We start from the raw sequence: 144,179 nt of genomic DNA, 5'->3' as shown, positions 1-144,179 counted from the left end.
TGCGTTGAACCACACTGGCACGCCTGCGGTCGCCTGACCCCCCTCCCCCCCATCCCCACCCACAAACGGCGCTTCCTGTCAATCACTCAAAGATGGGTCTGCAACTTCACTGCGATCGCAATTCCGATCGCAGCAGCTGGTTCCCACATGCGCACTGTGATGCGTAGGCATGCGCAGAACGCAACAACTGGCCCGTTGCGTGCGTATAAGCGACTGCGGTCCTGGCTGAATCAGGCCCTTAATTCCAACCACAATAACATCACCATCAACTCAGGACGTTATCCAGCCACTCAGACTGACTGCCAAATGACCGGATCTCATGCTCGCTGCAGGGCTGGATGCGGCATGTTTAGTTTATTTGCAGAAACTAAGCTTAGATGTATCAGTTTTTACTCTGCTTAATCTTATTATTGAAATTAGGGTCAAAACTAGGTTCAATATTCGTCAGAGACTTTTATAAGAATTTAAATGTAGCCTAAAATTTTAGATATTGCAGAGCTGTAATTATCCAAACACCAATTATCCTTACATCATCTACTGGGAGAAATACATATATTTGATGGGGGGGGGGGCTTAGGGGAAATTCCCATACATAAATCTAATTATCAAAAAAAAAAAAAAAAAAAAATTGATTCTCCAAATGCCCTTGGTCCCAATTCATTTTTATAATCACCATTCTATTTGATTCCATTTTTGACTCAGGAGTCATTACTTAGAAATGGTTGAAATGTTTTCATGCTATGGGGGCAGATGTACTAAGCCTTGGAGGTTGATTAAGTACCAACTAATCAGCTCCGGTCAGTTTACAATAATAAATTACTAACACCCTATTAATCCAGCAGCTGGAAAAGGGATAGTCAGTCCCTATTAATGGTCACAAGATAAATAATATAGAAGCCATCGCTATCTACACAAAAGGTACGATGGACCGTCCATCATCCCTTTATATAGATAATGATGGTTTCTATATTATTTATTTATCCTGTCAGTTTACAGGCTGTGTTTGAAAAATGACAAGAACTGATTGACTGGTACTTTATCATTCTCCACTTTATCACTTTCCAAGGCTTGGTACATCTCGCCCTATAAGTTGTACAGGTGTTGTCATCAGCCATTGGCCCAAATGTATTAGGCTCCGATTTGCTTGTCCTGGTGTGATTACAGCAATATATCTGCTAGATTTAAAGAGACACTTCGTATTAAGGCTAAAACAACTGGGCTTTAGCTGGGTACACATCTAAAGATTATCTGTCAAACCAGCCAACTAGTTGATTGGTTGGAATGAAAATCTGGTAAGGAATACAATCAGCAATTTGTTCCCAAATGCTGGAAAATGGACCAAAACTGTTTGAACAAATAGTTTAGATCAAACATTTAACAAACTTGTCCAACGACCGTTTTCATCTGCTTTCTGGCATTTAGGAGCAAATTGCTGATCATCAGTTACTCCCATACGTTACCAGATTTTCATTCCAACCAATCAACAAGTTGGCTGGTTGGATGTAAGTTGGTCTAGTGTGTGGCCAGCTTTTGTCTTTGACGAACTGTTGCTTTAAATCTTGCTGCAGTATCTCCAGAATTGCACTGAGACCAGCAAATTAGTGCCAATTATACATTTGGGCCATAGCCTTTATGGTGCATACACACGGTCAGATTTTTCCTTCAGATATGAACGATAACGATTTAAAAATCGTTCAGTCGTTCATATCTGAAGGAAAATCTGACATATCTGACATGCCTGAACGATGGACGATCAACGATGCGCGTTCCCGTTTGTCAGATAACGATATCTGACATCTGATGTGTTTGCAGCCAGACTTGGACGATTCCATTCATTTTAATGCAGTCAAAAATCGTTCAAATCGTTCAAAACTTTGGTAAAATCGTTCAAATCGTTCATCTGACAAGTCTGACAAATCTGACCGTGTGTATGCTCCATTATAATGTATCATCAGTAAGTAGCAAAGTATTTCCCAGGATCCCACTGGACATTATTCCCACTATGGTGGACTGACAAGAACCACGCTCTAGTTTCTTTCATGTGCATAGAAGAACTAGAGGTCAAACAAAACCTCTTATGGTGCATGCACACGGTCAGATTTGACAGATGAACGACTGAACAACTTTACAAACGATATGAACGATTTTACAAACGATTTGAACGATTGTTGACTGCATTAAAAGGACTGAAATCGACCAAAACTGACTGCAAACACATCGATGTCAGATATCGTTATCTGACCATCGGGAACACGCATAATTCATTGTTGAAGGCTCGTATGTCAGATTTTCCTTCAGATATGAACGATTTTTAAAATAGTTATCGTTCATATCTGAAGGAAAATCTGACCGTGTGTATGCACCATTAGCCAGACACTGACAACAGGGGAATAGCCAATAGCTTATAGATGCCTGTGCTCTAATATTCTCCATTACACATTCAAACAGGTTAGTCTGGACCTGCAACATATTTCTGGGACACAAGATTGTGAAACGCTGGAGGATGTGAGGAGGAGAATATTTGGCCGGCTAATTTAGATACTTCCCAAATGACATCACACAGGATGCAAAGTACCTCTCCTGAGAAGGTCGGTTGATACTGGAACTCTTTCACATCCAGAAACTAATAATACAAGGATCAGACACCAATGACATTAATATTATAGCTACAGGCCAGGTTACACTAACACAGGACGAACAATTGTACTCAGTAGGGACTGTGGGTGTAGCGATCTATTTCATACCTGCACTTGCTTTCTGAATGTTGGTGGGTGCATGGTCTTCTGTAAGACTTCAGTCCACACAAGCCCACCAAGACCTCAGCTCCACAGAAATCTGCCCTCACAATGAAGCAGAAATAACCAGTTATATAGATCTTCACCCGACGGTTCTATACGCTTCCATTGGACCCAGATAAGTCTAGTACAGCACTATTCGTGTAATTATCTTTAGGATTACTGATCATTTTAATACAATGGTGGGGAAAAAAAGGAGACAGGAATGAGCCAGGAAGATAGATAATTACAGCGCTATGAGAACTGAAAATTAACCAGATGAAGTGCAATCAAGGTTAAAATACAATGATTTAATAGTAATAAAATTGATAATCATGGAATATATGTATATGCCAATAATAAACGCTACCCCTGCACATGCGGTATACAAATGGAAAGATTTATAAATATATTCTCTGGAACTCCTTAGGATGACAGTGGTAAGATATTCAATGTTCCAAATGGGTAAGTCTCTAACCAAACTCACGATAGTAGGGATCCGCAGTGAACTAGAGCGACATCATGCTCTGATGGTGTCCCTTGGAGTGGTGAAACTTAACAATCCAAATGGTGTTTCAAATGTGATGATATACGTCCATCTGTCCCTTGGAGATTGCCCAAACAGGTAAGTATGGTCCACGGAGTCCGTTCCAGGGAGATTTTCTATTATTGTGCCTCTGACTGGTAATATGCACACCAGTCAGAGGCACAATAATAGAAAATCTCCCTGGAACGGACTCAGTGGACCATACTTACCTGTTTGGGCAATCTCCAAGGGACAGATGGACGTATATCATCACATTTGAAACACCATTTGGATTGTTAAGTTTCACCACTCCAAGGGACACCATCAGAACATGATGTCGCTCTAGTTCACTGCGGATCCCTATCATCGTGAGTTTGGTTAGAGACTTACCCATTTGGAACATTGAATATCTTACCACTGTCATCCTAAGGAGTTCCAGAGAATATATTTATAAATCTTTCCATTTGTATACCGCATGTGCAGGGGTAGCGTTTATTATTGGCATATACATATATTCCATGATTATCAATTTTATTACTATTAAATCATTGTATTTTAACCTTGATTGCACTTCATCTGGTTAATTTTCAGTTCTCATAGCGCTGTAATTATCTATCTTTTGCATATTACTGAGTGTGGCTAAACTCATTTACTACAGCTGCTGTGGAAAAATTGCCCAGGTTAAGCGCCTGTTGTGAAGTTTATCTTCACTTCCTTTCTGGTTTCTGCATGAGCCAGGAAGAACCCATCAGAGCTACATAGAATATCCTAATATGTTAAATACACGATGTAGATAGTTATAAGTAGGGATGTGCAGGCTCGGATAGGTTCGAGTTTGCACGTTGAGTTCGGATTTTTCCCTCCATAAAAACGGAACTCAGAAAGAGGCTAAACGTCATCTTACATGGTCGAACATCATCATTCCTGGACTTTTGTCCAGGAATGATGATGTTCGTCCATGTAAGATGACGTTTAGCCTCTTTCTGAGTTCCGTTTTTTTGGAGGGAAAAATCCGAACTCAACGTGCAAACTCGAACCTATCCGAGCCTGCACATCCCTAGTTATAAGGTATGGCCATCGCGTCTCCTTGGGTTTGTCCAGATCTGTTGTAAATGAAAATAATAAGAGAAATTAGGTACATGCTGCACGATTACTTGTGCACATGTGTTATATCTATCTATCTATCTTAATACAATATGGCAGCACTCCAGTATGCCAAATACGATGGCCTGGTGCCCTCCTTAGGTGCCCACAAACGGAGCCCAACATAGATATCTCGGAAGGCGGCACTCAGGGACCTACGTCAAGTACAAGCAGCAAGTTCCATCAATGTTTCGAAGTTTATTTACTTTGTCATCAGGATGCTGATGACGAAGTTAACAAACTTTGAAATGTTGATGTAACTTGCTGCCTGTATTTGATGTAAATTCCCGAGTGCTGCCTTCCGAATAAATGAATATAGCCTAATTTTATGAAGGAATACTTTCCCTAAACCCGACAAGTCTATAAATGCCTCCTAAAATATGTAGTGCAGATGACCTATTACTGAGAGGTGATTCTTGGAACAAGAAAAACTGCATCACGGTAATTGCACTCATCTATCCCATCTCGTAGAATGAATGCATCGGGCCTTTGTACTGTCATTATTGTGTCCTATAATTATCTTAAGTCAAAAATAGCCCAAGCAAAATAACTTAATGGCAAACTAAACTCACAACATGCAAATTCCCACCTATGAATCATTTCTCAGACCTGCGCTGTCTCACTGCAGCTGATAAATGACAAAACCCACAAGAAGTGTGATGTAACGCTCCTCTGTAATTCCATCACACACAGCACAAGACACATCCAACGTCTCCTGGCAATGGCCAAAGCGTGATCGTACTGGCAGCGACAGCTCAAGCAGCAAAGCATACAGAATTGAAACTGTGCACATTTGCCTAAGCCTAACACCCCCCCCTGCACCCTAAACCAAACCCTACTCCAGTAGTGCCGAACCCTAATCCTCCCCCTAACCTCAGTACATACCGTCGAGGTGTCGGCACCGGGTTTCATTAGTAAATGGGAGTGTGTAGGACAAGTAACCCAGCTTTTTGGAGGACAGAGCAGTTCCAGTTTGTGAACTCTAAGCTACAGTGTATAAAAAAAAAAAAAAAAAAAAGGAATTGAAAACCCTTTCTGATAATGTCAGGATTGTAGGAGAGCTCGCCTTTGGGGGTTTTGATGGCTACAATAATGTTTTGAGACCTCTTCACTTTTAACCTACTCAGTTCTCCTGAAAAGTGTGGTTCCAACCTTTTTATGGAATTGTTGGCTATTTGTTCAGCAAAATAGATTTAGATCGGACATCTCTTACTTTTTAGATGTTTGAAATGTCTTATTAATCGTGACATCTGGAACACACGCAATGGTTCCGAAGCCGAGACTGCCACACCCCGTCATCTCTACCCTCAATATTACACTTTGGTTTAAGACGAAGCGGGTTCCGTCATGACAGTAGGTAGTTTAGTTAGACAATGTTTAAACTTGTGTCAATGGGGCCCAAGGTGGGATTTGACTATTTATTCACTTATATCCTTCCTTCCTGAAATACCCATTTAACGATCCAGCCTGGGGTTTCCCAAACGCAGTCCTCCCGCCCCCTAACTGTCCAGGTTTTCAAGGTTATCCATGCACATAAGAAAACGTGTTATTCTTGTAGCTAAATATCTTCAGTTTGACTCTTATGTACTGTATATTCAATGTATAAGCTCCCAATGTCAATAAACACAATTTCTTTAAAGGTCCAATGACGTAAATGAATAATTGTGCTTAGGATAAATTACTGATTGCAGGAGCGTCCAAGACGGTGTAATGGTTAGCATTACTGCCTCACAGCAATGAGGTCATGGGTTCAATTCCCACCATGGCCCTAACTGTGTGGAGTTTGTATATTCTCCCTGTGCTTGCGTGGGTTTCCTCCGGGTACTCCGGTTTCCTCCCACACTCCAAAAATATACTGGTAGGTTAATTGGTTCTCCACAAAAAAAAAATTAACCTGTGTGTGCGCATGTGGTAGGGAATATAGAGTGTAAGCTCCACTGGGGCAGGGACTGATGTGAATGGCCAAATATTCTCTCTGTAAAGCGCTGCGGAATATGTGTGCGCTATATAAATAACTGGTAATAATAATAATAATAATAATAACCTCTGGCACAAAACTGCAATTACCACTTTGTCGCATGTATAAATACTTAGCTGTTTGGAGGATAGATCATACTCAGAGGAGTATTAGACCATCTCCCTCCCCCTCACTCTATGTATTCCCGATTGGATTATATATTTGTTTATCTGTCTCTTTTCCCAAGCGTTGTATCAATTAATAGGTCTACTGGTTCACTTCATGCACCTACTTATTAGATTGGACCTACAGCTATTTAACCCTATTCCACGCTTGAGAACATGAAGCCTGGAAACCTCTTCGCTAGATGACGCAATGTAAACTACTGCATTACACCAATGAGAAGCACTACGCCTGACAGAAGCTTAATCGCACCTGGGAAGCTTACAAGGGTGACATTAGCGGAATTCTTGTTAACTGTGGCAGTAGTCTCAAGAAAATGAAGGTAAAAAAATTTACGCAAATGGGTATATCATCAACAAAACGTAGGAACACACTATAAATACACAGAAAAAAACAAGCCGTACAATAGGGGTAATATTAGCAGAAAGATCAGCTAAAGTGCAGCACAGAAAAAAAGCAAGTGTGATAAACACAGTGAGGAAGCAGACTGTCTGCTCGCTAACATGAAGAGAAATATGCAAGCAGGTGGAGCTATACAGGCATCTACCCTCAGGGGATCCCTCAGGGGAGCATCTCATTTATCGCTAGAAACCTGTATTACAGATGTTCATAGCTCTTTGTTGTTACAACCTGTATTCCCCCCCCCCTGCCCTGCATCAAGATTCTAATTATGTTACCTGAGGCGAACTGAAATAACCGCTGTAAACCACATTATCTGAAAGTGTTTATGTAGTTTTTGACAATCCGCAATTTCCACTACTGTAGTTACGCTCCGGATAAAATCCCTTAAAGCTAACAAGTGCACCAGCCTAGCCGGTCTGCGGGACCCCAATATATAGCTCCAAGATAAAAGCTATTTAATGGATCCTTAGCAAACGTTCACGACAGCGATCATATACAAAACATGGATGAGACCCCACATCCCGCGCTAGTTACAGACAAGAAGTCATTGGCAAAAAATGCCGACCATTCTATAAAACAGATTTCTGCTGCAAACTATCCGTCCAGACCAGGCTGGTGTTGGGCCACCGAGAAAGGTTGGTGACAACCTAAAAACAATCTGACAGCACTTATACATATACACATCTATAGCAATGCACCTAGATTTCCCAGAATGCTCCCTTCTTTAGATACTGAAAATGCTTTTGAGTTCGCTGGGAGCGTAATCCTGAAGCTGGACACACACTAGACGATAGGTCACCCGTTCCAGCGGATTGGGCCGACATGGTTCATGTTGGCAAGTGTGTACCCACTATGAGCGACCATGTGCGCTCCCGCTGGGTCGTTCATCGCACCGACAGAATGAGCCTTCATGCTGCTCAATCTGTCAATTTGATGAACGACTCCATGCTTGTGGTTGCGGCTGGTGAACGACGTATCGTGCGTTGGCGGGGTGCACACTGGCAGTATCAAGCGACCGTACGATATGTCGTTCCATTGCACCGTGCGTTGGTGGGGTGCACATATTGTCTTTTATGTACCCGGCTTAACAACGCTGCAACAATTTATAATGGAACCACATTTCTGGTAAATGCATCTCTGCCATGTACACTACTCTCAAACCAAGATAAAAATATTTGGTACACTCGCTCCCCCCTATTCCATGCAATTTGCATTCAACCATTAGCTGCGTAAAATTTAAGGTATTAGAAAGGGGACAAGGAATACAAGGGTTCCCACTATGCGGGCAATGTGATGTTAGCTCTCATTCACCTACTTTTTTGGATCTTGAAAAGTTTTGTACAGTCTTATGCTGGGTACACATTATGTGATACATTGTTCAGTCCATCGGCTCATGCGTACACACGATATATCTGAACGATGTCATTCACAGATATATTGTTTCCAGCACGACAGATGCGCTATATCTTGTGCGCATTTGCCGTTGTGTACGGATGACCCGACTCGAACCACCTACAATGCAATCAATGTCAAATCACTGACGGGTCGGCCAGCCGCTGTGACGCTCAGGATTGTACCCAGCATTAGGCTTCATGATAAATTCATCTAATCAATAATGAAGTATCATACAGTAATCTGTCTCTGCACTACTAGAGTGCAGTTTTCAATCACATGGGATTCCTTTAGACGAATGCTGTGTACACACTGGGCGATATATCGGCTGCTCAATCGAATGATGTATCGCTAGCGCCACATCGGGTGTGTACGTCAGATATGTCTATGAATGACGTAATTCACTGACATATTGCGTTGGCTGTGCGGCACAGCCGATGTCCGATATATCCGCATCTGGTTGTGTGTACGGGCGGTCCGCCGACTGCCTGTACACATGCTGTATGGACTGAGGTCCCAGCTGGACGGGCAAATTCAAATGCCCACCCAGCTGTGATGTCAGAGCAACATGTCTAATGGTCGATCGGTAAGTGTGTATACTTACCAGTGACGCCCATCAAGTCGACCTAGTGTGTATCCAGCTTTAGGTTTCCCTGCAGCAACTCAACAATTAATAACACAACACTTTTACGCTAGAAAATATCTATATAATAAACAGACTTCAGAAGGATTTAGAAGAGAGAGACATGAGTGTACTGTCCAACTCACAATGCTTATGCCAGCTATTTCAAATGTCAATTATTTTATGCCAATAGTAGAGCTTTCATGATTGTAAGCCCTTGCATATAATATAGGCCCAAAGGTGTGATGACCATTTGCATTAAAGTGATCAAATTAAATTTGATCACCGACTATTAGATACATTTTTATCCCCATATGTGTAAGTAGTTTGTAGTGTATGTGTACATTATAGTAAGCATATGCCTTCATATATATCTGGCTGATAAATTAAAGCTGATCATGAACATTTGTCCTACATTTGTGTAATGCTGGGTACGCACTAGACGATTCCACGGACGATATGACAAATTGGCCTGACATATGGCCTGGATTGTCTCTTGTGTATTAACTATGCGTGCTCCCGCGAGGCGACATCGGTGTCGTTCAGACGGCCGCGCATGCATGGCAGATGGAGCGAATAACACATACATAATAACACATACATAATAACACATAATCACAGATGTGGGCATATGGCTAACATACACCAGAAGGCTGAGGTGCGTGAAGAAACACTAGGAGAAGAGGGCCCTGCTCGCGAGAGCTTACATTGTAAGGGGAGGGGAAGGCGTGGGAGTAATGGGAGATACAAGGGTAAAGATGTGAGAGGGAGGACCGGATTAGGGTGAGATCCGGTAGTCACATGAACTCAGGGAGATACAAGCTCAATGTAGATAGTATCCTGCAGTGAATGCAATATTGGTTATCAGGGGATGGATTTGGACGACATCACATAATTTGGATGAGAACTTCACAGAGTGGTAACATTGGATCTCAGAAGACATACTAGGGGGGTTGAGGTCCCAGTCGGACCTCCCGTTGGTGTACGCTGGGCAGAACGTTTACCCGGGGAGCCTGTTCTGGGCCTTCCACTGGATGGATTTGGATGAAAACTTCAGAGTGGTGGAAATTGGTATGGGATGCCTAATGGTTGGGGTCCCGGTAGGACCTCACCGCGGAGTTCGCTGGGCAGAGCTTTGACCCAGAGAGCCTGTTCTGGGCCTTCCATTGGATGAAAACATAACATAGTGGTAACATTGGATCCCAGAAGACATACTGGGGGGTCTAGGTCCCAGTCAGACCTCCTGTTGGTGTACGCTGGGCAGAACTTTGACCCTAGGTGCCTGTTTTGGGCCTTCCATTGATTGGATTTGGATGACATCACATAATAAAACTTAACTTGAAGAAGATTTAAACCCTGGCAACACCGGGTACTTCAGATAGTTACAAATATACATAAAGCAAAATATTCCACCCATAATATCACAGGCTCTACAGAACACCCACGATGATGTAACGGCACTGATAAGCATGCCTGAGAACGTTGCAGATGTTGAGGTTTTTCTCGGAGATGCAATATTGGGTATCAGGGGTTTCAAAAAAAAAACAACACAAACTGAAACGTCAGCATTTCTCGATCTCCGGGTTATATGTTGTCATTGCAATTTTTGTTACCGGAACAAAATTTCCAGTGGGCATTTTGTTCCCTTGTCAAATGCTGCCCAGGCAGGGTAAGGGTCAGGGAGACCTTTTGCAGACCCAAGTTAAACATCTTTGCTTCCAAATGATTATGGTAGGTTAAGAACAGATTGATAGGTTTCAGCTGATGCCCTAGGCATTGCAAAGCACAAGTGAGACTGATATTATACCATTGGGCAATACGGTTAGAACTAGAACACGCTTTGTTTATTTAAACACCGTTAACCATTTCCAATCCAAGTTCCATTTAGAGCCTGTATTAAGCTAGGTACACACTGTGCAATAATCAGACAATTTTCGGCTGCTTGGTCCGATAGTGTTCGAGTGTGAATGTAGCACCCAGGCCAATTATTATTGGAGAAGTCATCGGATGATTGGACCTGACCTGCTGCTGCACGACATTTGCCTATAACGATGCGCCGATATTGTGCACATGTTGTAGTGTGTATTTATTTCTAACCAACTGTCCAACATTTTATTATTATCCTTTATTTATATACAGTATGTCGCCACAGTGAGTCCGCAGCGCCCTACACAGTACGTAAACCGTAAGAACAAAGCATGTAAAAAGTGACTTACAGTACAGAACATTACCGGACGTGGACAAGATTTATATAACATTGCTGCAGCGGCAGTCGTTACACCCAAATAAGCAGGGGGGCAACCAACCCAAAGGTTAGGTGCTGTCGTTGGCAGTGGGAAGGAGATGATGACATAAGTGAGGGAAAGAAAAGCATATCAGCAAAGAGAGCGTGAGAGTTTACAATCCAAAAGGAGAGTGGGAGACTGACAGGGGTGACCACAAATTTCTGCCCAGAGTGCACTTATAAAGGTTGTCTTTGTTGCAAGTTTTTGGACAGATGATCGTTGGGTATACTAGAAACTGGATGTTCACAAAATCTTCAAGCCTAAAAGGCTGCACTATCCCCAGTGTTGGCATCCCCACCTATGTATCAATAGAGTGATAAAGGTTTAAGTGCTGATAACAAAATAACCACTCTAATAGAAACTGATAAAAAAAAAAGTTAAATGGAATTTGCTCCTGGTGGAGAGATGAGGTGTCAAACCTTGACCCGATATACAGGACAGCTAGTTCCTGAACACAGCAGGAGTGAAAACGAGCCTACGATGAACTGATGTGACCCACAGGCGGATTAAAAAAACACCTTCTCCTCTGTAGCCGTACACAAGGACTGAGAAGCAGCAAATTCTATAGATAAGAAAAGCGCTAATAAACCCCGACAACAGTGACAGTCACCATCTGTCTGCAGCGCCCAGACCAACATGGTAGCAACAACGCGGCTCTGTGCCATCTCCGTACCGCTGGCACAAAAATAGCAAAACAGAGGCAGCAAATCTGCTTATTTAAGCTTATACCCCAACAAGTAAAGCAGAATAGTGAGCAAGTCCAACGGCTGTATGAATCTACCCATCCATGTTATTTGCGGTGGACATACCAGTAACAGTATATTACTACGACAGGACTGGCAGATATAAATACTGATAACATCCCAAGGAAGAGAGAGACGGGGGCAATGGACCAAAGCATGCAAGGCAATTGGCTACCAGTAGACTACAGAGAATAACAAACTACTTCCCTTTTGTAACACAAATATTTCCTAGTAAGCACTTTATGGGTTTTCTTTTAATATAAACTCATAATGAAGCCAGAGATGGGCAGGTTCATGGTATTTTGCCATGTTACATTGACATAGCCCTAGTGCAGACCTGGATCTAGGACAGTGTTGGCTAACCTTGACACTCCAGCTGTTGTGGAACTATATATCCCAGCATGCCCTGCCACAGTTTTAGCATGCCCTAATAGCAAAACTGTAGCAGTGCATGATGGGTTATGTAGTTCCATAACAGCTGGGAGTGTCAAGGTTAGCCAACACTGATCTAGGATGTGGTCGGTCAATAGTGATCTGCTGTTATAATGTGGGACTCCACCACTAACACCTGCCACTCACCCTAGTTTCTGTCATATATCTGACGCATTGCAGCGGCGTCACTGACTTTAGTGACACCTGGTGCGGCCAACGGGACTCGTTTCACTCGCTGCGAAAGGGTCGTGGTCTCGCACCACGAAGCCTTGCCTCCTTATGTGTGCAAATCTTGGAGGAGTGATCACCCTTCGCCCCCGGTCTCAGCACAGCCACCAAGCGCTCCAGCAGCTGCTGGGGGCAGCCCACAGCCTCTCTCTGCGTTGTGTCTGCTCGGTGACACCATCCGACGGGGTGACACCAAAACAGTAGAGCAGCTATGCTGTTTTGATATCACTCCCTCGGGTGGTGTCGCCCGGTGCGGCCTGCACCCCCCCTAGTGACACACTGTAGTGGTTGATGCACCTTCGCACGGTTTAGAGCAAAAAGAAAGGACCCAGGGGTCTATTTATTAAGCCTTGGAGAAAGATAAAGTTCACGAAGACAAAGTACCCACCAATCAGCTCCTGTCATTTTTCAAGCACAGCCTGTACAGTGACAGAAGCCGATTGGACTTTATCTCCATCAATTTTCTCTCTCTCCAAGGCTTAGTAAATAGACACCTTAGTTATGCACAGAGGGCCTGACTCAGACCCGCTCGCCGGGGGGTGGCTTCACAAACGGAGGTGTCCCATGCGAACGCCTACCGTTTGTGGGCGGCTCCACTGACATCACCAGTGATGTCAGTGGGAGAGCTTCCGGCTCTATTTGAGCCAGAAGCTCTCTGGGGCTTGCGGCCACGAGACCCTACCACAAGGGTCTCGTCGCAAGCCCGATGGTCGTGATGGTCTTGACCATTGCGACCATCATCATGGCCGCTCGCTATAGCTGTGGGTGGTCACCCACAGCTATGCGAGCGGCCGGGAGGCCACTCCTAAAAAAAACAGCGCCCGCCCTGATTCAGAGCGAGCGCTCGCTTTTTGCGAGCGCCTCTGAATCAGGCCCAGAGGTTGTTTGCGTCTGAATTTAAGCAGCTAAGTTTGTTAATTGGTTTAATAGCATTAGTGTAAGAAATAGTGGGTAAATATAGTAGCTATGCATTTCATTATGCTGTTAAAGTATTCTAGTTGTAAGTAGGTTATTACATGCATTATAATGAAGGTTGCCTATAGGTTTTGGATGACATACAGTACGTTACCGGAATTGGAGTTCCGGCGATGTGGAAGAACAGTACCAGATATCGAATTTCCAACATGGCAGAAAGACTACATTTCCAGTGTTTATTTATTTACTTTATTAAATGTGTGTTATTTATGTATATTATTTAGAGTTTATTAAACTGTTTTAGCTGGATAATCTAATTTATGTATTGTCTTGCATCCGTAAGGTGCGTATCCACTTGCCGATAGAGGAAAGACAGTACGATTACAACCTTGTAATCGTACAGTCGTTCCTCATCCTGTAGGTGCCAACATTGAACAATAGGTCGTTCAGTGCAGACACCCTCCCTCATCCTCGAACATGCACAATCTGTTGTTATCGGCAGACTGACCGGCATGTTCAGGCGAAGATTGATGCCGGAAACGACCAGAGGGAGCGCGCATCGCTGATCGTTTCTGACATTACACTGCACAATTCGTGCACGATTACTGAGCGATTGAGCGATGATGATGTCGTTATAGTTCATTCGCTCATTTTCATCGCCTAGTGGATACCCGCCTTTACTAGCAGCACCTCTCATTAGTAAATATGGAGATGGCTGTATGTATTCGCCGTGTCTCAGAGGTTGCATACATCGCTGTGCTTCCCCTTTGGTGTGGTCATGGACTGATGACATTGCACCATTATGTCACATGGACACATCCTTCTGTTGTAAAAAGGGGGGAGGATAAACTTGCAAAATTACATCTACATTAAGGCCTCGGCCTCTGGGGCAGGGGGGGGTTTGGAACATATTGGTTGAGGACATGTATACAAATATAAGGAAGGGCAACGTATACTGACAGCACTTTCTAGATCCATATAACTTAACATCCTCGCACAGATAAAATAATGAAATTACCTGTCAGGATACCTGGTACCTGGCGGCAATCAGCACCTACCTATGCGCCTGATTACACAACACTTACAGACACTCATCAATTAACAATGGGCAGCACAGACGGTGTAATGGTTAGCGTTACTGCCTCACAGCACGGAGGTCGTGGGTTCAATTCCCACCACGACCCTAACTGTGTGGAGTTTGTATATTCTCCCTGTGTTTGCGTGGGTTTCCTCCCACACTCCAAAAATATACTGGTAGGTTACTTGGCTCCCAGCAAAAATTAACCATAGTGCGTGTGTTAGGGAACATAGATTGTAAGTTCCACTGGGGCAGGGACTGATGTGAATGGCCAAATATTCTATATATTTATTGCATATCATTTTACACCATACTGTACACAGAGCTGACCATGTTTAGTTTCCTGTAGATGTAGTGTTTATCTCCCGGTCTCCCAGGTACCAGAGTCTTGTCCATGATCACAAGGAGATGACAACTGGTTGTGACCTATTCTCCCCCAGCAGGTCTATTAGGGGAAAGCTAATTGCTGACATTGGAACGACGTGCCATTCTGGAACAGCACATCGCGTCCGCTGGCATCTCAAGTGTTCTATGGGGGTGCAACGGAAAATGTGAGCACTACTACTACTGTATATGTCGGATAAGTGCACAGCTGCTGCACTTCCTGCTGAATGTAATTCCCCATGTAGCCGGTAAGTACGGCCATATGCCGTACTTATGGCACCTCTGGGCTGCATACTAAAGTATGGAGCAAGGTCAGGACATACGGAGGGCGTTTCGACGTGCCATTGCCACCATTTACACTATGGCAACGGCAACTTGCCCCTTACAGGACTGACCCCTGAAGCTGGGTACACTGGGCCTGATTCAGACCCGCTCGCAAGCGGGTTGATTGTTAGGCAGTGCGCAGGCCACTGCGTGAGCCCTGCAGCGAGCGCAAAAAGCACTCGCTCCGGTGCGAGCATCCAAAAGGGACGGCTGTCGATGTTGATCAACAGCTCGCCCGGTTTGGAAGGCGGAGCGGGGTGTGGCTGGGCAAATGGAGGCGTTCCTGCAGGAACTCCTGCCGTTTGTGGGCGGCCCCACTGACATCACTCGTGACGTCAGTAGGTGGACTTCCTGCTCTATTAGAGCAGGAAGTCCACTGGGGCTTGCGGCAACGAGACCCTACCGCAAGGGTCTCGTCGCGAGCAAGATGGTCGCGATGGTCTTGACCATCGCGACCATCACCTGGCCGCTCGCATAAGCTGTGGGTGGTAACCCACAGCTATGCGAGCGGCCAAGAGGCCGCAACTAAAAAAAACAAACAAACACCCACCCTGATTCAGAGCGAGCGCTCGCTTTTTGTAAGCGCCTCTGAATCAGGGCCACTGTCTGATATATATCGTCCACTGCAGATCGGAACAACCATCATATAGTCTGTACCCTGAAAACCACCCAATTCATTGTACAACGAATTGGGTGGACGCATCCTCCCATTAGAAGTGATGATGCAGTATAATTATATTAGACACGTAACAATATATTACCCCGTCATACAGCGGAACATGCAGTGTGCGCAGCAAGGACGTGCAGTCAGGGTAGGCAGAACCTCTTCTGTCATACTCCTAACATTTTATATAAAAATGATTAGAATAATACAAAAGGAGATATTTATAACATATAAACATTTTTGTTTATTGTGATCATTTTTATAGGTAATACTCACCAGCTTTTGTGGAGCTACCTGGGACTGCAGGGAGACGAGAGAGTAGGCAGCAACAGCTCAGCCTCGCTTCTGTATAGTCAGACACTGCTTGCAGAGCTACGGGCGGGGCCACACCAAGGGCAGTAAGCTGCACAGAAAGAGCGCTAATAGAGGCATGCCTCTGAGTCTGGTGGTGTGCCTTGAGCACTTATGGACACCTTGGATGTGTCATGTGACCAGGAAGTGCACTGCAGTGTTTAGAGATTTGAGCTCAGTTAGCAGCAGCAGCAAGAGAAGACACAGTGATGCAAGTAGGTAAATCAATGGACACTAAAGCTTAGTGTAGCGAGGGGAGAGTTACAGTGAGTAAGGTTTGAGACAGGCTCCCAGCACTCAGACCATCTCCATGTGTGCCTCCCTAGCCATTTACCTCAACGCACGTCACTGGTGCACAGCGATGTGATATAGTGGTACATTGCATTGCCGAGTCATCTGGTATTCCAGGTGTGTACCCAGCCTTAGGGGTTTATTTACTAATTGTCAGGTTGTAAATCCTGACACTTCCGTTCTCATTTATGCCAAATAGTTAAAAGGGCAGTGCTTTTACTAGCAAGAAACGGGTAGTAAAAGAAATGTCCTTTTAAATATCAGGCATAAACAACTAACAGACGTGTCAGGATTTACAACCTGACACTTAGGACCCGATTCAGAGATGCCTTGGGAGCTCTTCTAAGACGCAGAACTGCACATGCAATCGCAGTGGCTAATTTATGCATGCCCATGTAACGGTGTTCAAATGGACAGGCACTCCTTGTTACCACCACCAAAAACTGCCACCCCGTCACTCACTTTGTAATGGATTCCTATGTGCGTCCGTAATCGCAGTTCAATAGCTGCGCACGCGCGGTGCGGCTTATGCGCAATGGCGCTCGATCTGCATACGTTGCATCCGGCTCTAAATCAGGCCCTTAGTAAATAAACCCTCGAGTGTCAGGGTTTTCACCAGGAGCAACCTTGAAGAATAACTCCATCCAAACTAGAGATGTGCGGTTTGGTTCTAATCTGTTCTTTTCGCCATAGTAGCGCAAATTTGGATATATCTTATTAGCTATAAAAAACACAAGAGTGCTGGATAGCCAATAACATACCATTTTTCAGATCCGAAAGTAATCGAGTAGAACCGAAACGCTCATCACTAATCCAAACAGGTTTGATTTTGGTGGAATTTTAAAGTAAAGTAAAAAAAAAAAAAAAAAAAAATATCCTGCTTACCTTCAAGCAGCGTGCACCAGATCCTCCTAAATCCCTAATGGCTGTAACCTGTTCCACACCATTCTCCTCACACGCCTCGGCCCGAATTAAGCAGGCTGAGTGAGTGTTGATGCTCCAACTAATGACTTTCCCATTCGAGCGATGGCATTGACCACCATTTAACTTGCTCAAAACAATATAGCAGCGATAGAAGGGAATGGAGCAGCATTGGATTGTTACAACCATTAGAGACCCAGGCGGATTCATTGAACAGCACGTCCAAGTGGAGAATAATTTTGTTTTTGTTTGTTGTTGTTAAAATAACTGTTTTGGGTGGAATTACCCATAGCTTTTATGACATAATTATTTTTTTGTCTGATGATGATGCAACGTATTTGGGTGGGTGGGGTACATGTAGTTATAATCCCGACAGTTGGATGCCGCCAATTAAGATGCCGACACCGGAATCCCTACACCTGTCAGAATCCTGTCATCGGCATCCCGATGGTAAGTATTGGGGTTAGGGAGAGGGATAGGGGCTGGGGTTAGGCACTAGGGGGAGATTAGGTTTAGGCAGGGAAGGAGGGTTAGGGGTAGTGAGAGGGTTAGGCACTAGGTTAGGTTTAGGCAGGGAAGGAGGGTTAAGGGTAGGGAGAGGGTTAGGCACTAGGGGGAGGTTAGATTTAGGCAGGGAAGGAGGGTGAGGGGTAGGGAGAGGGTTAGGTTTAGGCAGGGAAGGAGGGTTAGGTTTAGGCACTAGGGGGGGGGTTAGGTTTAGGCAGCAGGGAAGGAGGGTTAGGGCTAGGGAGAGGGTTAGGATACTGACCGACAGGTGTCTGTAGCCTAACCCTGTTGGGATGCCAGCGTCGGGATTCTGACCGCCAGGATCCAGACCTCTGGCATCCCCTACCCAAACCATTTAGGGGCACTTCATCTGGCCCCCATCTCACCCCGGACTCGTGGATTTTACTACACAGCCCTATGCCTAAGTCGAAGTACTCGTGATCTGTCTTGTACCTAACTCAGTTTACCCCTCAGAAAAATCTGCTGAACACGTACAACACAAGCAATTAAAGGTGAATAACTCTGTAACCATAAACTTTACCGGATTGTTACCTCCCTAAAAATCACAAGCTACAAAAATAAAACAACATATCCAGTTACAAAAAGGTTGGTTGATAAAACAAAACATGTTACTTATTATCCATGAAAACATCACTGATCAGGTCTCTGAAGCCACCCAGGTATCAAATGGTGCATACACAGGGTCCAACTTTGCAGGACGATATGAACGATATCGTTTGTCGTTCATATCGTTGACTTTTTTGCATTGAACAACCAACGATGCGCGTGGCAGGATCGGTATGAAATACCACCGGCCCTCTAGCCGGCAGTTCGAATCCCGGCAGCGGCAGGCCGACAGAAGCAGAGTTCCCAGCAGCAGAAGCCCGACAGCGCTGGAAATCCCGATCGTCCTAAAGGTAAGTAAATACTAACCTAACCTAACCCCCTAACCCTCCCTTAGGGGTGCCTAACCCTAACCTCCCCGCCCCCCCAAGTGCCTAAACCTAATCTCCCTTCTAAGTGCCTATACCTAACCCTCCCTCCCCCTAGCTTAACCCTAACCCTGCCAGGGGGGGGGGCCTAACCCTAAGCCCCCCCCGGGTGCCCTAAATCTAACCCTACCCCGCACGGCTGTCCGCTCGCGGCACCCGGCATCCCTTCTATCGGGATGCCAGGCACCTGTCTCCCGGCGCCTGGAAAATGACAGGCTTCTAGATACAGACACTTGTCATTTAACCCTCGCCGAGATAAAGCAGTCGGGAAGCCAGCTGTCGGGATTAAGACAGCCGGTTTCCCGATTGCATCCCCGCGTGGCCGCATGGATGATAACGATATCTGAGGCCGACCGTACATGCAGGCCAACTTGGTCAATATAATTTAAATACTGTCAGATATCGTTCATGATCGGTGATGAAATTGTTCAACGATATCGTTCATTTTTAAAGTAGAAAAAAAATCGTTCAACAATATCGATGATGGAGCAAGTTGGACCGTGTGTATGCACCATTAAATCTACAGGGCATTTCCATTACCTTGGATATTGCAAGCCAATAGCTCAGGCAGAGCATGCTGGCCGGACATAGCTTATGTCGCTATATACCAGTTGACGTTTAATGATAATTCTTATTAAACATAAAAACAGGAAGAGGAAATATTTTAGTGCATGCAGTAAACGGAATAATTTGCTCATACAAAGCATCGCCATGGACTATTCACACATCCTGTGCATTTTGTAAACCAAAAAACCCTTCATAACAGGGGAAGTAGTTAATGAAAAAAAATAAAATATATATAATATATATTTATTTATTTTTTCAGTTTGGGAACTACTGGTTTATGTGCTTTGTTAGTTTGTGTTTGTTAGTATCATTTTGTTTAACTTTTTTTGCATCCTCCCAACGTCACAATAGATCTTGTCAAACAATGTAAGTATAATTTCATTTTTACATCACGGATTTGTTCGTTCTAACTAGAGCTGATGTGCCAGCACCAGATACAGCTGTTTAGGCTCTAAGTTAATGTTTTTCATTTGATAATAATAAAAACAGTAGCTCTCACACCCGTGGGCAGATTCAAATAGCGGTCAGGTTCTGTCGGTACCTTGCGTGCTAGAACGTGGGTTATCCGTCAGGAGAACATTGCTTGTTCTAGCTCGCATCCCACAGAGGTGAGAGCGTAAACAAGTTACATTTTCCTGCCATGTGCACTGCCGCAAATATCGCAACGTTTCGATAAACTTTGCTCTTAATTGAATCTCCCACCAGGATTTCAAGATAGCGCTGTACCCTCCATATACAGTGCTTGGCTATGCTCTACATGGCAATCTAGTCACCAGCTCCGGATGGTAGATAGACAGCCAATAGATAGACACCAGAAGGTAAATAGGTCGACAGGGTTGAAAGGTCGACAGGGTGAAAAGGTTAACACATGCTTTTTCATGATGTTTGGAGTTAGGCCCTTGGTGGAGGGTTAAGGTGGGTACACACCTGACAGATATTATCTGCAGATCATTATCGTTTATACACACTGAACGGCCATCATCTGCTTGTGCCCTCGGGTCACGGTGCGGCCGGTGGGCGTGTCCCGCCCCCTCCTCACGGCTGCCGCTGTGTGTGTACTGGCGGTCTGCAGACCGCAAGTACACGCTTGCCGATGGACAGATATGTCTGCAGACAGATCTGTCCATCGGATGTGCAGCACAGTCAATGCGATATGTCGGTAAACGGCGGCACATTGGCCGACGGGCAGCAGATACATTGATTAGCCAATGTATCCGTCAGTGTGTACCCAGCATTACTCTGGGGAAGGGGACAGTTATAGCTAGGCAGTAGAGGGAAAGTTAGAATTAGGGTTAAAATAACAAAACAAAAAAAAAAGAGAAAGAAAAGGTTTCTGTGTTGACCATTTGCATGTCGACATTTTACCTGTTGACCTTTCAACCCAGTCGATCTATTGCCGGTCTACCTTCTGCTGTCTATTTATCAACAATCTATCAATCCACAACCCTAGTCATCATAACTTTTATTGGGACAGCAGTCAGAATCCCGGCACCAGAATCCCCACCACCAGCATCCTGACGGTAAATATTAGGGTTAGGGGGTGGGTTAGATGTTAGGGTTAGCGTATTTAACTTATTGGGTCGGTATTCTGACCGGGATCCCGTACCAAACTCCTTTTATTAGGTACAGTCAGACCTATCTATGGGGGGGGGGGAATTCAATTCAAAGCGATGTTGAATAGCCCCAGGAGGTAGCCACCAAAGCTAATCAATTTACCGGGCTGTTTGGGTGGCATAAGGGATTTAGGGTGTGAACAAAAATCCGACTAACGTACCTGGCGCGAGGCTTTTTTCCGGCTTAGTGCGGCCGGCACTTTAGTCAGAGAATGCTCTCACGACTAAACACCCAAGTTAAGTGGCGAGAACCTGCATTCTCCGACTTAACAGAGCGCTGGATTGAACAGCTCCGGGAGCTCCCTCCCAGGGCTATTCAGCATCGCACTGAACTGAGGGCCTGATTCAGACCCGGTCTCAAGTGTTGAGTGACAGCTCGCCTCCTTTGGTGGGCGGGCCGTGGGGGTGGCTGCCCAAACAGAGGCGTTCCCATGAGAACGCCTCCCGTTTGGGGTCGGCCCCACTGACATCACGAGTGATGTCAGTGGAGAGATTCCGGCTCTGTTAGAGCCGAAATGTCTCTGGGGCTTGCGGCCACGAGACCCTACCACAAGGGTCTCGTCACAAGCCCGATGGTCTTGGCCATCGCGACCATCATCCTGGCCGCTCGCTATAGCTGTGGGTGGTCACCCACAGCAATGCGAGCGGCCAGGTGGCCGCACAAAAAAAAAAACGCCCTGATTCAGAGCGTCCGGCTCTGAATCAAGGCCTGAATTCCGCCCCATGTATGGGCGGAAAAAGTTTAAAGGGTACCTCACACTACTGGGGCATAGTAATTACTGACAAATAATAAATTCCTCTCACTCCTTTGAGGAGCACGATGCAAAGTGGCTTACAAGCTCATAGCTGCTGGGCAGAACTCTGACCCCTCTACCACCTCCATCTGCTGGACGGCAGTAAAGGCGCCCACACACTAGACGCTACGGAACGACAAATCGTGTAAAATATGTGCAAATCGTGAGTGTCCACTCACGATAACGATGGAGATGTGCATACCCGCGGGTCGTCCGTCGTATCTTCAGATCTTGCCTACAGCAGGCAAGATCTGCCAATCTCGCACACTGCGCACTGGAAATCGTTAAGGTCGCACGATAGATCGTTGGTCAGATTAGAGACATTTATGGTGCATACACACGGTCAGATTTTCTGTCAGATCTGAACGATAACGATTTTAAAAATCGTTCAATCTTTCATATCTGAAAGAAAATCTGACATGTGCGACTGCAACGATGAACGATGTGCGTTCCCGATGGTCAGATAACGATATCTGACATCTGATGTGTTTGCAGTCAGATTTGGACGATTCCATTCATTTTAATACTGTCTGAAATCGTTCAAATCGTTGATCTCACATATCTGACCATGTGTATGTGTCCTGGGGTGTTGGAGACAGTTCAAGGGAAATCGTTCACCATATCGCATCGTGAAGACATCGTCTAGTGTGTACCCACCTTTAGACACACAGAGGGGGTCATTCAGACCCGTTCGCGAGCAAAGGACGCTCGCAAACGGGTCGATGTTGCCCCACTGCGCATGACGGAGGGAGCTCCGTCGTGCGCATGCGCGAGACCCGGAGAGCGATGGGCTCTCCATCGCTCCGGGTCTCGCACCAAAGGGGGCGTGCTGTCGATGTTGATTGACAGCACGCCCCCTTTGGTGGGCGTGCCTGCCAGACGGAGGCGTTCCCATGGGAACTCCTACCGTCTGAAGCCGGCCCCACTGACATCACTAGTGATGTCAGTGGGAGTGATTTTGGCTCTGATAGAGCCAAAATCACTCCAGGGCTTGCGGCAGCGAGACCCTACCGCAGGGTCTCCGTCGCAAGCCCGATGGTCGCGATGGTCTTGACCATCCCGACCATCATCATGGACGCTCGCATAAGCTGTGGGTGGTAACCCACAGCTATGCGAGCGTCCATGAGGACGCTCCTAAAACAGGTAGGAGGGCCCTGATTCAGAGCGAGCGCTCTGGTCAGAGCGTTCAGCTCTGAATCAGCCCCAGAATTCAATGGTATGGAGCAGTGAAGAGACAGATGTCTGGACAGCGAGTAATTAGCAGGCTTAATAATGATACCTACCCCCCAATGGCCAACATGAACATAGTCATAGGGCTGGGAGTTACAAGTGCTTCTTCATGGCTAATTGCTTCTGATCACATGCTATAGGTGTCCTTGAGAGATCAAAGTCAACATACAGTATGAAGTCTCATGTATCATGTTCTCATTTACTACATTTGATAGATAAAGAGCTGAGCTCTGAGCATCACAAACTTTTGAAGTCTGTGAGTACTGCAACATTTACTTATAAAGCTGGACCTTTAAAGTTACCACAACAGAAAGAAAGTTGAATTCAATTAAATCTTCAGTGGCCCCACAAATTTGAAGCTACATTAATTTCAGCAACTGAATAAAGGTCCCCTGTGGATCTTGTGGTCTCTGGGTACAGGCGCTAGTACAGCGAAGAACAGTTACAAAGATGAGAGTCTGGAATCACTGGCATGTACTGAATTAATTGCTCTGTAATGTTAGGCAAAGGAATTATGTTGTAAACCCAAATTAAGCTTTAGGGTACTGTGCAATTATTAAAAGTCCACAATGGGGGGGAATTTAATTCAACGTGAATAGAATAGCCCCGGGAGGGAGCTCCAAGAGCTATTCAATTCAGCGCAGTTATGTCGGAGAATGCTGGTTCTCACGACTTCTGTTTAGGTACGAGAACCGGCATTCCCTGACTAAAGTGCCGGGCGCGTGGCTGTTAGGAAAACAGCTGCGCGTCCAGAACTTTTGTCGGATTTCTCCTCGCATCCCCAGGGGGGTGAGAGAAGAAATCCTCAACCCGCCCAAACACTGCGTTGAATTGAATAGCCGCAGGAGCTCCCTCCTGCGGCTATTCAATATCACTGAGAGCGATTTAGATCATTTGGGGATGTTTATTACCTATCTGGGCGGGCAGTTTAAATGAAGGGCAAAATTTTATATGTACTTTATCGCTACAACTACAGCAGCTTATAGCGATACATCACGTCTAACATTTTGCCCTTCAAAATGAAAATATGCCCTCCTTAGGTGCAGGGTGCTAGCATGAACACTAAGCATGTGCATTTGCTGGTTATGTTGCAATCAACTGCACTAAGGGGCTGATTCAGAGCCAGTCGCTATTAGCGCTCGCTCGTTCAGAAAAAGGGGGTGACTATTCAAATGAACAGTTCGCTCTTTGCGGTCTGTTGCCGCCTCTATTTCTGAACGAGCGAACAAAACATGCGGTCTTTTTTTGTTAAAAACACCCCCTGGCTGCTCGCATCATACGCCATGTCCGCTATTTATTAGATTAATCGAGTACATCGACCAGCGTATGAACTGCTCGCTATTCTTGTGGTTGGTTTTTCCTACCACAAATTTGCGAGCAGTTCTGACTATAAAATAACACAGTGACGTGGTCAGTGACGCTGCTGTATTAATTATGCACACCCAGAAAACGCCCGTTTTGACCTTTAAGCACGCCTGCGTTCTGATCTCCACTCCCCGTTTTCAAGCTCCTTCCCCTGTTACCACCCACATACGCCTCCTCCTGTCACTCATATTAGCAGGCATTCGCTATTTAGCGAACAAACGATTTTCGGCCGCACTGACTGGTTCGCGCATGCATATTACGATCCGTACGCATGCGCAATTGGGCAAACATCGCTCGGAACGAACGAGCGGCCGCTTACGAGCGGCTCTGAATCAGGCCCTAAGAGGATAATTCAATTGTGAGTGACGTGCAGTTGTGATCCACGCCAGCGCACATCCCCCGTAATTACTGTAGCCCAACATCGCAGATATTCCTGGAAACTTCTATGTGGTACAAGGTAAAATGTGCAATGTTCGCAAGTTGCCAACAAAACGGTCAGAACGTTGGCAATTCGCAGCCATCGCTTGGAATAGAACTGCCCCCTTTGTGATAAGGTAAAAAAACTCTTTTAGTGGCTGTCCCATGGTATCCAAACGTGACCACTGGGCCTAATTCAGCAAGGAACGAAACTGCGATTACGCACGCAATCGGCCGCATGTTGAGTTCTGCGCACGCGTATGCACCGCATTGTGCCCCCTGGCCGCTGCGATTGCAGTGACTACACAGGCCCATTGCAGAGCGATTGACAGGAAGTGCGATTTGTGGGTGGTCGGGGAAAAAGCAAGAGTGCCAGTGCGTTTGAACGCCGTTGCAGGGGCGTGCATGAATTATCCACTGCGATGTCCTACGCAGCCTGAGACCTCATAGCGTGCAATGAAGTTATCAATTCCTGAGTAAGGTCAGAGCTTGTGCAAGTGTGCGTCAGGCTGCGATGGTACACGATTGTACCGATGTTTTCGCAGTCCTGCTAAGCATTACGGATGTGTGTAAAGTAAAGTGGGCGTCATTTTGTACTACTGCGGCGGCATAGCAATCTCAATGGATTGGCATACTATCGCAGTTGAACTGCGTGCGTAATCGCTATTGCATTCCGTAATGAATCAGACCTGCTGATCTCTACAGTAAACATACCCTCAAGACATATGGACACTTTTTACAGTGCTGGACAGGCCTAACAGGCAGCTCCAGTTTTTGTAGTATGTCCAGCTCTATAAAAAGGGTCAGTGTGCTATGACAGAATGACAAGAAGTATATTAACAATATCATAAATTATGAATAGTGGTGGCTGAATAGCGCCAAGAAGTTGGTCCCGGAGCTATTGAATTCTCTATCAAACTGAGGGCCTGATTCTGACCCGGTCGCAAGCGCTGTGCGCTCGCAACCGGGTCGATGGTGGGGCAGTGCGCATGCGCGAGACACGGATAGCGGATAGCGACGGGCAATCCGTCTCTCCGGGTCTCGTACCAAAAGGGGCGAGTTGTTGATGTTGAGTGACAGCTCACCCCCTTTGGTGGGCGGGCCTGGGGAGTGGCTGCCCAAACAGAGGCGTTCCCATGTGAACGCCTCCGTTTGGGGGCGGCCCCACTGACATCACTCTGTAAGAGCCGAAATCTCTCTGGGACTTGCGGCAACGAAACCCTACCACAAGGGTCTCGTCGCAAGCCCAATGGTCGCGATGGTCACCATCTTCCTTTCCGCCAGCTATGCGAGCGGTCAGGAGGCCGTTCTAAAAAAAATAAATAAATAGCCCGGCCTTGATTCAGAGCGAGCGCTCTGTCATAACGTCCGGCTCTGAATCAGGGCCTGAGTGTGAATGCCTGTGGGTGCCAGTGATTTTCAACCTTTTCAACTCGAGGCACAGTATACAACATTTTAAAATTGCCAAGGCACACTATACGGTGTGCATGACCAATGAAAAAACAAACATTGGCTCCCACATAAAAATATACACACTACATTGGTCTCCACAGGAATAAAACACACTACATTGGTCTCCACAGGAAAAAAACACACTACATTGGCCTCCACAGGAATAAAACACACTACATTGGTCTCCACAGGAAAAAAACACACTACATTGGCCTCCACAGGAATAAAACACACTACATTGGCCTCCACAGGAATAAAACACACTACATTGGCCTCCACAGGAATAATACACACTGCATTGGCCTCCACAGGAATAATACACACTGCATTGGCCTCCACAGGAATAATACACACTGCATTGGCCTCCACAGGAATAAAACACACTACATTGGCCTCCACAGGAATAAAACACACTACATTGGCCTCCACAGGAATAAAACACACTACATTGGCCTCCACAGGAATAAAACACACTACATTGGTCTCCACAGGAATAAAACACACTACATTGGCCTCCACAGGAATAAAACACACTACATTGGCCTCCACAGGAATAAAACACACTACATTGGCCTCCACAGGAATAAAACACACTACATTGGCCTCCACAGGAATAAAACACACTACATTGGTCTCCACAGGAATAAAACACACTACATTGGCCTCCACAGGAATAAAACACACTACATTGGTCTCCACAGGAATAAAACACACTACATTGGTCTCCACAGGAATAAAACACACTACATTGGCCTCCACAGGAATAATACACACTGCATTGGCCTCCACAGGAATAATACACACTGCATTGGCCTCCACAGGAATAAAACACACTGCATTGGCCTCCACAGGAATAAAACACACTACATTGGCCTCCACAGGAATAAAACACACTACATTGGCCTCCACAGGAATAAAACACACTACATTGGCCTCCACAGGAATAAAACACACTACATTGGCCTCCACAGGAATAAAACACACTACATTGGCCTCCACAGGAATAAAACACACTACATTGGTCTCCACAGGAATAAAACACACTACATTGGCCTCCACAGGAATAAAACACACTACATTGGTCTCCACAGGAATAAAACACACTACATTGGCCTCCACAGGAATAAAACACACTACATTGGTCTCCACAGGAAAAAAACACACTACATTGGCCTCCACAGGAAAAAAACACACTACATTGGCCTCCACAGGAATAAAACACACTACATTGGCCTCCACAGGAATAAAACACACTACATTGGCCTCCACAGGAATAAAACACACTACATTGGCCTCCACAGGAATAATACACACTGCATTGGCCTCCACAGGAATAATACACACTGCATTGGCCTCCACAGGAATAAAACACACTGCATTGGCCTCCACAGGAATAAAACACACTACATTGGCCTCCACAGGAATAAAACACACTACATTGGCCTCCACAGGAATAAAACACACTACATTGGCCTCCACAGGAATAAAACACACTACATTGGCCTCCACAGGAATAAAACACACTACATTGGCCTCCACAGGAATAAAACACACTACATTGGTCTCCACAGGAATAAAACACACTACATTGGCCTCCACAGGAATAAAACACACTACATTGGCCTCCACAGGAATAAAACACACTACATTGGCCTCCACAGGAATAAAACACACTACATTGGCCTCCACAGGAATAAAACACACTACATTGGTCTCCACAGGAATAAAACACACTACATTGGCCTCCACAGGAATAAAACACACTACATTGGTCTCCACAGGAATAAAACACACTACATTGGTCTCCACAGGAATAAAACACACTGCATTGGCCTCCACAGGAATAAAACACACTACAGTACAAATGCGCTGAGCTGACCACCGCGGCACACTTGACAACCGCTCGCGGCACACTAGTGTGCCACAGCACAGTGGTTGAAAAACGCTGCATTAGACTATGTGTACCCAGCGCAACATAGCCGGCGACGGCAACCGGCATGCAGCAAGTGCATACACACTTTGTGATGCCGGGTCCGACCGGGGGGAGGGACGTGTCCTGCTGCATTCAGCACATAGGACATCGTTAGCAACATCCCCCGTTGGCCCAGCAGTAGGGCCGCCGGGGGATGTCGCTAACGACCCGCGCAAATCATTGGGTACACACTGGACGATGTACCCGAACTGTTGCTCCGATCCGCGGGATATAACTTCTAGTGTGTACCCAGCTTAAGGCTCATTTAGCAACATGTTTCAAAAACAATAGCCAGTCTAATGCTAATTGGTATTTTAAATTGTAGTTTCCTATACATTTTCACTTCCTATGGTATAGTTGCCAACTTTCACATGTGTTTTTGTGACTCTTATGTTACTTATTATAAATACAAATGTACTAAGGATAATCCAGTTATTTAAATACAAAAACGATCATTACTATGTGAATTTTTTTTATTATTATTTCTCGACTTGCTTAACTATTAAAGAGAAACAGATTAAGATGAGTGTGTGCCCAGCATTAGATCCACCTGCTGAAAAGGAGAACAGAATTAACTTTAAGTACCCATGTTGTCCCACCTCTCACCTTGTGACCTCCATAGAAGGCAATCTCTTCCGAGTTGGCGACCACTCTCGAGTGCATGTAGCGTAACTCTCCTTTCCTCCTGGCCTCCTCAGCTACCAGTTTCCCAAACTTTGGGGAGCAGCCCCTCAGCACCTTGGCTGTAATGACCACCACAAGCCCTGCAATGGCAGAGGGCCAGCCTGTATCGGCTCCCTTGGACTTAGCCGAACTTATCAAGGTGTACGTGGTCACTATTACATCCAACACGGGTTTGGTCAGGTTGGAATAGAGATGGGCCACGGAGTTGGCGAAAGCCACCACATCTTCAGTCAAAGACTGGTCGGGGTTTCGTAGCCGCCCATCCATGTTGCTGACTCGGTAGTAAGTCTGATTGCCAAAGTACATCTGGTAAGCATGGGCGACTAAACGGGTGCGGAAAGCCAAACTGAGCTGACCCTCAAGGTAACGTATGGCACTGTTGATGAAAGTAGCCGGCAGGGCAATAAGCAGCCATTTCAGCAGCTGGAACACGAAACTGGCTGGGCGCTTTTTTACAATGCAGCGGGTCAAGCGGCCGTCCAGCTGGGCAACATACACCGAGAGAAATGTCCTGGAGATGAGAGCCGCAGAGTGCAAGACCAGTAGCCCAAACTCCTTGCATGCCAGCTTTGGGAAAAGCAGCCTCAGAAGGTGGGCAAGCCTCTTGAAGAACACCCTATTCACCCCAGTTCTTTCATAAGTAGACGGGGAAGAGACGGGAGACAGGGCTCCTTTGCTGTCCTGGAGTCCATTGGCATTCTTGTACTTCCGCTGCTGAAAGCAGAGATGTCTCAACACCGGGTACAGCCGACGGGCACCGTAGGCAGCCAACGCGAGTGCAGCCACCCGTTTCAGGACCGCAGAGCGGGTGACCGGGGACGGGCACACTTGAATCATGCTTAGTATAGGTCTATTTACAGCGGTGTAAGTGAGAGGAGCATTCCCTGGTTAAAATAGATCACTGCAAATATTTGTACACAGGAGTGTACACATGATTTCACACGAGAGTCACCGGCTATGCAAAACTTCCTGTGTCTGTGCATACAATCCTTACATGTGTGTGCTCTTTGCACTGTCCTGGTGTCTGAACACATGTACATTAACATGCACACCTTCCAGGTACCTATATAGGTCAGCGTAACACCTTGTTATAAGTTATAGTTCTAATATAGGTGTTTTATAAACTGAAGTTACTATAGGAGAAACATACAGTGTAAATGTGTTATTAAGCTATGTACTAAGGTTTGTACTGTATGTTTAATGTATTTCTACTGTAAAATATGTGTGACCTAGGAGGGGAGGGGGAAGCAGGACAGATCCGGGGCTGTGTGTCAGTCTATATTAATAGCAGTCCCTGGCTGCTGTCAGGCTGGTGCTGGGGGAGCAGTGAGGAGGGCTGTAGTGTAGCTGCAGGTGGAGAGCACTGCACTGTTACCTCAGGTCCCCGCTAAGCTCCATTCCAGTCTGTATAACCAGGGAGACAGATCCCCACTGCTGTAAAGGGAGAAGGCAGCTGAAGCAGTGAACCCTCCGTGTGAGCAGCAGACATGATCCGGGTCCCGCCCTCCATGTGAGGTCAACGCTGACAGGAGGAGGACCCTGAGGTCGGAGAGTGGCTCGGCTGAGAAGGGGAGGCCGGGCCAGAAGGCAGGAAGCCTCCCAGAGAGACAGCTGGGGGTGTGGAATTGGGCGGCAGTGGTGATTGGAGGAAGCCTGTGCTGGTAGTCTATGGGTCCTAGAGGTAAATTCAGCAGCATATCACAGTCACACACACTTCAGGGTGGGCATTAAGCGGCTCTCCAGCTGCTGTTGCACTACACATCCCAGCATGCCCTGCAAAGAGTTTTAGCATGGCCAAGAAAAGCAAAACCGTAGCAGGGCATGCTGGGATATGTAGTTCTACATAGCTGGAGATAGTCACAGAAACTGACAGGCAGTAATAGGATGAGAACATCATCTAGCTAACATCACAAGCCTGCCTAGTGCCTACCAGAACTTTATTCATAAAAAAAGCCATTACAGCTCTCTGCACTAAGGGCCTGATTCAGACCTGCTCGCTAGCAAGCGCTGGCTCGTTGCTGATGATGTTCGCTAATGTGCGCATGCGTATACTTCACAGTGCGCGTGCGCAAACAAGTACCATCAATCGGGATGCGCTCGCTCTCCCTGCAAAGACAGCCCAGTGGAATGAGTGACAGGAGAGGCCATTTGTGGAAGGTAACAGGGGCAGGGCAGTAGTACCGGGGGAGTGGAGTTTCGGACATAGGCGTGCCAGAGTGTTTCCACACTGTTTCAGAGGCGTGCATAATTAACAGGCAGCGTAATAATACACGTCACCTGGTTGAATTATACACTGAAGTGCTCACAGTGCTTGCGGTAGGGTACACTCAACCGCAAGCGCTGTGGTCAGATTCGATGGAACCCGATGTACCGATGGTTGTATATACTTCCTGGAGATGACGTTCGCTAGTGGGCTGCTAAAGACAGGCTGGTGGGCGTCTATAAACACAAAGTGATTGCTCGCCAAGACATAGTAGGCGTGCTTATGCCTTGCCATGCGAGCGCCTGCCTTGACGTCACTTAGCGGAATTTCCATAAGCTGGGAGCGAGCGGCCGCATTTAGCGAGCGGGTCTGAATCAGACCCAAAGCTCTCCTAAATCCAATGAAAGTCTGCTAAATAACAGAGGGCCTGATTCATTACGGATCGCAACTGCAACAGCATACGCAGTCGGACGATTGTTACGTACTGCGTGACAGCTACAGTGCGATCACGCAGACCACAGAGACCCATCGCAGAGTGATTGACAGGTAGTCAGCGTTTGGGAGTGATTGGAGAAACGCAGGAGTGCCAGTCCGTTTGAAAGACATTGCATGAGGGCATGCATATATGAGCAACTGAGATGGCATACGCAGCTTGAGTACTCACTGCGTGCGACGAGGTTAGCAATTTCTGAGTAAGGTCTGACCAGTTCTAATTGTGCGCGAGGGGCCGATGTTACTCGATGTTACCGATGTATACGCAGGACTGCAAGGTATTACGGATGTGTGATAGCGGTTGTGGGCGGCAGTGGCCATCTCTATGCTGGCTGTGCGATGGCATTGCAATAGCATTCATTAGCATATTTTCGCAGCAGGTCTGCGTGCGTAATCGCAGCTGCGATCGCAATAGCGATCTGTAGTGAATCAGGCCTAGAGACAGGTGTAGGTTCCAGGGCCGGCTCCAGCATGAGCGCGCGCCCTGTGCAGTGAGGGACCCGGACGCCCTAAACCTCGCACACGCTGCTTTGGGGTGTGGTCTAATTACCACAGACTCCACCCCCAAGTTATGCTGTTTGGGGGTGTGCCCGTATGGCACACCTCCCATTTAACGTCAGGCTAGGGGCGAGCCCAGCACTATGTCAGTAGCTGGGCTGCCCCCAGCTCTCTCCCTGCACTGAATGGATGCTGTGCGCATGCGAGTGGCATCCATTCTTCTCTGGGGCCGGCACCACCGTACAGCTGCGGCGGTGGAGGTGTCCAACCTCCCCAACGCCTGCAGTACACTTCGGGAGGTTGGGCACCTCCAACGCTGCAGCTGTGCGGGTGGAACAGTGGGGCAGTGCCCGGAAAAAGGGATTGTCCCGCTGAAATCAGGAATTGCTGGGAGAGGTGTGCCCTCTATGGGGTGGCGCCCCTGTTCGACCGCACTAGTCGAACATTCCTCGAGTCGGCCCTTGTAGGTTCTATCACTACCAGGGATCTATACATATTAAGCTGCAGACAGGCTGTATGGCAGTATGAACTAGCTCTGCACTAAACTTCTATTACTTCCAGTGACTGCCAGATAAGGGGACGAATATTGCTGGGCAGAGACTTATATCTATTTTACTCCAGCAAAGGAGTAGACACCAATAAAATAAAGAAACATTATGTTGTTACCAAAGTGTAATTTATTGGTAAATAATAATTTAATGTTTAATAATTGCATATTTCAACCAGAGTGATCTACTGTATTTAGTCAGGGCTTACCCATGCAAGCCCACGAAACATAGCTTGGGTGGAGGCACTAACTCAACCTTTTCTAACTCGCGGCACACTAAACAAAATTTTAAAACTGCCAAGGCACACCATTAGTCTTTTTTCAAATATAATATCATAACAAATATCAACATATATTTAATATATGTTGATATTTGTTATTATTTCTGTTAAAATTAGTAAAAATGAAAAAGAATCACAGTGGCCCACAGAAAAAAAACACAATCACAATGGCCCCCACAGAAAAAACACACACAATAACAGTGGACCCCACAGAAGAAACACATTCACAATGGCCCCACAGAGAAATCAAAATCACAATAACAGTGGCCCCCACAGAAAAAAAACACAATCACAATGGCTCCCACAGAAAAAACACACAAACACAATGGCCCCCACAGAAAAAACATAATCACAATGGCCCCCACAGAAAAAAAAAACAATAACAGTGCCCCCCACAGAAAAAACACAATCACAAAGGCCCCCACAGAAAAAAACACATTCACAGTGGCCCCCACAGAAAAAAACACAATTACAATAGCCCCCACAGAAAAAAAACCCACAATAACAGTGGCCCCCACAGAAAAAAAACACAATCACAAAGGCCCCCACAGAAAAAAAATACAGTAGTGGCCCCCACAGAAAAAAACACAATCACAATGGCCCCCACAGAAAAAAACACAATCACAAAGGCCCCCACAGAAAAAAACAATAACAGTGGCCCCCACAGAAAAAAAACACAAGTGGCCGCCCCCACAGAAGGAACACATTCACAGTGGCATCCAGAGAAAAAAACACAAACACAATGGCCCCCACATGAAAAGCACAATTACAATGCCCCCACAGAACAAACACATTCACAACGGCCCCCACAGAGAAAAGAAAAAAAAAACATTGTTCCCTACATTCCAACGGAATGGGTATGTAATGCCAGCTGTTGGGATGCCTCCTGTCAAATACCGACAGTGGCATCTCGATGGTTGGTATCCCGACGGTGTTGGGTATGTGTACTTACCCTCCCCCCTTCTCCCCCTAATCCTAGCCCTCCCTTCTTGTAGCCTAACCTTAACCCTCCCTGTTAGTGCCTAAACCTAAGTCTCCCCCCTTCGTGCCTAACCCTAACCCCCTCTAGTGGTGCCTAACCCTAACCTCCCCCCACAAAAAAATAACGCTAACCCCACTTTGCTATCTAAACCGTAGCGAATTAGGCTTTTAATATGTCCCTGCTTATAGCAGTACACAAATCAGCCCATAGAGACTAGTAAAAGTCTCCAGGGGGGTGTGTGGAGGGGGTTTGATCAATATAGTCGAGAAGCATAGGATTCCGATATGTTGGTAATATGTCGTCCGTACCGGTGGATTGGGCCGACCAGAGCACCTATTTGGTGCCCTAGGCAAAATTTTGACTGGTGCCCCCTATCAGATAATACCACCAGCAATCTAAGTGCTTATACACGGATGTAGATATATTGCCGTGGGCAGGATGAAGGAGATAAGGATACCGGTATCAGCATCCCGAACGCCAGACTCCCGTACGTCCAGACCCGGGTAAGTATGTTAGTTTGCCCGGGATGGAGGGGTTAGGTTTAGGCACTCCCGGGGGAGATTAGGGATAGGCTACGGGGAGGGGGGGTTAGATTTAGGCACCACTGTGGGGAGGTTTAGGGTGCGGTAAGGGGGGGGGGGTTAGGGTTAGGCACCACAGGGGGGAGGTTATGGAAAGGCACCACCGGGGGGAGGTTAGGGTTAGGCACCACTAAGGGATGGTTATGGTACTTACCTCCCATGTCGTGATCGTCAGTGATCGGGATTCCGTCTATTCAGCCGCCGGCATATCATACAGATCATATATATATATATACACACATACACATATATATTTACACATATATACTATACATATATATACACATATATATTTATATACACATACACACACACATACATATACATCCTAGAAAGTATATATATATATATATATATATATATATGAAAAATAGAGAGTGAGAACAAGCGCCTTATAGTGTAATAAGTTTCACAAACATTGGGCACGCTTTATAATAATTAAATGCGTACCGTTTTGCCCTGGAATGATGGGCATGTAGTTGTGTATCTTTAAATTGTCATCCCTCTACGCGTTTCGTCACTTAAGCCTGATTTGCTGGACTTCGTCCTGACGAAGTCCAGCGAATCACGCTTAAGTGACAAAACGCGTTGCGGGAGCGTTGACCCCCGCCGTGACCCCCCGCTATTCATAAGGCAGGAGACCACCTTCAGATAAGCCTATTTTATCTTTCTTAAATGTCATTATTCATTTGTATGTGTGTGTGTCTGTGAGAAATAAAACTGTGTTTAAACATACTACACTACGAGAGCATTCTTCTGTTCTCTGTTGTTTTGGGTAACTGGAGGCTGGAGACGAAGAGGCTGGGTACCTACTGCAAACGGTCAATCGTGACTATGCAGAATTAAAAGTGTATAGTTGGATCAATAATCGTGGATATACTTCTGACAGAAAACCTAGATTCAGACCACGCAAATTTCAATTGGATACAGAATCTTCTAGTGGGGCTATTTCATCAAGTGAGACGGAATGTGTCTCGAGGCCTGGAGACAAGTCTACCCAAAGACCCCCTTTAGGGGTTCGCACTCGGGCCAGACCCGATACTCATACAGATCCAAAACCCGTCGGGGAGGCCAGTGGACGAGGTCGTCCAAAAAAAGTGTACAAAAGGAAGACGTAGTTTTTAACTTATCTTCACGTGTTCTCTCGGAGGATGAGATTTCTATATTGAATAAAGGTCTGTCCTTTGTGCCTTCATATAAGCCAGATATGTTTAACAGCAAGGTGGACTTATACAAATTCACTAGAAAAGTGAAATTGAAGGAACACTTTGGGGATAAGGATCCCCTGCCCACGGTAGTACCGGCCTATTTGAAAAAAATCAAAATTTGACCCTGTTTCCAATAATCCTGCTATAAAATTCTTTCAAAATAGAATTGAACACTTCATTGATGAACATTCGGACAAGAACTGCAATACTGCACTGACAAATGGCACTTCGAATTTATCAGGTGCTGAAAGAACAGCCCTTAGAAATCTTAGCACATATAAGGACATAGTAATACGCCCAGCAGACAAGGGTGGTGGAGTTGTTGTGCAAGACATTGGAAACTACAAACAAGAGATTTATAATCAACTGTCTGATCCGCTTGTCTACCAACAATTGAATGGTGATCCAACATTGATGTTTAAAAAGAATGGTATCCTGACTGAGGCATTAGATAATGGTGTCATTTCCAGGAAAATATTCGACAGCCTGGTACAAGATTGGCCTAAGGTCCCGATCTTACATACCATCCCTAAATTACACAAGGATGCTGTTAAACCCCCGGGCAGGCCGATCATTGTGGCTAGAGAATCCCTGTTTTATACAGTGTCACAATATCTTGACCATATCCTACAGCCAGTTGTACAAGCTTAGTCTACAGTTCTGCGTGATACCACTACTTTCATTTTACAGATGCAGCAATGTTCTCCATTACCAGTCAAACAGCTTATGTGTGTAGTTGACGTTGTCAGCCTATATACTTCTATACCGCACCAGAGGGGCCTTGAAGCTATTAGACGCACTCTTACTGGTCACCCGGCATATTCGGGACCAGACCTTAAGTTTTTTATGACCCTTTTGGAATTGACACTTACCAGAAATTATTTCCTCTTCGATAGCAATTTTTATCTGCAGAAGTCAGGTTGCCCAATGGGATCCTGTGTAGCTCCGACCTTCGCTAATTTATTTATGTGTGAGGTTGAAAGAGATTTATTTTTTACCAACGAGGCTACACGGGGCTCCATTGCTGCGTATCATAGATATATAGATGATATATTCATCTTGTGGACAGGTACTGAACAATCTTTTATTACAACTATGTTAGAAATCAATTCTACTGATTCAGCCATCAAATTTACATATGAATGCAGCTTTGATTCTATACATTTTCTTGATGTGGCGCTTAGTGTTGATGTACATTTGAACATCAACACTACCATGTTTTTTAAAACCACGGACAGGAATACGTTCCTGAGAGCGGAGAGTTTCCATCCACCAGCCTTGACTGCTGGTCTACCGTATTCACAGTTCCTCAGGATCCTGTAGTGATCCTACGGATGCTGGTCTACAGATTGACAAGATGATTCTGAAATTTTTGGCAAGAGGTTATAACGCGAAAGCACTAAAAAAAGCTAAAATCAAGGCGCTTCAGGTTTCCAGAGAGGCAGCCCTTAATTCAGGTAAAAAAAATAATAATGACACTAAGAATCAACTCCTCTGGTCTTCGGAATTTTCCCATAGATCATGGGATTTAGGCCCTGATTCAGACCCACTCGCGAGCGGCTGTCCGCTCGCAAGTGAGTCGATGGTCTGCACTGCGCATGCGCACGACGGAGGGAGCTCCGTCGTGCGCATGCGCGAGACGCGATGAGCGAAGGACTTTCCTTCGCTCGTAGTGTCTGATCAAAGGGGGCGTGCTGTCGATGTTGATTGACAGCACGCCCCCTTTGGTGGGCATGCCGGGGGCGTGCCTTCCAGACGGGGGCGTTCCCAAGGGAACGCCTACCGTCAGAAGCCGGCCCCACTGACATCACTAGTGGGAGTGATTTTGGCTCTGATAGAGCCAAAATCACTCCTGGCCTTGCGGTTGAGAAACTCAACCGCAGGCTTCTGCTCGCACTGGCGATGGTCAAGACCATCGCGACCATCATCCTGCACGCTCGTATAGGCTGTGGGTGGTGACCCACAGCTATACGAGCGTCCAGGAGGACGCTCCATATTTATGTAGGTGGGCCCTGATTCAGAGCGAGCACTCTGGTCAGAGCGTCCGGCTCTGAATCAGGGCCTTAGTTCAGAAGGCTAAACAAATATGGCCCATTATTGCTGATGATTATGCTTTACCTATGCTTAAAGGGTCCAGAATAATTCCTGCCTACAAGTAACATCAAAGATTTCATAGTACACAATGATGTGTCATTGCACAGAGAGCAGGCACCTAGACACTTTCTAACGAAGAAACCTGGAAACTATAGATGTACTGGCTGCATTACTTGCAGTCATCTGGAGACTGGTGATGTATTTGTACACCCTCATTCGGGGCAGAAGTTCTGTATCAAACACGCACTAACCTGTACTAGTCGTTATGTGATATACTATATTAGATGTCCTTGCGGACTCCTATATATAGGCAAGACGACACGTCAATTGAAGGAGCGAATGGCGTTACATCGCTCTAGTATAAGGGCAGCATTGGAGGGTAAATCTGTTGATCAGCCAGTGGCAAAACATTTTCGTGATTTTAAACATGGGTTGGCTACCATGCGATGTAAGATGATAGACTGGATTCCCCCCAGTATTAGAGGGGGTGATAGAGGTCGGATCCTGCTTCAACATGAAGCCAGGTGGATCCACGATTTACGGACTCTTAAACCCTCTGGCCTTAATGAAATAAATTCTTTTTCTAGCTTTCTCTAATGTTTGCGACTGCCAGTATATCCTCTGACTTGTTTATAGTTAACTTCAAGGGAGCTACTCTTCATGTAGTTAACAGTGTGTTGTTACATTGTATTTTTTGATTTTTTCAGTTTCTGCGATGTCTGCTTCATGAGTTGTCATGGTGATGGGTCACGCACAGGGTGACACGCCTCTAGGGATGACGCCGGCACTATGGCGCCATACGTGACGTCATCGGACCCCCGTCGGGACGTGGCAGCTTGGTGAATGTGCACTGGGTGAAGTCTATTTAAGGTATGTAAATGTATTGTTTTTTATGTCTTGATAAAAGTGTGTAAGCACTGAAACGTTGACAAGTAAAGCAAAGTAGTGCTGTATTTATTTGGTTCTTTTGGAGTCTCATCGAGTGCCATCCCATTTTTGCCGTTATTTGACATATCTACCTAGGGAAGTGCACCGGAGCATTCAGGCTACAGAGTGAGTGCCGGTCCGTTACGAGACTTTATATATATATATATATATATATATATAAATATATATATATTTCCCAGTGCTCCGGCACTCCATATGTGAATATCGGCATTCAGCCACAGCTTGCTCCGGTGCCCTCCTTAGGGGTCAGCGCCCCCAAAATATACAATCCAAATATATAGGCGGCACTCAGAGACAGATAAATCCAATACCCTCACCAGAGGTATTTTTATTGCGGGTCGACGTTTCGGGGTCTTACACCCCTTCCTCAAGACAACATATATCTTATACAGAGAGTCGCCCTAGGCATTTGCTTAGAATGCCTAGGGTCGGCTCTTGGGCCGACACATTGTCGACATCGGCCAGTGTGTACACACTACTAACGACCAAGCGCATTCCCATTTGGTCGTTAGTCGCATCGTCAGGTCGGCCCTACATTCAGCTCAATCTGACAAGACGGCTGACGACCCCAGGCAGCGGGATGTGGCTGGCGTCGACATATCGGGCAGTCAGGCACTGGATCATGTAATGTGTACCGGTTGCCCGATATGTCGGCCTGTCAGCTGTGCAGTTGTCTGTTGCATCGCTGGGTACACACATCGTTAACTGTGTACCCAGCTTAAGAAGTACATGTCATAGGCTAGGAGGCAATAACTCTTTAGAATAGAAATGTGTGGAATTACAAATTTTGCCCACATGAGGGAGCTCCAAGACCAAGGATAATATGGCTGTGATGGACACTAATGGCAAAGTATCAGAGAGGTGGAAGCATACTTGCAAACTTTCCCTGATTGTCAGGGACACTCCCTGAAATAGTAACAAACTCCTTGAAGAATCCAGCAATCTTCCTGATTGCACCTTACTCCATTATGTAGCTTGTATATACTTGGGAAAAAAATAAATCAGATATACAATCATACATTCAGATGGGATCATCAGTGCCATTTCCCTGCATTTCCCTAAGGCACAATGATCTCTATGGTTACATGTATACTCCAAGTCCGGTCCCTCTTTGGCTCCGGTGTCTACTCCAAGTCCGGTCCGTCTCCGGCTCCGGTGTTTACTCCAAGACTGGTCCCACTCCGGCTTCATCTGTGCTCCAAGTCCGTTCCTACTCCGGCCCCTGTGTATACTTCAAGTGTGGTCCCACTCCGGCTTCACTGCCTGTTCTGTCTAGTCCCAGTTCGACTCCAGTATCTAATACAGTACTAGCCCAGTGTTTACTCCATGCACCTTCTTAGTAATACTGTCCTGCTGCATACGTATAATTATTATTACATCTATAAGGAGGAGTTATATACGACCATCTCTGCTCCAAACCTCTCCCGGGAAATCCAGAATCCCCAGCCCTGACAGATTGTATTGACAATCATGGTTATGGTCTTAAAAGATCAGTTCTCTCTGCAGGTAATTGGTTCGGCAATCGGAGCTACAGTACATGTGCACCAACATATGCCAACCACTACCGATATGGTTACTGTATAATGTATATAGACCTTCTGGGAAGGGCCGGCTCACTTACTTGATGACTTTGTAACTACTTTAAATAACAATTCCAACAACACTGCCACCTGGTTTGATTGGCTGGAATTCAAGGACATCCGGACTATACTGTCCACTTTAAGTCCCCTCCTTCCAATTTGCCCTCATAGATATGGCTGACGACTTTACTTCCTTTCTCCTCCCCCCAGGGGTGTTTTTTTAGAAATTAGTGGGCCTCTGTGCAAGGTCCAATGGTGCCCCCCCATCAATCACCATAACTCAAACTTCCAGGAAAACACTAATTCATTAAATAACAACATACAGCGTTTAGATTTCCTTCTTACGAGATTTCTCATTAGTAAATACATCTATTGTAAAGGATAAGAAGTCCGGATCGTCGGCCCATTGGGAATCTTCCCGGTGAGCCCTATCCACCCCTGGATAGAGAGACCCCATGGTTCCTGAGTTCTGATTCTGAGCACTTTTAATTATTTCTGTAGTACCCCTGAAAGTGACCTGCTGCACACCACAGTGCCACTGCACCCAGGGGGTGATTCAGCTTAGGTCGGAATTGCAAAGCCGCACGCAGGCAACTTTGCAATTCCATCCTTCCTAACAGGCAAATGCAGCAGAAGGTGTATGACACCCCCTGCTGCATATGTGATCACAGCACTGCGACCGAGGTCGCAGGCTGGGATCACCATCGCGACCATCAGTCGCAATGGTGGACGGCGCCGGGCCACAGGTCAGCTGAGTAAGCCTCAGCTTACCCAGGCTGGCCGGCTTGCGAGGACAGGAAACTGCATCCGTGGATACTGCCCCTGGCCTTGCCAGTTCCGGAAAACGGGGCGGACACTCAGGCAGAGGCATAGAAGGGGCTGCGTGCAATCACGCAGGACCCATTCTGTACACTCACAGAACGTGCAATGCTGAATCAGCCCCCCAGTTTGGAAACCACTAATTTAATGAATCACGATTCCATCACCCAGACTGCATATCTTCTACACCAGTGTTTCACAAACTCATTTCTCGGTGAGCACTAACAGTGCAAGTTTTCCGGGTCTCCTAACAGAATCACATCCTTTTCTGAAGTGTTTTATACATTGCTGCCATCAGAAATTGTGGGGCCCGGGACTGATAAAATAGGCAACTCCAGCCTCCCTTGTAATTGGCTGCATGTGGGACAGTTGGGAGGTATGATTCTGCAGTTGATTCTCTGGGTCATAGTACTCATATCAGAAAGGGAAAGGACAGCCAGGTGTTATGTTCTGGGTTGCTTGTGGACCCGGGGTGGTAGCAGGAGCGATCACAGAAGCAGATTTGAAAATACAACTAGGATTTTTAATAAGTGCTTGAGTAGACATATAATGTGGCAGTAAATAAAAGTCCAGGAAAATATAAATGTGCACAAGAGTTCTGTGGTGGGAGCAAAAGGGTTAATGTCCACGTAGAAACAATTAGAACTGTCCAGGTGTGCAGGTAGTGAAACTGAAAATAATCAAGCCAGGTTTGCAGGCAGTGAACTGAAGCGCAGGATGTCAGCAGGCTCAGGCACTCAGGTATGGGCAAGGGTGGTGGAGGTAGCGGGGTAGTCCAGTGGGAACTAGGAGCTGACATGCAGACTGGCAGACAGCGAATTCACAGGAACAGGAAAGCACAGAGAACTCCCTCTCAGCACTGGCAAAGAAGGAAGGCACTGGCCCTTCCTAAATACCCCATGCCGTGCTGTTACTGGCCGGAGGGAACATGTGACTCACCAGGATTGGCCAGCCGCATCACATGGCAAGAAGGCAAGATGGCGGCGCCCATGCCAAACGGAACGGAGGCGCCGCCAGGCCTCACCAGCGCAGAGTGATAACAGGGCCGCACAACAACGCGCGTAGCCAAAGCCCCCCGCCAGACACCAGCTCCGCCACCAGACAGCCCGCGCCATGCTGAAATACCCTGGCCGTGACACCAGGTCAGCACAGTGTGGTGGCCACCCCTTCTCTCTCCTTGAGTCCACTCCTCCTACCCACAGCTAGCCAGCCTGTCAATCACATAATAATAATAAGCTCCTCCCCCTCCAGGCTTTACAAACCGAGGAGCTGCTGCTGAATGACTTGTTCTGGTTGAGGAGAACAGATGTGTGTGTATGTGTGTATATAAAGTATGTGTACTGTATGTATGTGTGTATAATATAAACTATGTGTACTGTACAGTAGCGTAACTAGGGTATTTGGAGCCCGGGGCAAGTTAAAAAATGGAGTCTCCCCCCATCAAGTATGCATGGTGGAAAAGTGGGCGTGGCTACATGTCACAGGGGCATGGCCACTGAAAATGGGGGCGTGTCAACATGACACACGTCAGTGGTCAGTCAGTTGGAATTCTGGAGCCAGGATTCAGAATGCTGTCGGGATTCCGGCCCCTGATTCTGACCGCTGGAATGCTGACTGCATTCCTGTGTGCTTAGTCTATATAGGGGCCTATTCATCAACACTAAAATAACGTTTTTAAGGACATTTTCCTTAAATAACGTTATTTTGGTATTCATGAACAGACTTAACACAGGAGATATCACAGATATCTCCTTGCTAAGTTCCCCTGCGTTAATTTCCACACTCCCCATACATTAGTACATTAGTATATTAGTACATTAGTATATTAGTATGGGGATGTGGAAATTATAGTATTCATCAAATTCCGAAAATTATCAATTTTCGGAATTTGATGCAGTTACTATTCGCCACTGTGAGGTGGTGAATAGCAGAATCCACTTACCTGTATCAGCGTGTGCAGGTCCCCCGACGAGTCCCTCCGGCGCTCTGCTCGGTCCTCAGGCTCCGGAGGCTGGTCTGTCATGTGTGCTCCCCAGCAGTGCACAAGAAAGTTTAGAAAAAGCAAAAGAAAAATTTTTTTTCTTTCTAATCTGTCATGTGGTCCGCTGGGAAACCACATGACAGACCAGCAGGACGGAGCCGGAGGCTGCTGCGCGGACAGGTAAGTCGGGGGGGGGAAGGTGAGCGGAGGGGGGAGGGGGGTGGGGGGGTCTTGGGGGGGTACGAAACTTAACGCATCTGTAGGCAGTGCTGCGCATGCGCTGGTTTTACAGATGTAACATCGCATGCGCAGCACTGTTTCCAGACGCGATAAGGTAGTGTAGGCAGGGAAAGTATCTATTTCCCGAAAAGCTGTCATCGCAAAAATGACAGGTTTTCGGAATAGATACTTATGGAGAGGTGGAATGATGAATTCCACCTATAATTAGCTAGAACTCCATGAGAGTTCTAAAGCTAATTATCTCCATTGAATTTTTGCGTTTAATGAATAGGCCCCATAGTGTATTGAAGTTATTGAAAAAACGTATTTTCCATAGTTAGAGCCAAAGAGGTGTCAAAGAAGAAAGATTCAATCAATACAATATCCACTGTTAAGTGGATACACAAAAAGAGCAAACTATACAACTAATTAAAAATGATAAATAATAAGTTCACTGGTGCCTAACCCTAACCCTCCCTCTAATGCCTAACACTAGCCCTCACACTGGTGCCTGACCCTCCCTCTAGTGTATAACCCTAATCCTCCCCCTAGTGCCTAACCCTCCCCCTGATGTCTAACCCTCCCACTGGTGCCTAACCCTAACCCTCCCTCTAGTGCCAAACCCTAACCCTCACACTGTTGCCTAACCCTCCCTCTAGTGCCTAACCCTAACCAGCCCCCTAGTGCCTAACCCTCCCCCTGATGCCTAACCCTCCCACTGGTGCCTAACCCAAACCCTCCCTCTAGTGCCTAACCCTAATCCTCACACTGTTGCCTAACCCTAACCCTCCCTCTAGTGCCTAACCCTAACCATCCCCCTAGTGCCTAACCCTTCCACTGATGCCTAACTCTCCCACTAGTGCCTAACCCTGATGCTCTTACTGGTGCCTAACCCTAACCCTCCCCCTAGTGCCTAAACCTAACCGTATTCTACGGCAGATTAACCCTAACCCTCCCCCTAGTGCCTAACCCTCACCCTGATGCCTAACCCTCCCACAGGTGCCTAACCCTCCCCCTGATGCCTAACCCTCCAACTGGTGCCTAACCCTGACGCTCCCACTGGTGCCTAACCCTAACCCTCCCGAGTCCCCCTAGTGCCTAAACCTAACCGTATTCTCCGGCAGACTAACCCTAACCCTCCCTAAGTGCCTAACCCTCACCTTTATCCTAACGTTAAAAATGTTGAAAAACCATAAAAATTGTGTCTGCCATTTGCGTGTCGACCATATGTATGTTGACCATTTGAACCGGTTCACCTTTTAACCCTGTCGAATTTTTGCCTTGTCGACCTTTTGTCCCAGTCGACCTATTGCATGTCGACCATCGAGTGTGAACCTATTCATTGTCGTTCTTCTATCCGGATGCCTTTGTTTACCTAGTGCACAGAATGTTGTAAAGTAAGCAAATATAACTGTATTTGACCTTTTCTTTGTGATCAAAGATGTTGAATTTGAAGCTTAAGACCTTCATTGGTTTATTGCTAATGAACCCTCAAAAACACTTTATATTACTTAACAATAAATTTAAACTAATAAATAAAGACACGGACACAATACAGCTTGGCTAAAAGGTCACAGTTTTTATTTATAATTATTTAATCAATCAACCTAACTGAGGTGGCCAGGAGACACTGCAAACTCAGGCCCTGAATCAGGGCCGGGCTATTTTTTTTTTAGAATGGCCTCCTGGCTGCTCGTATAGCTGTGGGTGACCACCCACAGCTATAGCCAGCGGCCAGGAAGATGGTCGCGATGGTCAAGACTATCACGACCATCGGGCTTGCGACGAGACCCTTGTGGTAGGGTCTCGTTGCCGCAAGCCCCAGAGTGCTTTCGGCTCTAACAGCCAAAGGGAGCGTGCTGTCCACCAAAGGGAGCGTGCTGTCACTCAACATCGACAGCACGCCTCCTTTGCTGCGAGACCCGGAGCGACAGCTTGCCCGTCGCTATCCGGGTCTCGCGCTTGCGCACGACGGAGCCGGCTCCGTCGTGCGCATGCGCTCTGGGCCACCGTCGACCCGGTTGCGAGCGCTCAGCGCTTGCGACCGGGTCTGAATCAGGCCCTCAGTTCTAGCTTTCTATCCGAGACACTCGGGGAGCGACTGAAACGTCCCCCTATAGACGCACTTACGATGTGAAGGACTCGCTTCCCTCAAGGGCACAGTCTGAACGCTTCCGCACAAGAAGCGCCCGGGTCCCCCTCACTGAGTAGGAAAAACTCACCATGTAAGTAGATGGCAAGCGCCCTCACAACGCTTTCTAGTATCACATAAAGCCACTTAGATGCAGCGTTCTCCCGCCAAAGCCAGTTCCCACAGGAAAACTGGCCCACCACCCAGAACAAGAGAACCTAGCCCAAAAAGAACAAATCTTTAATTAACAGGCCTAAACCCAAAGCATTAAGAAGCTGACACTGACCATAGGGGCTGGCTGGCTACTGTTGTCCAGTGCTGTGCTGCTGTCTGTCAAGGGCTTCTGCCCCCAAAAATAAAAAAAACACACCTGTCACTGTCATCGGCATAGCTGTCACTGTCAGCGGCATAGCTGTCACTGTCAGCGGTGTAGCTGTCACTGTCACTAACGTAGCTGTCGCTGTCACTATCATCGGCGTAGCTGACGCTGTCACTGTCATAAAAAAACACCTATCACTGTCATCGGTGTAGCTGTCACTGTCACTGGTGTAGCTGTCACTGGTGTAGCTGTCGCTGTCATCGGCGGAGCTGTCGCTGTCCCTGTCATCAGCGTAGTTGTCGCCGTTACTGTCATCGGCGTAGCTGTCGCCGTTACTGTCATCGGCGTAGCTGTCGGTGTCATAAAAATAAACAACTGTCACTGTCATCGGTGTAGCTGTCGCTGTCACTGTCGTCGGTGTAGCTATCACTGTCACTGTCATCGATGTAGCTGTCGTTGTCACTATAATCAGCGTAGCTGTCGCCGTCCCTGTCATCGATGTAGCTGTCACTGTCGTCGGTGTAGCTATCACTGTCACTGTCATCGATGTAGCTGTCGTTGTCACTATAATCAGCGTAGCTGTCGCCGTCACTGTCATCGGTGTAGCTGTCTCTGTCACTGTCATAAAAAAAACACCTGTCACTGTCATTTGTGTAGCTGTCACTGTCACTAACGTAGCTGTCGCTGTCACTATCATCGGCGTAGCTGTCGCTGTCTCTGTCATCGGTGTAGCTGTCACTGTCATCGGTGTAGCTGTCGGTGTCATAAAAATAAACAACTGTCACTGTCGTCGGTGTAGCTGTCGCTGTCACTGTCGTCGGTGTAGCTATCACTGTCACTGTCATCGATGTAGCTGTCGTTGTCACTATAATCAGCGTAGCTGTCGCCGTCACTGTCATCGGTGTAGCTGTCTCTGTCACTGTCATAAAAAAAACACCTCACTGTCATTTGTGTAGCTGTCACTGTCATCGGTGTAGCTGTCACTGTCATCGGTGTAGCTGTCACTGTCATCGGTGTAGCTGTCGCTGTCACTGTCATAAAAAAACACCTGTCACTGTCATTTGTGTAGCTGTCACTGTCATCGGTGTAGCTGTCGCCATCACTGTCATCGGCGTAGCTGTCGCTGTCATCGGCATAACTGTTGCTGTCACTGTCATAAAAAAACACCTGTCACTGTCATTGATGTAGCTGTCGCCATCACTGTCATCGGTGTAGCTGTCGCCATCACTGTCATCGGTGTAGCTGTCGCCATCACTGTCATCGGTGTAGCTGTCGCCATCACTGTCATCGGTGTAGCTGTCGCTGTCATAAAAAAACACCTGTCACTGTCATCGGCGTAGCTGTCGCTGTCTCTGTCATCGGTGTAGCTGTCACTGTCATCGGTGTAGCTGTCGGTGTCATAAAAATAAACAACTGTCACTGTCGTCGGTGTAGCTGTCGCTGTCACTGTCGTCGGTGTAGCTATCACTGTCACTGTCATCGATGTAGCTGTCGTTGTCACTATAATCAGCGTAGCTGTCGCCGTCACTGTCATCGGTGTAGCTGTCTCTGTCACTATCATAAAAAAAACACCTCACTGTCATTTGTGTAGCTGTCACTGTCATCGGTGTAGCTGTCACTGTCATCGGTGTAGCTGTCACTGTCATCGGTGTAGCTGTCGCTGTCACTGTCATAAAAAAACACCTGTCACTGTCATTTGTGTAGCTGTCACTGTCATCGGTGTAGCTGTCGCCATCACTGTCATCGGCGTAGCTGTCGCTGTCATCGGCATAACTGTTGCTGTCACTGTCATAAAAAAACACCTGTCACTGTCATTGATGTAGCTGTCGCCATCACTGTCATCGGTGTAGCTGTCGCCATCACTGTCATCGGTGTAGCTGTCGCCATCACTGTCATCGGTGTAGCTGTCGCCATCACTGTCATCGGTGTAGCTGTCGCTGTCATAAAAAAACACCTGTCACTGTCATCGGTGTAGCTGTCGCTGTCTCTGTCATCGGTGTAGCTGTCGCTGTCACTGTCATCAGCATAGCTGTCGCTGTCACTGTCATCGGTGTAGCTGTCGCTGTCTCTGTCATCGGTGTAGCTGTCGCTGTCACTGTCATCAGCATAGCTGTCGCTGTCACTGTCATCGGTGTAGCTGTTGCTGTCACTGTCATAAAAAAACTGTTACTGTCATTTGTCAACGATAATAATAATAATAATTTGTGTAGCTGTCACTGTCATCGGTGTCGCTGTCATCAGCGTAGCTGTCGCTGTCAGTGTCATCGGCGTAGCTGCGCAGGGGTCCTGTGCTGCTGTCTGTCAAGGAGGGCTGCTGCCCCGAAAAAAAATATTTTTACAGGGGTGATTCACTCCATAAAAATAACGGAGAACAAAAAATTGGAGGATAAAAATAAAATATGGAAAGATCAAGAACCACTTCCTCCTAGTGCTGAAGCTGCTGCCGCTAGTCATGACATAGACGATGAAATGCCATCAACGTCGTCTGCCAAGGCCGATGCCCAATGTCATAGTAGGGGGCATGTAAAATCCAAAAAGCCAAAGTTCAGTAAAATGACCTTAAAAAATAAAATGAAATCGTCTGAGGAGAAACGTAAACTTGCCAATATGTGTCGAAGCTGGACAATTGGCTGAGACAAGATCAGTTTAAATTTGAATCGCAGCGACGCCATCTTGCGACTGGCCGCAAAACGCCATCTTGGAAATGAGATCGCAAGACGCCATTTTGCGAATGGCCGCCCAAGCGCCATTTTAGATAAACTCACAATTAAGTAAATATGGCGATATTACTATTAGTATCATGCGATTGCATCTTTCACCATTTCTCATATACACATTAATACGCACAATTGCGCTGTTAACTAGTCGCATATTAGCGAATGCATAAGATCTTGTATGAAAACGCTGTTTAGTAGCTTCATGCGCACGCATCTGCCCCAAGTTAACTAGCGTCTTTATATCACACCCCGCATACTTACACATTACATATTCATATAAAAAGGTTTAATAAGCTTTAAGGTATAAGATTTAAGTTCGTTCATTTATTATAATTGCTGTGAAATAAAGATTATTTGGTAACTAAGGTTTTATACGTGATAAGTAAGTTATGTTTGGTATTGTACTGATGCGTACTCTTCCAACAGTATTCCGGTATCATCGGTGTGGAGATCGCATCATGCATTCTCAACTTATGGACTGCCGATACTTCAAGCAACAAAATGTACATATTATGAACTACTGTTAGGATGTTGCATGAGGTGGGAAACTAGAGACCAGCAGCTGTTCTGTGTCCATTTGAACCAACTTGTTAAATGCTCTGTAACAGATGCATCCCCCTTGAGGACCAATGGCATCAGCAACAAACTTCTCTATTGTGTTGTCTATTTCTGGGGGGTATAAATATGTGTGCTCCAACCCTGGGTCTGAGTCTTCTTGCTGAATGCTGATTGACGGGGGTTTCTTGCTGATGCCTACATTCTGGACCAGAAGCGCTGCGTATGTATACTGTACTTGGGTCTGTATAATTCCTTTGCGCTGAATTGTATTTGGATCAATAGCGTGTAACTGACTGTACTTTTACTTTAATAATACTTTGTGCTTTGGAACCACATGTTCTAGGTCTGAAGTCTTTATTTACTGTATGATTGCGTACGCAAAATAGCGTCATCCTTAGAAGGTATATACAGGACATTAGAAGGTATAGGCAGGAGTGTATAGAGGTTCAAATATAGATTCCTTATATGCCATTTACGACACGGAGTGGCAAGAAACGGCTAAGGTCCTTCCCTATGTTCATGACTAGTGTTTCAGCTTCACATGACGATGGAAGCCCTCCTCCAGCTAGCAAAATGAAACGAGTTAAGCTGGCAAAAACACAGCAAAGAACTGTGCGTTCTAAGAAGATATCACAAATCCCCAAGGAGAGTCCAAGTGTGGCGGCGGTTGCGATGCCTGACCTTCCCAACACTGGATGGGAAGAGGTGGCTCCTTCCACCATTTGCACGCCCTCTGCAAGTGCTGGAAGGAGTACCCACAGTCCACTTGCTGATATTCAGATTGAAGATGTCACTGTTGAAATACAACAGGATGAGGCTACTGGTGTAGCTGGCGCTGAAGAGGAAGTTGACGAAGAGGATTCTGATGGTGAGGTGGTTTGTTTAAATCAGGCACCGAGGGAAACAGTTGTTGTCCGTGGGATGAAAAAGCCCATCGCGGTCATGCCTGGGCAGAAGACCAAACATTCCTCTTCTTTGGTCTGGAAATATTTCAGTCCAAATCCGGACAACTACTGTGTCAGGGCTCAGCCGGGGATCGGTGCCCGCTTACCGCACCGCCGGCATCCCCTTTCATCCTAGGTGGTCGGTTGGCCTGCGCGACGGCGGGGGAGAAGCTGAGGATTCTCCCCGCTTGCTGTGGCTTCCTGGAGGGCTGGTGTCCGGCATCTCTAATCCGGACATGGGCGCCGCCATGACAGTTGGCCCATGTGACTGGATCCTTCCTCCTGATTGGCTCGTTTCCAGCTGATGCTGTGCACCTGTCTAAGGGTTCCCCTGGGTATAAAACTGTCCCACAGGTTATGGGAAATTGCCTGAACAACGGTTGTCTCCTAGCGTGCCTTAGTGAGTTCCCGGTCCAGGTTCCTATTCATCCGTACAGCAGCAGTGATACCACCTTTACCTGTGTGCCTTAACATCTCTGGTGAATACCCGTGCAGCAGTGATACCACCTTTACCTGTGTGCCTTAACATCTCTGGTGAATACCCGTGCAGCAGTGTTACCACCTTTACCTGTGTGCCTTAACATCTCTGGTGAATACCCGTGCAGCAGTGTTACTACCTTTACCTGTGTGCCTTTACGTCTCTGGTGAATACCCGTGCAGCAGTGTTACTACCTTCACCTGTGTGCCTTTACGTCTCTGGTAAATACCCGTGCAGCAGTGTGATCATCCCCACCTGTGTGCCTTCTATCTCTGGTGACGTCTCAAGTAACCGTGAGTCGCTTCCCACTTTGAAAGCCTTATTGACGTTTTTGATCCTCGTGTCAAGTTGTTGTCTATACAGTATTTTCAGGGACTGTGTTGTGCCTAACAGGCATATCCTCGCTGGGCCACGAGTGTAGTGTCTCTATCCCTGCAGGGCTTGGGTACCTGGTCAAAGGACCGCGACCTGCTCACGGGGTGCAGCTAAGCCCATATCCCAATTGGGGTGTCACTGGCGAACACCATCCTGTGGGTTAGACTCCGCACCTTTGCCCAGGTCTCGCCAACACTCAAGACCTGTGGATGAGGAGAACGTACATCCAGGCCCCTCGTCTCCGTTTCTTTCCCCAACTGAGGCCCACCACGTCCTCTTCTCCAGTTTCAGACGTGACATACTGTCTTGCCAAATGTTGCGTATGTAACGGTGGAATAAGTAGGGGTAAGGACGTTAAGCACCTAGGAACATCCTCCCTTATACGTCACCTGCAGCTCGTTCATAAAAAGTTACTGCCAAGTTCAGAAACTGTGGCTAAGACCGTAAGCAGTCCAGGGACACCTAAATCCCTTTGTCCTGTTGTATCCAAGCACCTGCAAACCACACCGTCAATTCCCTCCTCGTCAATTTCCTCCTCAGTCAGGATCGGAAGTAGTCCTGCAGGCCATCTCACTGGCATGACTGACTCCTCTCCTATCCGGGATTCCTCCGGAGGATCCTGCATTGCTACGCCTACTGCTGTCGCTGCTGCTGCTGGGAGTCGTTCTTCATCCCAGAGAGAAAGTTGGAAAACCGCTACGTACGTCCGGTAACCGCCATTAGTGCAGTGGGATTTAGACAATTGATGGAGGTAGTGTGTCCCCGGTAAAAAATCCCATCTAGATTCCACTTCACTAGGCAGGCGATACCGAGTCTATACAGAGACGTCAGAAAAAGTGTCCTCGGTGTCCTAAAAAATGCGGTTGTACCCAATGTCCACTTAACCACGGACATGTGGACAAGTGGAACAGGGCAGACTAAGGACTATATGACTGTGAAAGCCCACTGGGTAGATGTATCGCCTTATGCAGCAACAACAGCAGCGTCACCAGTAGCAGCATCTCAGAAACGCCAGCTCGTTCCAAGGCAGGCTACGCTGTGTATCACCGGTTTCAGAGGCACACTGCCGACAACCTCTTAGAGAAACTGAGGGAAATCAACACCCAATGGCTTACCCCACTTAGACTCTCTTGGGGATTTGTGATATCTGACAACGCCACCAATATTGTGCGGGCATTGCATCTGGGAAAATTCCATCACGTCCCATGTTTTGCTCACACAATAAATTTGGTGGTGCATAATTTTCTGAAAAACGACAAAGGCATGCAGGAGACGCTTTGGGTGGCCCGAAAAATTTCTGCCCACTTTCGCCATTCAGAGACTACGTGCCAAAGACTGGAGCGTCAGCAAACACTCTTGAACCTACCCTGCCATCACCTGAAGCAAGAGGTTGTGACGCGGTGGAACTCAACCCTCTACATGCTTCGGAGGATGGAGGAGCAGCAAAAGGCCATTCAAGCCCATACATCCACCTATGACATAGGCAAAGGAGGCGGTATGCACCTGACTCAAGCGCAGTGGAGAATGATTTCCGTGTTGTGCAAGGTTCTCCAGCCCATCGAACTTGCCACACATGAAGTCAGTTCAGATACTGCCAGCTTGAGTCTGGTTATTCCCCTCATCAGGCTTTTGCAGAAGCAGCTGGAGAAAGTGAAGAAGGAGCTGAGACAGAGCGATTCCGCTCGGTATGTGGGACTTGTGGATGAAGTCCTTCATTCGCTTTCCCAGGATTCGAGGGTGGTCACTCTGTTGAAATCAGACCACTACATTTTGACCACCGTGCTCGATCCCAGGTTTAAAGCCTACGTGGTGTCTCTCTTTCCGACGAACACAAGCCTGCAGAGGTACAAAGACCTGCTGGTGAAAACACTGTCAGCTGAAGCGGAACGTGACACGTCAACAGCTCCTTCTTCATTTTCTCCCGCAACTGGGGCTGCCAGGAAACAACTTAGATTTCCTAAGCAACCCACTGGCGGTGATGCAGGACAGGCAGGACCAAGTTTGGACATCTGGTCCGGACTGAAGGACCTGCCAACAATTTCTGACATGTCTACTGTCACTGCATATGATACTGTCACCATTGACAGAATGGCGGAGGATTATATCGGTGACAGCATCCAAGTAGGCATGTCAGACAGTCCGTACCTGTACTGGCAGGAAAAAGAGGCAATTTGGAGGCCCCTGTACAAACTGGCTCTATTTTACCTAAGTTTACCCCCCTCCAGTGTGTACTTAGAGTTTCTAGTGCAGTCGGGAACCTTGTCAGCGAAAGGCGTAGGAGGTTGCTTCCACATAACATGGAGAAGATGATGTTCATCAAAATTAATTATCAATTCTTCCGGGAAGACCAGCCTCCAGAATGTACAGAGGGACCTGTGGTGGTGGATTCCAGCGTGGACGAATTAATACTCTGTGAGGATGAGGATGTACACAACACTGACGAGGGTGAGGAATCGGTGGATGAGGATGAGGACGACATCTTGCCTCTGTAGAGCCAGTTTGTGCAGGGACAGATTAATTACCAGCTTGTTTTGTGGGAGCCCAAGCAAACCTATCAGTTCAGCCACAGTCCTGTGGCAGACCCTGGCGCTGAAATGATTGGTTTGTTAAAGTGTGCATGTCCTGTTTATACAACATAAGGGTGGATGGAAGTGCCGAAGGACAATTCCATCTTGCACCTCTTTTTGTTCTTTGCATTATGTACTCTTTGGGGCCTAGTTTTTCAAACTGCCATCCTGCCTGCCACTGCAGTGCCACTCCTAGATGGGCCACGTGTTTGTGCCGCCCACTTGTGTCGCTTAGCATAGTCATCCAGCTACATCGGTGCAGCCTTTTGGCCTAAAAACAGTATTGTGAGGTGTTCAGAATAGACTGGAAAATGAGTGGAAATGAATATTATTGAGGTTAATAATAGCGTAGGAACAAAAAAAAACTAATTCTGTGATTTTAGCTGTTTTATGCTTTTTTCAAAAAAACTACAGATCCAAAACACAAAACCCAGAACCCAAAACACGGAAGGGTGGTTTTGGCAAAACCAATCCAAATCCAAAATACGAAGAAATATCCAGATCCAAAACACGAAAAGTGGCCGGTGCACACCCCTAGTTTAGACCACAGCTGATCACTGGGACCAGCTCCGGACTCTGCTCTGCCTGTTAGAGCGGAGCAGGAGTCCGGTATCACAGGGCCTCCCCCGGTATTTTTTTCACAAATTATTTTTAGTATCTACCAGGCATTGTAATGGGAAATGCGCTCTGCTTACTAAAAATAAGTGATAACTAGGGGTTGGAGTAGAATTTTACTCCAATTACCCTTTATTAACTTTAGGTGAAACTAAAAGAATGTGAAAAGGGTGTGAAAACACTCTTATTTCACTTTATTTTAGTAAAAATAATGATAATAAACAGAGCCCAATGACATTTAAAATGAAAGGACAAGATTTCAAAAGCTCACAATGCATGCACATAACACCGGCTTCTGGGGACTGCCGTGGTTGCAGCCCTGAGAAGCCCTGTAGGGGTGACCGAGAGCTAGAGCAGCGGCTTCCATTTTAAGCCGCTCTCCGCTAATCGCAGCCCGGACTGACAGTCCCAGAGAGAGGAAACACCAATTGCCACATGTGTAGGCCTGGGTGAGATGGCACAGCACAGCAGAAGATTCCAATGAGTCAGTGGTGGGATGGAGGAGCTGTGATTTAAAATCCGTAGTCCAGCCTCTTGACTCTACTTACCTGAGACCACGCACTGGACGCCAGATAACTGCAGCCGCAGCGCATTGAGAGGGCAGCTCCTCCTCTCCTCCCTGACATTTGGCGTTGGGGACAGTCATGAGCTTGTGATGTAAGATTCTGGTGCCGCAAGGGGCTGCCTCAGAGAGACAGAGCTGGGGTTGGGGAGAAATAAGGGGAGGAAAGGGGTCTGACATCCTCTGTGCTGCTCATTTTATGTTACTGGTGGCCTGTGACACAGCGGCTAGCGGCGTATAAAGAGTCAGTCTGGCTTATTCTAATGCTACCTGTTGCAGATCCCTTCGTTGCAGTGGCCCCAAGTGAAATCCACCGGCTGCACCGCCGCTAGATCCGCCCCTGATCTCTTTTCATATTCTAAAACAGCCTAAAATTTGGTCAGTTAAATAGGCTAGCCGTCGGTCATATTTTTTGCATTTTCGGGCAAAAAAAATCAGTGATAAAGACTCACAGCGCAAGCCAAGTCGGGACCTGGCACGCCAAAAAGGGGTTTTTGGTGGGACTGCAGCAGTAATGCATGAGGACACACCTGTATAGAGATTTGAAGGCACAAGCCGTAAGGAGCGAGAAAAAAACAAAATAATATATAAAATTTTGCTTTAAAGATGATTTTATATTAGATGATAAAAATCAGCACTGACATATCATAGAGGAAATTCACAGGACATATTATATAATGATCTGTGCGGGTAACGGCTGCTATGACCATACCCCATGGATTAGGAGAGAGGAATTGCACACAACATCACTTCTATAGGCAGTGGTGCAGGACAGGGAAGTGTGAATAAGCAGCCTTAAATACTAAACTTATGTATGTGATATTCCAAAAGCAGGGGCTGTAAAATACAAACAGATACACAATAATTATGTTTACGATAGATAGATAGATAGATAGATAGATAGATAGATAGATAGATAGACTTGAGATGATGGATAGATAGAGAGAGTGAGATTGATATACTTGAGATGATAGATAGATAGATAGATAGATAGATAGATAGATAGATAGATAGACTTGAGATGATGGATAGATAGATAGAGAAAGAGAGATTGATATACTTGAGATGATAGATAGATAGATAGATAGATAGATAGATAGATAGATAGATAGACTTGAGATGATGGATAGATAGAGAGAGAGAGATTGATATACTTGAGATGATAGATAGATAGATAGATAGATAGATAGATAGATAGATAGACTTGAGATGATGGATAGATAGAGAGAGAGAGATTGATATACTTGAGATGATAGATAGATAGATCGATCGATCGAAAGATAGATATACTTGAGATGATGGATAGAGAGAGAGAGATTGATATACTTGAGATGATAGCTAGATAGATAGATCGATCGATCGAAAGATAGATATACTTGAGATGATGGATAGAGAGAGAGAGATTGATATACTTGAGATGATAGATAGATAGATAGATAGATAGATCGATCGAAAGATAGATATACTTGAGATGATGGATAGAGAGAGAGAGATTGATATACTTGAGATGATAGATAGATAGATAGATAGATAGATAGATAGATAGATAGATAGATCAGGACCGTAGCTAGGGTAGTGCGGCCGGTGCCATCGCACAGGGCACCACAGGTCAGGGGGCGCTGTTTGGGCCTGTCAAATTTCTGTTTATTATCATTCTCACTTGTAGCTTCCTCTTATTTCATCCCCAGCATCTCCTGGCCTCTCCTATCTCTTCCCTGGCCCTTCCCCATGAGGCCATGGCCCTTTTTTGGGTGCATTATGTCCCTTTGAAAAATGAGGGGGGCGCCAATGCTCTTTCTGGCACAGGGCACCAAAAAGTCTAGTTACGGCTCTGAGATAGATAGATAGATAGATAGATAGATAGATAGATAGATAGATAGATAGATAGATAGATAGATAGATAGATAGATATGTAAAAGTGAATAGATAGATAGATAGATAGATAGATAGATAGATAGATAGATAGATATACTTGAGATGATAGATAGATAGATAGATAGATAGATAGATAGATAGATAGATAGATAGATAGATAGATAGATAGACTTGAGATGATATATAGATAGATAGATAGATAGATAGATAGATAGATAGATAGATAGACTTGAGATGATAGAGATAGATAGACTTGAGATGATAGATAGATAGATAGATAGATAGATAGATAGATAGATAGATAGATAGATAGATAGATAGATAGATTAGATAGATAGATAGATAGATAGATAGATAGATAGATAGATAGATAGATAGATAGATAGATAGATAGATAGATGATCTCCCCTGCACTGCTGAGGTATATGTGTGGGCTAGTGAGGGGGAGATTTGCCCCCGGATAGCCGTGTGCCTGGGGGTGGGTGTCTGCATGAAGGGATGCTGCCTGTTCAGTTTCTCAGTCACAGGAACCGGGGGAGTTGGGGAGGAGGAGAGACCGGAGACCTAGGAAGAGAAGGCGGCAGGGGGGATCACACCGAGCCGGGGAAGAGAGAGAGAGGCTGCAGCATGAACACATCAGAGGCAAAGGATTACCTGACAGACAGACACATCCCCCGGCTGTTCGAGGTGCCTGTCCATCCCCATCTGTGCCATGTCTGCAGTGTGACTAATGTGTATTATTGTGTATTGCTGTATGCATGCCTGCCTGCTCCATGTTTCACTGCAATTGTCTGCAGTGTGTTTATCGGTAGTTTTATGCTTATTGGTTGTTCCCCTCATTCTATGTGGTGTTTGCAGTATTGTGCAGTGCAGTTTATACCTGCTGCTGGTCAGGGCTAGGACAAGTAGTGTATATCTGCTGCTGGTCAGGGCTAGGACAAGTAGTGTATATCTGCTGCTGGTCTGGGGACAAGTAGTGTATACCTGCTGCTGGTCTGGGGACAAGTAGTTTATACCTGCTGCTGGTCTGGGGACAAGTAGTGTATACCTGCTGCTGGTCAGGGCTAGGACAAGTAGTGTATACCTGCTGCTGGTCAGGGCTAGGACAAGTAGTGTATACCTGCTGCTGGTCAGGGCTAGGACAAGTAGTGTATACCTGCTGCTGGTCAGGGCTAGGACAAGTAGTGTATACCTGCTGCTGGTCAGGGCTAGGACAAGTAGTGTATACCTGCTGCTGGTCAGGGCTAGGACAAGTAGTGTATATCTGCTGCTGGTCAGGGCTAGGACAAGTAGTGTATATCTGCTGCTGGTCTGGGGACAAGTAGTGTATATCTGCTGCTGGTCAGGGCTAGGACAAGTAGTGTATACCTGCTGCTGGTCAGGGCTAGGACAAGTAGTGTATACCTGCTGCTGGTCAGGGCTAGGACAAGTAGTGTATACCTGCTGCTGGTCAGGGCTAGGACAAGTAGTGTATATCTGCTGCTGGTCAGGGCTAGGACAAGTAGTGTATATCTGCTGCTGGTCAGGGCTAGGACAAGTAGTGTATATCTGCTGCTGGTCTGGGGACAAGTAGTGTATACCTGCTGCTGGTCAGGGCTAGGACAAGTAGTGTATATCTGCTGCTGGTCAGGGCTAGGACAAGTAGTGTATACCTGCTGCTGGTCAGGGCTAGGACAAGTAGTGTATATCTGCTGCTGGTCAGGGCTAGGACAAGTAGTGTATATCTGCTGCTGGTCTGGGGACAAGTAGTGTATATCTGCTGCTGGTCTGGGGACAAGTAGTGTATATCTGCTGCTGGTCAGGACTAGGACAAGTAGTGTATACCTGCTGCTGGTCAGGGCTAGGACAAGTAGTGTATATCTGCTGCTGGTCAGGGCTAGGACAAGTAGTGTATACCTGCTGCTGGTCAGGGCTAGGACAAGTAGTGTATATCTGCTGCTGGTCAGGGCTAGGACAAGTAGTGTATATCTGCTGCTGGTCTGGGGACAAGTAGTGTATATCTGCTGCTGGTCTGGGGACAAGTAGTGTATACCTGCTGCTGGTCAGGGCTAGGACAAGTAGTGTATACCTGCTGCTGGTCAGGGCTAGGACAAGTAGTGTATATCTGCTGCTGGTCAGGACTAGGACAAGTAGTGTATATCTGCTGCTGGTCAGGGCTAGGACAAGTAGTGTATACCTGCTGCTGGTCAGGGCTAGGACAAGTAGTGTATATCTGCTGCTGGTCAGGACTAGGACAAGTAGTGTATATCTGCTGCTGGTCTGGGGACAAGTAGTGTATACCTGCTGCTGGTCAGGACTAGGACAAGTAGTGTATACCTGCTGCTGGTCTGGGGACAAGTAGTGTATATCTGCTGCTGGTCTGGGGACAAGTAGTGTATATCTGCTGCTGGTCTGGGGACAAGTAGTGTATATCTGCAGAGTGCAATTGTATAGTGTCCTGTTAATATTTATGTGTGTATGGAAAAATGGATTTGTGGTGTGTTTTCTACAGCATAATTCCACATATGTATGTATGCATATATAGTATATATATTTATATATATATATATATATATATATATATATACATACGCACAGGTATAGATGTAGTGTAAGTAGTGTATACCTGCTGCTGGTCAGGGCTAGGACAAGTAGTGTATACCTGCTGCTGGTCAGGGCTAGGACAAGTAGTGTATACCTGTTGCTGGTCTGGGGACAAGTAGTGTATACCTGCTGCTGGTCTGGGGACAAGTAGTGTATATCTGCAGAGTGCAACTGTATAGTGTTCTGTTAATATTTATGTGTGTATGGAAAAATGGATTTGTGGTGTGTTTTCTACAGCATAATTCCACATATGTATGTATGTATGCATATATTATATAGTATATATATTTTTATATATATATATATATATATATATACACACATACGCACAGGTATAGATGTAGTGTAAGTAGTGTATAAGTTCTTCGTGTATGCACAAAATATTTCTTAATTGGGTTCCATATTGTGAATAATTACATGCAAAGCACATAGGTCACATGAAATAACATCTGCATTGTATTGTGCTATCTGTAGTATTTAGAATAATGCTAAATTAAGCGATAAGATATAACCAGATATGAAACCCTTATTATACTGTTTGTAGGGTTAACCTGAAGCAGCATTTGTATAACTCCTTGCACCCCCTCTGCACATTTTCCCTACTATTAAACATTTGTTCTACACTGTTCTAATGGACAAATTGTCAAGATCTCACAAAAATATGAGTTGTTTCAATATGAAAAGGCATCAGTCAAATGTTTAAAACCCGCATATCTTGACAGAGTTTTGTCACTGTATTCAGATTTGCCATTAAATTGTGAATACACTTTCGCTGTTATTGGCCATTTCATTCTGACTAGAAGGTCCCTGCAGTATACTTTACTAGATTTATAGATATGAAATCTATTCTGCATAGGAAAAAGTCTAACTATTTGTATCCCTATATTAAAAACAGAGATTATAATGAATTTATAATGATTTATATGTATCTATTCTTATATTCACAGATATTCACAAACCCAAATGTTCATAGCTAGCTATACCCAACCGCATATCCATATAACAGAGCAAGATTTCCCATACAGACGTTACACACCCGATGTGTGTACATTTAGATGACTTTTATTGTCTTTTTTTTTCTTAAATTCATGCATTTTAAATATTAGATTTTCAGCATTTAGTTTTTTTTCATATTCAGTTTGGTAGAAGTCTATGTTTGTGTACGTATATATGTGTATGGTAGACTAGAATTTGTGCTAAGACTGGTAGGGTGATAATTACTATATATGTACCTGATCACGGAATTAGGTGTTTAACTTCTCTCTGCAGAGCTTACTGACAGGCCTCATGTACTATCGGCCGGAGGACCCTATTAATTACCTGGAACTGTGTCTGCAAAGAGTTCGGGATTTAGGGGGACCTGAAAAGGTGCAATGGGACACATTTTTGAGTCGGACATTGCCTCCTGTTAATGACGGTCAAGGGAAGAAAAGCAAACACAAGGCAGGTTAGTGTGAGCATGATCACAGAATGCACAAACCTTATGCCTTACTGAGGTTTGTACATAGGAGTTATTGGCCACATGTTTTCTATATCCATGGCTGTCCATCCTTTCTCCATACTTTCTAAATGTCGTTCCCAATTCCTTACTTTGTCCTCTCTGTCTGTCCATCCTGCTTCTTTACACTATACTTTCTGACTGTCTGCCGAGTTTCTTTACTCTGTACTCTGTACTTTTTTACTCTGTACTTTCTGGCTGTCCATCCCGCTCCCTTACTCTGTACTTTCTGGCTGTACATCCCGCTCCCTTACTCTGTACTTTATGGCTGTCCATCCCGCTCCCTTACTCTGTACTTTCTGGCTGTACATCCCGCTCCCTTACTCTGTACTTTCTGGCTGTACATCCCGCTCCCTTACTCTGTACTTTCTGGCTGTCCATTCCGCTCCCTTACTCTATACTTTCTGGCTATCCATTCCGCTCCCTTACTCTGTACTTTCTGGCTGTCCATCCTGCTCCCATGCTCTGTGCTTTCTGACTGTCCATCCCACTCCCTTACTCTGTACTTTCTGGCTAGCCATTCCGCTCCCTTACTCTGTACTTTCTGGCTGTACATCCCACTCCCTTACTCTGTACTTTCTGCATGTCCATCCCGCTCCCTTACTCTACTTTCTAGCTGTTCATCCCACTCCCTTAGTCTGTACTTTCTGGCTGTCAATTCCGCTCCCTTACTCTGTACTTTCTGGCTGCCCATCCCGCTCCCTTACTCTGTACTTTCTGGCTGTACATCCTACTCCCTTACTCTATACTTTCTGGCTGTCCATCCAGCGCTCCCTTACGCTGTACTTTCTGGCCGTCCATCCCGCTCCCTTACTCTGTACTTTCTGGCCGTCCATCCCGCTCCCTTGCTCTGTACTTTCTGACTGTCCATCCCGCTCCCTTGCTCTGTACTTTCTGACTGTCCATCCCGCTCCCTTGCTCTGTACTTTCTGGCTGTACATTCCGATCCCTTACTCTGTACTTTCTGGCTGTACATCCCACTCCCTTACTCTGTACTTTCTGCATGTCCATCCCGCTCCCTTACTCTGTACTTTCTAGCTGTTCATCCCGCTCCCTTAGTTTGTACTTTCTGGCTGCCCACCCCACTCCCTTACTCTGTACTTTCTGGCTGTCCATACCACTCCCTTACTCTGTACTTTCTGGCTGTACATCCCGCCCCCTTACTCTGTACTTTCTGGCTGTACATCCCGCTCCCTTAGTCTGTACTTTCTGGCTGTCAATTCCGCTCCCTTACTCTGTACTTTCTGGCTGCCCATCCCGCTCCCTTACTCTGTACTTTCTGGCTGTACATCCTACTCCCTTACTCTATACTTTCTGGCTGTCCATCCCGCTCCCTTACTCTGTACTTACTGGCTATACATCCCGCTCCCTTAGTCTGTACTTTCTGGCTGTCCATCCCGCTCCCTTGCTCTGTACTTTCTGACTGTCCATCCCGCTCCCTTACTCTGTACTTTCTGGCTGTCCATACCAATCCCTTACTCTGTACTTTCTGGCTGTACATTCCGCTCCCTTACTCTGTACTTTCTGGCTGTTCATCCTGCTCCCTTAGTCTGTACTTTCTGGCTGCCCATCCCGCTCCCTTACTCTGTACTTTCTGTCTGTCCATACCAATCCCTTACTCTGTACTTTCTGGCTGTACATTCCGCTCCCTTACTCTGTACTTTCTGGCTGTACATCCCACTCCCTTACTCTGTACTTTCTGCATGTCCATCCCGCTCCCTTACTCTGTACTTTCTGGCTGTTCATCCCGCTCCCTTAGTCTGTACTTTCTGGCTGCCCATCCCGCTCCCTTACTCTGTACTTTCTGGCTGTCCATACCACTCCCTTACTCTGTACTTTCTGGCTGTACATCCCGCTCCCTTACTCTGTACTTTCTGGCTGTCCATCCCACTCCCTTACTCTGTACTTTCTCGCTGTCCATCCCGCTCCCTTACTCTGTACTTTCTGGCTGTACATCCCGCTCCCTTACTCTGTACTTTCTGGCTGTCCATCCCGCTCCCTTACGCTATACTTTCTGGCTGCCCATCCCGCTCCCTTACTCTGTACTTTCTGGCTGCCCATCCCACTCCCTTACTCTGTACTTTCTAGCTGTACATCCCACTCCCTTACTCTATACTTTCTGGCTGTCCATCCCGCGCTCCCTTACGCTGTACTTTCTGGCCGTCCATCCCGCTCCCTTACTCTGTACTTTCTGGCCGTCCATCCCGCTCCCTTGCTCTGTACTTTCTGACTGTCCATCCCGCTCCCTTGCTCTGTACTTTCTGACTGTCCATCCCCCTCCCTTGCTCTGTACTTTCTGGCTGTACATCCCACTCCCTTACTCTGTACTTTCTGCATGTCCATCCCGCTCCCTTACTCTGTACTTTCTGGCTGTTCATCCCGCTCCCTTAGTTTGTACTTTCTGGCTGCCCACCCCACTCCCTTACTCTGTACTTTCTGGCTGTCCATACCACTCCCTTACTCTGTACTTTGTGGCTGTACATCCCGCCCCCTTACTCTGTACTTTCTGGCTGTACATCCCGCTCCCTTAGTCTGTACTTTCTGGCTGTCAATTCCGCTCCCTTACTCTGTACTTTCTGGCTGCCCATCCCGCTCCCTTACTCTGTACTTTCTGGCTGTACATCCTACTCCCTTACTCTATACTTTCTGGCTGTCCATCCCGCTCCCTTACTCTGTACTTACTGGCTATACATCCCGTTCCCTTAGTCTGTACTTTCTGGCTGTCCATCCTGCTCCCTTACTCTGTACTTTCTGACTGTCCATCCCGCTCCCTTACTCTGTACTTTCTGGCTGTCCATACCAATCCCTTACTCTGTACTTTCTGGCTGTACATTCCGCTCCCTTACTCTGTACTTTCAGGCTGTTCATCCTGCTCCCTTAGTCTGTACTTTCTGGCTGCCCATCCCGCTCCCTTACTCTGTACTTTCTGGCTGTCCATACCAATCCCTTACTCTGTACTTTCTGGCTGTACATTCCGCTCCCTTACTCTGTACTTTCTGGCTGTACATCCCACTCCCTTACTCTGTACTTTCTGCATGTCCATCCCGCTCCCTTACTCTGTACTTTCTGGCTGTTCATCCCGCTCCCTTAGTCTGTACTTTCTGGCTGCCCATCCCGCTCCCTTACTCTGTACTTTCTGGCTGTCCATACCACTCCCTTACTCTGTACTTTCTGGCTGTACATCCCGCTCCCTTACTCTGTACTTTCTGGCTGTCCATCCCACTCCCTTACTCTGTACTTTCTGGCTGTCCATCCCGCTCCCTTACTCTGTACTTTCTGGCTGTACATCCCGCTCCCTTACTCTGTACTTTCTGGCTGCCCATCCCGCTACCTTACTCTGTACTTTCTGGCTGCCCATCCCGCTACCTTACTCTGTACTTTCTGGCTGCCCATCCCACTCCCTTACTCTGTACTTTCTGGCTGTACATCCCACTCTCTTACTCTGTACTTACTGGCTGTCCGTCCTGCTCCCTTACTCTGTACTTACTGGCTCTCCATTCCGCTCCCTTACTCTGTACTTTCTGGCTGTACATCCCTCTCCCTTACTCTGTACTTACTGGCTGTCCGTCCCGCTCCCTTACTCTGTACTTTCTGGCTGTCATCCCGCTCCCATACTCTGTACTTTCTGGCTGTCCATCCCGCGCTCCCTTACGCTGTACTTTCTGGCCGTCCATCCCGCTCCCTTACTCTGTACTTTCTGACTGTCCATCCCGCTCCCTTACACTGTACTTTCTGGATGTACATTCCGATCCCTTACTTTGTACGTTCTGTCTGTCCATCCCGCTCCCTTACTCTGTACTTTCTGGCTGTCCATCCCGCTCCCTTACTCTGTACTTTCTGGCTGTACATCTCACTCCCTTACTCTGTACTTTCTGGCTGTCCATCCTGCTCCCTTACTCTGTACTTTTTGGCTGTCCATCCCGCTCCCTTACTCTGTACTTTCTGGCTGTCCATACCACTCCCTTACTCTGTACTTTGTGGCTATACATCCCGCTCCCTTAGTCTGTACTTTCTGGCTGTCCATCCCGCTCCCTTGCTCTGTACTTTCTGACTGTCCATCCCGCTCCCTTACTCTGTACTTTCTGGCTGTCCATACCAATCCCTTACTCTGTACTTTCTGGCTGTACATTCCGTTCCCTTACTCTGTACTTTCTGGCTGTTCATCCTGCTCCCTTAGTCTGTACTTTCTGGCTGCCCATCCCGCTCCCTTACTCTGTACTTTCTGTCTGTCCATACCAATCCCTTACTCTGTACTTTCTGGCTGTACATTCCGCTCCCTTACTCTGTACTTTCTGGCTGTACATCCCACTCCCTTACTCTGTACTTTCTGCATGTCCATCCCGCTCCCTTACTCTGTACTTTCTGGCTGTTCATCCCGCTCCCTTAGTCTGTACTTTCTGGCTGCCCATCCCGCTCCCTTACTCTGTACTTTCTGGCTGTCCATACCACTCCCTTACTCTGTACTTTCTGGCTGTACATTCTGCTCCCTTACTCTGTACTTTCTGGCTGTCCATCCCACTCCCTTACTCTGTACTTTCTCGCTGTCCATCCCGCTCCCTTACTCTGTACTTTCTGGCTGTACATCCCGCTCCCTTACTCTGTACTTTCTGGCTGTCCATCCGGCTCCCTTACGCTATACTTTCTGGCTGCCCATCCCGCTCCCTTACTCTGTACTTTCTGGCTGCCCATCCCACTCCCTTACTCTGTACTTTCTAGCTGTACATCCCACTCCCTTACTCTATACTTTCTGGCTGTAAATCCCGCGCTCCCTTACGCTGTACTTTCTGGCCGTCCATCCCGCTCCCTTACTCTGTACTTTCTGGCCGTCCATCCCGCTCCCTTGCTCTGTACTTTCTGACTGTCCATCCCGCTCCCTTGCTCTGTACTTTCTGACTGTCCATCCCCCTCCCTTGCTCTGTACTTTCTGGCTGTACATCCCACTCCCTTACTCTGTACTTTCTGCATGTCCATCCCGCTCCCTTACTCTGTACTTTCTGGCTGTTCATCCCGCTCCCTTAGTTTGTACTTTCTGGCTGCCCACCCCACTCCCTTACTCTGTACTTTCTGGCTGTCCATACCACTCCCTTACTCTGTACTTTGTGGCTGTACATCCCGCCCCCTTACTCTGTACTTTCTGGCTGTACATCCCGCTCCCTTAGTCTGTACTTTCTGGCTGTCAATTCCGCTCCCTTACTCTGTACTTTCTGGCTGCCCATCCCGCTCCCTTACTCTGTACTTTCTGGCTGTACATCCTACTCCCTTTCTCTATACTTTCTGGCTGTCCATCCCGCTCCCTTACTCTGTACTTACTGGCTATACATCCCGTTCCCTTAGTCTGTACTTTCTGGCTGTCCATCCTGCTCCCTTGCTCTGTACTTTCTGACTGTCCATCCCGCTCCCTTACTCTGTACTTTCTGGCTGTCCATACCAATCCCTTACTCTGTACTTTCTGGCTGTACATTCCGCTCCCTTACTCTGTACTTTCAGGCTGTTCATCCTGCTCCCTTAGTCTGTACTTTCTGGCTGCCCATCCCGCTCCCTTACTCTGTACTTTCTGGCTGTCCATACCAATCCCTTACTCTGTACTTTCTGGCTGTACATTCCGCTCCCTTACTCTGTACTTTCTGGCTGTACATCCCACTCCCTTACTCTGTACTTTCTGCATGTCCATCCCGCTCCCTTACTCTGTACTTTCTGGCTGTTCATCCCGCTCCCTTAGTCTGTACTTTCTGGCTGCCCATCCCGCTCCCTTACTCTGTACTTTCTGGCTGTCCATACCACTCCCTTACTCTGTACTTTCTGGCTGTACATCCCGCTCCCTTACTCTGTACTTTCTGGCTGTCCATCCCACTCCCTTACTCTGTACTTTCTGGCTGTCCATCCCGCTCCCTTACTCTGTACTTTCTGGCTGTACATCCCGCTCCCTTACTCTGTACTTTCTGGCTGCCCATCCCGCTACCTTACTCTGTACTTTCTGGCTGCCCATCCCGCTACCTTACTCTGTACTTTCTGGCTGCCCATCCCACTCCCTTACTCTGTACTTTCTGGCTGTACATCCCACTCTCTTACTCTGTACTTACTGGCTGTCCGTCCTGCTCCCTTACTCTGTACTTACTGGCTCTCCATTCCGCTCCCTTACTCTGTACTTTCTGGCTGTACATCCCTCTCCCTTACTCTGTACTTACTGGCTGTCCGTCCCGCTCCCTTACTCTGTACTTTCTGGCTGTCATCCCGCTCCCATACTCTGTACTTTCTGGCTGTCCATCCCGCGCTCCCTTACGCTGTACTTTCTGGCCGTCCATCCCGCTCCCTTACTCTGTACTTTCTGACTGTCCATCCCGCTCCCTTACACTGTACTTTCTGGATGTACATTCCGATCCCTTACTTTGTACGTTCTGTCTGTCCATCCCGCTCCCTTACTCTGTACTTTCTGGCTGTCCATCCCGCTCCCTTACTCTGTACTTTCTGGCTGTACATCTCACTCCCTTACTCTGTACTTACTGGCTGTCCATCCTGCTCCCTTACTCTGTACTTTCTGGCTGTACATCCTGCTCCCTTAGTCTGTACTTTCTGGCTGTCCATCCTGCTCCCTTACTCTGTACTTTTTGGCTGTCCATCCCGCTCCCTTACTCTGTACTTTCTGGCTGTCCATACCACTCCCTTACTCTGTACTTTGTGGCTGTACATCCCGCCCCCTTACTCTGTACTTTCTGGCTGTACATCCCGCTCCCTTAGTCTGTACTTTCTGGCTGTCAATTCCGCTCCCTTACTCTGTACTTTCTGGCTGCCCATCCCGCTCCCTTACTCTGTACTTTCTGGCTGTACATCCTACTCCCTTACTCTATACTTTCTGGCTGTCCATCCCGCTCCCTTACTCTGTACTTACTGGCTATACATCCCGCTCCCTTAGTCTGTACTTTCTGGCTGTCCATCCTGCTCCCTTGCTCTGTACTTTCTGACTGTCCATCCCGCTCCCTTACTCTGTACTTTCTGGCTGTCCATACCAATCCCTTACTCTGTACTTTCTGGCTGTACATTCCGCTCCCTTACTCTGTACTTTCAGGCTGTTCATCCTGCTCCCTTAGTCTGTACTTTCTGGCTGCCCATCCCGCTCCCTTACTCTGTACTTTCTGGCTGTCCATACCAATCCCTTACTCTGTACTTTCTGGCTGTACATTCCGCTCCCTTACTCTGTACTTTCTGGCTGTACATCCCACTCCCTTACTCTGTACTTTCTGCATGTCCATCCCGCTCCCTTACTCTGTACTTTCTGGCTGTTCATCCCGCTCCCTTAGTCTGTACTTTCTGGCTGCCCATCCCGCTCCCTTACTCTGTACTTTCTGGCTGTCCATACCACTCCCTTACTCTGTACTTTCTGGCTGTACATCCCGCTCCCTTACTCTGTACTTTCTGGCTGTCCATCCCACTCCCTTACTCTGTACTTTCTGGCTGTCCATCCCGCTCCCTTACTCTGTACTTTCTGGCTGTACATCCCGCTCCCTTACTCTGTACTTTCTGGCTGTCCATCCCACTCCCTTACGCTATACTTTCTGGCTGCCCATCCCGCTACCTTACTCTGTACTTTCTGGCTGCCCATCCCGCTACCTTACTCTGTACTTTCTGGCTGCCCATCCCACTCCCTTACTCTGTACTTTCTGGCTGTACATCCCACTCTCTTACTCTGTACTTACTGGCTGTCCGTCCTGCTCCCTTACTCTGTACTTACTGGCTCTCCATTCCGCTCCCTTACTCTGTACTTTCTGGCTGTACATCCCTCTCCCTTACTCTGTACTTACTGGCTGTCCGTCCCGCTCCCTTACTCTGTACTTTCTGGCTGTCATCCCGCTCCCATACTCTGTACTTTCTGGCTGTCCATCCCGCGCTCCCTTACGCTGTACTTTCTGGCCGTCCATCCCGCTCCCTTACTCTGTACTTTCTGACTGTCCATCCCGCTCCCTTACACTGTACTTTCTGGATGTACATTCCGATCCCTTACTTTGTACGTTCTGTCTGTCCATCCCGCTCCCTTACTCTGTACTTTCTGGCTGTCCATCCCGCTCCCTTACTCTGTACTTTCTGGCTGTACATCTCACTCCCTTACTCTGTACTTACTGGCTGTCCATCCTGCTCCCTTACTCTGTACTTTCTGGCTGTACATCCTGCTCCCTTAGTCTGTACTTTCTGGCTGTCCATCCTGCTCCCTTACTCTGTACTTTTTGGCTGTCCATCCCGCTCCCTTACTCTGTACTTTCTGGCTGTCATCCCGCTCCCTTACTCTGTACTTTCTGGCTGTCCATCCCGCACTCCCTTACTGAGCACTTTCTGGCTGTCATCCCGCTCCCATACTCTGTACTTTCTGGCTGTCCATCCCGCGCTCCCTTACGCTGTACTTTCTGGCCGTCCATCCCGCTCCCTTACTCTGTACTTTCTGGCCGTCCATCCCGCTCCCTTGCTCTGTTCTTTCTGACTGTCCATCCCGCTCCCTTACTCTGTACTTTCTGGCTGTACATTCCGATCCCTTACTCTGTACTTTCTGGCTGTACATCCCACTCCCTTACTCTGTACTTTCTGCATGTCCATCCCGCTCCCTTACTCTGTACTTTCTGGCTGTTCATCCCGCTCCCTTAGTTTGTACTTTCTGACTGCCCACCCCACTCCCTTACTCTGTGCTTTCTGGCTGTCCATACCACTCCTTTACTCTGTACTTTCTGGCTGTCCATCCCACTCCCTTACGCTATACTTTCTGGCTGCCCATCCCGCTACCTTACTCTGTACTTTCTGGCTGCCCATCCCACTCCCTTACTCTGTACTTTCTGGCTGTACATCCCACTCTCTTACTCTGTACTTACTGGCTGTCCGTCCTGCTCCCTTACTCTGTACTTACTGGCTCTCCATTCCGCTCCCTTACTCTGTACTTTCTGGCTGTACATCCCTCTCCCTTACTCTGTACTTACTGGCTGTCCGTCCCGCTCCCTTACTCTGTACTTTCTGGCTGTCATCCCGCTCCCATACTCTGTACTTTCTGGCTGTCCATCCCGCGCTCCCTTACGCTGTACTTTCTGGCCGTCCATCCCGCTCCCTTACTCTGTACTTTCTGACTGTCCATCCCGCTCCCTTACACTGTACTTTCTGGATGTACATTCCGATCCCTTACTTTGTACGTTCTGTCTGTCCATCCCGCTCCCTTACTCTGTACTTTCTGGCTGTCCATCCCGCTCCCTTACTCTGTACTTTCTGGCTGTACATCTCACTCCCTTACTCTGTACTTACTGGCTGTCCATCCTGCTCCCTTACTCTGTACTTTCTGGCTGTACATCCTGCTCCCTTAGTCTGTACTTTCTGGCTGTCCATCCTGCTCCCTTACTCTGTACTTTTTGGCTGTCCATCCCGCTCCCTTACTCTGTACTTTCTGGCTGTCATCCCGCTCCCTTACTCTGTACTTTCTGGCTGTCCATCCCGCACTCCCTTACTGAGCACTTTCTGGCTGTCATCCCGCTCCCATACTCTGTACTTTCTGGCTGTCCATCCCGCGCTCCCTTACGCTGTACTTTCTGGCCGTCCATCCCGCTCCCTTACTCTGTACTTTCTGGCCGTCCATCCCGCTCCCTTGCTCTGTTCTTTCTGACTGTCCATCCCGCTCCTTTACTCTGTACTTTCTGGCTGTACATTCCGATCCCTTACTCTGTACTTTCTGGCTGTACATCCCACTCCCTTACTCTGTACTTTCTGCATGTCCATCCCGCTCCCTTACTCTGTACTTTCTGGCTGTTCATCCCGCTCCCTTAGTTTGTACTTTCTGGCTGCCCTCCCCACTCCCTTACTCTGTGCTTTCTGGCTGTCCATACCACTCCCTTACTCTGTACTTTCTGGCTGTACATCCCGCTCCCTTACTCTGTACTTTCTGGCTGTCCATACCACTCCCTTACTCTGTACTTTCTGGCTGTACATCCCGAACGATGTAAAGCCAGATATCGTTCATATCTAATGGAAAAATCTGACCATGTGTATGCACCATTACTCTGTACTTTCGAGCTGTCCATCCCGTTCCCATACTCTGTACTTTCTGGCCGTCCATCCCGCTCCCTTACTCTGTACTTTCTGGCCGACCATCCCGCTCCCTTGCTCTGTACTTTCTGACTGTCCATCCCGCTCCCTTACTCTGTACTTTCTGGCTGTACATTCAGATCCCTTACTCTGTACTTTCTGGCTGTACATCCCACTCCCTTACTCTGTACTTTCTGCATGTCCATCCCGCTCCCTTACTCTGTACTTTCTGGCTGCCCATCCCGCTCCCTTACTCTGTACTTTCTGGCTGTCATCCCGCTCCCTTACTCTGTACTTTCTGGCTGTCCATCCCGCGCTCCCTTACTCTGTACTTTCTGGCCATCCATCCCACGCTATCTTACTCTGTACTTTCTGTCCGTCCATCCCGCTCCCATACTCTGTACTTTCTGGCTGTCCATCCTGCGCTCCCTTACTCTGTACTTTATGGCTGTCCATCCTGCGCTCCCTTACTCTGTACTTTCTGGCTTTCATCCCGCTCCCTTACCTTGTACTTTCTGGCCATCCATCCCGCGCTCCCTTACTCTGTACTTTCTGGCTGTCATCCCGCTCCCTTACTCTGTACTTTCTGACCGTCCATCCCACTCCCTTACTCTGTACTTACTGGTTGTGCATCCCGCTGCCTTACTCTGCACTTTCTGGCTGTCCATCCCGCTCCCTTACTATGTACTTTCTGGCCATCCATTCCGCTCCCTTACTCTGTACTTTCTGTCCGTCCATCCCGCTCCCATACTCTGTACTTTCTGGCTGTCCATCCTGCGCTCCCTTACTCTGTACTTTATGGCTGTCCATCCTGCGCTCCCTTACTCTGTACTTTCTGGCTGTCATCCCGCTCCCTTACTCTGTACTTTCTGACCGTCCATCCCATTCCCTTACTCCGTACTTTCTGGCTGTCCATCCCGCGCTCCCTTTCTCTGTACTTTCTGACTGTCATCCCGCGCTCCCTTACTCTGTACTTTCTGGCTGTCCATCTTGCTCGCATGCTCTGTACTTACTGATTGTCCACCCCGCGCTCCCTTTCTTTGTATTTTCTGGCTGTACATCCCGATCCCATACTCTGTACTTTCTGGCCGTCCATCCCGCTCCCTTACTCTGTACTTTCTGGCCGTCCATCCCGCTCCCTTGCTCTGTTCTTTCTGACTGTGCTCCCTTACTCTGTACTTTCTGGCTGTCCATCCCGCGCTCCCTTACTCTGTACTTTCTGGCTGTCCATCCCGCGCTCCCTTACTCTGTACGTTCTGGCTGTCATCCCGCACTCCCTTACTCTGTACTTTCTGGCTGTCCATCCCGCGCTCCCTTACTGAGTACTTTCTGGCTGTCCATCCTGTTCTCCCTTACTCTGTACTTTCTGGCTGTCCATCCCACGCTCCCTTACTGAGTACTTTCTGACTGTCCATCCTGTGCTCCCTTACGGAGTACTTTCTGGCTCTCCATCCCACGCTCCCTTGCTCTGTACTTTCTGGCTGTCCATCCCACTCCCTTACTCTGTACTTTCTGGCTGTCCATTCCGCGCTCCCTTACTGAGTACTTTCTGGCTGTCATCCCGCGCTCCCTTACTGAGTACTTTCTGGCTGTCATCCCGCGCTCCTTTACTTTGTAGCACTCTTTCGTCACAAAGGTTTTATTATACACAATCCATACATTTGTTACTAAATAAAATTTTCTGTTTCTAGAGGTGTCCAAGCCCTCGCATATGCCTCGCTATGAGCGTCTGCCTCCTATCCAGTCCCAGTTCTCCATCGACAGTGACTCAGACATGACAGAATCTACAGGACTTATTCAGGAGTATGACGTCTTTGATCCCAATAGAGAGAGACCTAAAATCATTTTTGTCATTGGTGAGATGCTGCATTCCAAGGAGGGGGGAGGGGGAAGGGGAGGGGGGGTCTGGCATCATTTATCAATTAGTTTTGCAGAAGAGACTTTTCTAACGATGGGATATTTTTCACTTCTGTCCCAGGTGGTCCAGGCAGTGGGAAGGGGACTCAGAGCACAAAGATGGCGTCCCATTTTGAGTTTGTCTGTATTTCTGTTGGAGATCTCCTACGCAAACAGCTTATTCACCATGCCAGCAGTGACCGCAAGTGGGAACTAATAGCGCAGATTATTTCTAAAGGAGAACTAGCTCCCCCGGTATGTGTGATTATTTTTCAGGTTGCTATTCACATATCCATCCCCAAGTTGCTGACGTTTCATGTAAGCAAATTTTAAGTTTTGTGAATTCTGCTAATGGCCCCCATACATGGTGCGATATAGCAGCCGATCCGACAGATTGGAATGATATCGCTGCTATTTCGTTCCGTGTGTGGCTATGATATCGGCCAGTGCGCGCTCCTGTGGGATCGTACATCGCTCCTTTACATGCTGCACAAGAGATCTGGTGATGCCATGTACGATCCCATGCAGCGCTATGGGTGGCTCCCACCGTGAAGCATTAAAGTGGAGGTGTGATGGTGCGTGGATACTTTGCTAGTGACGCTATTGGCGATTTCTTTATAATCAAAGGTACACTTAACCAGCATGACTTTTACAGCATTCTGCAGCAATGCATTATCCCATCTGTTTAGCGCTCAGTTATTTTGTTGTCCCAAAAACTCACCTGCAGGCTGTGTAAGAACTATTTCACAAAGAGGGAAAGTGATGGAGTGCTGCATCACATGACCAAACTCTCGCAGTCACATGACCTATACCCTATAGAGATGGTTTGGGGTGAGTTGGACCTGAGAGAATGGAGGAAAAGCAGCCAATGGGTGCTCAGCATATAATGGGAACTCCTTCTGGACTGTTGGAAAAGCATTTGGGTGGCTAGCTCATGGTTGAGAGATGACTTTATTCTTCTAAATTGTGGAAAATAGTAAAAACAATAAAGTAAAACACTCCTATGAGAGGGTGTGTCCAAACTTCTGACTGGTACGGTATATTTTGTGTATCCTAGCATGTGTATTAGTGTGTGCATTCATTATAACCAATGTTGAGCTAGTTTGCCCCAGTGGAAAGAGTAACGTCTTTAGATTTGCCCAAGCGCTCAGTGATGTTTGTTTTAATTTGTTGCACAAAAGACATAACATACAACTTAAGCTGGGTGCACACAATACGATATTGCGTATAGTGTACCACCCGATTGCGCGTGTAAAACGGTCGTGTACAGCAGATGGGACGTTGCGATGAAGGATGTGGTTACTGTTATATGCAGCATGTAATGACACATGGCGCCATCATACGCCGGATTGCGCAGTGTGTACGGCGCACACGATATATCATTACATTACATCGCACCGTCGTTGGGTATACACATCGTTTAGTGTGTACCCACCTTTAGTCGCACATTTTGTGAGAATTAAGCAACGCACACTGGCCCTCATTCAGAGCCGCTCGTTAGCGGCAGTACGCTCGTTCCGAGCGATGTTCGCACATCTGCGCATGCGTACGGTTTTTAGTACGCATGCGCGAACCAGTCAGTGTGGCCGAAAATCGTTGGTACACAATATAGCGAGGGCCTGCTATTTTGAGTGACAGAATGAGGCGTATGTGGGTGGTAACAGGGGAAGGTGCTTGAAAATGGGGAGTGGAGATCAGAACGCAGGCGTGCTTAAAGGTCAAAACGGGCGTTTTATGGGTGTGTATATTTAAAACAGCAGCGTCATTGACCACGTCACTGGGTTTTTTTATAGCCAGAACTGCACGCAAATTTGTGGTAGCAAACACCAACCACAAGAATAGCGAGCAGTTCATACGCTGGTCGATGTACTCGATTAATCTAATAAATAGCGGACATGACGTAGGATGCGAGCGGCCAGGGGGCGTTTTTAAGAGATAAACGAGCGTATGTTTTGCACGCTCGTTCAGACTTAGAGGTGGGAACAGACAGCAATGTGCGTACGGATCATTTGAATAGCCACCCCTTGTTTTTAAACGAACGACCGCAAATAGCGAACGGCTCTGAATCAGGCCCACTGCATGTTACAAATACACCCATAGCAAAATAAAGCTCATTGCACCTGATCAGGGTGCAATGAAAATAAAAAAAAAACATTCATGTCTATTAAAGTTAGTACATAAATATACCTGGAGTTGGCTCCTAAGGAAGAAATAGGGGGAGAACCGAAGGGTGTCTCCTAAGGTGGGTAACAATGGAAAGGAGAGACAATAGAAATATAGGCAGGAATACAACACAGACATATAAAAATGGGATGTAGTTAATTTACTGGAGACCGTGATGCCAGAATCCGATTCGGGACTAAAGATAGGCGTAGTTTTCCCGACGCCTATCTTTAGCCCGACGACGAAATCCCGACAGCCTGCATCCCGAACGAAGGTAAGCTCTTGGCTGCTGGTGGGGGGGGGGGGTTAGTTTTGGGGGCCCCAGGGAGAGATTAGGGTTAGGCACCCATCCCCAAGAAGGGTTAGGCTACGTATAGGGGGAGGTTAGGGTTAGGCACCCCCGGGATGAGGTTAGGGTTAGGCACCCCCAGGAGGAGGTTAGGATTAGGCACCACCGGGAGGAGGTTAGGATTAAGCACCACCGGGGGGGAGGATAGGGTTAGGCATCACTAAGGGAGGCTTTAGGTTAGAGGGGGGAGAGGGGTAGGATTAGCCTACTTACCACCCCTGTTGGCATCTTCATCCTTCGGGCTGTACAGCCGCTGGGACTTCATACCCATTCCATATAAAATATGTGTCAATACGACTGTGAGCTCTGTGTAGCACCGAACTATCTATCACAAGAATTTATATCGGCTTACGTCACAGACTTTTTAAAAGCTATCAAAAGTTTCCATAGATACTATTCAGCTCCCCTGGTTGTGCTGGAAGCTCTACGTCTGTTGTTGGTTTCTGCCATTTGCTCATCATAAATCTTTTTGATAAGTCACTTAATTGATTTACACTAATTGTGTTTTGCACTTTGGTTGTTCTGTTACTGACCTTGCAATATGATAAATAATGGATACTTTTTTTTTCCAAGAGGTTTTATTATACAGCATTAATAGACAAATCTGTTTAGAATAAAAAGGTTTACATTTCTCAAAATACTTTTTTTATGCAGGTAGTTTTTATTGAGTTTAAAGTAACATAGGATAAACATAAGTGTGCAATCACCAGGGATGGGCAGTCAGGGTAGACAGAGCCTCCCTTGTCATTCTTCTGAGATTTGTTATAAAAATTATTAGAATAATACAAAGAAGATATTTTTAACCTATAAACATCTTGTTTGTTTATTGTAATCATTTTTATAGTTAACACTCACCAGCTTTGTGGAGCTCCTTGCGACTGCAGGGACACGAGCGATGAGGCAGCAACAGCTCAGCCTCGCTTCTATATAGTCAGACACTGCTTGCAGACCTGGGGGCTGGGCCAAACAACGGGCAGTAAGCTGCACAGAAAGAAAGCTATTAGAGGCATGCCTCTGAGTGTGGGAGGCGTGTCTTGAGCACTGATGGACACCTTGGATATGTCATGTGACCAGGAAGTGCACTACAATGTTTAGAGATTGGAACTCAGTCAGCAGCAGCAAGAGAAGACATAGTGATGCAGGTAGGAGAATCAATGGACACTGGGACCAAGCTCATATCTGATCCCATAGTTACTCTACAAATGTTACATACTTTCTCTGCAAATCCCGTATTCTTTTGTGAAATCTAGGTGTGCCAGTGCATTTCAACGGCGTTGCAGGGGCGTGCATAAATTAGCCACTGCGATCCCATACGCAGCCTAAGGCCTCATAGCATGCTCTGAAGTAAGCAATTCCTGAGTAAGGTCTGACCTGCCTTAACTCTGCGTATGGGTCCGATGGTAATCGATTGTACCGATGTTTTCACAGTCTTGCTAACCATTACGGATGTGCATGTACGGTAAAGTGGGTGTCCCTATGTAGTGCTGTCGCAATAGATTAGCATGCAATCGCACTGAACTGCGTGTGTACGCTATATTGCGTACCGTAATGAATCAGGCCCTATGTCTACGTATAGAGCATTACCCACTACATTACCATGTTTAGCATTGCTCCTCGCAGTGCATGTGGAGGCACTTAGTGAACGTGTGTTGAGAAGCATTGCTCCTCACAGAGACTAGAAGGATGTGTTAGTGATTATATCTATATTACCACTTGTAGCAATGCTCCCGCATTGTAGGAGGGGGCACTTAGCATGTGTTGTGTAGCATTACTTTAGGAAATGGCACTTAGTATGTCTTGTATAGCAGTGCAGTGCTCCTCACACTCTAGAAGGAGTGTCCCATGCCTACGTGTAAGATATTCTCACCGGTCAGCAGCAGCAAATTGTTCCTTTTTTATTTCGGCTTTTTGGAGTTCTTTGGACTACGGGCCTTAAAGGCAGATGTCACATGATCATGATGCACTTGTGTGATAATTACAGGCTGATGAGTGATGGGAGATTAAACCTGATGATCACTAAGGCATATGCACAGATGGAGAGGGTCTGTGACAGCGGACACCAGTGTCCCTGCGTTCTCCGCGAATGACACTTGACCAGATTTTGTTGTTGTCATCACCTTTTCTTCAGGAAACAACAATTGAGGAACTAAAACAACAATTTATCAACCATCAGGATGCTCGTGGCTTTGTGGTTGATGGATTCCCGAGGGACATCGGACAGGCATTCACATTTGAAGAGCAGGTAAAGGCATCGTCAGAACCCATCCTTTTATGTTAGGCTGTTTGGCTGCTACAGAACAAAGAAAAACAGTTAGCAATGCGTCTGTGTCCCTGCAGATTGGTACCCCAGATCTGGTCATCTTCTTGTCCTGCTCAAGCCAACGTCTACGTCAGCGCTTGGAGAGACGTTCTGCCCAGCAGGGACGGCCTGATGATAATGCTCGTGCCATTGACAGGAGACTGGAGACCTTTAAACAGAACCTTCCTCTGATTGTCAAGTATTACCAGGACAAGGGGCTCATAGCCAGGGTGAGCGTTGCTTTTGGGTGGGAAGCAGGTACTAAAGATGTCCTACAGAACCTGACATTAGGAAGATGTGGCATTGCTAAGGCTCTAAATAATTATATCATTTCAGCTGCAACCTACATCTCAAGTATTTATTAATGAAACTTAATGGAAGGACCAGTTTGACTAATACCATTGTGGTCCAATAGACACATCTTAAGCACTCATTGGATCCTACACCTTAAACACTGGTAAAGATCCCCCCATTGTATGAACATTGTTATCACACACTAATGGCCTGATTTTGAGTCACACACAATGCTGATATCAAATGGTCGGTTTAAGTAAAAATCGCACAGCGCCTGTGTCCCATGGTACAGTAAGTACGCACAGGGTTACAGTTGCGATTGGGATGTGTGGTCACAAGAGTGTATGGCAAATGTATTTGGCTTACCTGGCCATGACTGAGAGGTGGCGTCTTATGGGCGTGTTAACGCAGACACTTAATTGCTTACAATTGGAGGCCATACTACATACTGTCTACCTTGTGGTTGTGATCTGAATTCATCCTGCTAACACAAACACTGTCCATTGTATCCCCAGTTTGATGCAGACAGGGAGGAGAACTGCATCTTTGAGGACATATGCTGCGCTGTACAAGGTCTTCTCTTCCCAGATGGGTTAGGAGGATTGGAAGGTGAGTAAGCTGCAGATCCCACCTTGTTCTTAATTTGCCACCTCTTGTTCCCCACATTCTTCCCCTTGCGTCCTTCTTTCTGTGACTCTCACTCTCTGCTGCAGATTTCTGTCCACAAGGTTTCCGCGCCTCTTGTTCTGAAGACCCCACACAGACCAGGGACGTGGAGCTGAAAGAACAGGTAACTGCCATTTATCAGAGGGTACTTACTGCCTTAATGCAAGTTAGTCTGTACAGTATGGCTGGCTGTTTGCTACACAATATATATATATATATATATATATATATATAGATATATGTTTTATGTAAGGGTGACAATAGAATACAATTACACTAACGACAGTTCATAATATTGTAATTTACATTCATTTGTTACTAAGGTTTCCTTTATATAGTAATATATTATTGTAGGGAGCATTGTATTTTCTTAATATACGTAGCAAAGTTCCTATACAATATAATATAATGAATCATATGATGTATGAAAATATAGGGCCGCAGAAGCCTCTGGAACGGGTCTCACCAACTCCAGCATTTTAACTGCAGAAGACAGATTTTGCTCGCACCCTATGGAGGTGCGAATAGAATCTGCCCACCCTAAGGCGCCGATATAGGCGCCACACCATCAGCAGCTCGCGGCTAATTAAATCTGCCCCATAATGTAAATAATAGAAAAAGGAGGAACAGCGCTAATGAACCTGGTGTTTATGTATACCATAAATCACGATTTGTAAACCAATTAAACCGCTGTATAACAAGTGTAAAGGTAGATCTAAGGTATCAACATACAATAAATATACATATGATAAATGACTCCACATACGGGTATGTAAAGCCACTCTTTTGGACACTGGGGACCATGCTACTGAGGACGTTATGGGCTTTTCCACGGCGAAACGCGTTTAGCACCCCACGCCAGGCACCGACTACTGCACCATTGTTCAACTCACTTGTTCATTCCGGACCGGAACCATCTACCTATCTCCAGACATTGATTTCATGCAGTCATCTCTGCATTTCTATCAGGACGTGACTAATTAAATCAGGACTGGTAAAATACACAAAAGCTGGATAATATCCTGGATCCATTTACTGAGGCAAGTGACTGTCATTATATTATGTTGTTTGACACTTGAATTGAGACTTTTAACAGATGCTCACCTTACTATTCTCAATATTTCATGAACTCATCACTCATCTATCTTTTAATATTATTATTATTTTCTGGATTAACCCTGATTGAATTTACATTTGATCTATGCCTTTTTTAATTATTATTTATTTCCTACGAATTGCAGTAATAAATAGCTATTGTCCTTTTAACCAAGCCGTATAGAGTCATATATATATGCATATTTATTGTATGCTTATACCTTAGATCTAGCTTTACACTTGTTATACAACGGTTTAATCGGTTTACAAACCGTGATTTATGGTATACATAAACACCATGTTCATTAGCGCTGTTCCTCCTTTTTCTCTATTTTTTTTTATATATTGGGAGTTTGACACCCTCCGCTTGTACAAGCTGCTCAGCGCCAAATTGATCTCTTTTTTTTCTTATTTTGTTTTCCATCATGTAAATAACATTAAAGAAAAAAATTCACACAATTATTTATGGTAAATTGTATGAGATTGAATAATTAAAGAGCACCGGAGACATACTTAGGTAAACCTTTGCTATATAATTTACCAACTTTATTTTTAGTTCAGTGTTTTGTGCAAATAGGTTGTGCCAATTAAATGTTTGAGCTCTGTATGGTAATAATATTCACAAAAAGAAATGTGCGCTATGCATAAACAGTAACACATAACATCCAATCAATCATCGCTTTACGATGCTACACTCAATAACTGATTGTTATAATCTGATTGGTTGACAGGGTAACAGGGCATTTTCCCACATCCCATGTTATTGTATGAGCTGCTTAGTGTGACTTTACTGCTTTGTGCACAGAGCAATAACACTTGAAAAAGAGTGCGCCACAACAGTTATAGATTTTTGAATTACAATACAATTGGGAACATACTTACCCTCATAGCCCAAGTTTGTCAATTGGATAAATTACCAGGATTAATCACCCATTCACCCCATAATGTCCGGTACTAATTATAGCTACAGATATTATTTTGCTTACTCATCCTTACTGTAAAGGATTGCCTTTCCATGACCCCTTGTTCTTTATGTGATCCTTGGCTTAAAATGTTCGTTAGACAAATCTTTGCGTAGGACTGGAATACAGTTATAAATATTAATGACGCCACCTCTTAAGTGCCTTTTCTCTAGAGTAAACAAACCTAGTTTTCTTGTACGCTCTATATAATTTAATGCATCAAATTTCCTTTATTAATGAGATTACCCGCCACTGAAACTTCTCTAGTGCTTCTAAGTCCTTCTTACAGTCTAGTGCACAAAATATTTGAACTGTCTTCCATTCTATTCCAAATTTCAGTGTGCGCGCTTAGCGCCCCGGGGGGCGATTATCACTCCTAAAGGAGTCAGATCGGATGACTGTACTTGACCTGCTGCATAACATTCTGTCATGAACAATGAGCTGATATCGCACACGCATGTGTGTGTGTGCGCATTAATGATCATCTGTCCGACATGATAGTTCAGGACAGGTAATCAGTGTGTTCACTAGATATTGAATTCTCTCAAGAGCGTTTAATTATTGAGAAAATCATATAATTGGTCACGAGTGAAATTGTTTAGGTGTGTACTTAGCGTAAGGGTCTTTGAGTATGAGAGATCCAGAGCAGTATGGATATCACTGAGACATTAGTGGCTACAAAATCAATCTCAACCCAACTTCTGGGCCTTCTATGGGAGTTAGGGGTCTATTTACTAAGCAGTGTAAGGAGACAGAGTGAAAAGTGATAAGAAGTGATAAGGTGCCAGCCAATCAGCTCCCAACTGTCATCTCACAGGCTGTGTTTGAAAAATGACAGTTGGGAGCTGATTGGCTGGCACCTTATCACTTTCTTATCACTTTATCAAGCTGTGTAGACAGAGGTTGTCACGGCTGCCAACACTTGAGACTCCTGGAGGGAGGCAGGCCTACTAGGCACAATAAACTGGGGTGGTCTTAGGAATGACCTTTCCATGAAACTCAGTAGCACAGGATAAAAGTAAAATAGAATTTATTCACATATGAATTATAAACAGCAAGGTCTCAAATAAAGTCTCAAGCAGCACAGAGGTTCACATATGCAATAATATGTATATGAGAGAATCCCCAAATATATATAAGCAGTCTTTAGAATGTAGGAACTAACGTGGTAGGGAACCCCGAGTCCAGAATGAGGCTAACACCTCAGGATGACATAAAAGACCTTTGCCAGGGTAGAACCCTGTAGTAATGGAAATCCGGAGCAGAGCAGGCCCTGCAGAATAATATGGTTCTGGGACAGGACCGAGCCCTGCGGTGCAGTCAGAGATGATGCAAACTTGAGCCTTGTGGAGTAGTGAAGTCGGAGCAGGGTTAAGCCCTGTAAGACGATGAGATTCCAGGACAGGGTTGAGCCCTGCAGCGTGGCTAGAGTTCGGAGCAGGGTTGAGCCCCATGACGCGGAGAAGATTGTAGCGGGGTTGAGCCCCGTGATGCGGAGAAGATTGTAGCGGGGTTGAGCCCCGTGATGCGGAGAAGATTGTAGCGGGGTTGAGCCCCGTGATGCGGAGAAGATTGTAGCGGAGTTGAGCCCCGGGACGCAGAGAAGATTGTAGCGGGGTTGAGCCCCGTGACGCGGAGAAGATTGTAGCGGGGTTGAGCCCCGTGATGCGGAGAAGATTGTAGCGGGGTTGAGCCCCGTGATGCGGAGAAGATTGTAGCAGGGTTGGGACCTGTAGTGTGGCTAGGGTTCGGAGCGGGATTGAGCCCCGTGATGCAAAGGTGACACTGTAATGGTGCAGTTGACAACTGTAACAAGGATGAGTTCAATATCCACAGGAACGGAAAGACAACAGGCAAAGTAAATAGTGCAGCAAAATGGTGAAAGTGCAGTGATGGAGCAATCAGCAATATTTAGGCAATAGGAATGCTGGGCCCTGTAGTGCAGCGGGTGACTGACATCAGAAGTTCATCTTGAATACAACAAAGTCCACAGCAATCCACAGGCACAGCGGGGATCTGGCAGGAGTCCAAGAAAAGACCTGAAAGCAACGTTGCACAGACACTGACACACAGTTAGTAACAGGCTTTATACTAGAGGTCTGTGATCCATAGGAAGTTTCAGAAAATGTGACCCAAATGGAATCAGGTTTGAAATAATGAGCAATCTAGGAATCCCACAACCTGACGTCACCTGGGAAACAGATGATCACTTTAACACTCTATCCCCTGAATGAGAAGCATGCCAGCAAGCAGGATAGCTCCTCCAACGACCACAATGGAACTTTGGCAAAGTAGTCTATCTTTATGTACTGAAATAGTCGCAGTCCTGACAGTGGTCTTTTTACCAAGTGGGTCTATGTAAATTGCTCATGTGCATTCTGTATCGCTTTTCAGACCAGATCAATTTAAAGGATGATAGCTGTAATGGCCCCTACATGATATCTTTAACGATTTGGTCGATTCTGAAACATCGAAACGACAAATCATTAAAAATGTGTAGTGTGTATGCACTACATCGTGTAGTGGGCGCTCCCTTGAGGTCGTCAGCCTTCTCGCCTGATCTTATGTGCAGTATGTAATATCAGGCAATGCGGCTGACGATCCCATGCAGCACCATGCAGGGGGAGGGAGGGGAGGCGGCATATCAGCCGGTCGGGCACCAGATCGCCCAGTGTGTACAGACCACACGATATGTTAGCTCGTCGGCACTGGGATCGTCGGTGACATCGCTGGGTACACACATCATTTAGTATGTACCCATCTTAAGAGTCCGAATGGTCTAAGGAAAATTGACACCAGAAGGGACTGAAATAGGTATACATGGACGGGGATGTAGTTACCATCCCAGCTGTTGGGATACAGGTGCCAGAATCCCGACCTCCGGCATCCCGACGGTAAGTATTAGAGTTAGGTGGAGGGTTAAGTTTAGGGTTTAGACACTAGGGGGAGTGTTAGGGTTAGGCAGAGGGGGCGGGTTAGGGTTAGGCAGGGGGGGAGGGTTAGAGTTAGACTGCAGGGTGGAGGGTTAGTGGATAGGATTAAGATGCTTACCTAGTTGGTTCGGGATTCTGGCTGTCGGGATGCCACTGTCGGTATTCTGACTTCTGGGATCGGAAGAAAAGGTTCTCTACCATACTTACCGACTTTTCTTGAAGCCTTTCCCGGGAGCAGCCAGAGAGGAGCTCCTGCTCTTAGCGTCGGTGGGCGGGGCCAGACTACATACGTCAATAGGCCCCGCCACCTTTACAGGGAAATCCCGCAATTTGCAGGTCTGTGAGGAGGGGGCGGGGCTAAATGACGCAATTCGCTACATTTAGCTCCACCTCCACCCTAGGGACCCGAATATTTACTAGGAAGTGGGTGGGATGCGAGAGATCTGCCTACTCTTTCGGGGGTGTGGGGGTTGCCTGAAAAATCGCGAGCCTCCCGCGATTCCCAGGAGAGTAGGCAATTATGATCTCAACCCATGAAATGAGGTACAAGTTCCATCATGCCAGATTGCGGAGACTCACACAAGAAGTTTGCAGCATACAGCTAGTTCTTTCTCCACTTATGGGCCATTGCCAAGGGGTACGAGAGCAGAGGTGAGCCCATTAACCAGCACCAGGGGTAAAGAGCCACCAAGAGTAAAGAGACACAAACCCTTAGTAAAGCTGCCTATTCACGAGCATACATGCTGCTCCGTCATAGGCCTTCTAGGCACCTGACACCGACACCAGGAACTGAAGCTTTTGCAGAGTTTGTGATATGAATTAGGTCTACAGTGCCCTGAATATATGTCACCCTTAGGTTCAGTTATGTGGTGGGGGACAGGGCTGCGCTTCATTTTGTCCACATATTTTTTGACTGGCAGCCATTAGCTCTGGTTTTGCCTCTCACACTGACTAACAATCACTTTATTTGGTACTGGACCATCAACCTGAGCCACCCCTGCAAGCAGTGGCGTTTCTAGAGAGGAGGGGGCCCGTGCGCAGTCTCCGACACGGCCCCCTCCTCCTGGCGACCGGCAGTGCACTGAGCTGTGTGCGGCCAGCGCTGGAGTTATAGACTCTGGGCACTAGAGTGTGCCCAGAGTCTATAGTGTATGCACAGGTAACCGGGAAAATGGCCATTTTCCCTGTACTGCGCATGCGCAAACGACGGGAAAATGGCCACGGCGGCCATTTTCCAGTCGTTTTATAGCGCCGGACGCCCGCGCCGACGTGGGACTCCGGAGAGGTAAGTATTATTATGGGTGCAGGGTGTGCGGTGCGGGTCCCCCCACCTTTTTCCAATGACACCACAATTTGTCCTCCAACCAGTGTAAATGGGAAGAGGAGTAACGTTGTCTTCCAAGGTGAAGTTTCTCACGTGATTGGCAACATTATTTTAAAATTAAAATATTTATAATTATTATTAACCTTTATTTATCTGGCGACACAAGTGTTACGCAGCGTCCTACTAAGTAAACAAACAAATGAGCACGCAAGAAAACAGTTATTAACGGTACTAACAATGCTGTACAAGGTTTATAAATATTGCTGTATTAGCGACAGGAGCGTTTCTAGAGAGGAGGGGGCCCATATGCAGTCTTCAACATGGCCCCCTCCTCTCTGTCTGGCGGCCGGCAGCGCACTGAGCTGTGCGCGGCCAGCGCCGGAGTTATAGACTCTGGGCACTAGAGTGCTCCCATAGTCTATAGAGTATGCGCAGGTCAATGGGAAAATAGCGCTGCGACCATTTTCCAGTCGTTTTTACAGCACCGGGCCCCGCGCCAACGTGGGACTCCGGAGAGGTAAGTAATAGTATGGGTGCAGGGTGTGCGGTTCGGGGCCCCACTGACCCCAGGGGCCTGTGTTCCCTGCACACCCTGCACCCATTATAGATACACCCCTGCCTGCAAGTGCCCTGGGGCACCCCAGGGTGCCACGGCACACAGTTTGGGAACCACTGTATTAGCAAGTATTTTAGCATTTCATATTGATGTTTAAAAGGGAGATACAGTATGAGTTAAGTTGCTGATAGATTTGGGCCTTTGCCCAGTTTGAAGATATCTAACCCTACTGGCTGCAATGTTAAAAATACAGCTATACAGATAGCTATTTTTTTTATTTATATAGATACTGGGTATTTCAAGGAATGTGATTGCCATTTAGATTTGTATGCGTGAGTGTGTGTGCATTTGCTGTTAGATACATTAAGCTACAGCTTCTGGTTTATGTGTGTTTCTCTTGTAATTAGAAAGCTGTAAGTATGGATTTCTTTGGGAAGATTAGTGAGGGACTTGTGAGGCTACGACAAGGAGAACAGCATGTTGTCTGCATATAGCCCCAGCTTATTCTCCTGAGAGGCCTCAATGATTCTGTTTTCTCTTATTCTATCTGTTAGCAGTTAAATCATATGGTTGAATACCAGGAGAAACAAGAGGCAACCAAGCCTAGTGCCACTGCTAATCGGTAAGGAAGCAGAGGTGATTCCATTAACTTGCAGAGAGGCCACAGATTTTGAGTAAATAGCTACCACCCCCTTAATAAAGTTGCCGTGAAGACCTATGTGGGCCAGAACCCTGTTCATGAATGGTCATAATGCTCTTTTGAAGGCCTTCTCAGAAGTCGATGACCCACTCGGGGATTGAAATCTTTGCAATGTGAATTAGGTCTCTGAATATGATCCAATACTTGCAGCCTGGGGATGAATCTGACGTGATCTGGGTGGACCACAAATGGAGTGATGTTAGCGAGTATTTTAGCAAATAACCGAAGATCAATTGTGAAAATAAGATATAGGTCTTCTCGTTTCTGCAAGCACTGTGGCCTTTACCCAGTTTGGAGATATCTAACACTGTTGAAGAGCGAGCCCTAAAGGAATGAGTTAAATAGCCTCATTAACAGTCTTTTATTATTACTATTAGGCGGCTCCGATTCTGCAGCTCTTCAAAGATAATCAATAATTTGTGTGACCTCCTCTTCTGTGATATCTTTGTTCAAGAATACTAGTGGAGATCTGGTAAAGCACAGGAGCTTACAGGAGGTTAGTTGGCGGTCTATGCTGGAACTGGAAAGGCTGGCGGATGCGTGTGAGGGCATTAGATTATAAGGGCCCTCACAACACTCTCACTACCTGACGGATATCTTTTAAAGATCATATGTTAATATATTTGTCATAGTTTGCTTAAAGGATGTGACTGCAGATTAGTTTGTTGGCTAGGAGGGAATCCGATTCCCCCGCCCCCACACACACACATACACACATGCATGTTGCCAAACACTGTGCCAGACATTTTATAGCATTTGCCTGGTTTAACCGGATGAATTTGGTTGAGTTGACTAGAGAGCTGGATGTCCAGTATGTCGCACAGAATGTGGTGGATAAAGGAATACTGCTAAGGTTTTGGAATCTGATGTTGACCCTGGGCCCATGGTAGGTAATCCCTACGCTGTATTTTTATCAAGAGAAATTTTCTGCTGCCCATGCATACTGGTGACTGTACACACTACACTTGCTACTTCTGCAACATATGAAGTCTGCTGTTGTTAAGTCTGCACGTGCAAGGACACTTGTCTGCTGATTCACCCCGAGGTCTGGGGAGGTTTTCTCTGTCCTCACCCATGAGCATTACTGTGAGCCATCTTCCTCTCTGAGTGGCTGCTAATCTATTTTTTGCTATCATCATGTCACAACCAAATCACATTGGCCTCAGTAGATGGCTATTAACCTCCAGTCCTCTAAAATCAGTATAGACTGTAATGTCACATAGTACAGCTAACATGCATAACATAACTGGCTAAGCAGATCTATGGCACAGTTGAAGCTTAGAACTCACCATCGGATGCTGTACCAGGTTGAGCATATGTAATGATGACTGTCTGGGACCATGTGAAAATGGCTGCTTACAGCTCCTTTGGCCCAGAATGCATTGCTAGACTGCTATGGAATGTTAAGAAGGACAAAATAGATCAGATTTAAACTGCTGCTGTCCTGACCACTAGGTGGGGCTGCTAATATGAAATAGTGTAACGTAACAAACCCTATGCTGAAGGCATGACACCTACCCTGTATTTTTATCAAGAGAAATTTTCTACTGCCCATGCATACTGGTGACTGTACACACTACACTTGCTACTTCTGCAACATATGAAGTCTGCTGTTGTTAAGTCTGCACGTGCAAGGACACCTGTCTGCTGATTCCCCCGAGTTCTGGGGAGGTTTTCTGTGTCCTCTCCCATGAGCATTACTGTGAGCCATCTTCCTCTCTGAGTGGCTGCTAATCTATTTTTTGCTATCATCATGTCACAACCAAATCACATTGGCCTCAGTAGATGGCTGTGCACCTCCAGACCTCTAAAATCAGATTATATGACGTGCTTTGGTGTTGGTACTCTGCAGACCCCAGGGAGTAGCAGCAGCAGTGACTTCTGTCTTCATATCTACTTGTCTGCCTGACCTTCTGAGCCCAGAGCTCCCTGCTGATGACGCTGCAGCCAGATCAAACACTAAGGAGAGAGTCTATCTTGTTCTCTGCTGCAGAACACATAAATTAGCAATATACGGAATTCGTTTTCTCGTGCTGAAATATGAACATCATCATTGTGAACTTTATGGACGATTCATGGGAAGCGAATAAGAAGTCTAATTTCTAGAAAATAATCATGCAAAATCCAGGACTTAGGTCTTAGAAGATCCAGTACATGCAGGTTAGATACATGACAGATATTTGCAGGTTTATGTCAAGTAATTGCACCATCGAAACTTGCACCAGCCCCCTGCTCCTATAACACGCCCATAATAGGGATCATGAATAGCCACCTCCCTGTCACAGCCCACAAACGCCCAGTACATTTCCAATACATTTCCTAGACTATGCGTCTCAATCGTTACTGACATATTTATAAAAGGTGCAGGTTGTGGGGTGCACATGGGCCCCTGCACCGCACTCCCTACACTCAAAGTATACTTATCTTGCTTCTGCAAGCGAGTCCCTCCTCCATCTTCCCAGTGACATCTTTAGGAAAATGGCACTGCGCAGTGACAGCAAGGACACTGGCACTGTGCCCCTACACTGATTCGGATGAAACCAACGCGAGGTGATCCAGTTGGATCCTGGCCAGGTTTTAGGGGGGTTAGGCTCCCGGTCGGGCAGAACTTTGGGATGCTGGGCAGAAATTTGACCCAGGGAGCTTTCCACTGGGTGGATTTGGATGAAAACTTCACAGAGGGATGGCAATTGGTCTGGGATGCCTAATGGAGTGGTTGGTGTCCCGGTTGGACCACACGGAGTGCGCTGGGCAGAACTTTGACCCAGGGAGCCTGTTTGAACCCGAGAAACCTGTCTGAGCCTTCCAGTGGATAGATTTGGACAAAAACTTCACAGAGTGGTCACATTGGATCCCAGAAGATATACTAGGGGGTTGAGGTCTCGGTTGGACATCCCGTTGGTGTATGGTGGGCATGACTTTGAGCCGGGAAGCCTATTCTGGTTCCACTGGATGGATTTGGATGAAAACTTAACAGAGAGGTGGCAATTGTCTGGGATGCCTAATGGAGTGGTTGGGGCTCTGTTCGGACCTCACGGCGGGAAGTACTTTGACCCAGGGAGCCTGTTCTTGGCCTTCCATTGGATGGATTCGGGCGACAGCATATAATAGAACTTAATATATTGAACATTTAAACCTGGGAAATGCCGGGTACTTCAGCTAGTATTCTATACTTTGTTTAAGCACACCTGCTGGTGGCGCTATTATAGTTGATATCTAAGAACATATATTCCCACAGCAGCGCCAGCTCGCTCAATGTTTAAACATAAAAAACAGGATGTAAAGCGAGGATTAATCAAGAGAAACTTTTGAACATCATAAGCCTTGTGAGGGTTGAGATGTGAGAGTGCTGCCAGGTCCTGGGTTACTGCTGCTGGGGTTATACCCAGGGATATAAACTGTATTATGAGGCATCAGTCAGGGATCCAGCTCCCCACAGCTCTGACACTTCGAGAGCCCCCCCTGTATACTACAGTATATACAGCATACTACTTAGTAGCATTGAATGATACATGGTACATAAACCATTGCGGAGAGTTTATATAATGTGATTGAATCTTACATTATATAAACTCTCCCCACCAGATCATATACCATATAGGGGTTTAATTCATTCAATATACTAAGTAGTATGCTGTATATCAGGGGTAGCCAACTTCGGTCCTCGAGAGCTACTAACAGTTCACGTTTTCCAGACCACCTAGCTGGTGCACAGGTGTAGTTATTACTCACTAGCACATCTGAAAAGATCCTCAGGTGGAGCTAATTATTTCATTTGTGATTCTGTGAGGAGACCTGGAAAACATGCACTGTTGGTAGCTCTCGAGGACCAGGGTTGGCTACCCCTGCTGTATATACTGTAGTATACATCGGGGCTGTATTCTTCTTGTTTACTGTTTACCTTAATAAATTTGCTGCAAGCCACAGTGCCAGCTGTGCCTTCTTCTCTTACCTGCAGTGCTGCCGGCACGTGGCAACTCCTCCGTCCTTCTCTACATTGGCGCTGACATCATCACGTCAGTGCCAGTGCAGAGAACCACAGAGGAGCCACCCGTCACTTCAGCAGCGCTGCGGGAGTCTGTCCCCGCAGCGCTGCTTTATAGGTCAGATGGGGGGGGCTTTCCTGGGCAAGCACATGGTACAAGTTGGCAGGGCTGCCATCAGAAATTGTGGGGCCTGGTACTGACAAAATAGGCAGGTTATGGGACAGCGGTTGGTGGAGCTGTGGATAATGTCTTGGTGGAGCTACTGTATGGGTGGGGGTAACAATTGGTATGTAAACCAGTTTAAAAATTCTCAACGATTGGGCTGCAGGGGCAGTTGTTATTATAACTGGGGGGCGCAGGGAAGGCTGGCTGGACAGGGGCAGGGAATACAGACTGGCTGGCTGGCTGTACTGGGGGAGGGCGCAGGGAAGGCTGGCTGGACAGGGGCAGGGAATACAGACTGGATGGCTGGCTGTACTGGGGGAAGGCTCAGGGAAGGCTGGCTGGACAGGGGCAGAGAATACAGGCTGGCTGACTGGCTGTACTGGGGGAGGGCTCAGAGAAGGCTGGCTGGACAGGGGCAGGGAATACAGGCTGACTGGCTGGCTGGACTGGGGGAGGGCTCAGGGAAGGCAGGCTGGCTGAACCTTAAGGCTGGCTGGCTGGCTGGCTGGACTGGGGATGGGCGGGGAAGGCAGGCTCGCTGGCTGGACTGGGGGGGGGGTACAGGGATTATTGACTGGTCTGGGGCAGGGCAGGGAAGACCGCTGACTGGATGGACTGGGGGGGGGGCACAGGGAAGGCAGGCTGGCCAGACTAGAAGACTGGCTGGACGGTGGGGGAGCACAGGCACGGCTGGCTGGACTGGGCCAGGGCAGGGAAAACAGAGTGGCTGGCTGGGCGCAGGGAGGGCAGGCTGGCTGGACTGGGGGGGGGACCGCAGGGAATGCTGGCTGGACTGGAGGGGGGCACAGGGCAGGGTTAGCAGGTGGCCTCGTTTTTAGCATACTTTGTTTTTCCTGAGAGAGAGGGGGCCCGATTGGCAGCGGTGCATCGGGCTGTGTAGAGACGCCGGTTTCATCGGGCTGTGTGTGCGGAGTCGCCGGCAACCAGCACGGACCTGGGAGCTAGCCACAACAGTATTGGAACGGTTCTAAGATTCATCTATACAGGCTGCATTGGTAAGCAGCTTTATACTACATAGCCTGCTTTGGCAATTATTCTAATTGAACTTATGTGACCACTATAATCGCACACTAGTGGAGACATTGTTGCTTATTTGAATGAAAGCTATTTCCAAATACTGCATAAACGTGGTTGTTACGTTATTCCCCTTCTTGGCAACAAGTTTGGAACTTTGGGCCTGATTCAGACCCACTCGCGAGCGGCTGTCCGCTCGCAAGTGGGTTGATGTTCTGCACTGAGCATGCGCACGACGGAGGGAGCTCCGTCGTGCGCATGCGCCAGACGCGACGAGCGAAGGAAAGTCCTTCGCTCGTTGTGTCTGATCAAAGGGGGCGTGCTGTCGATGTTGATTGACAGCACGCCCCCTTTGGTGGGCGTGCCGGGGGCGTGCCTCCCTGACGGGGGCGTTCCCACGGGAACGCCTCCCGTCAGAAGCCGGCCCACTGACATCACTAGTGATGTCAGTGGGAGTGATTTTGGCTCTGATAGAGCCAAAATCACTCCGGAGCTTGCGGTTGAAAACCTCAACCGCAGGCTCCGGCTCGCAGTTTCGATGGTCGCGATGGTCAAGACCATCGCGGCCATCAAACTGCACACTCGTATAGGCTGTGGGTGGTGACCCACAGCTATACGAGCGTCCAGGAGGACGCTCCATTTTTATGGAGGGCGGCCCTCATTCAGAGCGTGCGCTCTGCTCAGAGCGTACGGCTCTGAATGAGGGCCTTTGTGTCAATATATTCCATACTAGAGGATTTCTTTGGATCATGTATTCGTGTCATTGGGACATTTAGTATCACTTTTTTCCTATATAGGAAGGGTCGTGTTTTAATTATGATGCCTGATACAATCATTGCATGAACATATTGCTTACTTTTAATAGAATTATTATGATGCTGGGACCCATGCATTAATGTTGTTATATACCATATGTTGGCCCCAGCAAAGTGAAAACCTGAGGGTTACTGAGATGGGTGATGTTTTTTTCGTAGATGATCCGATGCTGCGTCCTTGAATCACAGAAGCCGACAAGAGGCGCCTATTTACACCAGACGCCTCCTGCGGCATTTTCATATTTACACACAGCCATGTGTTCACTGCTTAGCATACATACATGATTTTTTTGGGCAAAGTTGTGCAATAAAATAGAGACTGTGGAGACTGTTATGTGGTCACAAGCACCGCGCCTGTCCCATGAGACTTTGGCCCTGATTCAGAGCCGGACGCTCTGACCAGAGCGCTCGCTCTGAATCAGGGCCCACCTCCATAATTATGGAGCGTCCTCCTGGATGCTCGTATAGCTGTGGGTCACCACCCACAGCCTATACGAGCGTGCAGGTTGATGGCCGCGATGGTCTTGACCATCGCCACTGCGAGCCGGAGCCTGCGGTTGAGTTTCTCAACCGCAAGGCCCGGAGTGATTTTGGCTCTATCAGAGCCAAAATCACTCCCACTGACATCACTAGTGATGTCAGTGGGCCGGCTTCTGACGGTAGGCGTTCCCTTGGGAACGCCCCCGTCTGGGAGGCACGCCCCCAGCACGCCCACCAAAAGGGGCGTGCTGTCAATCAACATCGACAGCACGCCCCCTTTGATCAGACACAACGAGCGAAGGAAAGTCCTTCGCTCGTCGCGTCTGGCGCATGCGCACGACGGAGCTCCCTCCGTCGTGCGCATGCGCAGTGCACACCATCGACCCACTTGCGAGCGGACAGCCGCTTGCGAGTGGGTCTGAATGAGGCCCTTTATCTAATGAGAACTCAATGTATGAAATACAAGTTTGCAGAACTTCATAGATCTCCTTATGCAGACTGTCTAGTCTCACACTTAGGAAAAGTCCATAAAGATTTACAGGTCATTGATCAATTCTGGGAGGTAGTTAGTTAGCCAACAGTCAGTCAGAATTTGGGTGTTTTATTTTATTTCCTATTTTCTGATCATCTGTATTACTTAATGGAACTCTCAGGGTTTGATTCAGCCCCGCTCGCTAGGATGCGTTCGCACGCAGCCTGCTGATGTTTGCGTTCTGTGCATGCGTACGCATCGCAGTGCGCTTGCGTGAACTACTCCATGTGATCACGAAGCGTTCGCTCGCTGCGCATAGCCACCTCGCTAGAATGAGTGACAAGACGAGCCGTTTGTGGGTGGTGACAGGGGTTGGTCGATGGAAATGGGGGAGTAGTGGTGTGAACGCAGGTGTGCCTGAGCGTCTCAACGCCATTTCAGAGGCGTGCATAATTAAGACGCAGCGTCATAGTACACGTCACTTGGCTGAATTTGACACTGAAGCACTCGCAGTGCTTGCGGTAGGGTATGGTCTGTGTATACAACCGATGGTTCTCGATGACACCGATTGTTATATACACTTCTTGGAGATGACGTGTATTGCGTAGGGAAAGTGGGCGTCTTAAGACAGGCTGGTGGGCGTCTGCATACACACCACAATCGCACGCTAAGACATAGTCGGCGTGCTAATGCCTTGCTGCGCCATTGCGGGACTTGCATACTTTCGCTGCGTGCGAACGCATCTAGCGAGCGGGTCTGAATCGGGCCCACAGTTCCTGTAAACAGATTCTTTGCAGACACTCCTGGCCTGGACGCAGTTGTGTAGTGGCTGTGAGTTTTGTCGCAGGACAGGGGATGTGGTGACACCATTGTCAGTCACCCCCCCACAGTGGTGCCCGCAGTAAGCGAACTCATGGATATGCAGTACACACGAATGCAGGCCTGCACGCATTGGACACCTAATGCTGGGTACACACTGAACAGATATATCCGCAGATCGAGTGATCTGCAGATATATCTGTAGATTATGGTCCTTCATACACACTGAACGGCCCTCATCTTACGGGCAGCCGCGGGTCCCGGTGTCCGGGGGGGGGGCGGAGCAGGAGCATATCCACCCCCTCCTCGCGGCTGCCGATGCATGTGTGCAGGCGATCCTGTAGCCCGTCCGTACACACTTGCCGATGAACAGATATGTCTGCAGATATATCTGTCCATCAGCTGTGCAGCTCAGCCAATGCGATAGACATATCGCTGGTACACACTGGCCAACGGGCACCAGTTATATTGGCTGATCAATTAATGGGACAATATATCAGCCAGTGTGTACCCAGCTTAAGACTCGTTAGACTGCAGGGGTGGAATGGAGGGAGGAAAAGGCCGGTCTACCATAGGCCGAGTTCAGTATCAATGTGATAGCAGAAATACGGATTACGCAGACCAGCAGTTATGGTCAGATCGTCTGTTCATATGCTAATCTTTTGCACGGGCAACAGGGCAGGTGTAAATGTTTGCTGCTTCTGATGACTTGTCGTAAACTAGGCTCTTAATGCTGCCAACGCCAATGCCAGTGCAATGATGTGTACAGCCCTGCATATCTGCAGAAGTATGCTATATTTGCATGCACATTTTTTTATTTAGTACTTCATCTCCATGTTGCTACCAACCCCGTAACAGCCTCGAAATCTGTTTTCGTAACATCGAGGGATTTAGGATTTAGGGCCCAATTCAGAGATGTACGTTTATCCGAGGATGAACGCACATCTCTGATGGTTAGGGGTCTCAATCTGCATGTGCAGAACGGGTCCTGCAATCACGCTCGCAGACCCCCACCAAGCCGTTTGGGGGGGGCGAAGCAGGGTTCGTGCCTGGTCACTGCTCCCGGAAACATTTGCTTGTCGCCCTCGTTTTCTGGGAGAGACGAGACCAGGGTCTGCGTCGGCGGACGCAGATTCATGGCCTCTTACGTGACCAGGCACCAAAGGAGCAACCATCGCTACCATCTGTCGCAATGGTGATCCCATCCTGTGACTTCAGTCGCAGTGCTGGGATCGCAAAGGCAGCAAAGGGGCCTCTGACGCCTCCTTTTGCATTTGCATCTGAGATGGACGGATTTGCGCAGCCGCTTGTGTGCGGCTCTGTAATTCCGTCGATCTCTGAATCAGGCCCTTATTTTGCGTCATTGTATCTGGCAAGGCTTTGTAGTCTTCGCACACATTATAAAACTTTGAACACGATGATTCCATTAAGTTGTCTTGTCCCCCCATTCTGTGAAAACGTGCCAAATTTCAAACTAGAGGGTTAACAGTTTATATAACCAGTCATCTTATTTCTCCATGTAAACTTCAGAGCTTTCCTATCCTCCCCCTCTCTCCTCCTCTTCGCCCTCCCCGCAGTCGCCTGCCTCACATCTATATGCAGGTCACATCTTCTTGAGAGCCTGCTGTCCTTTACTGGCTGAGATATGGCAAGAAGTCCTGCACCCAGCATGCACTGCAGCAGGCAACTATATATAGAGGCAAAAATAGCCGGGGCAGCTGCTTGAAGATACTAAAATCTTCTCACCTCTGCCCCTGGGGTTTCCCTTTGCATAGGCACGGACAGGTCAGTACAACAGCAGCACCTCCAACAGCAGATAGTTATATATTAACGTTTGTAATAACTGGATTCATTGCAATTGAGGTGCTCCACACTGCAACTGAGATGAATTCACACACTGTGCAGTTGCATTTAATGGGTGCACGAGCCATTGACATTAAGGGGGTTAATAATTGTGTGTACAGGCGCTGCCTCACTTCTCTCTGTCCTAGTTCAGCTGCAGACTTACCAGCCATGCCACCTGTTGCTCAGGGTCATGCTATGTACAGTGTAAGACCGTGAGGCTTAATAGGAGGATAAATCCATCCACTACAGATATTGTCACAGATCTTTTTAGGATTATTATTGCTATGTAATAGATAAAAAGCCTCTGCTGGCAATGTAAGGATGGGATTAGAGCTCTTGTTGTTTTGTTTTGGCATTTACAGTCCCAGTTTTGTAGCAGTTTTCTTTAACTTGCAAATCCCTGTTTCCAGAAATTAAGTCTATTGATAAACCTAGATTAAGGTTCCCCATGAGGAATGATACAGGACTGGTTTACGGCTTTAGCTGGGGGGCACAAAGAATGTTGTAGAGGTCTGTGTGCTACATGCTAAACACAGCATACATATTATGGAGTAGGGATCATTGATCCTTAGGTCCATGGGGCTCATGTAGAGTTGGACACATTGATTTTGCATTAAATATGCATTTATGTACAGTGCATGCAGATGTGTTCTCATTCACTGTTGCTCAAGTCGCGGCAAATATCCCCTCTGCGCAGCATGTGCGGTGACTCGGCCGCACTGTACATTTTTCTTGCTTAAAATGTGCATCTGACTTATAAATGAAACAACTGGGAGCGACAAAATACATTGCTAGCATGCACTAATGAATGTGTACGAATGAGTCTGTGTACAAAGTGCTACGATGCAGCGGCCGCAGCTTTTTCTCACTCCAAGTTCTGTTGCGCTTCATCCGCGGCTTTGTACGTGTTTATAACCAACTCCTGTGCGGTTACAGTCGCAGCCCAGCGTCTCTAGTACAGTGCGATAGGCTTTAATTTAGAGAAACATATGGGACGCTGCTCTTCTCAGAGCACCTCAGTTGCATTGGGTGCCTCACACCGTATGGCGTATAGACGGTAGGTGATTGAGCATACATCTGTACATACCAAAACAAAAGTGCCCATAAGTCCATATGCAGATTGTTTGCACACTGTACACTGCGGTTCCTAATGTCTGTAGAACAGGGAAATGGTCGACAAACGTAGGCTGAGTACACTAAGGGCTTATTCACATAACTGCGATGTAGACATGGACACAGACACAAATCATTACGCTACAGGAGGGGATGGTTAGGTTTAGGCTGTGGGGGGGAGGGTTAGGGTCAGGCTGTGGGGGGGATAATTAGTGTTAGGATGTGGGGGGCAGTGTTAGGGTCAGGCTGTTGTACTGCGTTACGGTTTGACAGGCTGTTGGGGGGGAGGGTTAGGCTACAGGAGGGTAAGGTTAGGGTTAGGCTGTTGGGGGAAGGGTTAGGGTCAGGCTGTTGGGGGGTTAGGCTACGGGAGTGAAAGGTTAGGATGTTGGGGGAGGGTTAGGGTTAGGCTACGGGAGGGGAGGGTAAGGGTCAGGCTGTGGGGGGGAGGGTTAGGCTACAGGAGGGGAAGGTTAGGGTTAGGATGTGGGGGGGAGTGTTAGAGTTAGGCTGTGGGGGGGAGGGTTAGGATCAGGCTGTTGGGGGGGAGGGTTAGGCTACAGGAGGGGAAGGTTAGGGTTAGGATGTGGGGGCGAGTGTTAGAGTTAGGCTATGGGAGAGGAGGGTTAGGGTTAGGCTGCAAGAATGGTGGGTTAGGCTGCAAGAGGGGAAGGTTAGGGTTAGGATGTGGGGAGGAGTGTTAGGGTAAGGCTGCGGGAAAGGTGGGTTAGGGGGAGGGTTAGGTTACTTTCGAAATTCTCTCGGTATTCTGACCGCCGGGATCCTGAGCGCTGGCATCCCGTACCCAATCCGTTAACTTCCACTAGTTTATTTCTGCTCCCAGTCTTTGGAGGTGTCATGTGAAATCAGCTAGCGTAATGGGGGCTACTGTCGATAGATCACATGTAATTCAATCTGCCTCATAGGGTAATGCGACTTTAGCATTCACTACTAACTATATCATGTCGCATTTCTACGCTATTTGGGGAGTCACAATTGTACGCCTGGCATAAATTTGGCGCAAATGCTATTTTGTTTCAACAGGACGTATCATGTGATGCGTCAGACTGAACATATGCACGTAAACATGCTTCTTCCTACGTATATTCAGGGTGCAAATGCTCTATGTTTAAGCCTTATGATGTTGTTAATATGAAACACTGGATGTATCCTAACTGCAACTGGAGAAACACAGTTGGTTCATATTTTTACTAATAATGTTAAAAGTTATTTTTACCATTCATCTGGATTATCCCAGTGGAGGACAGTAGAATTAGTAGAAACTAGGGTGTGTTGTTATTTTATAGATATCAGAATTCCTCCCCCTTCTTTTATTGCCTATACAATCATTTACTGTCTGATGGCATGATGGAAAAACTTAGGCCGCTTTGTCGTTCCTGTGCAAATCGGAGTGACAAACCGGGCAAATATCGTGCAGTGTGTATACCCGATTGAGCGCTCTCGCGGGTCACATGCAAAGTTATGTGATTGGCCGTGCAACATGGCCAATCACATGATATCGCATGAAGGGCTGTGTAGTTTAATGAAGTCATTCCTCATGTGTACTGGCAATCTTGCATGGTCCGTGGCGAAGAGTAATCACCCCGACCATTGGCAAGATTGCTGGTCGTTCTAGTGTGTACCCGCCCTTAGAGTAACAGTAACCCCTATCCCTAACCCCTAATCCTCCCCTCCTGCAACCGGCATTGTGCACTGTAACCATGTTGAAATTCTGCAAATGTCGACATATCAACAATGTTGACATAACTGTTGACATTATGGTGTCGACTTTGTGATTATTGACACAGGGTCTGCATCATATTTCTCTAAAGCTTCTATGGTAGTTGTTTCACTAGAGTCTGCTTAACATCCAGCAGTTTTGCCCATGATTATTATAAGTGTGGATTTCTGCAGCGCCATGCAGATCAGAGATATGACAGGAGGGAGGGGAAGCTTACACGGAGAGGGAAAGCAGTGGGGGGGCATCTTTTAGTCTGTATAAAATATTAAGGGGGAGAGACATGGCCATGGCAGCGGCAAAATGATACTGTATGTTAGGCGCCTGCTGGAGAAGCCTCTTGTTACATCTGGAGAAACGTTCAAAACACCTAATTTCTGCAAAAAAATTTAGTAAAAAAGGGATCCTCTTATATATCCTTTACGCATCTGCCCCTAAATAATAAAATGTTTGCAACTTACCATTTTGTATGTAGGAATTGGTAACTAGTGGATGCATGTGGTCGTCAGTCGAATTGTCAGGTTGGCCTGCATGTAGGGCCGACCTGACGATGCGGCTGATAACCCCACGGGAGCGCGACATAGTGCATACACATTTTCCGAATTGTCGTTCCGATCCGTCGAAATCGGGCAAATCGTAAAAAAATTTGTCTAGTGTGCACGCACCTTAACTGTCACTTTACAGGCCGTGTTTGAAAAAAAAACACAATTAGGAGCTGATTGGTTGGTACTTTATCACTCTCCACTTTATCCCTTTCCAAGGCTTAATGAATAGACCCCTACATTTGTTAGGCTCACATGCTTCCCTGAGAGAACATATTATATATAGATGTATAGTGAGTTTTGCTACATGTAAATATACACAATGTGATAGGCAGGCTCGCCTACCCTCCCGATTTGGTCGGGAGCCTCCCGAATATCGGGTGCCGCTCCCGACCCCCTGGAAAGGCATGCAAGCCTCCCGGCTGCCGTCTGCCCCCCCAACTACAGCTAGAAACCCCCACAGCGGGGGGGCCCGATGACGCGATTCGCGCTAAATCGCGTCATCGTGGCTCCGCCCCCTGCTTCACAGTGCCTTTTTTCAGGCAGAGGGGGCGGGGCCACGATGACGCGATCATGCGGTCACGCCCTGGCCCTGCCCCCATGTGGAGTCAGTGCCCAGCCACGCCCCCCGCTGTGTGCAGGTATTCAGCTCTCTCCCGGAAGGAGGGAGCTGAATGTCGGCAACTATGGTGATAGGCTGTGCAAGCAGTGGCCCATATGACCTATGCGTTGTGGTCAGTCAATGGTCCTGATCAGATTGGAAAGGTTGCTCTTTAGGAATCCTGCACAAAAGTAAAAATGCTATATTTTCTATGAAATTGCAATGTTAGCTGGCTACCCTAGGGTCCAACGGACACTGATCTGAAAATGCACTAGGCTAGCCGATAAGGATTGTATCCGGAAAGTGCATCTGGAAAGTATTCACAGCGCTTCACTTTTTCCACATTTTGTTATGTTACAGCCTTATTCCAAAATGGAATAAATTAATTTTTGTCCTCAAAATTCTACACACAATACCCCATAATGACAACGTGTACAAAGTTTTTTTTTAGATTTTTGCAAATTTAATAAAAACAAATCACATGTACATAAGTATTCACAGCCTTTGCCATGAAGCTCAAAATTGAGCTCAGGTGCATCCTGTTTTCACTGATCATACTTGAGATGTTCCTACAGCTTAATTGGAGTCCACCTGTGGTAAATTCAGTTGATTGGACATGATTTTGAAAGGCATACACCTGTCTATATAAGGTCCCACACCTGACAGTGCATGTCAGAGCACAAACCAAGCATGAAGTCCAAGGAATTGTCTATAGACTTCCGAGACAGGATTGTCTCGAGGCACAAATCTGGGGAAGGGTACAGAAAAATATCTGCTGCTTTGAAGGTCCCAATGAGCACAGTGGCCTCCATCATCCGTAAATAGAACCACCAGGACTCTCCTAGAGTTGGCCGGCCGTCTAAACTGAGCGATCGGGGGAGAAGGGCCGTAGTCAGGGAGGTGACCAAGAACCTGATGGTCAATCTGTCAGAGCTACAGCATTTCTCTGTGGAGAGAGGAGAACCTTCCAGGAGGACAACCATCTCTGCCGCAATCCACCAATTAGGCCTTTATGGTAGAGTGGCCAGACAGAAGCCACTCCTTAGTCGAAAAAAGCACATGGCAGCCCGTCTGGAATTTGCCAAAATACACCTGAAGGACTCGCAGACCATGAGAAACAAAATTCTCTGGTCTGATGAGACAAAGATTGAACTCTTTGGCGTGCATGCCAGGCATTATGTTTGGAGGAAACCAGCACCATCCCTACAGTGAAGCATGGTGTGGCAGCGTCATGCTGTTGGGGATGTTTTTCAGCAGCAGGAACTGGGAGACTAGTCAGGATAGAGGGAAAGATGAATGCAGCAATGTACAGAAACATCCTGGATGAAAATCTGCTCCAGAGCGCTGTTGACCTCAGACTGGGGCGACGGTTCATCTTTCAGCAGGACAACGACCCTAAGCACACAGCCAAGATATCAAAGGAGTGGCTTCAGGACAACTCTGTGTGAATGTCCTTGAGTGGCCCAGCCAGAGGCCAGACTTGTATCCGATTGAACATCTCTGGAGAGATCTGAAAATGGCTGTGCACCGACGCTTCCCATCCAACCTGATGGAGCTTGAGAGGTGCTGCAAAGAGGAATGGGCAAAACTGCCCAAAGATAGGTGTGCCAAGCTTGTGGCATCATATTCAAAAAGACTTGAGGCTGTAATTGCTGTCAAAGGTGCATCAACAAAGTATTGAGCAAAGGCTGTGAATACTTAAATTTTTTTTACACGTTATCATTATGGGGTATTGTGTGTAGAATTTTGAGAACAAAAATTAATTTAGCCCATTTTGGAATAAGGCTGTAACATAACGAAATGTGGAAAAAGTGAAGCGCTGTGAATACTTTCCGGATGCACTGTATAGGAACATGTCTAGCAATCATCACCATGGTAATTCTTTGTACATGACTGTGCATCATATGAGATGTCTGCTTGGTAAGGTGACTCTATCTGGGACTGCAGTGCAGATAACAGATCCTTTCGCTTTCCCGTGTGACATTTCAGCTCCTTCTAATACTACAGCTTTCAGTGTATTATATAACTCAGGCCAATGTGATCATCTATTACTGTACTGTAAGGGCAGCTCTGTGAGCCACACTACCTAGCTCCTGTAAAGTCTACTTACTTATTATATTTCTAATCAAAGTGAAGGGGAAAGCTCTCTTGTAACAGGCGTATATTCGGGATAATGTACCCTCCACTGTAACAGGCGTATATTCTGGATAATGTGCCCATCACTGTAATAGGTGTATATTCTGGATAATGTGCCCTCCACTGTAATAGGTGTATATTCGGGATAATGTGCCCTCCACTGTAATAGGTGTATATTCGGGGTAATGTGCCCATCACTGTAATAGGTGTATATTCTGGATAGTGTGCCCTCCACTGTAATAGGTGTATATTCGTGATAATGTGCCCTCCACTGTAATAGGCATATATTCGGGATAATGTGCCCTCCAATGTAACAGGCAGATATTCGGGATAATGTGCCCTCCAATGTAACAGGCGTATATTCTGGATAATGTGCCCATCACTGTAATAGGTGTATATTCTGGATAATGTGCCCTCCACTGTAATAGGTGTATATTCTGGATAATGTGCCCATCACTGTAATAGGTGTATATTCTGGATAATGTGCCCTCCACTGTAATAGGTGTATATTCTGAATAATGTGCCCATCACTGTAATAGGTGTATATTCGGATAATGTGCCCTCCATTGTAATAGGTGTATATTCGGGATAATGTGCCCTCCACTGTAATAGGTGTATATTCGGGGTAATGTGCCCATCACTGTAATAGGTGTATATTCGGGATAATGTGCCCATCACTGTAATAGGTGTATATTCAGGATAATGTGCCCTCCACTGTAATAGGTGTATATTCGGGATAATGTGCCCTCCACTGTAATAGGTGTATATTCTGGATAATGTGCCCATCACTGTAATAGGTGTATATTCTGGATAATGTACCCTTCATTGTAATAGGTGTATATTCGGGATAATGTGCCCTCCGCTGAACAGGCGTATATTCTGGATAATGTGCCCATCACTGTAATAGGTGTATATTCTGGATAATGTGCCCTCCACTGTAATAGGTGTATATTCTGGATAATGTGCCCATCACTGTAATAGGTGTATATTCTGGATAATGTGCCCTCCACTGTAATAGGTGTATATTCTGAATAATGTGCCCATCACTGTAATAGGTGTATATTCTGGATAATGTGCCCTCACTGTAATAGGTGTATATTCGGGATAATGTGCCCTCCACTGTAATAGGTGTATATTCGGGGTAATGTGCCCATCACTGTAATAGGTGTTTATTCGGGATAATGTGCCCATCACTGTAATAGGTGTATATTCGGGATAATGTGCCCTCCACTGTAACAGGCGTATATTCGGGATAATGTGCCCATCACTGTAACATTCGTATATTCGGGATAATGTGCCCTCCACTGTAACAGGCGTATATTCTGGATAATGTGCCCTCCACTGTAACAGGCGTATATTCTGGATAATGTGTCCTCCACTGTAACATTCGAATATTCGGGATAATGTGCCCTCCACTGTAACAGGCGTATATTCTGGATAATGTGCCCATCACTGTAATAGGTGTATATTCGGGATAATGTGCCCTCCACTGTAACAGGCAGATATTCGGGATAATGTGCCCTCCACTGTAATAGGTGTATATTCGGGATAATGTGCCCATCACTGTAACAGGCGGATATTCGGGATAATGTGCCCTCCACTGTAATAGGTGTATATTCTGGATATGTGCCCTCCACTGTAATAGGCGTATATTCGGGATAATGTGCCCTCCACTGTAATAGGCGTATATTCGGGATAATGTGCCCTCCACTGTAACAGGCATATATTCGGGATAATGTGCCCTCCACTGTAACAGGCGTATATTCGGGATAATGTCACCTCCATTGTAATAGGTGTATATTCGGGATAATGTACCCTCCACTGTAACAGGCGTATATTCGGAATAATGTGCCCTCCACTGTAGTAGGTGTATATTCGGGATAATGTGCCCTCCACTGTAGTAGGTGTATATTCGGGATAATGTACCCTCCACTGTAACAGGCGTATATTCTGGATACTGGATAATCTGCCCTCCACTGTAACAGGCGTATATTCTGGATAATGTGCCCATCACTGTAATAGGTGTATATTCTGAATAATCTGTCCTCCACTGTAATAGGTGTATATTCGGGATAATGTGTCCTCCACTGTAATAGGTGTATATTCAGGATAATGTGCCCATCACTGTAATAGGTGTATATTCTGAATAATCTGTCCTCCACTGTAATAGGTGTATATATTCGGGATAATGTGTCCTCCACTGTAGTAGGTGTATATTCGGGATAATGTGCCCATCACTGTAATAGGTGTATATTCTGGATAATGTGTCCTCCACTGTAGTAGGTGTATATTTGGGATAATGTACCCTCCACTGTAACAGGCGTATATTCGGGATAATGTGCCCTTCACTGTAATAGGTGTATATTCGGGATAATGTGCCCTCCACTGTAACAGGCGTATATTCTGGATAATGTGCCCATCACTGTAACAGGCGTATATTCGGGATAATCTGCCCTCCACTGTAACAGGCGTATATTCTGGATAATGTGCCCATCACTGTAACAGGGGTATATTCTGGATAATCTGCTCTCCACTGTAACAGGCTTATATTCTGGATAATCTGCCCTCCACTGTAATAGGTGTATATTCGGGATAATGTGCCCATCACTGTAATAGGTGTATATTCGGGATAATGTACCCTCCATTGTAACAGGCGTATATTCGGGATAATGTGCCCTCCACTGTAATAGGTGTATATTCGGGATAATGTGCCCATCACTGTAATAGGTGTATATTCGGGATAATGTACCCTCCAATGTAATAGGCGTATATTCGGGATAATGTACCCTCCACTGTAACAGGCGTATATTCGGGATAATGTGCCTTCCACTGTAATAGGTGTATATTCGGGTTAATGTACCCTCCACTGTAATAGGTGTATATTCGGGATAATGTACCCTCCAATGTAATAGGCGTATATTCGGGATAATGTACCCTCCACTGTAACAGGCGTATATTCGGGATAATGTGCCTTCCACTGTAATAGGTGTATATTCGGGTTAATGTACCCTCCACTGTAATAGGTGTATATTCTGGATAATGTGCCCTCCACTGTAACAGGCGTATATTCTGGATAATGTGCCCTCCACTGTAACAGGCGTATATTCTGGATAATGTGCCCTCCACTGTAATAGGTGTATATTCTGGATAATGTGCCCTCCACTGTAATAGGTGTATATTCTGGATAATGTGCCCATCACTGTAATAGGTGTATATTCTGGATAATGTGCCCATCACTGTAATAGGTGTATATTCTGGATAATGTGCCCTCCAATGTAATAGGCGTATATTCGGGATAATGAGCCCATCACTGTAATAGGTGTATATTCTGGATAATGTGCCCATCACTGTAATAGGTGTATATTCTGGATAATGTGCCCTCCAATGTAATAGGCGTATATTCGGGATAATGAGCCCTCCACTGAGGTTCCATGCACCAGATCATACAGAGATACAAGGTACAGGATAGAGGTGGCAGGGGCAGCATGAAGCCGGTGTAATATAGGCATATATTATAAATAATATTGGAAGAAGTGGGAGGTTATATTGCCACTTTATAGGTCACAGGTAAGACCTGACCTTGAGTACTGGGTAAAGTTCCGGATCCCCTATCTTCAAATAGGCATTAATAAATTAGATCATTCAGAAAGGGGCTACTAATGTAGTGCTGGGGATGCATAGCGAAAGGAGAGAAGATCCAGAGGTGGTATAACAGGGACATTAGGGGGTCTATTCACTAAGCCCTGGAGAGATAAAGTGGAGAGAGATACAGGGGTCTATTTACTAAGCCTTGGACTGTAACACAGTCTGTAACATGGCAGTTAGGAGCTGGTTGGTTGGTACTTTATCTCCATCCACTTTATCTCTTTCCAAGGCTTAGTGAATAGGCCCCTAGAACACTTATCCCATGTGCAATGCCCTAATGCCACCTAGTTACACCAATTCAGCTGCAAGTGGAGATGCGACGAGATGCGCAGGACACACCCTTAGATGCTCCGAGTTGCATATGCTCAGCACGGACACATGCGCAGTGCTAAAAATCTCAGGAGACCTCCGCAAAACAGACTTGCATGCAACGGTAAATCGTCATCCTCACATGCACATATTAGGGTTGATTTTAGCAAAAGCCGATTAACCTACAGTAACAGTGTGTGTTTTGTACTGTAGGGCAGAGGTTCCCAAACTCAGTCCTCAAGGCACCCTAACAGTCCATGTTTTAAGGATATCCATGCTGCATCACAGGTGATTTCATAAATACCTCCTTCATTTGATTTAACCCTCTGTGCTCAACCGTGGATATTCTTAAAACCTGGACTGTTACGGTGCCTTGAGGACTGAGGACCTGATTTAGCAAGGATCGCAACTGCTAAAGCGCAAGCAGACGGCTGTTTATTTCTCACTGCGCTTGCATCGCAGTGCGCGTGCGCAAAGGCACCACTGCGATCGTGTCTGCGATCACAGTGACTACGCAGACCCATCGCAGAGTGATTGACAGGAAGTGCCGTTTGGGGGTGGTGACGGGGTGGTCGTAGAAATGCAGGCGTGCCAGAGCGTTTGAACGCCATTACAGGGGCGTACATAAATTAGCCACAGCGATGGCATACGCAGCCTCACTGCGTGTAGGAAAGTTAGCAAATTAGTGGCAGGGTCAGACCTGCCGTAAATGTGCGAGGGACTCCGATGTACTTCGATGTTACCGTTGTTTTGGCTGGACTGCAAGGTATTACAGATGTGCGAGAGGGGAAGTGGGCGTCTACATGTTGTCAGTGAGAGCGCTTTGCGATTGCAATTATTAGCATACTTTCGCAGCAGAACTGCGTGCGCAATTGCTACCGTGATCGCATCAGCAATCCTTGCTGAATAAGGCCCTGAGTATAGGAACCACTGCTGTATGGGGAAATTCACAAATGTATGGGTAAACAGTAAACACATAAATATATTGATATATTGATGTGTTTATAGGAGTTGAGCAAAAACAATCCCCCCCCCCCCCAACCTCTAAAAAAAAAAAGAGAGAGAGCGAGAAAGAGGTAACTGTGGGGTGGGGTACTCATCTCCCCAGACTAGACCCATGTCTACAAAACAACAAATACTGTAGCTGCTTTTCCTCAATACCCCATCACTGTCCATATCAGTAAGCTCAGGAAAAAAAGGGAAGTTATCTTTTTACATTTATATTTATTGAAAGGTTCACACAAAATAATAAAACAGAAAATTAAAAATACAGAATAATTATGAAATACTAAAGATTTCCATTTTTTTCTTTTCACTATAATACTAGAAAAGAGGGATGCTACTGTATATAAAGAAAAACCTATATAACCCTGAGCTGCCATTGTCAGAGTAACCAAATAAGCAGATATAAATAACAGCGACCACACCAAAACAAAAATACTTAATAATAAAAATATATTTCCAACTAAAACTAGAGATTAAAGACTATTAACTAAAATGGGGGGGACCCTTTATCCAGAGGCTCTAAATTATACCCGGATATTAGTGTAACCGCTTGCCTGGTGAACTCTCTAACATGGGGCGGTAAAGTGACAAAATAGGCTAGCCAAATATTGAAGAGCTTCTCAACCCTAGTTTCTACATCCAGTGAGCATTCGATCCAGTCCATTTGAAATAAATGTGCCAATCGTGGAACCATTAATGAAATGGGTACCGGTTCCTTAGTGATTGGGACAGAATTGTCTTTTTAGAAGCTTCCGCAATACGCGCTAAAAGAAGGGAAGTTATCTTATTGTAGTAGTTTTCTATGCATCTCTGATGATCCATACTGCATGGAGCTTAGGGCCTGATTCAGACCCGGTCGCAAGGCTGCGTTCACACGCAGCCTGCTGATGTTTTCAATCTGCGTATGCGTACAAGACGCAGTGGGCATGCGCGAACCAGTCACTGCGATCGGGAAGCGATCACACCCAGTACACAGACGCTCAGCAAGCATAAGCATGAGTGACAGCACATGCCGTTTGTGGGTGGTGACAGGGGGTGGTCGATGGTAACGGCGGTGTGGTGGTGCGAATGCAGGCGTGTCTGTGCGTCGGAACGTGCAAAATTAAGAGGCATCGTCAGCGTACACGTCACATGGCTGAATTACACACCGCAGCACTCGCAGTTCTTGGTCAGCCACAAGTGCTGCGTATGGGTCCGATGTTACCGATTGTTTAATACACTTCCTGGAGATGACGTATGTTACTAAGGGAAAGTGGGCGTCTTGTGTCAGGCTGGTGGCGTCTAATTTCATACCGCGATCGCACGGCAAAACATAGTGGGCGTGCTAATATCTTGCTAGCGATTGCGGGGTTTGCATACTTTGGCTGCGGACAGCTGCGTGCGAACGCAGCCTTGCGGCCAGGTCTGAATCAGGCCCTTAGCGTATAGTACTGTGTTACCCATCCTCGGACTGTGAGAGAGCAAGGAAAGTGATAGCATGTTAATAATTTATAATGTTCCTACTGGTTAATTTTAATAACCTGAAAGCAAATGAACAAATCATAAACGTGTAATCAAATGAAACTGTATTAACTTAAGTGAATGCTTTTTAGTGCAAGATACAAGCTTGCTAGTAAATCTAGTATTATGTCCTGCATAATACAATAACTAACACACATGCACTTAGGTATTTACTGTCACAGACAGTTCAGTAGACTTAATATCTCCCCCCCCCCCCATTTAATGATTTAATGGCTCTGTATATGGGACGCTCAGGAGTATCTGTATGTGCAGCTGGGCAGAGGCTGATCCATACTTAGAACCTGTAAGTAGGCCTCGGAGGTAGCCATCAGGACCTTATTAGGTAGTGGCTCAGGGCCAGCCTGTAATGTGACCTGGCCCTATAAGTCTGATTAGGTGACAAGGAGCAGAGGGTCCGTGCAGGATAGCAGCTGTCTGAAGCCCCCATTCATTCTGGCAACGCACTTACAGTAAGGATACACGGCTCAGTTTTGTAAATATATGTGGGAAATATGGACTTGAATTGAATGTTGACTTTTGCATTTGTTTATCTAATGTATACTAGCATGCTTTTATCTGGTAATATATATGGTTTGTTTTATTTTTTATCTACGTTTCCTCTCTTATTGGCTGGTACTTATTATGGTGCTCCCTATGGGGGAGGGAACAGATTGAGTAACCCATTTGGTGATTTGGAAAGGAATATAGACAGTGCTGCTCTGGTGAGTGGAATAGAACATTATTTACACATTTTATTACTACGTAAAGCTCTGCAAAGGATGCACCTCACTGGCATTTAGGGGTATATATTTACTAAAGTGAGGGTTTAGAAGTGGAGATGTTACCCATAGCAACCAATCAGATTCTACTTATCATTTATCTAGCACCTTCTAGAACAGGGGTGGCCATCCAGCCAGAGGCTAAGAGTCAAACAAAGGCCCTCATTCAGAGCCGTTCGCTATTTGCGTTCGTTCAAAAACAAGGGGTGGCTATTCAAATGATCCGTTCGCACATTGCAGTCTGTTCACACCTCTAAGTCTGAACGAGCGAGCAAAACATACGCTCGTTTATTTGTTAAAAACGCCCCCTGGCCGCTCGCACCATACGTCATGTCCGCTATTTATTAGATTAATCGAGTACATCGTACAGCGTATGAACTGCTCGCTATTCTTGTGGTTGGTTTTTTCAACCGCTATTTTGCGAGCAGTTCTGAGTTAAAAAAAACCAAGTGACGTGGTCAATGACGCTGCTGTATTAATTATGCACACCCATAAAACGCCCGTTTTGACCTTTAAGCACGCCTGCGAACGGATCTCCACTCCCCGTTTTCAAGCACCTTCCCCTGTTACCACCCACATACGCCTCATTCTGTCACTCAAAATAGCAGGCACTCGCTATATAGCGAACAAACAATTTTCAGCCGCACTGACTGGTTCGCGCATGCGTACTAAAAACCGTACGCATGCGCAGATGTGCGAACATCGCTCGGAACGAGCGTACTGCCGCTAGCGAGTGGCTCTGAATGAGGGCCAATATCTGTAGTCAAGTTAAAGAGCCGATATCATGTCGCAAGTCCAGGGCCCATTTTTGTGCGCACGCCTTTGGTATGACATTTGCAGGAGCAAGACCATGTGTCACACCTCTGTAGTAGTGCCCCTTATTACATGCCCCCTGTAGTATTGCCCCTTATTAAATGCCTCCTGTAGTAGTGTCCATTATGTAATGCTTCCTGTACTAGTGCCTCTTATGCAATGCCCCCTGTAGTAGTGCCCCTTATTACATGCCCCCTGTAGTATTGCCCCTTATTACATGCCCCCTGTAGTAGTGCCCCTTATTACATGCCCCCTGTAGTAGTGCCCCTTATTACATGCCCCCTGTAGTATTGCCCCTTATTAAATGCCTCCTGTAGTAGTGCCCATTATGTAATGCTTCCTGTACTAGTGCCTTTTATGCAATGCCCCCTGTAGTAGTGCCCCTTATGCAGTGCTTCCTGTGGTAGTGCCCCTTATGCAGTGCTTCCTGTGGTAGTGCCCCTTATGCAGTGCCCCCAGTACTTACCTGACCACACTAGGCATCGCTGTATCCACGGCATCAGGGCTCCCGATCCCACAGGCTCCTCACATCGCGGGTAACATCATGACATCGCCCGCGCTCTGCATCACTGGGAACGCTGGCCCCTGAAGCTTCAGAGACCAGCGTTCACAGTTGCTGTGGCGTAGCAATGCCCCCCTCCTTAATCTGGTCTCCGGCGCCCCCAAGCCACCGCCTGGTCTGCGGGGGTCGCATCATTACAAAGAAAGAGCCACATACGGCTCGAGAGACGCAGGTTGGCCACCCCTGTTCTAGAAGATAATAGCTAGAATCTGATTGGTTTCTATGGGTAACATCTCCACTTCTAAAAACCTGCACTTTAGTGAATATATCCCTAAGGCTCTTTCTTGTTGTACAGAAAATTCTGCACTGAAGATACAAACTTGCACTCTAATTTGCATATTCAGATTAAGCAGGGACAAGGCTCTAAATGACATCATCTTTTGCGTAACTTTAGCTCCTGGTTAAAAAAATCAAAGCAAAATCAAAATTCAAAAGATCACCAAATCACCATAAATATTCCTTTACAAAGTAAGTGATTAATAAACGATGAGTTTCTGTCGAAGTATAAATCCCACACCTAGCACTCTGTACCTGAGGTTGCACATTGCCCATGGCGGATATTTACAGTAGCTACTAAATCCTGAGTGACTGATAGTAGGAGAGGGTCTGTGCAGGATCAAATATCGTCCAGTGTGTTCTGCAAAAGGGCAAGTGTGTGATGCTAAATGTCAGCTCCCCGTACACTACATGTTACCCATCCCAAAACCTTATGTCCTGACGCATTCTGCAGTCTCTCTTAAAAGTTCAACCTTCCTGAACACATAGGGGTATATTTACTAAAGTGAGAGTTTTAAGAAGTGGAGATGTTGCCCATAGCAACCAATAAGTTTCTAGCTTATTTTCTATAAGGTTCTAGTTAAATGTTAAGTAGAATCTTAACAAATCATTTTATTTCTAAAGGCACACATCCACTACCAGACCAAAAAACAACTGCACGATTACGACATTGTAACATACTTGCCTACCCTCCCGATTTGGTCGGGAGCCTCCCGAAAATCGGGTGCCGCTCCCGACCTCCCGGGAAGGCAGGCAACCCTCCTGGCCCCCGGCGATGTGCCCGCACCCCCCCCCCCCCGCGCTTTTAAGTACAAACCCCGGCAGCAGGGGGGCCGGTGACGCGATTCGCGCTGAATCGCGTCATCGTGGCTCCGCCCCCGGCTGCACAATGCCATTAATCACGGCATTGTGAAGAGGGGGCGGAGCTATGATGATGCGACCGTGCTGTTCCGCCCTCAATGTCGCGTCATGTGCCGGGCCCCGCCCCCTTTGGCCGCGTCACGCCCCCAGCCCTGTAAGCCCGACAGCTCCCTCCCGGAAGGAGGGAGCTAAATGTCGGCAAGCATGCATTGTAATCGTGCAGTCGTTTCACAGTCTGTGCTGTGGGCCTGATTCGGAGCTGAACGCTCTGACCAGAGCGCTCGCTCTGCATCAGGGCCCTCCTACCTTTTTTTGGAGGGTCCTCATGGACGCTCGCATAGCTGTGGGTTACCACCCACAGCTATAGCGAGCGTCCATGATGATGGTCGCGATGGTCTTGACCATTGCGACCATCGGGCTTGCGACGGAGACCCTGCGGTAGGGTCTCGCTGCCGCAAGCCCTGGAGTGATTTGGGCTCTATCAGAGCCAAAATCACTCCCACTGGGAACGCCTCTGTCTGGCAGGCACGCCCACCAAAGGGAGCGTGCTGTCAATCAACATCGATAGCACGCCCCCTTTGGTGCGAGACCCGGAGCGATGGAGAGCCCGTCGCTCGCCGGGTCTCGCGCATGCGCACGACGGAGCTCCCTCCGTCGTGCGCATGCGCAGTGGGGGAACATCGACCTGCTTGCGAGCGTACTGCCGCTCACGAGCGGGTCTGAATGACCCCCTGTGCCTACACTGTACGTTCAGTGTAGGCACATCCATCTTCCCCGAACATGCTCAACCTGATGTTATAGTCAGGTTGTACAGCATATTCGACCGATGATTGATATCGGAAACGACCAGCGGGAACGCGCATTGCTGGTCGTTTCCGACATAAAAGTGCACGATTTGTGCACGATTACTGAGCGATTGCACGATTACGATGTCGTAATCCTGCAATCGCTCAGTATTATCGGCATGTGGATGTGCGCCTAGAGGCTGATTTATGTTGCACTACAGGTGCTAGAATTGGAGCATTGGATAAAATCAACACTTCAATATTGGCCTCAACTAATATATTTCCAATAGGCAGACCCTCCCACATGACCCGTTCCATTAGGTACAAAATGCTCTGCTCCTGGATTTCCATCTTAAAGTATGATTGCAGTCAACTGTGGTGAAACACCTGTCTCATCAATTACCTAGTTCAACACAGGTGACTGCAATCATACATTAGGTGGGAAGTCCAGGAACAGAGCATTTGTACCTGATGGAAGGGGTCATATTGGAGGGTCTGCATACCTCCCAACATGACCCTCTCCAGGAGGGACACAATGCTCTGGTCCTGGACTGCCCTGGTAATGTATGATTGCCATCACCTGTGGTGAAACACCTTTCTTATCAATTAACTAGTTCACCACAGGTGATGGCAATCATACATTACCAGGGAAGTCCAGGAGGTATGGGTATGTATATGAGGGGATGTGGATGTGTTTGATTTGTGAATCATCAGGCAGAGGGGGCGGGGCTTAAATGACGCATCATCAATGTGAGCACACACGAGCTCCGAAAATAATGTATTTTCGGGGTTTGATGAATTTAGGTCCCCATGCCTGGGGACAGCAGGCCACATCGGGAGAGAAAGGTAAGCAGGACATATCTGTGATACCTTTATGATGAATGGCCCCAAAACGTAATTTCTCCAACAGTAGTAAGTAGAAAGGAAGTGATAATGAATAGACCCCTAAAAAACAGACACTTCGGTGCAAGTGTTTGTACACTGATAGAAATTGCAATGCAGCAGCATTCTCTTCTTATTTTAATTAGCAGTCTGGTCTAGAGTTGGGATTACCATCACTTGTAACCAACCCCTGCCCTGGCCTTTGTTCAATTCTATTGACTGTCTTTGCCTTTGGCTAAGTTGTTGAATTCACAAAAATTGAAAGAACCTTGAAGACTCACTCCAGGCATCAGTTCTACTGCCCCTTGTGGGTAAATTAGTTATTACACTTTCTGATATCAGGAACATTAACACACAAGAATATTCCTATTCTTTTCTGGACACTGTACACAGAGAGCTCTGAGTGGAGCTTCAGGGAATCCTCATTAGAAATGGAGCGAGCAGGCAGACAGCACAAATTACATTCATCTCATTAATTATAGATAGGAAGTGCATTAGTGTCTGGTAGTATTATGTGAGACAGCTCCTAACAAGGCAGGACGGAGACCACATACCGGGACGGTAAGTTTAGAGCTGTGTCACCCTCTCCTAGATCTATGTGTATTGTGTCATATGGTGGCTGGTGACAATATCGGGGAGAGGACTTGGTAGCTCCGTCCATTAGACTGGGACCACTTGAGTGGCAAAGTTTTCACTGGCAGTCCCTGTCTTAATTACTACCCTGGGTCCCCACAGTTTTAAAGGTAAGGTTGTGCCAGTGTTTTTCACAAGGGGTTGGCAGCATTAAGGGAGGGAGGGAATTGGGGTGGAAGGGGCGAAAGAGTGTGTGTGTGTGTGTGTGTGTGTAGGGGGGGGGGGTTATTGTACAGGCCATGCTGACAATCACTGGATCTGTTTGAAAATTTAGGGGAACCTGTCGTTTTTTTTTCTCTTTCTTTTTTTTGCACAGAGGAACGAGCCCAGGAAGGTCATACTGCTTTTATACCTAAATTTCAGGTCTGACTCAGAGGTTGGAACAGGGTTCCAAACCGGATCAGAACCGGAATTTCCCGAGTCGGCGCCGTTCACACTGGAGCTGGGTCTGCAGTGACCCAGCTCTTCCGGCGTGGAAGTGGACGCTTGGAGATGACGTCATCTTCAAGCGCCACTGAAGTGACCCTGATCGCGCCGTTTACACTGCAGGGTTTCACGGGTTATTCCCGTGTTAAACCCTGCAAGTTACCTGGGTTGGATTGCCGGGTCACTCCACCCGGGAAGCCAACCCAGTCCTCATTTGCACCAAGGAGTTACCCGGGTTAACCCTACAATAACCCAGGTTTTAGCTCTGGTGTAAAAGGGGTATAAGTGAGGGGATGGTTGGATGATCCTCATTTGAAACTTTGGAGGCCCCTTCAAAATTTTCTATGGTGGTCCAAATGTCTAGTTATGGCTCTACATCCCTCAGCTATCAATCAGATGAGTGTAGTGTAATGCAAATTCAGTAAAGCTAATGTCATATTGGTTGCTCTGGGTTACAGCACATTTTTGTTAACTGTGCTCTAAGTTTTGTTATTTACCAGCAGCTCTTTCCACCTGTTTCCATGGAGATTGTAAGATAACATTACATGACTTGTGCTGGAAGTGACTCCTCGCTTTGTCTGATTCTTCCCTACGCTCCAGTTATACCAATAAAAATATTCAAAAAGGTGAATTAATTTGCTAATTAAAAACAGCTCATATTTAATAAATGCGCCAGGAAAGAGAGAGAACCTATAGAGTGGGGAGTACAATTCCAAATAAGCCGAGGCCTAAACGTGATGCAATGCACACTGTGGAATTATGGGGGTCATTCAGACCCGCTCGTGAGCGGCAGTATGCTCGCAAGCGGGTCGATGTCCCCCACTGCGCATGCGCACGACGGAGGGAGCTCTGTCGTGCGCATGCGCGAGACCCGGAGAGCGACGGGCTCTCCATCGCTCCGGGTCTCGCACCAAAGGGGGCGTGCTGTCGATGTTGATTGACAGCACACCCCCTTTGGTGGGCGTGCCTGCCAGACGGAGGCGTTCCCATGGGAACGCCTACCGTCTCAAGCCGGCCCTACTGACATCACTAGAGATGTCAGTGGGAGTGACTTTGGCTCTGATAGAGCCAAAATCACTCCAGGGTTTGCGGCAGCGAGACCCTACCGCAGGGTCTCCGTCGCAAGCCCGATGGTCGCGATGGTCTTGACCATCGCGACCATCATCATGGACGCTCGCATAAGCTGTGGGTGGTAACCCACAGCTATGCGAACGTCCATGAGGACGCTCCTAAAACAGGTAGGAGGGCCCTGATTCAGAGCGAGTGCTCTGGTCAGAGTGTTCAGCTCTGAATCAGGCCCAATGTTTGTTGGCTTTAGGGGGTAAATTTACTAAGATTCGAGATTGGTCGAGATGACAATCTCACGTGAGTTTAGGCATGTTTTTAATTTAGCAAATTTACTAAAGACAAAGGACCTCATTCAGAGGCGGTCGTTAGTTGCAAGCGGTCGCTCTGAATCAGGGCGGCCGCTTGCATCCTGAACGACCGCCTCCTTGTCGATCGCTGAGCTGTGGGTTAACACCCACAGCTCTAGCGACCGACATCAGGGCTTACGACCAGACCCTAAGGTTGGGTCTGGGCACTCGTAAGCTCCAGGGAGCTTCCTGCTCTGATCGAGCAGGAAGCTCCCCACTGACATCAGCAATGATGTCAGTGGGGCCGCCCCCAAACGGCAAGCGTTCCGGCGGGAACGCCTATGTTTGGGCAGGCACGCCCCCTGCCCGCCTCCCATCGACAGCTCGCCCCGTCTGCTGCGAGACCCCTAGCGATGGAGCGTCCGTCGCTAGCCGGGTCTCGCGCATGCGCACGAGGGATGCGCTTGCGACCAACTCTGAATGAGCCCCAAACTCTTTTGAGTTTGGGAGAGAGTTCTCTCTTTTCACTCGTGGAAGTACTTTTCACCTAAAATATAAAACTCGCAAATTTACCAAGAATCGAGATGACAATCTCAGGTGAGATGACAGCAACTCCCTACCAAATTGAAGTTTTAAACACTCACCTCCCGAGCTGCGAGTTTGCCGGAAACATATACAGATCAGTGTGATTTGTGTATGTTTCTGCCTGTAAATATTAAAAATAGGGTTCATTTTTAAAAAAAAAAAAAGGACGTAGGATCCCCCCCAAAAGCCATAACCAGACCCGGAATTGTCAGCCAGTCCTGGTTTAAAAAATGATGGGGAACAAAACGAGTAGGGTTCCACCGTAATTTAGGAACTAGCACCAGGCTGCAGGGTCAGTGCAATCTCGGGTGAGTAATATCATCTAAACTCGCAACTAGGGGAAGAAATCTCGATCTGCTTCACCATCGGCCAACTCACTTTCAGCTAAACTCATTTGTTTGTAAATTTGCGAGATGAAAAACGGGAAAATCATCCGAGATTCGGCGATGCAAATCGAAATGAAAAAAAAAAACAAATAACTCGCCCAATCTAAGTAAATTTACCCCTAGGTGTTAATAAAGCGGGCATTCCACCTGCTTACAGTGGAGATTCCCATTTTGTAGAGGGAATTAATATTAATCAGAGATGTGGCAAGATTACACGCCTGCACTGAATGGCATGTATGTGCTGCAATGTGAGTCACACAGACATGCCAGAAAGTCAGCTGAGGAGGACAGTAAGCAGCAGGCATCCTCATACAGCAGGGGCTCTAGAGCACAAGCCCCCTCCTCTGGGTCCCCCTTAATTCATCTCTGACATCCACATTAGACGACCAGTTTACCCAGCCGACCCACGATGCGACGAGCGACATATTGTGCAGCCCGTACACACCGCATGATCTGATGAACGACGCACGATATGTCGTTCACCAGCTGCATCCAAATGTGTGGGGTCGTTCATCACATTGACAGATTGAGCAGCATGTACGGCAGACCTGTCGGTGCGATGAACGACCCTGAGCGAGCATGCATGGGCCGACATAGTGCGTGTACACGCGCCAAACTCGACAATATCTCGCCCCGATCCGATTTGCGCACGCTATGAGTCCTTAGGCTGCGTCTGGTAGCGCAGCGGCTAATTTATGCACGCCTGTGTTCGCCCAACTGGCACGCCTGCGTTCGCCCGACCACCCCCCCGTGACCACCTACAAACAGCACTTCCTGTCAGTCACTCTGTAAAGAGTCTGCGTAGCCTCTGCGTACGCAATTCTGACCTCAGCATCTGGCTCACGCACGCGCGTACGAATTGATCAACAGATTGCATGAGTATACGCAACTGCGTTCCTTACTGAATCAGGCCCATAGTCCACAATTAGTCCCTGATTACATGCATTCTGCACTGGTTTCACTCTTGAGTGTTGTCCGTATACTTTATTCAGTTATTAAGTTGATCTACTGACATTTGTTCCGCACTTTTCTAACACTGCTGATTTGTGACACATATTCATTACACGTTACCCATTACCATCGCTGTTCTCACCTCAGTGCTTTGTTCTGATTACCTGCCCTATTGAGCAAGCACTGGCTGGCATCCTTCTATAGAACAGCTAAGACCTCAGCGCCGCTGTTAGCGCCCATAAAGGGGTACGTTTCTCTTTGTATTATTCACAAAATAGCATAATGCATGCAATTGTAGCCATAGTTGTCTCAGAGTGCCCGGGAGAGTCTCGCATTATTGGGAGTGGAATCGGTCAGCATGTCAACACCAGGACGTCAACAGATTCTGAATGTCGACAGTCGCAATGTTGAAATACTCTTTTTTGTTTATCTTTATTCTGAATGTGACTTTTCACACCACACAGATTGGTAGAGCTCCAGGGAGAGCAGGATAAGCTCCTGAAAGGGCGCTCACCAGCCTGTGAAGTGGGCGGGCATATACCGTGATGATGAAAATTGCATCATCCTATGCCTTGCCCCACCCACTTGCTGATGTGAATTCCACCATGAAGGAGTGTGGCAACACCATTCGCATCATCATACACCTTGTCCTGCCCAGTAGCATCACCAAGTGACTCTCACCTTTTATACCTGGTCTCTGCATTACCCAGATATAAATATACTCTGTATTATTGTACGAGTTTTAGGGAAGGAGAGAAAACTTCTTCATATGTGGATGATGCTGTGTAAAGAAGAATATTAATGTGAGGATATCTGAGTAAGGGGCATTTCCTGCCTATTCTTCCAGCACTTGTACTAACCACCCCCACACTTTGGTGATTGGCCACTCTGCTGTAGTGCAATAACTGATCACTAAGGGGAGTAGGGGCAAGTCAGGGGAAATAGTCGGTAGTCGGCAGTTCAAATCCCAATGTCGGAAGTCCGGCAGTGAAGATGTCGACAGGTAAGTGTTTTTAACTATTACTAACCCTACCCCCTCCTAACCCTAACCCTCCCTTAGGGGTGCCTAACCCTAACATCCCCCACCCCCCAAGTGCCTAACCCTAACCCCCCCTGTAAGAGCCTAAACCTAACCCCCCTTCCCAGCAGCCTAAACCTAAGTCTCCCTGGGGGGTGCCTAACCCGTAGTCCCCCCCAGGAGCCCCTAACCAAACCCTCCCCCCCCCCCCCGTGGCTATCCGCACCCGGCCTACCTTCGATTGGTAGTAGTTAAAATGACAGGCGGCGGGATTTCGGCGGCTGTCATTTTACCCCTGTCGGAATTGGACAGTCGGGAAGCCGGTGGTCGGCATTTCGTAGGTAAAATGACAGTCGGCAGGATTTCGACGGCTTCCTGACTGCATCCTGGTAATAGTGTTACCCTGCGCTTCCTCTGGAAACAGTTACGGCATTAAAGGGGATGTGTACTGATACATCTCAGCTGCGTGTCATAAAATTGAATTGCATTCAGATGTAAATGAGCCCCAAAGCAGTTAGTATTAGTTTGTTTCTGACAGTAGGCCCCTAACGGCTTAGGGGGAGATGTATCAAAACTTGGAGTGAGATAAAGTGGAGAGAGCCTGTATAATGACATTTAGGAGCTGTTTGGTTGGTATTGGTACCTTATCTCACTCCAAAGTTTGATACATCTCCCCCTCGATCATCTTAGCGAGAACGCCCTAGAATATGTTGCAGGCAAAAAAGAGGTGACATTGCCTCCTGTGATGTTTTGGTGTTAAAAAACAGATATTGTTTATTTGTACAGTAGCAAGTGAGTGATGCCCACAGAATCAGGCACTGCAGTCTTTATTGGAAATCAGGACCTATTACTAGTGTAGATTTATAATACATGAGCATACAGTACATATATATTGTTGTGTGTGCATGTCGATGTATAGCTTCTCCCACACGGGCTATGTCATGTTAGCGGATAGGAGGGGTAGTGTTTGGTGATAATAAGAGATGGGAAAATGCAGGTGGGCTGTGAGGGCAGAATAAGAAAATCCGTCATTGACCCTCGTGACGTGTTATGTATGGATTCAATGATAAACTTCTTTTAACTCCTTGATTGACAGAAGGATAGTTTACGATCTGCAGATAATGCATCGATTCCTGTCTGGCTGTCCAACAGTTAATTCCCTTTCCTCCATTGCATCCTGCGTCACTCAGCTTGTTCCTCAGCCTGCCTTCCTCCGCAGCTCCCTGTGCTTCAGCTGCATGTTGTTTACCACCTAAACCACACAGGCTGCATGGTGATGTCTGCTAGTAGGCTGGCATCCTCGCACTACCCGCTCTCACCTGTCGGCTGAGGAGGTGCCCTGCGATAGGTGATACTGACAAAGGTCATTGGTGTTTTCGGTGTATGCCTGTGTGCATTTCCATGTACTGTGTGCAGTATGTATGTGTGCTGTTACTGGGCTCAGATCGTCTCTGTCTATTATATCATTTTGACATGTTTTTCATTTTTTCCTGACTGTGCAGATTTTATGTTGTGCACACTAGTACTGCTCGTGTCTCTGCTGTATATGTGTATTAGGCTATTAGCACATCATTTGCAGATCATCTTGTGTTATTATTGATTGTGTGCATGGCGTAGCCCCTGTACGTACATCTGACAGGTGGGTCCATGATAATGTGACTGACTGCATGCATGTATGTGTTCTGTTTCTGCAGTGGCTGTGGGGGTGTCTCTCTCTGCGTTCTACAGAGATGTCATTGTTTCAGTGGAGTAAAGGTTTCATCATTTTCATCCAGCCCTTGAATTTGCTGGGTGGGAGCCAGTGTTAGATAAGAGAACTTCCATAAATAGTTATATAGCACAATGTACAATAGTATGTTTGCAAAGTGGCTTATAGACATGAGCTTAAGTGAGTCACTGTGTTTATACTGTATGCTTTCCTTTTATCAGAGCGTGGGACCCACTCATATACTGATGTGTGGGGCCCCTGCACTTAGCTGCTATTGAACAGTGTCATTCAATTGTACAGTAGGTGTCCCTGTAGCATGGTGCTTGTGACACGTAAAGTGAATGTGGGAACAGAACGCCATAGATTAGGTGAGACAAGTTCCAAGCTCATAGCTGCTATGTTCCGCTATTTATCAGGGTCAGGATATTTTATTTCTGCAACAACCGTCCTGGACTAAGGGCCCAATTCAGGGTTGGTCGCAGCACCGGTATTTGCGCAGTTGAGTGTTGTTTTGCTGCTGCACATGTGCGAAAAGTCCTGAAAACACTTACTGCGTATTGGGAACCTAAGTGCGCGATGGCGTATGCATATGCGTACGACGTTGCTGTTATTCGAGACTGGTTCTGCGATCCATGGGCGTTTCTGGGAGGAGGCTGGGAGGTGACCATAAGTGAGCGTAAAAAGAGGAGGTGGCAGGGGCGTGTTATGGGAGTGTCATGGGCGTCACATGGGCATGTTATGGGAGTGTTATGGGAGGGGCATGGGATGGGAGTCACATGGTCGTGTTATGGGAGTGGCATGGGAGTCACATGGGCATGTTATGGGAGTGGCATGGGAGTCACATGGGCGTGTTATGGGAGTGTTTCTGCATGCGGATACGTCATCTTTTGCAGCACCGCAACCACAGAGGCCATGTTTTGAGAGTGTTAAAAGGGAGGCTGTGACCCAGGCTCAAGGAACCGATGGCACGTTGATGGTGGAGTTATCATATCCACCGGCGCTGTTGAGCATTGCTCAGAATTGCAAAGCGGGTGTCGCAGGATTAGCTCAGTCTGGCGAATGGAATTACACAAGAGAAATGCCCAAGCTGATATTTACATATTTTTGCACTTGTGAATCCATGAGAAATCGCAGCCGCACATGAACTGCGTGCACCTCCGAACTAGGCCCTAAGTATGGTAATCAGCGTATTATTTTAGTATGAATTTCTTAACACCAGCTTATTTAAGGATTTCCACCTTCATGCGGCCTTAATTATCTGGCCTACTGCAACTTTTACTACATAGTTTGCTTTTCCTTTTTGGCTTCCTTCTGTGCTTTTCAGCCATGCATCTGTAGCATCAGGTAGAGCTGGGGGTTTGTGTGTTTGGGGCTTTTTTGCCCCTGCCAGATGTGGCACGCCAATACATGCAGGTAACCTAAAGGTAAAACTAAACATTTTGATTCAGCCCAGTTATCGGGTTGAAGTTGGAAATGCAGAATATTATCATACTGTGAAATGTATCAGCTGGAACTAATTAATTACAATATTGCGGAGCTCATGTACTAGATAAGCGGTGTGGTATTTCATACAAGCACACGTTCATTTGTTGTTACAAAGGTTAATTAAAAATAAAATCATCAGGGGACTGGAGACTGATGAAAGTGTCTCCACGGGCGTTTAAATTCTAGCACTTAGCACTGGGGAGGACATAATATCTATCTCCCAGCATACTGACTACACTACACAGGCAATTCACTGTCCATCTATCAATTCGCGCTGTACAGGTCGCAGCTGATATGTGGTTATCCGTGGTTAGGCAGTGATTCCCAAACTCGGTCCTCAAAGGACACTAACAGTCCTGGTTTTAGTGATATCCATGCTTAAGCATAGATGGTTAAATCAAAATAACTAGGGTACTAATTAAGTCACCTGTGCTCAACTATGGCTATCCTTAAAACCTGGACTGTTAGTGTGCCTTGAGGACCGTGGTTGGGAACTCCTGCCGTAAGGGGAAAACCGGTAATGCATTCCATTACGGATCGCAGTTGCTAAACTATGGTGATGCCTTCCAAAGCTTAGCCAAGTATGGGGACGGCCACTGCTGCCTTCTCATATCCATATGGCGACGTGCAAACATCGGTTCCATCGACGCGCATCAAGCGGCATGTAAGCTAAGTCTGACCAGCCGCAAAACACTGCAGCTCTCCTGACACGTAGACCGCTCTCACGCTGAGTAGGAGAACGCAATGTCTAATTTATGCACGCCCATGAAACGGCATTTAAATGGTCAGACACGCCTGCATTTGTCTAACCACCCCCCCTGTTACCACCCCTAAACGCTCACTACCCGTCACATTTTGCGAGTGGTTCCTATGTACGAGAGTAATCGCAAAGCAACCGCTGAGCGTGCGCGGCATGGATTTCGCCCATGTGCAATAGCAAATAATCGCCCCATCTGTGAAAATATCGGCTTTGCGAAAATCTCTGAATCAGACCCAAGATTTCGAAAATGTTTATTTATAATCAAAAGGGGGTGTTTTTTTAGACATCTTATTAAAATCTCTACACAGGTCCATTTTGGCTATAAAACATATCAAATAATATTGCAAATAGTAACTCAGTAGTGAGTGGTCTGAATGACATGTTGAAAGGTAAATCTATTATCTAATGTGTAGCGTGTGCATGTGGACGGATGGATGCATGGATGCTCCTAACTCAGAATCAGCCCCATTGAAGACAGCGGAGTGATCTACGATGACTTGTCAAACGCAAGTAAAACAAAAACCTGTCAGACGCATTTATATTTGAAATGCGGTTTTACTGGCATTTATTTTAAAACGCCAATCAAACCGTAGAGTGTATCTGTCCCAAGTGTACGGCAAGCCAGACCTAAATGTTAGGATCACCGCACAGAAGAAAGATGTAGCAAGAAAATATCCTGAATAACCTGTTTTATTTTATTTTTCTCTTTCCAGACAGAGGTCACCTACAGCCCAAATCCTACAGAGATGGCAGGTAAGGCCGCCGCGCTCACCCACGCGTCCTGTTTCTGACTGTCTGTCTGGGCCATTGTGGATTTATCAATGCTACTTTTTTCCAATGACACCACAATTTGTCCTCCAACCAGTGTAAATGGGAAGAGGAGTAACGTTGTCTTCCAAGGTGAAGTTTCTCACGTGATTGGCAACATAATTTTTAAAATAAAAATTATTTATAATTATTATTAACCTTTATTTATATGGCGACACAAGGGTTACGCAGCGCCTTACTAAGTAAACAAACAAATGAGCACGCCAGCGCCGGAGTTATAGACTCTGGGCACTAGTGTGCACCCATAGTCTATAGAGTATGCGCAGGTCAATGGGAAAATGGCGCTGCGGCCATTTTCCAGTCGTTTTTACAGTGCCAGGCCCCCGCGCCGACGTGGGACTCCGGAGAGGTAAGTAATACTATGGGTGCAGGGTGTGCGGTTCGGGGCCACACTGGACCCAGGGACCCGTGTGCCCCGCACACCCTGCACCCATTATAGATACGCCACTGATTAGCGATCATAACACTTACATAAGCAGCAGGGCGGCAGCAACCAAATGTGAAGTGCCATTGTGGGAGTTAGGAGTTGATTATAGTATGAGTAAGGGAACGGGAAGCACAAGGGAAGAGGGCCCTGCTCGTGAGAGCTTACATTCTAAAGGGGAGGGGCATAAAGACAGGTGACACAGATGGGCTAGGCAGTGAGGAAGAAGCAAGTAGCAGCGTGTTAGGATGAGAGCTGGAAGGCTTTGGTGAGGAAGTGGGTCTTGGGAGCCCGTTTAAAGATTAGTAGAGAGGTGGAGAGTCTGATGGATAGAGGGAGAGAGTTCCAGAGGTAGGGAGCAGCACGGGCAAAAACGGGAGTGGGAGAAAGTAATAAGTTGGCTAGAGAGGCGACATGTATTTATGGAGGGAAGTGGCCAGGCAGGTGTGTGATGGGAGATAAGGTCAGAGGTGTAAATGGGGGAGGATAGGGTGAGGGCTTTGTAAGTGAATGTGATAAGTTTGATTTGAGTTCTGAAGGGGATGGGGGAGCCAGTGTAGGGCTTTCAGATTGTAGGAGAGGGGAGGCAGATGTAGTACGTTTGGTGAGGAAGATGAGCCAGGCAGCAGCATTGAGGGCAGAGTGGAGAGGCCCCTACATTTATGCCACACTGTAGGGCCCCACCTTATGCCACACTGTAGGGCCCCACCTTATGCCACACTGTTGGGCCTCGACTTTATGCCACACTGTAGGGCTCCCACCTTATGCCACACTGTAGGGCTCCCACTTTATGCCACACTGTAGGGCACCACCTTATGCCACACTGTTGGGCCTCGACTTTATGCCACACTGTAGGGCTCTCACCTTATGCCACACTGTTGGGCCCTTACCTTATGCCACACTGTAGTGCCCCCACATTATGCCACACTGTAGGGCCCCCTACTGCTGATCTCCAAGTGTCAGAGGAACATGTGATAGGCTCCTCCAATCAGAGCTCAGCACATGCTCCTCTGACCCCTTTGCAGAGTCCCATGGGATTTATTACCCACTAGTGCAGTGCTGACTGCAATGTGCCCCATGTCCTCTGTGTGTAGCTCATGGCTGGGTCAGCCGCGATAAGCTCAACTGGGACAGGGACTGATGTGAATGGCCAAACATTCTCTGTAAAGCGCTGCTTAATATGTGTGTGCAACTGTGCGCTATATAAATAATTGCTAATAAATAAAACAATTGTCCTCTACATCCCCACATAGAACAAGTGAGCCATAACTTTTAATATCACCTTCCAACAATAATATTTGTCTAAATAAAAAAGTGTAAATCACGGTGGTATAACAGTATTGTCAAATAGAAATGGGGGGATTCATTTGTTTGCGCCGGCGGCTCTGCCTAATGGGCCCCCGACGGAGCAATACAATTGTTGCTTTGTGAAGGCTTAATAGCCGCCGCCGGCATTTCTGCTCACACCCTCCTGAGGCGGCGAGCAGAAATGTGTGATCAGTCCTAGGGATTCACAACCATCCATGTTTTTCCTTAGATGGTAGTGTTTTCACCATTCAATGGCGGCTTTCCGATGGTAGCCACTATAATATAATTTATAAAGGGAAAACACCGATTATAATACCTTAGTACAGTAAAATAAAGCTGGCCACAAGATGGCTGCCACCACTGTGAGTTTGACCATTCATTCAGTTGAGTTAGTTTAGTGTGAACACTTAGCAGAGGCCGATAAATATGGCTATTGTCCTGAATAACCCTCTTCTCCACCCTACATTATAAAGCAGGGAAATGTGGTCATCCTACAGTACATACACTACACAGAGCAGAGTCTGGTTGCTGTTCTCTGAGGTCAGGAAGAATGTCGGAGGCACTATTTATAGATGTGTAACCATACGGTTCTGCAACATGTTACTTAAAATACAGTTGTAGCAAATCTGTATGTGTCAATCTGGGAAACTGTTACTGTGGGGGAAATGTATCAGGCCTCCTAAAGAGCATAGACATTGCCCATAGCAACCAACCAGCTGCCAGCTAGCATTCATCAAGTACATTCTATAAAATGATAGGTAGAAGCTGATTGGTTGCTATGGGCAACTTCTCCACTTTATCTCTCTCTAAAGTTTGGTACATCTCCCCCCATAGTGAGGTCATCAGTGAAATATATGTATTAGGGAGCATATATGTAAAGGGCCTGCAATAAATGGAGACTGCTGTATAATAACTGCGTGTGCAGCGTGACTATGGGCTCAGTGTGATAACAGCCTCAGTGACTGGTGACAGTGTCACGGCTTGTTATCATTGTTTACCGTTGCTCTCGGTAACTGTTCACAGGGCTGCATGTAAGTGTTGGCAGTTGTTTCCTGGACAACAGGCTGGGTGCCACTGACCACACGGGCCGGCCCTAGGGAGGAGGAGAGTGGTTGCCTAAACAGCAGTCGTCTAACATTTCAACTTTCTCCCAGAACTTATGAGACCAAAAAAAATCAGAATGACTGAGAATCTGCCATGAGAGAGCCAGATTACTAGCGTGCGTAAGAGCTGAGCTGTAGGGTGAGAGAACCACCTAACGCTGTAGAGCTGTACAGAGAGCACAGTCAGACAATGGGAGCCAATTGCTCACGTTGCGGGAGTCGGACGGCCAAAACGTCTCCTCATACACCTGGAATAGGTAACTAGTCTGCGCAGATAACTGAGTTATCTTGCTCTGTTGTCGTCTATATACTACTTTCCTGTCACCTTCATCTGAGTCTTTTACATAGGTTGTAGATTGGTTTAGTATTTTGTTTTTGGTTTGGTTCTCTAATCTGTTTCTAATGCTGGCCATACACGCTACAATTATCGAGACGATCGATCGCGATAATTGTAGCGTGTGGGGGGGCGACCGAGGGTTAAATATTGCTCGGTCGGGCATACTGGATTGTCCAGCATGCCCGTCCGATGCGATATTTCCCGTTAAACTGTCGGCCGCATCGGGCAGTGTATGCCCAGCGCAGCCGACAGACAGACATTTCCTGTGTTCCTTCCTACGGAAGGAACAGGGAAATGTCTCCTCCCCCGGGGGCGGAGCGCGGATGTCGGGCTATACACTGTGAGATTTCTCTCACAGTGTATGCCGGCGACATCTGCGGCTGGCAGCCGGCCAAATAAAATGTCTGTCGGTCTGACAGACATTTTATCTGGCAGTGTATGCCCAGCATTAGGAATGTGGTTGTGGTAGAATTGGAATATTGATAGTAATGGTGCATACACGGTACGATCAGTCAGCGATAACGATATCGCTGACTGATCGTCCTGCACCTTACCGGTGTGCTGGATGAACATTATCGTTTATCCAGCACACCACTAACCCACGAATGAAGGGCCAGCGACCAGGTTGGCCTGCATGCACGGGCGATGGTCGATATCGTTATCGTTCATACATGCCTGCGCATCGCTGGTCGTTGGGCACCAAAAAATTAATGATCTGAACGATAACTATATGTTCGATATCATTATCGTTCATATCGTGCATTTTTATCGTACCGTGTGTACGCACCATAAGTCAGATATGTTGTTCGTGTCAGGTTTTATAATGTATCGCAATCTTGTTTCTGGTTAATAAATTCGTAGCTGTCAGGGCTTCCGTATTACTGATCAGCGCGTAGGGCCTGATAGAGAGATGGACGCCGTAGCTACAGCTGTTCTGTCTTTGGGCTTGATTCAGAGATGGCCGCTAATGCGTTCGCAGCTGCGATTTCGGACGGAACGCAGCTGCGAAAATATGCTAACGGTTCAAAAGGGCACCTGTGCATAGGGACACCCAGTGCTGCCTTCTAACCTGCATATGCCATCGCTTACCAGCGTAAACATCGGTAGCATCGACGGACATCGAGCGGCCATCTTGCCCTTGCGGCTGGTCTGACTAGCTGCAGACTCGTCAGCACTACTGACACGCAGGGGGCTCATGCTGAGTATGCATTTGCAGTGGCTAATTTATGCACGCCCATGTAACGGCGTTCAAACGGCCAGGCACGCACTTCCTGTCAATCACTCTGCGATGGGTCTCCGTGGCCTGCGTGATCGCAGTGCGATCGTAATGCTGCCTTAGCGCATTGCAATGAATACGCCTGCGCGGTGGCAGACAATCGCTTGATCTGCGTGAAAATTGCATTAGCATCCGTCTCTGAATCAGACCCTCCGTACGCAGCATCTGTGCTAAAATACGCTAATGCCACAGAAATCAACGCGGGTAAATAGACGCCTTCTGCCGGCGTCTCTAAACTGCGCATTATCTGCGTGACCATTGTTCATCTGAGTGACCCTCAGTTTACTCCGTTTGACCGGGAAATCACACTGCTTAAGCCAGTGGAGCTGCATCCAAGGACGCAGTCTCTGGCTTCAGCATGCCCAAGAAAACGGGACCGACTGCCCCGTTTTCTGATACGTTGGTCGTTGCCGCCCCCAAATGCCTGCAGCCTGTCAATCATACAGCGGTTTAGGGGGCACTGCGGCTGTTGTCGCAGACACAGATCTACAGGGCATGTGCAGACAACCATCGGCGATGTACGGAGCCCTTCAAGTTTTTGTACATTAGGGTTTCCCCCTTAGGAATTTTTTTTTAAAAAGCCCCTATTTGCAGCACCGCAAAGCACTGGGGAGGGGGGCGCTATGACATCAAGGGGGGTGCGTGATCAGTGTCATCAAAGGAGAGGAGACTGCTGCAGCTCAGCATTAAATTCTTCTTCTTTTATGTCCACAGAGAAATTAAAGAACAGTAAGATCGTATTTGTTGTTGGTGAGTATAAGCAGGGCCAGAGATATAGCAGTATCATGTAACCTCCCTTCTGTATGTATCTACTGTAGGGTAATGGTTTAAGTACAGTGGTTTTAACTGTGCACCAAATACTCCTCTAATGCTGGGTACACACTGAGCGATGCCAGCTACACACTGATCGATGCCGGGTACACACTGATCGATGCCGGGTACACACTGATCGATGCCGGGTACACACTGATCGATGCCGGATACACACTGAGCGATGCCGGGTACACACTGAGCGATGCCGGGTACACACTGAGCGATGCCGGGTACACACTGAGCGATGCCAGCTACACACTGAGCGATGCCGGGTACACACTGATTGCTGCCAGATACACACTGAGCGATGCCGGGTACACACTCAGCAATGCCGGGTACACATTGAGCGATGTGTACCAGTACGTTATCTCGGCCTGACATATTGTACCTCGGGGACACATTAGAACAAGGAAATGAACGACGGAACAATCCCTCGTTTTGTCCCTCATTGCCACAACAGGGCTGCATGCGATATCGTCCGCTTGGACGTGCAGCACAGCCAACCGTACTATACCACATGCGACTGCGGGAGCGCGCATATTGGCTGTACACACTGAGCGATGCGGCCAATATGTTGTTCCAATTTGGCGGCAAACGACATACCGTGCCGACATCGTCTCAGTATGTACCCAGCTTTATAAGTGCCCTTAATGTCTGTAAATGCATAATAAACAATCCTTTATATTTATAAAAAAAAAAAAAAATCACATAATATGGATGAAGAAGACAGTGATATCCAAACAGCATAAACTTTGGGTCAGGGGTGCCCAGACTTTTGTGACATGTAGTTTTGGCACACCCACACCCGGTATGCATTAGATAATCCGTTGGCCGGGATAGCGATGCTTACTTTACCGGCGCCAGAATACCGACGTCGGTCAGAATCCAGGCGCTGGCATCCCGACCGCCGGGATGCCGGAGGTAAGTAACGGGGTTGGGGGTAGGGTTAGGGGTTAGGCACTAGGGGGAGTGTTAGGCGCTAAGGGGGGAGGGGAAGGTTATGTTTAGGGTGCTGGGAGGGGGAGGTTAGGTTTAGGCACTAGGGGGGGAGGGGAAGGTTATGTTTAGGGTGCTGGGAGGGGGAGGTTATGTTTAGGCACTAGGGGGGGGGGTTAGGTTTAGGCACTAGGGGGGAGGTTAGGTTCAGGCACCAGGGAGGGAGGGTTAGGGTAGGGAAAGGGGGGCGTCAGCATACCGATCAACAAGTCTCGGTATGTTAACCCTACCGATACCAATTCCCCACCCCCTACATGAAATGCTGCGCATGTATATCCTCTAATCACGGCAGAGGCACGTGGGCACTGCAGCTTCAGGGACAGATTCTGAGTTGCACGTAAAGTGGCCACCGGTCTAGACGGCCGCTACAGCCAGATTTGTATCTGTATACCCGTGGCTTTGTGCGTATACGCGTCCCGCCTATCTGCAGCCGTCATCGTTAGTATCAGCACTTACACCTACCCCAAGCATGGTGCACAAGAGATCCGTCTGAAACAGGCGACCCGTCGTCATCAGCACACGACTCGGAATAGGACGCTACATGCCAACGACACTCCCATGACACATTTCTTTATATTATCAGACCTTTTGGGGTTTTTTTTTTAGTGCCCCCAGTACTACATGTCTCTGCTGAGCTGTCTCATTATATCCCAGTAGAACAGTACAAGTAATCACTGCCTGATGATATAAAGACATGTCTGACTGCAATGCTTGTAGCACTCCCTGGCCCTGCTGGACGAGTATCAGCTCACATACACTGAATAGATGTAAGAGTTTTCCATTTCTGACCCTTATAGGTGGACCAGGCTCCGGCAAGGGGACTCAATGCGAGAGGATCGTAGAAAAATATGGCTACACCCATCTGTCCACCGGGGACCTACTGAGGGCAGAGGTGTCCGGAGGATCTGAGCGAGGAAAGACCCTGTCTGCCATCATGGAGAGAGGGGAGTTAGTGCCTTTGGTAAGTTCAGCATGAGAATTGATGATGCCCCACTGAGCTATCTAGTGAAAGGAATTATGATTAGAGGGCGTATAACACTTTTTCTTTAAAACAAATTGCACTCATGAAATAACTACTGTAGCTCAAAGTTACAGTAGTCTATGTGCTTATTTTCCTCTAGGTGGCGCTGTTATACTGGTCTTTAAAGGGCCTTTTACATATTTTATCTTTGCTCCCTCTGTGGCATTGGATAATGTGCAACAGTTGTATCTTTTATTGCTCATCAGTAAAACTTTCAGGACCTGGGACCCAAATTTTCAGGAATAAAGGTGGAAAAAATTCTGTACATAGGATGTCATAAAAGTGGAGATATACTGTGCAAAAAAATGTAACGTAGCAAACAGATTTTTTTTTAGCATCATCCTTTATAAAGTGCTGACATATTTCTCAGTAACACTGGTAAAATGTCGTGTGACGGAAGGTAAAGATGGTCCTGCCCAAGTGAGCTTACAATCTATATGGTGTGGGGAACAATTGACATAACTAAATCAAACAGTTGTCTGACAAATATTTTTGGGTAAATAAAAATAACTTGTGTCATATGTCTGGCCTGAACCGCACGCAAGTCCAAAAGTGGACGCATCTTGCGAATAAACAGTGAGTCCATTTGTTATAATAATTATGGCTTCTGTAAGGGGTATATTATATATTCTGTTTATGCTGGGAGAATTAAAGGAATTGTACAAAGCGCACGTAATGTACACCAGTGGCGTCATTAAGGAGTTGCGGGCCGCATCGGGAGGCACCAATCGAGGAGGTGACTCCAAAATAGCAGAGCTACACCCCCTCGGATGGTGTCACCGAACAGCTCTGCGGCGGTGATGAATGCGTCACCCACACTGTGCTGGGAGAGTCTAGAGGATTTACCAGCAGCTCCTGGAGGGTGTGACAAAGATGGTGGCGTGACCTCACAATGGAAATTCCTCCAACCCGTCCTGATAATAATTGTTTTGGTATAGTCCATAATAGTGAGCCTCAAAAGGGGTGGAGCTTTCATTTAAAGGGGCAGAGTTTCATCCAGAAGTGGCTCTGGAGAGGATCTGAGCGGGGTTTGGATAGTTTAGGTGGACAGGGTTTGGGTAGTTTGGTGGGCAGGGTTTGGATAGTTTGGTTGGCAGGGTTTGGGTAGTTTGGTTGGCAGGGTTTGGGTAGTTTGGTGGGCAGGGTTTGGATAGTTTGGTTGGCAGGGTTTGGGTAGTTTGGTTGGCAGGGTTTGGGTAGTTTGGTGGGCAGGGTTTGGATAGTTTGGTGGACAGGGTTTGGGTAGTTTGGTGGGCAGGGTTTGGGTAGTTTGGTGGGCAGGGTTTGGATAGTTCGGTGGTAGGGGTTTGGGTTGATTGTTTCGTAGTTACTATATAAACCATTGTGTATTTTATGCACCAAGTAAATACAGTCAGTACAATGATAATGAAACACATTGTCTTGTCTCTCCTTCCCTAGGACACAGTCCTGGACATGTTGAGAGACGCTATGATTGCCAAGGCTGATACCTCTAAAGGATACCTGATAGATGGATACCCTCGTGAGGTCAAACAGGGAGAAGAGTTTGAGAAAAAGGTGAGGAAGCTGCTGACTGATTACGCTCTTCCTTGTAGGTGTTATATCCACATTATCATTAGAAATCTGCCACTGTCATTATCATATATTCAAATTACATTGCTTTCTGACCAACTGTGCACGTTTTTGTTATCTTTCGTCACCTACTATATGTCCGTATGTCCTGAGCTTTGAAGCGGTTGGAGACAGAACAATCCGTGCTAATAAAATCAACATCCATCACCCACAGCAGCACAGAATATTTCAAAGGATGGGTGTGCTGATTTTGAGGAGGCAGTGACCTGTACATTTGTGTGATGTATTAGTGAGGACCTGGGCACTGTCATGATGTGAGGAAGGGAATGGAGGCAGCAGGAAGCCACAGACTTAGTTACATAGTGGAAGGAAGAGGGTCCTCAAGCAGCACAGAGTATATCAGGAGATGAGTGATGTGTTAGTGAGGACAGGGCTGTATGTGACAGGGGCAGTGTCATGATATGAGGAGGGGAATGGAGGCAGCAGGAAGCCACAGACTGAGAGTTTATAATGGGAAGAGCAGGGTCCTCAGCAGCACAGAGTATATCAGGAGATGAGTGATATGTCAGTGAGGACAGGGATCTATGTGACAGGGGCAGTGACATGATGTGAGGAGAGGAATGGAGGCAGCAGGAAGCCACAGACTGAGAGTTTATAATGGGAAGAGCAGGGTCCTCAGCAGCACAGAGTATATCAGGAGATGAGTGATGTGTCAGTGAGGACAGGGCTGTATGTGACAGGGGCAGTGACATGATGTGAGGAGGGGAATGGAGGCAGCAGGAAGCCACAGACTGAGAGTTTATAATGGGAAGAGCAGGGTCCTCAGCAGCACAGAGTATATCAGGAGATGAGTGATGTGTCAGTGAGGACAGGGATGTATGTGACAGGGGCAGTGACATGATGTGAGGAGAGGAATGGAGGCAGCAGGAAGCCATAGACTGAGTGTTATATAGTGGAAGGAGTAGGGTCCTTAGCAGCACTAAGTATATCAGGAGATGAATGATGTGTTAGTGAGGACAGGGATCTATGTGACAGGGGCAGTGACATGATGTGAGGAGGGGAATGGAGGCAGCAGGAAGCCACAGACTTAGAGGGGTATTCATTATGAAACGTTAACTTCACTGTCGAAGTTAACGTTTCATATCGGAGTTTTTTCCTGCGTTAAAGTATGGTGCGCGCTCCCGCTTATCCCCGTATTCAATATAAAATTAACGAAAATGGGAAACTCCGAAGTTGGATTTGCGTAAAGTTACGAATTTTTCCTTAAAATAATTGTAAGACCCCCCCTAAAGTTGTAAAAACATGGGGGAACACTATGGGTACCCCCGTTTTAGCCTTTAATTGAAAGTCGGGGATTTAAATAGCCGCAGCAGGTGTTTTTTTCCCAACATTGAAGAAGTGATACAGAAGAGCACTTAGGTTATTTTTTTCGTTTTTTTAAGTGATCCCATCAAATTTGGGGTACATGAAAATGGGTACTAGCATATTTTGGTGTCCCTAAAATAATTTTTAAAAAATTCTGCATTTGTGCACCTGCCGCTATAATTCTATTCTAGAATACACCTGCCGCATACTTGCAGAATAGCCCTGAACCTATTTCCCTATTGTTTAACAATTTTTTCCCATTTTTTTCTTGCACCCCAATTTTTAAATTCATTTTTTGGGGTGTCCCTATTTTTTTTAAAAACTTTTTTTGACACAGTTCTTTTTTAAATGCCAATCTCAGGGGTGCAGGCTATTTTTTTTAAGCCTGCACCCCTAAACCCCAATTCTGCACTTTTTTTCGACACCTAATCAATGGTGAAAAGTTTTCCCTGTTTTCTAGCAAAGACTTTTCAAAACTGCGATAAGTCTTTGAAATTGAATACGGTGTAAAACTAAAACAAGTGATATTAACGCAAAAACGTTAAAAAGTGCGATATTAACGCAAAAAACGATGTTATCGCACCCATATTGAATACCCTGTTAGAGCTACATAGTGGAAGGAAGAGGGTCCCCAAGCAGCACAGAGTATATCAGGAGATGAGTGATGTGTTAGTGAGGACAGGGCTGTATTTGACAGGGGCAGTGATATGATGTGAGGAGGGGAATGGAGGCAGCAGGAGGCCACAGACTGAGAGTTTATAATGGGTAGAGCCGGGTCCTCAGCAGCACAGAGTATATCAGAAGATGAGTGATATGTCAGTGAGGACAGGGATCTATGTGACAGGGGCAGTGACATGATGTGAGAAGGGGAATGGAGGCAGCAGGAAGCCACAGACTGAGAGTTTATAATGGGAAGAGCAGGGTCCTCAGCAGCACAGAGTATATCAGGAAATGAGTGATATGTCAGTGAGGACAGGGATCTATGTGACAGGGGCAGTGACATGATGTGAGAAGGGGAATGGAGGCAGCAGGAAGCCACAGACTGAGAGTTATATAGTAGAAGGAGCAGGGTCCTTAGCAGCACAGAGTATATAAGGAGATGAGTGATATGTTAGTGAGGACAAGGGCAGTGGCATGATGTGAGGCAGCAAGACGCAACAGACTATGATCGCATTGCATGATGCAATCACAGCGTCCGAATGTATAAAATTGGACCCGCAGGTACAGGGGCTCCGATAGGAGCCTGTCCCTGCGATGTGCTGGGAGTTAAGTGACCGCAGTAGCGGTCTCTTCACTCCTGTGCCTGGGATCCTGTTTATACACGGTCTACTGACCACACATGTGCAGTGTTCATTGCCAGGTGATGTTCATATGGAACCGTAACAGATATCAGAGATATTTTACTGCGATCCCCCCATAATACATTCAGGGGATACTAAATATTTGCCAGTATCCCCGAAAACAGGTGTTAATAAATAGACCCCTGAGAGTCACATAGTGGAAGGAGCAGGGTCCTCCAGCAGCACAGATTAGTGCTGTAATGCAGGAAGTCTGTTGTGTCTAACATACCATTATACAGCATGAAGCTAAGGGCCTGATTCAGCACGGAACGCAAGTCTGCATACGCACGCACCCAGCCGCTGCGAAAATACGCTAATGATCCCAATCGCAATGACGCCGCAGCACAAGAACCAGCACTACATAATGCCGCCCACTTCCGCATCCGCAATACCTCGCTAGACAGCGAAAACATCGGTAACATCGAGAACCATCGAAACCATTAGCATAATAATGGTTGACCTAACCTCGTTCAGGATTTGTGCTGCTCCCTGTGTGCATCTAGAGCTCCGGCTGCGTCTTCCGTCGCAGGAGCTTAATTATGCACGCCCCTGTAACGGCGTCCAATCGCACTGGCACGCCTGCATTTCACTAACCACCTCCCGTCACCACCCCCAAACGGTCACTTCCTGTCAATGTGTGCTGAGACTGCGTGCTCCCTGCGATCACTACCCGAACGCAGCGGCCGGTTTGCGCATGCACACTGTGATGCATGCGCAGTGTGAAATAATCGACCGGGTACATGCAAAATCGCGGCTACGTTCCTTGCTGAATCAGGCCCCAAGTTCCTACATCCAGCTTCTTAATGTTATTGCTATAGTAAATGAGTATCCACAAACAGGTCAGTTTCTGTGGGGATGCAGTCAGGAAGCCGATAGTCGCAATGCCGACCGCCGGCTTCCAGACTGTCAAATCCCGAGAAGGTACTAATGACAGGCGTCGAAATCGCCACACCTGTCATTAGACCTACGCTGGGAGCCCGACGCCCGGCATACCGAGAGTAATTTCTACAGAGCCGCTGTCTGCCTATTACTTACTGTACTTTCTCCTTAGCATCTGACAGTGTGACCAGAATATACAGTATGCATGGTCACGTAGGAATCCTTGTGCTTGTATGGCGTGGGAGAAAGACAAGTGACGGAAGAGAGATCCGGGGGCAGATGACACCCTTGTAGCTGGCGTCTGCTGCTCTCACACTTAGAAAATCTAGAAAACAAGATTTTATAGTCTTTATTATCATCTATATCATGGATTTGTCTTCATACTCTCCCCATAAATCACCTACAGTAGAATAAAGCTAAATATATAGCACCCCAATTATACTGATGTGAAACAGCTTGAAACATTCTGCAGCTGTAAACACCTCCGTGATATATTATTTATATTGGCCGTGCAGATGAGTGCAGGCTATTGTTCTCTGTTATCAGCTATGTCAGACTCTCAGAGGCTATCTATGGCCTCCTTTGAGAGACAGGAAATGATGTACGTATGGTTCAATTTTATTCTGTATGCGAAGTTAACGTCTTCCTTTAATCCATGCTGAAATAATTCAGTCCAGGCTCCACAATTATTAACGCGTCTCCCCCTGTTGTCATTGTATATTTACATAATCCCATTCATAATTTGGAATTGGAGGTGTAGGGGGATATCTAGGAAATAAACTCACAGACCCCCCCCCCCCTTCCCCCAGTAAAAAAAAGTTGCTAAAGACTTGCTCCTATTTGTAAATAAATTGCAGAAGCCTTAGGCCCATATTCAATTTGGAGCGAAAAGTCTGTCGTCATTTTCGCCGATTTCATTTATCCCCTGTATTCAATTTCTCTGACATTTCGCTGGTGCGAAAAGTTTGCGCATTGTAACCAGCGGAAAAGTATCTGCAATGGATACCCGGCGGAAAAAAGTGCAGAATCAGGGTTTTGGGGTGCAATATTGCGGCAACCCCCCCCTAAACCCTTTTTACACCCCCCTTGACACTAAGGCCCTCATTCAGACCCACTCGCGAGCGGCTGTCCGCTCGCAAGTGGGTCGATGGTCTGCACTGCGCATGCGCACGACGGAGGGAGCTCCGTCGTGCGCATGCGCGAGACGCGACGAGCGAAGGACTTTCCTTCGCTCGGAGTGTCTCATCAAAGGGGGTGTGCTGTCGATGTTGACTGACAGCACGCCCCCTTTGGTGGGCGTGCCGGGGGCGTGCCTGCCAGACGGAGGCGTTCCCAAGGGAACGCCTACCGTCTGAAGCCGGCCCCACTGACATCACTAGTGATGTCAGTGGGAGTGATTTTGGCTCTGATAGAGCCAAAATCACTCCTGGCCTTGCGGTTGAAAAACTCAACCGCAGGCTTTTGCACGCAGTTTCGATGGTCGCGATGGTCAAGACCATCGCGACCATCAACCTGCACGCTCATATATGCTGTGGGTGGTGACCCACAGCTATACGAGCGTCCAGGAGGACGCTCCATATTAATGGAGGTGGGCCCTGATTCAGAGCGAGCGCTCTGGTCAGAGCGTCCGGCTCTGAATCAGGGCCTAACTGCATAAAAAAACGCAAAGAAACCCACTAAAGACACCCCAAAAGAGCACTTTGAAAAAAATGGTCAATAAAAAATCAAAGTGGGGGTACAAAAGCAAAAAGTAGCTTTTGGGGGTTCTGGAAGTATGTGGGAGGTGTATTTTTGATTGCAGGCACTTGCTGAAGGTGCGTTTTTGGCGCTATTTTCCCACAAAAAAAATTGCTAAATACTATTCTTCACCACTGTCACCAAAGACACTAAATAGGAACCTATTGACACCATTCAAAGACCCCAAATATCTTCAGCATGGCTAATCGGGGGTACCCATAGTGATGTCAGAGCATCTTTTTTTGGGGGGGGGGGGTCTCAGGCTGATTTCCCCAAAACTGGCAGAACTTTTCGCTGATTGCGATTTCGTTGGCTCCCCTTTTTTCACATTGGCAGTTGGATACGGGGAGACACGGGGACGCGCGCGATACTTTTTCGGAGGCAAAACCTCCAAAGACGGTGAAAAGGACTTTTCGCTCCAAATTGAATACGGCCCTTAGTTACACACATTTGCAGATACACGATAAGCTACAAACCACTTCCCAGCTTCTCCGAGGATCAGATGCTCCCAACCCTAAACTGTGAGAATATCCAGATATATAAATTCACGTCTTTTTATATTGAGATGAATTTTACAGGGAGTTATTATTATCTTTATTTATATGACGCTACAAAGTTTCCGCAGCACAATACAAGGGGCAGACATAAAACCATAACAGAATTACACAGCATAAGAACATTACACAACAGGTAACCACAGCATACGTACAGAGCATTACTATAACATCAGACGGGAGGAGAGTAACAAGGCAACCAAATTCCATACATGACAATTACAAATAGGCAGAATGTAAATGAAGGGACGTGATTACTCCAAAGTATCAAAAAGCGGCACTATAAGGACCCTTATTACATCCCCATCACTGTAATAATAACCCTGCCTGTCATTGTAGATTGCTGCTCCATCCCTGCTGCTGTACATTGACGCCGGCTCTGACACGATGGTGAAACGGTTACTGAAACGTGGTGAAACCAGTGGCCGGGCTGATGACAATGAAGCCACCATTAAGAAGAGGCTGGAGACTTACTATAAAGCCACAGAACCCGTCATTGCCCTGTATGAGAAGAGAGGCATCGTGCGAAAGGTATAGACAATCTGTGATCGTGAACCCCCAGCCGGCTACGGTACACATGTCCATAGCATAGGTTTATAATATAAGGACATACTGTTCTGAGAAATATACTGGTGTTATTGTTATTTTATGTGATTATATATCCATAGTCCTATACTTACCTCGCCGTAGTGCTGCTTTGCAGTGCTGCAGACCAGCAGAAATCACTGGGAAAATGGAGGCGGCCATTTTCCCAGTGACCTAGTACTTCTGTCCCCTGGAAAGCGGTGCGGGTGCCATTTTCCTGGAGACCTGCACATGAGCAGTAGATTCTGGCACTAAGCCAAAATCTGCAGTGCATTGCGGGACAGCCCGAGAGAGGTGGGGGCCCCGCACTGCGTCTGCACGCTGGCCCCCTCCTCTCATAAAACGCCCCTGAGCACCAACATAGTGTAGAGTGTTGTACACTGCCCCAGAGGATCTTATGGTGTAAATTCTCCACCCAGTAAACTCTCACCCACTTGGGTCAATTTCATCAATAAACAAATAACATCCGATTATGTTCTTGGTCATATTGTATGAAAGGCTATACCGCATTGGTGTAGTGTTCGTCCACTTAGGCTCCGTCTGTAGTTATAATATGGCCATATTAGATGACATGAGAACGCATGGTGTACCACGTCATAGACGCATTGCTGTGTGACGCATAGTTCCGCCTGATTCTGGGTTGGACACTGCAGTTGCCCATGTTTGCGTCTTTTTTTTCTGCAGCTTTATGCAAATACGGCTACAAGTCCTTCCCATGGTGTACGTCCGTGCGTCAGCATGTGCAAGTACTGATACTGCTACTGTCAGAGTCTTTAGACATTGTCCCCCTTTGCAGCGCTGCTGAGGGGGACAAATGCCCTCCTGTGCGGCCGCCGGCTCCCCCTGTGCGGCATGTTTTGGAGGGGGCGACTTTGATCACGTGCGGTTTAATCCTAACTGTGCCTCTATGGGTACAAACTATGGGAAAAATGTGCTGTGCAGTTTCTAATACCTCTTTTCCACCAAAAACCTGGGTCTGACCTGGGTTTTCAGACATGGTTCCAACCCAGGTCAGACACTGTTTACACTGCACCATCGATCTGGGTTATCTCAGGTCAGCCCTGCTCACACTGAACCTGGGTCTACCCTGTTAAACTTGTGACGTCATAAAAAGTGGGAGGTGACTGCTCCACAACCACCAATCAGCTCATTTTAGGCATGACCCAGGTCTGATAACCCAGATTGCGCTGTTTACACTGCACCGTTACCCAGGTCCATCCTGGGTCCGACCCTGGTAGCTACCTGGGATGGATTGCCAGGTCATTTGACCCGGGTTATTTTTCAGGGACCCTTTTACACTGAGCTGCGACCCGGGTAGACCCAACAATAACCCAGGTTTTTGCTCTGGTGTAAAAGGGGTATTAGTGACTTACAGATGCATTTGCAGTAGCAAAAAAATCACTCGACTCCCTAAACATATATATTTATGAATTTATTCCACATTACAGGGCGTTTATTTCTCAGTACAACTGTACAGCGCTTTAGGCTAAGAAACACCAGTATGGGACTGTGAGGGGTGTTGTACAGGATAGCAGTTTTGTTATTGTGACAGGTGTCAGAAAGATATATTCATATAATGTTTTATCTTTCCAACAGATCAACGCAGAGGGATCAGTAGATGATGTCTTCAAACAAGTCAGCCAAGCCCTGGACGGCCTTAAATAAACAGCAACCATGGAAAAAAAAAAATTGCCTTATTTTTCTCTATAAACAGCAGTGTCTGGCCGTATGCTCTGACCCACAGAAATATTACAATACGTGTTTGAAAACAAAAAATAACAAACACGTTCGGCCAGCCTAATTTATTATTATTCCGTCCGCCTATCACTGGTTTCACGCGTCACACCGTCCCTTCCAGAGACTTGAAAGAATTTGCCCTTCTTCCCGTAGGAAGGTGCGATCCGTAACCCCGTCCCGCTCCCCTCTCTCTCTGTCTGTCCCCAGAATGTTGATATCCTTGCTCTCTTCCTGTTTTCTTGAACAGTAAACAACTTCAAGGAAATATTTCAGGTCCCTAGCGTTCGGCTCCTGTGTTTTTCTTCACCAGTCGTTCCACTCTCTCCCCGTCCTGAGACATTCCTTTCCAAAGCTGCAAAATGTTGTTTGAAAACATGCGTCACCTCAGGAGCCAAGCGTGGCCGTTTATTATTCCTGCGGCCTTGGCCGCGGTGACAGGATAATAAGATTCTGGCTCAAGGGTTACGCTGAAGTTAGCGATTGGGCTCTTTCCGCTGGGAAGACTCCTGTCTCCTTGGAGAAAGCTGTAGGGTCACCTCTGACCTTGATATGGAGGGACAGACCGGTGGATAGGAAGAACAGTAGACCGGATAGCACATTGTCCTTTGGGAGGTGTCTAATATGAAATGGTACATTTGTCACATATCTTTTCAGCAGAGTGATCCTTAGTAAGTATCGCATAACTTGAATGGAATGTTAGAACAGGAAAAGGTACTTAACCTCTTCTCAGCCGGGGGGGTGTAAGGTGTTGCTCGTGCCCTATGTTCCTGAATTAAACTCAGATTAATTTATGAAGATCTTACTAAGTATTTAGCTTAATCTCTCAAGAGTTTCAAACCCAACACATCCTGTAATCAGTCTTTCTCCTTCATAGCTATCCGCCTGCAATGGAGTAACCTGTGATTTTCTATACTTTCCTTGTAATTTATTACACTTCATTGCTTTACAGACCAGGGGAAAAGAATAATTACAGCACGATTATTTATTTTTAAACAATATATTCTTGCTCATTTTTCTATGCAACCATGCATTGTAAAGTAAGTGGGGAAGCGAATTTTAAAACGCACTTTTGAACCGAAACCTTAGAATCTCGACAGAAAAATATCTGCAAACGTGTCACAGTTCTACAGGTCACCAAAGTGTTAATGTGTTATAAGGTTAATGCAGTAAGATACACTCTGAGCCAGAGGTTTACAAACTCTGGGCCTGATTCAGACCCAGTCGCAAGCGCTGAGCGCTCGCAACCGGGTCGATGGTGGCCCACAGCCATTGCGCACGACGGACCCGGGCCCGTCGTGCACATGCGCGAGACCCGGCTAGCGACGTGCAATCCGTCGCTCCTGGTCTCGCACCAAAGGGGGCGAGCTGTCGATGTTGAGTGATAGCTCGCCCCCTTTGGTGGGCGGGCCGGGGGCTGGCTGCCCAAACGGAGGCGTTCCCATGAGAATGCCTGCCGTTTGGGGGCGGCCCCACTGACATCACAAGTGATGTCAGTGGAGAGCTTCCGGCTTGCGAAGAACGAGACCCTACCACAAGGGTCTTGTCGCAAGCCTGATGGTCTTGACCATCGCGACCATCATCATGGCCGCTCGCTATAGCTGTGGGTGATTCAGAGCGAGCGCTCTGTCAGAGCAAGCGGCTCTGAATCAGGCCCTCTGCCATTACAGTCCAGGATTTAAGGATATTCATGCTTGAGCACAGGTGAATTAATTAGTACCTTGGTCAGTTTGATTTAATGATCTGGACTCAGACACGGATATCCTGTAAACCTGGGCTGTATTGGCGGAGTTTGGTAAACTCTTCTCTATGCAATATTACTGTGGAAATACTGTAATGAGAGCTGTTCTTTAAAAGTAGAGTAAGGTTCAGATGTTGCTTATTCAAGTAATAAAATTTATAGCAAGTCCGAGAATAACCCCATGAGTCCCAAAATTACATCATAATAAATGATTCATGATCTTGTTTTTAAAAGACATCTATTGACTCTCAATTGAAATGGGATGTAGTTAATTGACCAGCAGAAGCAATGCCGCTGGTCTAAATCCCGACTGGCCTTGCCCGACAAGTCACTTAAGATAGGCGTCGAAATGCAGACGCCTATCTTAACCCCGACGCCAAAGGACCGACCCCCGCCATTCTGAACGTCCGCTGACAGGTAAGTGTGACACTTAGGGTCTCATTCAGTCCCGCTCGTAAGCGCTTGAGCACTCGCAAGCGGGTCGATGTTGGGCCCTGCGCACGTGCAGCGGCCGCACTGCGCATGTGCAAGCCCTGGAGCGAGAGATAATTTCTCTCCGGGGCTCATTACCATCGACAGCTCGCCCCGTTTTGTAGGCATGGTGGGGGGGTGGCTGGGCAAACGGAGGCGTTCCTTAAGGAACACCTGACCGTTTGTGGGTGGCCCCACTGACATCACCAGTGATGTCAGTAGGGAGCTTCCTGCTCGATCAGAGCAATAAGCTCCCTGGGGCTTGCGGTAAATGAGACCCTACCGCAAGGGTCTCGTCTAAATTCGCACCAAGCAGTATAGCGCTGACAGTGGGCGTCTCAGTCCTGGCAAGTTCAGACGCAGGGATGTGCACCCACCAGGGAAGGGCTTTCAAGCGGCATTAGCATAATGAATGCAGGGATGGCCACGCCTGCGTCCGAATCAGGAATCAGGTTGTACGTTATTTTTGCTTTTTTTTTTTGAAAGACCGTTGTTTTTGTTTTTAAAATCAATTTTTTTTTTCAGTTTTATTGCCCAATTTTGCATTTGTTTTATTTTGATTTATTTTACTTGAAGAGAAAGAAAATAATTTGCAACATGTTAGTGCACATGGAAAGGAGCAAAGCTGCTATTTAGAGTAACGGCTGATGCAGTGATACTGGACAAACTGCAGCTTCAAACTCATATATTTAGCATTTCAGAAATCTGTCTGTCTGTCGGGTTCATTGGATGAGTGGAATTCGCTGACGGTGGGAAAAGGCTGCTGTCATCTGGGTTCCTCCTAACGTAGTAATTGGCACAGTCACCGAGCACCTGGGTGGAAACATTTACAGATGATATAATACACACTTGTGCATTTATAAAGCAGTCTGCATGTGTAGATTTAAATAACATTATACTTGATGGAGGTAGATCATGCCTATGTGTTGGAGGGGATGTAGTCAAAAGGTCACAATGTCAACAGTTATGATGACATTAGGGTTAGGCTGGGGACAGGAAGGTTAGGCAATAGAGGGAGGGTTAGAGAGAGGGTACAAGTACTCACCCAAACGCCAAAGGTTTTGAGGTCTGTCCCATAGGAATCTGTATGATTTACCGCTGGACCTATGCCCGGCGGTTGGAATCCCGACAGCGGCATCCCGGCAGAAGAGAAAATCCCGATCGTCCAAGGTTAGTATATACTAACCTATTTCTACCCCCTAACCATCCCTTAGGGGTGCCTAACCTTCCCCCCCAGTGCCTAACCCTAATCCCCCCTCTAAGTGCCTAAACCTAACCCCCCTTCCCCGCCGCCTAAACCTAAGTCCTCCGGGGGGGTGCCTAACCCTAAGTCCCCCCCCTCTTAGTATGGGGGGTGTGCCTTCAGCACTGATGGACACCTTGGATGTGTCATGTGACCAGGAAGTGCACTGCAATGTTTAGAGATCAGACCTCAGTCAGCAGCAGCAAGAGAATACACAGTGATGCAGGTAGGAGAATCAATGGACACTGAAGCTTAGTG

At 46.9% G+C, this 144,179-nt stretch overlaps 2 protein-coding genes across 6 annotated transcripts in view; one reads left to right on the top strand and one right to left on the bottom strand.

Annotated features, from left to right (window-relative positions):
- Window positions 1–30,735, bottom strand: part of ABCD1 (ATP binding cassette subfamily D member 1) — a 92,173-nt gene extending 61,438 nt beyond the window's left edge. Inside the window, exon 1 of the mRNA XM_088453377.1 lies at window positions 29,131–30,735. Coding sequence (XP_088309503.1) covers window positions 29,131–30,045 — 915 coding nt within the window. The 5' untranslated portion in view covers window positions 30,046–30,735. The remainder of the gene's footprint in view (window positions 1–29,130) is intronic.
- A 26,602-nt stretch (window positions 30,736–57,337) lies between these two features.
- On the top strand, window positions 57,338–140,750 carry AK1 (adenylate kinase 1). 5 transcript variants are annotated; one of them, XM_088453372.1, is made up of 14 exons: window positions 57,338–57,469; window positions 60,635–60,812; window positions 72,599–72,763; window positions 72,886–73,058; window positions 77,444–77,557; window positions 77,653–77,844; window positions 78,424–78,517; window positions 78,622–78,698; window positions 123,329–123,368; window positions 128,606–128,641; window positions 130,498–130,661; window positions 132,141–132,257; window positions 138,487–138,678; window positions 140,329–140,750. In XM_088453372.1, the coding sequence occupies exons 1-14, from the start codon at window positions 57,410–57,412 to the stop codon at window positions 140,395–140,397; spliced, it is 1,671 nt and encodes a 556-aa protein (XP_088309498.1). In that variant the 5' UTR covers window positions 57,338–57,409; the 3' UTR covers window positions 140,398–140,750. The 5 variants fall into 5 exon arrangements, with proteins under 5 accessions (XP_088309498.1, XP_088309500.1, XP_088309502.1 ...); XM_088453374.1 differs by lacking the exons at window positions 57,338–57,469; window positions 60,635–60,812; window positions 72,599–72,763; ... (3 more) ...; window positions 78,424–78,517; window positions 78,622–78,698 and adding an exon at window positions 95,606–95,701; XM_088453376.1 differs by lacking the exons at window positions 57,338–57,469; window positions 60,635–60,812; window positions 72,599–72,763; ... (3 more) ...; window positions 78,424–78,517; window positions 78,622–78,698 and adding an exon at window positions 119,846–120,010.
- Window positions 140,751–144,179: the final 3,429 nt, after the last annotated feature.

This window comes from Taudactylus pleione, unplaced genomic scaffold, assembly GCF_031769625.1.
Source record: "Taudactylus pleione unplaced genomic scaffold, aTauple2 ptg000579l, whole genome shotgun sequence".
Taxonomy (NCBI): domain Eukaryota; kingdom Metazoa; phylum Chordata; class Amphibia; order Anura; family Myobatrachidae; genus Taudactylus; species Taudactylus pleione.
Note: the sequence above shows the minus strand (reverse complement) of the source record. Positions and strands in the feature narration are given on the sequence as shown.

Excerpts from the sequence above, each read along its gene's own strand:
- AK1 (XM_088453372.1), top strand. The coding sequence starts at position 57,410 with ATGAACACATCAGAGGCAAAGGATTACCTGACAGACAGACACATCCCC. Across the intron at positions 57,470-60,634 it reads ACATCCCCCGGCTGTTCGAG|AGCTTACTGACAGGCCTCAT; the intron begins GTGCCTGTCCAT and ends TTCTCTCTGCAG. Across the intron at positions 130,662-132,140 it reads GAGGGGAGTTAGTGCCTTTG|GACACAGTCCTGGACATGTT; the intron begins GTAAGTTCAGCA and ends CTCCTTCCCTAG.